This window comes from Neomonachus schauinslandi, chromosome 6 (genome assembly GCF_002201575.2).
Source record: "Neomonachus schauinslandi chromosome 6, ASM220157v2, whole genome shotgun sequence".
NCBI classification, from domain to species: Eukaryota; Metazoa; Chordata; class Mammalia; order Carnivora; family Phocidae; genus Neomonachus; species Neomonachus schauinslandi.
In genome coordinates, this window is record NC_058408.1 from 126,931,402 (window position 1) to 127,070,381 (window position 138,980).

General features: G+C 48.3%; 7 protein-coding genes across 20 annotated transcripts; 5 read left to right on the top strand and 2 right to left on the bottom strand.

The window, feature by feature from the left end:
• The first annotated feature begins 9,665 nt into the window (after nucleotides 1–9,665).
• On the top strand, nucleotides 9,666–52,198 carry SLF2 (SMC5-SMC6 complex localization factor 2). Its single transcript, XM_021699861.1, is given in 21 exon segments — nucleotides 9,666–9,931; nucleotides 12,498–12,541; nucleotides 13,036–13,769; nucleotides 15,722–15,779; nucleotides 21,189–22,177; nucleotides 23,157–23,227; nucleotides 26,350–26,472; nucleotides 26,984–27,151; nucleotides 28,150–28,252; nucleotides 32,870–32,945; nucleotides 33,753–33,894; nucleotides 39,296–39,317; nucleotides 39,319–39,399; nucleotides 40,025–40,201; nucleotides 41,622–41,719; nucleotides 42,281–42,368; nucleotides 43,484–43,615; nucleotides 44,081–44,158; nucleotides 47,161–47,247; nucleotides 49,732–49,800; nucleotides 51,936–52,198. Coding segments are annotated over 21 exon segments (3,516 nt in total). The 5' UTR covers nucleotides 9,666–9,791; the 3' UTR covers nucleotides 51,972–52,198.
• Nucleotides 52,199–59,912: 7,714 nt separating this feature from the next.
• SEMA4G (semaphorin 4G) lies at nucleotides 59,913–71,895 on the top strand. Its single transcript, XM_021700238.2, has 15 exons — nucleotides 59,913–59,993; nucleotides 62,914–63,393; nucleotides 63,491–63,639; nucleotides 63,872–63,934; nucleotides 66,616–66,714; nucleotides 66,831–66,924; nucleotides 67,074–67,187; nucleotides 67,392–67,561; nucleotides 67,638–67,807; nucleotides 68,102–68,246; nucleotides 68,382–68,604; nucleotides 69,002–69,117; nucleotides 69,253–69,416; nucleotides 69,581–69,642; nucleotides 71,056–71,895. Exons 2-15 carry the CDS (start codon nucleotides 63,270–63,272, stop codon nucleotides 71,883–71,885), a joined length of 2,523 nt encoding a protein of 840 aa, XP_021555913.1. The 5' UTR covers nucleotides 59,913–59,993; nucleotides 62,914–63,269; the 3' UTR covers nucleotides 71,886–71,895.
• Nucleotides 71,896–72,270: 375 nt separating this feature from the next.
• On the top strand, nucleotides 72,271–80,317 carry TWNK (twinkle mtDNA helicase). 6 transcript variants are annotated; one of them, XM_021700232.2, is made up of 6 exons: nucleotides 72,271–72,438; nucleotides 77,009–77,135; nucleotides 77,323–77,563; nucleotides 77,717–77,824; nucleotides 78,136–78,277; nucleotides 79,142–80,317. In XM_021700232.2, the coding sequence occupies exons 1-6, from the start codon at nucleotides 72,271–72,273 to the stop codon at nucleotides 79,460–79,462; spliced, it is 1,107 nt and encodes a 368-aa protein (XP_021555907.1). In that variant the 3' UTR covers nucleotides 79,463–80,317. The 6 variants fall into 6 exon arrangements, with proteins under 6 accessions (XP_021555907.1, XP_021555908.1, XP_021555911.1 ...); XM_021700233.1 differs by having other exon boundaries at nucleotides 72,340–72,473; XM_021700236.1 differs by lacking the exon at nucleotides 72,271–72,438 and adding an exon at nucleotides 75,355–75,413.
• MRPL43 (mitochondrial ribosomal protein L43) lies at nucleotides 73,394–75,413 on the bottom strand. The gene is made up of 3 exons (XM_021700237.2): nucleotides 75,030–75,413; nucleotides 74,834–74,940; nucleotides 73,394–74,698 (listed from the first exon to the last, which is right to left on the bottom strand). Exons 1-3 carry the CDS (start codon nucleotides 75,158–75,160, stop codon nucleotides 74,457–74,459), a joined length of 480 nt encoding a protein of 159 aa, XP_021555912.1. The 5' UTR covers nucleotides 75,161–75,413; the 3' UTR covers nucleotides 73,394–74,456.
• Nucleotides 80,318–82,682: 2,365 nt separating the features above from the next.
• LZTS2 (leucine zipper tumor suppressor 2) lies at nucleotides 82,683–92,792 on the top strand. Of its 6 annotated transcripts, none has more exons than XM_021700151.2 (5): nucleotides 82,683–82,776; nucleotides 88,137–88,586; nucleotides 89,213–89,875; nucleotides 90,386–90,643; nucleotides 91,446–92,792. In XM_021700151.2, exons 2-5 carry the CDS (start codon nucleotides 88,179–88,181, stop codon nucleotides 92,127–92,129), a joined length of 2,013 nt encoding a protein of 670 aa, XP_021555826.1. In that variant the 5' UTR covers nucleotides 82,683–82,776; nucleotides 88,137–88,178; the 3' UTR covers nucleotides 92,130–92,792. The 6 variants fall into 6 exon arrangements, with proteins under 6 accessions (XP_021555826.1, XP_021555828.1, XP_021555830.1 ...); XM_021700153.1 differs by lacking the exon at nucleotides 82,683–82,776 and adding an exon at nucleotides 83,399–83,730; XM_021700155.1 differs by lacking the exon at nucleotides 82,683–82,776 and adding an exon at nucleotides 83,501–83,522.
• A 547-nt stretch (nucleotides 92,793–93,339) lies between these two features.
• PDZD7 (PDZ domain containing 7) lies at nucleotides 93,340–111,517 on the bottom strand. The gene is given in 18 exon segments (XM_021699993.1): nucleotides 93,340–93,592; nucleotides 93,594–93,826; nucleotides 94,233–94,265; nucleotides 94,267–94,334; nucleotides 94,648–95,247; nucleotides 95,966–96,037; nucleotides 96,193–96,284; nucleotides 96,403–96,494; nucleotides 99,616–99,791; nucleotides 100,374–100,424; nucleotides 102,017–102,214; nucleotides 102,714–103,115; nucleotides 103,537–103,597; nucleotides 104,796–104,943; nucleotides 105,177–105,353; nucleotides 105,890–106,064; nucleotides 106,395–106,535; nucleotides 111,295–111,517. Coding segments are annotated over 18 exon segments (3,195 nt in total).
• A 1,277-nt stretch (nucleotides 111,518–112,794) lies between these two features.
• On the top strand, nucleotides 112,795–120,789 carry SFXN3 (sideroflexin 3). Of its 4 annotated transcripts, none has more exons than XM_021700159.1 (11): nucleotides 112,795–112,831; nucleotides 115,038–115,201; nucleotides 115,859–116,029; nucleotides 116,379–116,477; nucleotides 116,789–116,864; nucleotides 116,989–117,074; nucleotides 117,309–117,436; nucleotides 117,630–117,679; nucleotides 118,514–118,563; nucleotides 119,022–119,069; nucleotides 119,342–120,789. In XM_021700159.1, the coding sequence occupies exons 2-11, from the start codon at nucleotides 115,041–115,043 to the stop codon at nucleotides 119,436–119,438; spliced, it is 966 nt and encodes a 321-aa protein (XP_021555834.1). In that variant the 5' UTR covers nucleotides 112,795–112,831; nucleotides 115,038–115,040; the 3' UTR covers nucleotides 119,439–120,789. The 4 variants fall into 4 exon arrangements, with proteins under 4 accessions (XP_021555834.1, XP_021555832.1, XP_044772065.1 ...); XM_021700157.1 differs by lacking the exon at nucleotides 112,795–112,831 and adding an exon at nucleotides 113,707–113,814; XM_044916130.1 differs by lacking the exon at nucleotides 112,795–112,831 and adding an exon at nucleotides 113,719–113,814 and having other exon boundaries at nucleotides 115,859–116,033; nucleotides 116,383–116,477.
• The last annotated feature ends 18,191 nt before the right edge of the window (nucleotides 120,790–138,980 follow it).

Sequence of the window (138,980 nt, forward strand, 5' to 3'; positions counted from 1 at the left end):
GGGATGTCCATGTGTCACCTAGGCTAACACTGCTCCTACACTAAGTATCTCCTCTGGCCCTACGAACCTCTTTTTGAGGAATGGGCCTATGTCCAACAATCAAAGAAAGCCAGGACTAGCAGGAGACAAACTGGGGGAACTGATCGAATGGTAGGAGCTAGCCCCCGTGGAGGATGTAATACCCCAAAGACAGGGGACATGTGTTTCAACATTCTCAGTCCTAATTCTGTAAAGGGCATTAAGACATATAGTGCGGGTAGACAAGGTATTCGTGCAAATATACCAAGTGCCTACCATGAATAAATAATGGTTATTAATAATAGGTAAACAAACATAGATCATCAGAATTAACCTTTATTGGGCACCTATTATGTGCTATATACTATTATAAGCACTTTATGTATATTAAATGATTCAGTACAAGCCAATGAGATAGGTACTATTATCATTATCCCTGCTTTACAAAGGAGGAATCTGAGTCACAGAGAAGTTAAGCAACTTCCCAAATAATAACAGAGCTGAGGTTCAAACCCAGGCCATCTGTGGCTCCAGAGCTCATATTCCTAGCCACTCTACTATTCTACCTCTTGTAACAAACAAACAGAACCCTGGCCAAATGAAGCTTTCAACCCATAGGGAAGACATAGATACAATAAATCATTTCAATGCAAGGTCATAAATATTATAGTGGGGTCATAGCATATGTGGGTTGAGAAAGGCGCAACCAGGTCTCTTTAGGGATGTCAGGTAAAATTTTACTAGGACGACAAGATAGCAGTAGAAATGAGGTACCCAAAAGCCCAGAAGTGTGAGTGAGGCTGATGTGTTCAAAGAATGGCCAATACCACTGTTCTAGAATGGCTAGAAGTAAGACACACGGGGGCCGGGGGTGGGGAACAATGTGATGGACTCACAGGTAGAAAGGGATCAAATCGTGGCATACCTGGTATGGCCTGCCGAAGAATTCAGTTGTTGATTCAGTGCCTTGAAATTTGTTTGCTGAGGATTTGGTTGTTGTTGATGATGATGATTTTGTTTTGTTTTGTTACCCTGTCAATAATGAATTTGGGAGTTGCATACTCAGATTTGCTTGTTAGAAAGATAGCTCAGGCTGCAGTGGGGAGATGAAGAAGGACAAAGGGACCAGTTTGAAAGCTGTTGCAAAAGACTTTGCAGGGGGTAATTAGGACTCGTATTGGGGTACAGCGGGAGGGATAGAAGGGATTTTTGAGTATACAAAATATGTAGTTTTAAATTCTACAAACCAATAAGAAAAACACAAACAGCTTAGGAATAAGTAAAATATGGAAATGGACAATTAACACAAGAAGAATCCAAATAGGCACCCCCCCCAATATGTATGAAGAGATAGTCAACCTAATAATTAAGGTAATGCAAAAGAAAACAATGAGAAGCCATTTTCACCCTCCAGATAGGCAAAAATAAAAAAGGAGCACAGTATCAAAGATTAGAGCAGACATGAGGAAAACAGAACATTGCTAGTGGGGTCATAAATTAATTTGGCCATTTATGGAAAGCAATTCGGCAGCATACAATAAACTTGATAATGCAAATACCCTATGACCCAGCAATTTCCCTTCTGAGTATATAACCCACAGAAATTCTTGCACATGGGCACAAAGAAGCATGTACAGAAATGTTCGTGACAGCGTTGTTTGTAATGGATAAAATGTGGCATATGAACTGCATACATAAATAAGATGTATAAGTATGCAAATCTTTTCAAAAATATATACAAAATAATCCTATATATTCCTTATGACTGCATATAGGTATATGTAAAAAATAAGGAATCTGAGGCACAGAGAACTTGTGTACTTGAAAACCACAATACTGGGGGGAGGGGAATTAAACTGGGGTGTTGGTTAAAAAGGACAGCTACTTCTGTGATGTTTTGTTATAAAAACAAAATGACCAGAGGGGTTCCTGGATGGCTCAGTCAGTTAAGCTTAAGTGTCTGACTTCAGCTTAGGTCATGATCTCAGGGTCCTAGGATTGAGCCCGCCCCCGTGAACCCCCCATTGGGATCCCTGCTCAGCAGGGAGTCTGCTTGTCCCTCTCCTTCTCTCTCTGCCCCTCCCCCTACTCATGCTCTCTCTGTCTCTCTCTCAAATAAATAAATGAAATCTTAAAAAAAAAAAAAAGACCAGAAAAGAGGAGAGGAGAGTAACTGGGCAAACTGTTCATAGTCTGTGAATCTGGAGTGGTGAATATGTGTTTGTAATATTCTTCTTTGTGTTTGACTGTATCTTTTACATTTCTAAAAAGAACCAAATATATGTTTGTGTGTGCATGTATTTTTAAGAGAAAGAAAGGATACAAGTGATATTTAGGGTGCAAAACCACTAAGACTTGATGACTGATGACAGGTGGGGGCTGAGGGTAATAGAGAGGAGGGGTTAGTTAGTAGGGTTCCCAGGCTTCTGGTTTGGGTGACAGGGGAAGGGAGATGATGTCCCGATTCACTAAGATAAGAAATACAGGAGGAGAGAACATTACATTGGGAGGTTAGGGAGCGGAGATAATAAGTTACATTTAAGACACGCAGAGCTTGAGAACTCAGCATCAAATGTTTGTCCTGCTGAATCCCTCCTCAGGCAACATAAGCAAATGGCCTCCACATTGGCCACAACAAGCAGATAGGCGCAGGGGTGTCAGTATCAAGGTCCTAGGGAAGGGAGATGAAGGAGAAATGGGCAGAGGCTAACAGAAATAGTGGCGGGTATCTGGCAAGTCTTCACTGAAAGCAGTTAATATAACAGCATAACGTTTAATCTGAAACTATTGGTCCTTTTATTTTCTTATGTGTAGGTGAGAGAGAGAGATCTGTTTCTTTAGAAATGTAATATATATAACTGGTAAAATACAAATTTCACAAGTAGGGGAAAAGCTCTCTCTAGAGGCAACCATTGTTAAGGGCTTCTTTACCTATGATCAAGGTGGCCACTTAAAAGGACCAGTGGCCTCCCACGTGGGGAAGTCAAGGCAGGCTGCAGGCAGAGAGAGCAGCAGGACCTGGAGCACATGCCTTTATTCGGGTCCATGGTAGAATCCTTTGTGGTTCCCAGGTTAAGGCCCCATTGGTCAATTCAAATTAAAAAGAGCTGGATTTTGGTAAGCTCCCCGGGGGTCTTATTAAGGGGCACACAAGGAGGAGGCGGGGGAGACTGTTGATCACAGGGACTGTTGGGGGGTGTTTATCAGGAACTTACGTTTACTTGTTACTCTGCAGGCTGTTATCTAGGCACGTGCGTGGGAGGGCAGATGTCAGTTCAAGGCCCCTGCAGGCTGCTTGGCCATGCAATCTAGATGCCAAGGTTGGCAATATTACAGAGTAGTTTAGCAGAACTCTCTACACTTGTGAACAGTATAAACTGGTATGGAATAGTTTCGAAGATATATTAAGAAAAAATTAAGTTGCAGAACAGTGTATGCTACCGTGTATACATAGACTATGCTATTGCTTGTATAAGTAAAATGGGTGATTTGCATGTATAAGCCAAGACTCTCTGGAAGGATGCTGCACTTTCCAAGTGAATTCCTAAGTGCAGCACAGCATTCTACTGTATGGATGTGCCATGATTTGTTTTGTCCCCGACTTCTGGGCTGGTTAGTTCCTTTGCAGCCTTATACTACGGCTAATGCTACAACAAATAACTTTATAGATCCATCTTTGTGAATGGAGGAGAGGTATATTTCTAAGAGACATTAGAAGGGGAATTGCTGAATCAAAGGACATGTGCATTTTATATCTTTGATAGATATCGGCCACTGGTTCTTTGAAATGCCCACAGGTATTGATTATAAGTAAAGTGTGACAATTTCTTTAAGTAAGAACCCCTGAGTGAGAACCCTGCTAACTCCCTGTAACACTCCTCTGGGTACCGAAAGCACTATTTCTTCCTCTCTTGGTTCCAAGAGGAAATGCTTTACAAGAGCGTTCTCTCCTAGAACTTTAGAAACAAATATTAGGGCGTATATTAAGACATCCAGGGCAGCTCAAAAAGGAGTTGCTGTGCGATGTCATGCCTCACCTCCCCACTGCCGGGTGCTTCTCTCTTTGCTGCTGAGAGAAGAGGAGGAAACACGGGGCCTACGTTCCCATGTGGCAACTGCAGCCTAGAGAGGTTGTCTCCATTTAGCTGGGAATGCGCCCCCCAGGCCCCCCCAGAGCCTCGCCTCTCCACGCACTGAGGCTGAGTTCCACGTGCCATTTACCACCATGCTTGTGCAAACACTGGGCCAGTGCCACCATGTCCTAACTTGTAGGGACGTGGCAAAGATTAAAGGGGTCAGCAATCGTAAAGTGCTTAGAAAAGTGCCTGACCCATAGTGAGGCCCAATAGGAGTTCGCCGCCATCGCCGTGCTGACCTGCAAAGTAGCTCTCTGATCCCAACTCTCTATAAAAGTCAGGAAAATGAACCTGATTCACATATTTATTTACCTAGGCCCTGTAGGCGTAAGTGTGAGACCCCTCCTTTATACCTGTTAAAGCCAGAAATCTAGAGTTTTGTGTGAAATCTCTTGATTTTTAAATGTTGTTCTACGTCTTTAAGAATCTCTTTGAGAGCTCAGGGAAGCACGTTTTCAGGAAGGCTGGCACAGAAGGTTCAGTATTTTGGTGGTGTGGAAGCTTCCAGCTTCAGGATAGTGTTAGTAGGGAATGACTGTAGAGGCAAGTCAGAGCCTGATAAAGTAAGGGTCGTGATGTGAGGAATTCTGGGAAGAGCACTGCAGAAGTAAGAGATCAAATGTATTCTCCCTCCCAGACCCTCTCCAGTTCCAGGTGGTGGGGTTTTATGTCAGGGGCAGGTGGAACAGGGGATCTCTGCCTCGTTTGCAACATTCTCCCTTCCACCATTTCTCACCCACAGTCCCTAGATTACTGAGGACAAGGCTGGACTTAAGAGGGCCACCTCGGCCATCCTCTCCATCTTGAAGCTATTACAGCGCAGGATGGGGAAAGGCCAGCTCCTCTAGAGAGTCAGCCTCCCTCTACAAGGCTCCCCACTCCTGGAGGGAATGGCTTTAAAGGAACATAAGGGGAGCCTGAGCTGTGTCTCCTGACCCTCCTCACCAGCAGGAGTGACCAAAGGAAGCCCACCTTTTCTCCTCCAAGCAGCTTCTGCTCTTCAGAGCCCCCAGTACACAGAAGGGTGAAGTATGACTACAGATTACAGCAACAACTTTCAAACGTTTCCACCACTGCCCACAGTAGGAGCCACAGACCTACCTTTTATATCACTGCCTCCAAAAGAAAATACATACAACTGAAGTTTTGCAAAATAACACATAACTAAACTATGTGTGGTGCACTGATATTCCCTATTCCATTCCCTCACTCTTTTTTCAATTATGGTCTGGGACCCCCTTTACATCAATTTTAAAACCCTCTAATGGGTTGCTAACCATGTGTGAAAAACACCTGATTATAGACCGGAGTCCCTAAAACTAGTATTTTCCAAAGACTCTCTTGTATTTCACATATATGAATAATATCTATGCCTACCACCACTAGTAAACAAGATGACCATAGGAGAAATGTGGGGAGATATTTTTCTAGTTCTTATTTAGTTCTTTATTAGTTTTTACAGTTTGCTTCCATTTGGAAAGTTATCACTTTCCAAGTGATACTGATTTTTAATTTAGGGAAATCATTTTAAGTTTTCTTCCAAAATAAATGGGTTTAAGAGTGATTTAAGTGAAAATACTGAGTAAATAAAAGTACAGGAAATATTCAGGTATGTCAAAAATCACAAATATGTTACTTGTGTTCTAAAGTGTAGGAAATATTATCTTGCAACATTCCATAGTGAAATAACAAGAAACGTACTTTCCCTACCATAGGATCTGCTTTCTCAGAGTGTTACTAATTATTCCCAGGAAATTTAGATTATATGACATTACGTTATATTACATTTGGCGTGTCCCTAGCAGCCCCTTAAAACCAAGCCAGTGCTTCTTCCAAATGCTTGTTGGGCAGTTTTGAGTTCGGCATCCACTTGCAAAGTGAATCGTGTGGCTCTTGAGAAGCAGGAGCTCGCCTTTCCTTCGTCAGATCATCATGTGGTCTTTCTTTCTCTGTCAGGCGTTCAAGTTAATTATTTCCTGTTTCTCTGGGTCTGTTCCTTATCCCCCGCTTCCCAGGTCCCTCCACCTTCCCCTCCACACATACAGGCTTGGCCAGCGGCTGGCAGCTCTACAGTAAACCCACCTTGGTCTCTCCGCCTGCCCTGGAGAAACCTCCAACAAGAGCCTTGGAATTTACCAGAAGGTAGCAATCTCAGAGCAAAAGTGTGTCATTACTGTGGAACCAGAAGTTACTTTCCCTTTAGTTCTCTTCTTTTTAGTATCATTTTTTGTAACTTACTGACCTTTTGTTCTTTTAGTCCCTGCCTGCTGAGGTACTGCTGAGCCAGTCTGCCCACTGTTGTTTCCTTTGTGCCCGCTTGGAATCTCTGGCATCAGTTATCCTGTCACTCCTCTCAGGATTCCCACGTTGGGCTTGACACTCCCAGCAAACTTGATCTGTTGTACACGTAACACTGTTGCTGCTGCTGCCCCGTCCCTTCCCATCAAGGCCAGAGTCTGCCCTCCTCCGAACGGCCTTTAACAGTTCAGGGTGCCAGACTGAGGGGAGCTGCACCCCATAGAAGCTTCATGCATAGAAGCCACTCCATTCCTATGGTCTTTGCTTACTCATCCCCACCCGCATTCCCAGAAATCTTTTCAAACTAGCCTTTTATGGTCATCCGGCCTTAATTTCTCCATATTCTTTATCCAATCCTGGCTGAAGTTTTGTCCTAAGTCTCTAATTGAGTCTTGTCTACTTTATTCATCATCCTCTCCTCCCAGCCCCACCCCAGTTCTACTCTCCTCTTGTCTCCTCACAGGCAAGCACCTGAGTTCTTTACCACCTCTCACCTGGTGGACAGCTCCTGGCTATCTATTTCCGGCCCACTACATGAACCCTACATGAACCGTGTGTGTGCATGTGGCATATGTACACATTCAATGTGGGGAGAAGGGGTATAAACACAAAATAGAGTGCCCAACGCTATTTGGGGTGGGGGGAGAGCCTGAGAGGCTCCCAGCGGTTCTAGTTAGTATGTTGAGCATATTTCACCCTGTGACCAAATCTGTATCATTTTCAAATACAGCTTAAACAAAGAAGAGCCTTGATGCTTATTGAGGATTTGGATAACTACTTCCCTGTTAAGAAGAGATTTTTAAAATTGTGTTTTCATTATGACTCCATCTCCATTTATTGATCAAGGGATTTCTTGCCTCACTTAACTCTATAATCTGTTGCTCAGATTAAGAAAATGTGAAAACTATTGTTTGGTAGCATGAGTACAGACTTTAAAGTGATACCTTGGAGGCCAGATGATTCAAATACTATAATCCAAGAAAAGCAACTGATTAATCATGTAGAATGTTGTTTTTTATGCATCGCTCTTTATTATGGCCCGAGCATGCAGTGAGACGAATCAGATTAAATGTTTTGTAGATGTGCCATTATAGAAGCAAGAATTTACTAGTGTAAAAACACCCAAGAGAAAGCACTAATACGAGATAGGAAATAATACATGTAAAAAGCCCCAAATAAACAAATGTGTAAATCATTATTCATTCAACACATTTCAAGCATCTATTGTATTCTTTGTTAGGTAGAGAATGATGCTACGTACAACAACTTCTCGCTACTAGCAGAAAAAATGCCCCTTGTTTTAGTATTTCCTTTCTTTTTTTTTTTAAAGATTTCATTTATTTATCTGACAGAGAGAGACAGTGAGAGAGGGAACACAAGCAGGGGGAGTGGGAGAGGGAGAAGCAGGCTTCCCGCTGAGCGGGAGCCCGATGTGGGGCTCGATCCCGGGACCCTGGGATCATGACCTGAGCTGAAGGCAGTCCTTTAAGCAACTGAGCCACCCAGGAGCCCCATAGTATTTCCTTTCTTGCTACCTAGTATATTAGCTGCATATATATGCTTTTTGGGTTGTATGACAGATCGTACATTCACTGTTTATCTTTTACCCTATGCTTTGCAACCGTGTGGGCCACTTTTATTCCTCATTAATTCTTCCTCCTAAGGGCTAACCAGGAGGGAAAAGAAGTGAACTTCAGGTCAGTCAGCCTTGCTTAGCTACAGAAGCAGTCAAATCTCAGTACAATAAACTTTATTTTTTTTTAAAGATTTTATTTATTTGACAGAGAGAGCACAATCGGGGGAGCAGCAGGCAGAAGGAGAGGGAGAAGCAGGCTCCCCGCTGAGCAAGGAGCCCTATGGGGGGGCTTGATCCTAGGACGCTGGGAACATGACCTGAGCCGAAGGCAGGCGCTTAACAACTGAGCCACCCAGGCGCCCCTCAGCACAATAGACTTTAAATACCTGTCTAAATTCTTTTGTGTTTTAAGATTTTGTTCCACCCAAATGATTGAACAGGCCTGACAATTAAAGCTTGGACATCCTGAAGATATCACATATAATGTACGTGATAACTATTAATATATTACATACAACATATGTCTGCATATATGTCAGACAGTATCTGAGGTATCTCTGGAAGATTTTGTAGTAAATTAGAGTGTAAGAGTATGTCTAAAGAGCAAAGGAAAGGGAACACTAATTTGCTCAGTACTTACTACACGAGAGACTCTGAACTGTTAAGTTTACACTGCTTATCACTTTTATAGTTTACAGTTTCCCAGAAAAATAGAATAGCATTGTATAGATGTGGAAACTGAGGCTCAGAGATATTCTGACCAGTCTCAGTTTGTGAGGAAAACCGTGGCTAACAGCCTCCAACACACAAGCCCCTTACAAAGAAGGACTGGAGAGTGCTGGCAGCTTTCACTAATCTATGCTGTCCACACTTAACATGGGTAATTGAAAGCTGACCCTGTGTTCCTTTCAAAAATCTCCAAGGAATCTGGCTGCAGAGACTTCATGGATAACTCATTTCAACAGCTGAGAAACAAAATGCTTCTGTGGAATAAAAACAGCCTTTATTTCTGTGGGTTTTTTTTTTTTCTTTCTTAAAAAAAGAGAAAAGGCATCCACAATACTTAACAAGAACTCTCACAGAACAGACAAGTCTTCAGATTGGGTTGTGCAGATTACCAAGGAAATGGTGACAGCATTAGGGCACTTTGGCCTAAGATGTTAAAGAGACGATGTAATGAACAGCTGGGGATTTCTGAGGCACAATTGTATGACACAGGAAGCCGAACCGTTGGCCATCCTCACTGAAGGCAGCTGCCGGGCTCGGGTTTGCTTCTGCAAACCTCGTCGTCCCTCGCCCTCGAGCAGGCGGCTTTCGCCAGCTGCCGCAGCACCCGCAGCGGCCCGCGCCTGTCCGCCCCCGCGTGCCTGCCAAGGCCGACGCGGCCCGGATGCGACGGGGCGCTCCCCCCGCAACCGCGCACGTGACGGGGGGGGGGGGGCAGTTTTCCTACCCCCTCCCCCTTCTCGAAACCCCACCTTCTCCTGAGAGGCTGCGGCTTTCTATTGCTCCACTACTGAAATGACCGCCGTGCCAGCCAGTCAGAGTGCGACCCTTCAAGTAAGACCCGCCCCCTGTTGGTCCTCAGGTTCCTTCCCGCTCATACAGGAGTCACTTCCGAAGAGAGAGAACCGCCATGAAGAGGGAAGGGGGTGCCGCCCAACTCCGCTCCGACAGCCTCCCCGAGTCCCAGCAGCAAGACGGCAACCACGCACCCAACTTCTCCAGCCACAGCTCATGCCGCCGTCGCCAGCGGCGCCGACATGACAAGGCGCTGCATGCCCGCTAGGCCAGGTTTCCCCTCATCCCCAGCCCCGGGGTCGTCGCCCCCGCGCTGCCATCTGAGACCCGGTAGTACCGCCCCTGCTGCAGCGGGAAAGAGAACAAAGAGTCCTGGGGACAGGTACCGTGCAGAGGGCTGGAGAAGGGGCCGGGTCGCGGGGGCAAGGGTATGAGGGAGGACTGCGGACGCCCGCTCTTTCAGTTCCCGCCATCCTCCGCGAGCTCAGGCCTCGGCTTTCCGGGGCCTGGCAAACCCCTGCCCCGCCTCCGCGCGGGGGCTTCTGGGACTTCGAGTTTTCTTTTCTGTAGTTGGGACGCAGTTCTCGGTCTAGTGACCACACACAGCTTGGGTGGCTACGGAGAACCCGCCTTAGGTAGACCGTGATTTTTGTCTTTTACGATAGCTGGACCCGGGGCCCTGCCTGCTTAGTGCATATTTAGGTGGTTTTTTTGTACGTTGCAGATCTACTGATCGTAGTAGCTTAACAGTATAAATCTTTTCTCAATTGTGGGTGAAATTATGTACGACGTGACGAGGAAAACCTTTCCACGAATTACTTTATAGTCCAGTATGCACGATAATTGATACTTGACATGCAGATTTGGAATGTGATATGTTTTTTCCTTCAGTAACTTTCCGCCTCTCCAGGCTAGGTTTCTTGTGAAGATTTTGTGGGAGCTATGTAATAAGATGGGGGAGTTTTGACATCCTCTGACAATAAAACATGTTTAAATTCTCTACGCACTTGGTACTGTCTTTTTTATTTTAAGTTTTAAAAAGCTTGTAACAAGTTTAACAGTAAGTTTATCTTCTAATGTGGTACAGGTCCACAATCCCTTATCTTAATTGTGAAAGCCAGAATGCTATGAAAATCAAAAGTTTTCAGTAAGTTTGGCACCACCTCTGACTTGGCAGCCAAACCTGACTAGAACTAATGGAAGGCTATTTATGGGCCTTATGGCATTAAGTGTGAGTATTTGTAAGCTTTGCTGGAGAAATATTGGTGTGTTTGCTTCTGGGGTGTAGTGTCAGACCCCACTGGGGGACTTTATGTAATGCATCCAGGTTACCCCCTTTCTAAAATCCAGTAAATTCAAAATTCAAAAACATTTGACCCCAAAAATTTCAGATAAGGGCTTGTGAGCTGTTATAATTTTTAAAAGGTAGTTATAAATAACTAATGGACATTTCTGTGCATATAAAATTAGAGAACTGTTCCTACTTGAAAGTTACATTCATGGTTATTTTACAGATTTCTTGTATGTTTTACCCAAAACCATTTTTCCCTCTGGTGTATTACTCGAAAAGGAGCCTGGGATCTAATATTTTAGGAAAGATATAATGTTACTTTTAGTAATTAATGTAAAGGCATATTTAGTATTGTTTTGAATTAGCTGCTGCTTAATCCTTTCCCATCTCTCCTCAACCAGTAACAGAGGGCATCATCCTTTCCCGATTTGCAGAACCTCTGACATTTCTTCGTTTATTCTCCTGTGGAATTTTTTATGTTTTATGAAAACAAATGCATAAATTATTTCTTAGTCTATCACTCATATTCATTTCATAACCAGTTAGCTTTTCTACCAACATTTTATAAACATTGTAGACTCTCAGTAAACCATTAAAGACGGGTGTTGCTCTTCGAACGTGACCTGTGAAGCGTACGAGGGACTTGGATTGTTCAAGTTTTCTCTGAGCATTCCAACCTCATAATGAATAAATGTTTAGGGAAACTGAGTGTACTGCTTCTCTTTCAGTGAAATGAATATGTTTTAGCAGAATTTTGCAAGGAAGTTAATTTTTTGCTCTACATATGATGACATTTCTCTTTATGCAGCTGACAGATAACTCTAAATACATCAATCCGAATACAAATTCTGGTAATATGGTTCACTTTGTGTTACTGTGCAGAAAGGCGCAGAAATCCTTAAAAATTAAAACAATTTGGTTTTTGTAATTGTTCACTTTCTTCCTTTTCTCGTGTTTCGTGTTTTCCCCAGGCAATGTGTTATTTTTGTAAATATCTGAAGAGTTTTTAGGTAAAAATTAAGATTTTGAAACACTAGTTGTGAAGATCATTCTAATTTCTGCTGTTACTTAGATTAACATCTTACTGTAGTGTATAAAGAAGGTAGTATAAACTTGGCACTTGATCCTTTCTGCATTATGGCCAGCATGCCCTTCAACTCAGCTGCCTCCCCAGCTGGGCCCAATCACTGATATGCCATTCTACCATCTACTCTTGCTATGAGTCTGTTCAGGTTTTACTCAGTTTTTATAATCTCCATTATTCATTCAGCAAACATCTATTGAGCATTATTTTGTACCAGTCACTGGAGATACCAAGCAATAGGATCAGATCCCTTCACGTAGCAGTAAGCTTTTCCTAGGAAGCACACTGTCAATTCCCTGGATCTGTACTCCAGTCTTATCATTTTAGTACTATAGATTATATAAACCTCAGTTGTGCTTTTATAAATTTGCTCCTACAGGAAATGGTAAATTATACTTTCAGTTTTTTATAATCAGCTTAGCAAGGCATTATTGCCATTGTCAGAATGTGATTAAACCAGGTAGTGAAATCCAATCTATATCCTATAAATCTAGTATTCTCCCCTTAATCTGAATTATTGAAGTTTTAACGTTTGCTTATGTGATACCATATTAGTTATGCTTTTATTTTCAGGAAGCAGTCAATTATAGATTTCTTCAAACCAGCTTCAAAACAAGGTATGTATACTATTAATGCATTTTTTTGCAGGATCTTTTGAAGAGGGAGATGGATTCAATAAATTTCTCTAAGCTCTTACTTGATTAAGCATAATGTTCAAATTGAGGATATAATGAAGATGCAGTGTTTTTTACAAAGATAAGTTGTAAACGTCATGAAACTTTTTGCTGTTATTCTTTCTTACATTTGAACTATTCAGTCAATAATGTTCATACTGCATACTATTTTGATTCTCTAATACAGTAACATTTTATAAATGGAGCCGTATGAGCTTACAAGATGTAGCAAAAGGGAGCTTTATGAAAGTAAGGCTATTAAATAAATCATGTCTTAATTCCCCCCCATGAAATGTGTATCATCATCTAAATATTGATTTGAAAATTCTTGTGATAGCTTAGTATTTTAAGTATTATTAATTTAAATAAATATACAAAATGTAATAGTTTGTGTTATTTTTAATAACATGCAATTTGTGTTTTAATTGGCTATTTAGACAGACGTATGTTGGATTCTCCACAAAAATCAGACATCAAATATGGAGGAAGTGGATTGTCCATCACTGGGACAGAGCAGTTTGAAAGGAAACTATCCTCACCAAAAAAATCTAAACCCAAAAGGGTGCCATCAGAAAAGAGCAGTATTTTAGAGGCTTTCATGAAAGGTGTAAAAGAGCACCATAAAGATCGTGGTATGCATGAGTCACGTCGGCCTTGTGTGTCAATAGCCACCAAATATCCAAAGGCAGTTGCAAAAGTCTATGTTCCTCCATATTGCTTGTCAAAGGAGATGAAGGCACTGAAGAAAAAACATCGATCTCCAGAGAGAAGGAAGTCACTGTTCATTCATGAAAATAGCAGGGAGAAGAATGATAGAGATCGAGACAAGACCAGTGCAGATTCCAAAAAGCAGGCCACAGTGACAGAAACTGACATCTTCAAGAACAGCTCTAGAAGTCTTAGCAGCAGAAGCAGCCTATCCAGGCACCACCCAGGAGAAAGTCCATTGGGGGCTAAATTCCAGTTGTCATTAGCTTCTTACTGCAGAGAAAGAGAACTAAAGAAGTTGAGAAGGGAGCAGATGGAGCAGAGAATCAACTCGGAAAATTCTTTCTCAGAAGCAGGCAATCTTTCCTTAAAATCCTCTAGTATAGAAAGAAAATGTAAACCAAGGCAGGAACAAAGTAAACAGAATGACGTCACACCTGGAAAGAGTAATCTTTCAAACCTGGTATGTGTAATAATTACTGGATTAGCCTGGCTACTGCTTTATTTAACATGCTAAATCTAAAAATATTTAATAACTATTAGCATCATATTGGTATCTTTTGTTAAGGAAATACTGATACACAGTTTGTTTAAAACCTAATTTCATTACATTTCTTCTGACTGTCCGTAGGATTCAGTAATGTTTCTTGCCCTTAATTTTTTCAGACCATGAACAAAGACCTTTCTTAATCAAGAAAGTAAGCATTCTTTTTTTAGGCAAGTATAGTCATTTTTAAATTAGGCTGTGCTGAAGGGAGATACTTAAGGAATGGAAAAATCTAAAACAGGAAGAGGGCGCCTGGGTGGCTCAGTTGGTTGAGCAACTGCCTTCAGCTCAGGTCATGATCCTGGAGTCCCAGGATCGAGTCCCACATCGGGCTCCCTGCTCAGCAGGGAGTCTGCTTCTCCCTCTGACCCTCCCCCCTCTCATGTGCTCTCTCTCTCATTCTGTCTCTCAAATAAATAAATAAAATCTTAAAAAAAAAAAAAATAAAACAGGAAGAAATGTTTTAGCACAGCGGTTCTCAAAATGTGGTCCCTAGACTAACAACATCAGCATCACCTGGGAACTTAGAAATGCAAGTTCTCAGGCCCTGCCCCAGACTCACTGAACCAGAAATTAGAGGTAAGACCAGCAATCTGCAATTAACAAGCCTTCCAGATGATTCTGATATACTTTAAAGTTTTGAGACTGACTGGTTTAGATTGTATGAGTCCTAAATAATTTTGAGAATGGGTCTTAGACAACTTAGATAATACTTAGAAAGCTATCCAGATACATATTAACTTCATATTCTCCCTTGAGAATAGACCAAACCTAGATTAGCATAAAAGCTGACCCTCTCCCCTAGAAAGACAAGTACCTCTGTTTCAAAGAACTTTTCTACATACAGAGCAAATAAAGCAAGATCAGATATCAAGAAAGGGCTGTGTTGATAAGATGCTATGAGATTTTAGGGGCGCCTGGGTGGCTCAGTTGGTTAAGCGACTGCCTTCGGCTCAGGTCATGATCCTGGAGTCCCTGGATCGAGTCCCGCATCGGGCTCCCTGCTCGGCGGGGAGCCTGCTTCTGCCTCTGACCCTCCCCCCTCTCATGTGCTCTCTCTCTCTCATTCTGTCTCAAAAAAAAAAAAAAAAAAAAAAAGATGCTATGAGATTTTAAAGCCAGGTAGACCAAAAAAGTAAACCAAACTATGACATTTTAGGAGGGAATGGAGAGTGTTGCCTTGTATATTGTTAGAAAATGTGTTTGTAAACTCTAGGGTTTGTTTGAAAGGAGTTTGGTGTCTTTACCAATGAGATTTGCTAACAATAGAAGTTAGTAACATTTGGTCCATTCTTAGAAGATTTTAGTGTTTGGTTGTACGTCAATACTTGAACTGAAGTATTAAAGAGTCTGTTATGTCCATTTTTTTTTTTAGAGATTTTATTTATTTATTAGAGAAAGAGCACAAGTGGGGGAGGGGGGGTAGTGATAGGCAGACTCCCCACTCAGTGGGGAGCCGGACACGGCTCGATCCCAGGACCCTGAGATCATGACCTGAACCAAAGTCAAGCACTTAACTGACTGAGCCACCTGGGCGCCCCTGAGTTATGTCCATTTAATTGGCAAATATTAGGCTTACTATTTCTTTTTCAAAATAATGATATAGTGCTTAATCTTTAGCTCTAAATTTGCATTATGAAAACTGGCTTTTATTTTTATGACATTTTTACATTTTATGATACAAATGCCCTTCATTTTTATAAAACTTAAAGAGTTTAAAATGTTTTATTATAGAAGTTTGAATTTCTCTCCAAGTATAAGTGCTTGCTTTAATTGGTCTAGAAATCTGTGTTTAAATGTTCTAAAGAAAAGTTTACATTCTTTACTGGCCCCAATTCCTAATTAACTTTTTCTCATTTTGCTAATAGGAAAATGGACATTTCTCAAGGAAAAGATCCTCTTCTGATTCATGGGAACCTGCTTCAGGTAAAATCAAAATTAATTTATTAATTTTTAAATAAAATTGTACCTCAGTGGCACTTTTTTTTTTTTAAGATTTTATTTATTTGACAGAGAGAGACACAGCGAGAGAGGGAACACACGCAGGGGGAGTGGGAGAGGGAGAAACAGGCTTCCCACTGAGCAGGGAGCCCAATGCAGGGCTCGATCCCAGGACCCTGGAATCATGACCTAAGCCAAAGGCAGACGCTTAACGACTGAGCCACCCAGGTGCCTCATTAGGTGGCACTTTTTTAAAACAAATTGGTTTAAATATTCAGTTTCCTTCCTAGAGGGAAATTGAATGTCTCAGATCAATTAAGAGTTTGGTAAATTATATTTTAAAAGAATAGTACTTGAATTAGTATGCATAACCTGTGGTTTATATTGACTTTTTTGCCTCTTTCAAGAGTTCCTAGCAACATGTTTCTCATTTTGGTATTCAGTGTTCTACTGCTGAATCTTGGCTACAATAAGAAGCATAATCTTGTATTATTGGAATTGTGGACTATCTGAGATCTTGGTATTATAGATGCTTTGTATAAGGTTGAAACTGTTATCATGATCCAAAACAGTGTTTCCTAATATTTCAAGTACAAAGATAACCTTTTTAATATCAAATTTCCAAGGACACCTACATGATATTAATTTGTACTTTCAGTATCTATTGGTTGAGGAAATACATAATAACAAATAGCTACTGTTAATTCAGTAATTCTTAAAGTATCTTTATCTTTTCTTAACTAGAAAATAGAACAGTGTAAAAGTCAAACATTGCAGAAATTCATAACACAGAAAATGAAAGGTTCCCAGAAATAACAGCTGTTAATAGTCTGGTGTATCAGATTTTTTTCTGCCATGATTGCAAACTTTGAAAAATGAATTTTACAGATTTCCACACTCAGTAAGATACAGTGGACATAACAATAATAGACAGTGTTTATTGAACAGTTACTGTGTGCCATGCCCTGTTCTTTGTGCTTTTAATTCATTTGATCTTCACATCCTCATAAGATGATTACTTTTAAAGATGAAAAAACAGTGGTACAGAGAGACAGATGTGACTCCTTGTTCTTCAGGTTTCATGTAAGACTATTTTTTATATATTCTAGAGGTGCAGTACATTTTGACCAGGTGATCTCAAGTGTTAAAATCAATGTTTAGCCAAGGCTGAAACCATAATTACCATCATAGAGGGAGCTTCTAGATACAGGAATAAATTTGAAGTTTTATGTGGTTTTTAAAATTTTTATTTAATTTTTACAGTGTTGTTGATTTTAGTAATCAAATCTCATTGCATTTTGACATCACGAAATAAAACAACAATAATTTCTCAGCCACGAGGTTGTTCCTGTACTCACTGTATTACACATTTGTAGTAATAAGTCATTTGCAGTGAGGTGAGTGGAGGAACAAACTATTTTTAGTATAAAATATTTTGCTCTGCCAGTATAAAGGGCTGCTGCTGGTGGTGTTGCCACCAAGCTCTTCAGCTTTTTTTTTTCTCTAGTAATGACTAAGAGAAAAATTCTCTTTAGTTCATAGGTTTGCAGATTTCATCAGTGGTGACTGTAATGTGGTTTCATTTATATAGTTCCACATATTGCAGTTTTTGAACAGTGTTTGAAAAAGGTGCTTTCTGGGTGCCTGGGTGGCTCAATCAGTTAAGCATCTACCTTGGCTCAGATCATGATCCTGGAGTCCCAGGATCGAATCCGAATTGGGCTCCCTGCTTAGCAGGGAGTCTGCTTCTCCCCCTGACCCTCCCCTTTCTTGTGCTTTTTCTCTCTCTCAAATAAATAAATAAAATCTTTAAAAGAAAAAGACGCTTCCTGTCCCGGGAGCTCTTAGGTATCAAAGTGTTGTCCTTTCCCCCCTGCTTTTCTGGTTGAGATCATGTCATTGATGAACTCCCAAAATCAAGGGAAGAGGGCGGACACCTCGTGTTTACATCGGAGTTTCTACACATTTTAGACAGAGACTCTTTAAGGCCTGCGCTCTTATTTCACTAAAGACAAACTAATGGCAGCACACGTTGCTAATGACAGTGGATTTTTTTTTAATAAAAGTTTACAGATCAAATGTGAAATAAATATGAAAAAAAATAAAAAGATGCTTTCTGCATATTTTCATAAGCAGATTTAAGATTCACTTATATTTTTATTTCTAATATTTTTGCATGCTTCATAATCATTTTTAGTTATGGTATTGTACTTTTTAATAAATACACATTTGTGCTGCATTTCACTGTCAACAGAATATAAAGGACATAAGGGGCTTTTTCACTAGATAACCTGAAGAATGCTTATCTTTATTTGATAGTGAATAGATCTTAAATAATCTAAATATACTGTCTTGTTCATATTACTGCTATTATACTTCTCAGTTGTGATCGTGATGTACATAATCACACACAAGTTAGAGGATTTCAGAAATGTTGATAAAGTCATTTAGCTCTTTAGTCTTCCAGAATCCTGTCCTTGGGCTGCATGCTGAGGTCCAAATTAATCCATCTCTTGTTTATTCTATAATTTATTAGTAACCAATCTCCTATTTTTTTTTTTTAAGATTTTATTTATTTATTTGACATGGGGGGGCGGGAGAGAGTGAGGGAGAGGGAGAGGGCAAGCACAAGCAGGGGGAGCAGCAGGCAGGGGAGAAGCAGGCTCCCCGAAGAGCAGGGAGCCCGATGTGGGACTCGATCCCAGGACCCTGGGATCATGACCTTAGCCGAAGGCAGCCACTTAACCAACTGAGCCACCCAGGTGCCCCTAACCAGTCTCCTATTAATGGACAGTTGGATTTTTACTTTTTTTCTATTTACAAATTCAATCTCTTGTCTTACCTGTTTTATATATTAACAGATATTTGAAATGTTCTTAAACAGTTTGTACAAGCAGTGAAAAAAATAATTCTTCAGTTAACCCACTGCTTTAGAGAGCTTGCAAAAGGGGAGCTTCCCCACAGTACCATTTCAACCTCCTCTAATTCTAGATGTCAAAAGCTCTTAATAAGCTGATTTTTCCTAAACTTTGCCCATAAACAGGTTTTCTCTCCTCCTGTTCCGTAATTGAAGACCTGAACAAATCAGAAATTTCTCCTCATGTCTAGCTGTATATAAATTAGCTTCTCTAGGAAATGGAACAGAACTCAAACTGGCAGCTCTGTAGCTGTCTTTTTTGAAACTCTAAATTTAAAATAATCAGTGTAAGTCCACCCCAAGTCTTTCTTAGTTACTTGATTTCTCATCTTATACTGTAAAGGACCCCTGTCCTTTTTTACAAGACATTTAACCCCAGCAGAGTGAGTGGGCATGGAATGATTTCTTCAGGTAATAGGAGCTATCTGTAGAAAAATGGTGATAGAGGCATTTGTTTATTGATTTTTCATGTTTATAAATGGAATTTTTCAGATTATGTTCTGATCAAGCTATCCAAAAAGTTGCTTACCTCTTGAGTTATTTTGTTGTTGTTTTAATCAAATTGTTGAGGATTTGAGGACATCTGCCCATATGCAGAGAGAAACTTGATTTGGGGAATACTGATTATATAAATAGTAATATTTAATGATTAGTGGGTTTTAATTAATGATACATCACATTTTTAAACACAATAAGAAATTTTTTAAACCTGGTTAACTCAAATATACGTGGTTTATTAAAGTTCTCCTGTATGGAGCTCCTAAACCTAGGTGGCTTAAAACAATAGTAATTTATTTTCTCATGGTTCTAGAAGCTAGAAATCCAAAATTAAGGTTATCAGCAGAGCCATGCTCTCTCTCAACAATTCTTTTTTTTTTTTTAAGATTTTATTTATTTATTTGAGAGAGAGAGAATGAGAGAGAGCACATGAGAGTGGGGAGGGTCAGAGGGAGAAGCAGACTCCCTGCCGAGCAGGGAGCCCGATGCGGGACTCGATCCCGGGACTCCAGGATCATGACCCGAGCTGAAGGCAGTCGCCCAACCAACTGAGCCACTCAGGCGCCCCTCTCTCAACAATTCTTAAGATTTTATTTATTTATTTATTTGAGAGAGAGTGTGCGCACACAAGCGGGGGGAGGGGCAGAGAGAGAGAGGGAGAAGCAGACTCCCCACTGAGCAGGGAGCCCAACTCGGGGCTCAGTTCCAGGACCCTGAGCTCATGACCTGGGCCAAAGGCAGATGCTTAACCAACTGAGCCACCCAGGCACCCCTTCCTTGTGTGTTTTCACGTCATCTTCCCTCTTCAAGTCTGTTTCTATGTCCAAATTTCCCCTTTTGAAGGAAGCCAAAGAGAAAGGTATTTAGGTTCAACTAAAATGCCAGCCTGCTCCACCCAGAGAAGTACATTTTGTGAGAACCAATGGAAAGGAGCCTGAGTTGCTGTAGTACATTCCCTGTGAATTCATGACATGATAGTGTAAAAAAAGATAAAAGACCTCAAGACTGCAGATGTCCCCTTTTTCTGAGGACACCAGTCATAACTGTATTAGGACCCACCTTAATGACTTTATTTTAACTTGACTACCCCTGTAAAGATGCTATTTCTTATTAAAGTCGCATTCTGAGATTCTGGGAGTTAGGAGCCACAATTCAACCACAGCTCATAACACAGCTAAAGACTAGACGGATACACAGGAAGGAATAAACAATTAAACACTGGGGAGAAAGACTTGGGTGGATTTTCTTAATTGAGAAATTAAAATATGTCTGCCTTCAACTAGTTATCATATATATATTTTAAGGTGCTATAAATTTAGATGTAGAAGTATTACATTTTTGGAATCAGATAGTCCTTGGTCTAAGAAAGAATATATGAACTTTGAGGGAATTGCCTTCCATGATAACAGATATGCAGCTTTTGTGTTTTGGGGAGCAATACCTTGAATTTTGTTTTGGTAGTAAACTTAACAGCTTTAGAATGAAAATGAGCATTGTCATTAGCTTTAAATTTGGACACCAGTATTTTATTAGTTAATAAATAAATGGTAGTACAATCTTTTTATTTATCCCACATATATTGAATGATCTCAGCCTAAACTTTTACAATTTTTTTTCTTTTTTTTAAATTTTATTATGTTAATCACCATACATTACATCATTAGTTTTTGATGTAGTGTTCCATGACTCATTGTTTGCGTTTAACACCCAGTGCTCCATTCAATACATGGCCTCTTTAATACCCATCACCAGGCTAACCCATCCCCCCACCCCCCTCCCCTCTAGAACCCTCAGTTTGTTTCTCAGAGTCCATAGTCTCTCATGGTTCGTCTCCCCCTCCGATTCCCCCCCGCTTCATTTTTCCCTTTAAACTTTTACAATTTAAACATTTTGTCATAGTGTTCTAGACACTCACTGAATAAACTTTACTAAGATAGGAAAATATATTTTTCACTAATCTGGCAAAAATTAAATTTTAGCAGGGTCTAAGCAGAATAAGTTCCCTGACAAAAGAAAAAGGAACTCTGTGGACTCAGATCTGAAAAGCACAAGAGAATCTATAATGCCAAAAGTAAAAGAGTCCTTCCTTGAGAAGCGTCCTGACGGACCACATCAGAGAGAGAAATTTATAAAACATATTGCACTGAAGACACCTGGGGATGTATTACGCTTGGAAGATATATCCAAGGAACCCAGTGAAGAAATTGATCGCTCCTCTGGAGGCTTGGCACCTTCAAATTCTGGCCACCATTCTTCCAGGAATAGTGACCAAATCCGTGTGGCAAGTACCAAAGAGACTAAGATGCAGAAACCCCACTTATCTTTACCTCAGGAAAAGTCTGCAGTTAAAAAAGCTAGCAACCTTCAGAAAAATAAAACTGCTAGCTCTGTGGCATCAAAGGAAACAAAACTTCTACCTTTACTTTCCCATGTTCCAAGTGCTGGTTCCTCCCGGGTACCATTAAATGCTAAAAATTGCACTCTTCCAGTTCCTAAAAAAGAAAAAGAGCGTTCCTCATCTAAAGAATGTTCTGGGCATTCTACAGAGTCCTCCAAACACAAGGAACACAAGGCAAAGACTGATAAAGCTGATTCTAATGTATCTTCAGGGAAAATTTCTGGGGGATCTTTGCGTTCAGAATATGGCACTCCTACAAAGTCTCCCCCAGCTGCTTTGGAAGTTGTGCCATGTATCCCAAGCCCTACAGCACCTTCAGATAAAGCCCCTTCAGATAAAGAGAGTTCAGGAAATTCCAATGCAGGTAGCAATGCACTGAAAAGAAAACTAAGGGGTGATTTTGATAGTGATGAAGAAAGTTTAGGTTACAACCTAGACAGTGATGAGGAAGAGGAAACATTAAAATCACTGGAAGAAATAATGGCTTTGAACTTCAATCAGACTCCTGCAACTACAGGAAAGCCTCCTGCTCTTTCCAAGGGGCTTAGATCTCAGTCATCAGACTATACAGTAAGTAGTGCTGTGACATTTATCTTTACTTGAAGAGGGAAAGATGGATTGATTAGTGAAAGAGGGATAAATTGCTAGAACTTATTTGGAAACTTAGTATTTGTTATGATTCATAATTGGACTGAAACTGGTATAGTTCTTGTTTGGTTAATGGATTTCCCATATCTTTAGTTTTATTACTGTAAATCAGTGGTCTCCAAACTTTTTTGATCACACACACTTCTATTAGTAAAAAATTTTTAAGCATGTACTCCAATATATATGTATACTTATAGGTTATATACATGTACCACTATACTACTGTGTACTTTCTAAAGCATATGCAAAAACAGAATTTAAAAGGAAGAAGAAAAAAGTATTTTCCTTTAAAAGTTATATAGAAGTTACTATAGACTAAGTTCTACTGGAGTTTCTATAGAAGTTCCATATAAATAGAAGTTCTATTATTTTCTTCCTGCACCCCAATGGATCACCTTGCACACCCCCTGCTTTGGAGACCACTGCTGTAAATGAAGGTAGAGTGTAGAAATGTTGTTAATTGTGGTGTGCAATTTTATTTATAAAGTGCTTCATTCTATCTTGGGAATAAGCTGCATTAAATTCTAATATGTCTGTAAAATTTGGTGGGGAAGGTGTTAATGTTCCATGGTAACACCTAAAAATTAGTTTGATTCCATTAAAATAGAATTTAAAAATAAAGACAGGGTAGCCATGGAGCCCTTGGGTGTTTGTAGTCAGTTCCTAAGGCTGGCAGGGTTTTATAAGTAGTGCCTTTCCTAATAAATGGTAAAATCAAATTGCCTGCAGTACAAAATACTAGATTTAAAGCATGATGGTGAAAATTCTCTAAGAAAGGTATTCTCCTGGCCTAGGTTATTGAAATAGAAAATATTCTTTAGTACTCTGAACAACTTAAAACATCCCAATTCTTCTACTAAGATATGTTATAAAGTATTCCTAAATTTTCTTCTTGTTTTAGGAACATGTTCATAGTGGAACATACACAAATACTTTAGAACGTCTAGTGAAGGAGATGGAAGACACTCAAAGGTTAGTTAGCATCATGACTACCTTGCTAAATTTAACATACTGCTTGTTTGTGTGGCTGGCTTTTAATTTTCCTTTAAAAATTATGAGAAATTAGCATGCATTTTGTGCTAGTTTTATTGTCAGCTTTGTTAGAAAAAAAGTATTCTTGTTCACAGGCGGGGTCAGAAGATCAGGTTTTTATGGTTTACTGCATTACCGTAATAATACAAATTCCTTTCTGCTTACCACAACCAGAATCTAACTGGTAGCTGAAATTCTTGATCAAAAGTATGGGCAGAGTTTTTTGTGTGTATTTTTTAATTGTGATAAAATATATAGAATTTAATTTACCATTCTAATCATTTTTAAATTTGCAGTTCAGTGGCATTAAGTACATTCACCTTGTTGTGCAACCACCACCACCATCCATCTTCAGAACTTTTTTTCAGCTTCCCTAACTGAAATTCCATACTCATTAAATAATAACTTCCCATCCTCCTCTTCCCCCAGCCCTTGGCAACTACCCTTCTCCTTTCTGTCTCTATGAAATTAACTATTCTAGGTACCTCATATAAATGAAATCATATAGTATTCGTCCATTTATACTGGCTTATTTTACTTAGCGTAGTGTCTTCAAGGTTTGTCCATGTTGTAGCATGTGTCAGAATTTCCTTCCCTTTTAAGGCGGAATAATACTCCATTGTATGTATATAGCACATTTTATTTATCCATTCATCCTTTGATGGACACTTGTGTTGTTTCTGTTTTTTGGCTATTGGAAGTATTGCTGCTGTGAACAAGGGTGTACAAATATCTCTTCAAGTCCCCACTCAATTCTTTTGGGTTGGTATATTCCCAGAAGTGGAATCCTGGACCATACAGTGATTCTGTACATATTTTGAGGAACTGCTGTACTGTTTTCCATAGTGGCTGCACCATTTTACATTCCCACCAGCAGAGCACAAGGATTCCAGTTTTTCCACATCCTCACCAACACTTGATATTTTCTGGTTTTTTTGATCATAGCCATCCTAATGAATATGAAGTGGTACCTCATGGTTTTGATTTTCACTTTCCTAATAACGAATGATGTTGAGCATCTTTTCATGTCCTTATTGGCCATTTTGTATAGCTTCTTTGGAGACATGTCTATTCAGATCCTTTGCACATGTTTTTTTTAAGATTTTATTGATTTATTTGAGAGAGAGCACAAGAGGGGGAAGGGGCAGAGGGAGAAGGAGAAGCAGACTCCCTGTTGAGCAGGGAGCCCAATGTGGGGCTCAATCCCAGGACCCCAGGATCATGACCTGAGCCAAAGACGGACGCTTAATCAACTGAGCCATCCAGGTGCCCCTTGCCCATTTTTTAATTGAATTGTTTGGGGTTTTTTTTGTTTGCATAGAATTTTTTTTAAACATTCTTATATTCACGTAGTCCATATTCTGAAACCAGCATAGCCACACATGGTATTTCTACATCAAGTTACTCTTGAGGAAGAAGTTTAGAGTTAACGTTTCTCTCTCTTTCTGTCTCTGGCTCTCTCTCTCTCTCACACACACACAGAAATCAAAAAGTTTGAGGATTGGGCGCCTGGGTGGCTCAGTTGGTTAAGCGACTGCCTTCGGCTCAGGTCATGATCCTGGAGTCCTGGGATCGAGTCCCGCATCGGGCTCCCTGCTCGGCAGGGAGTCTGCTTCGTCCTCTGACCCTATCCCCTCTCATGTGTTCTCTCTCTCTCATTCTTTCTCTCTCAAATAAATAAATAAAATCTTTAAAAAAAAAAAAAGTTTGAGGATCATAATGGACCTGATAAAATTTGTCACTAGTTGTAAACTACTTTTGCTAATGAGGGGAAAAATATCTTCCTCATTTAAGGAAAATCCTCAAAACTAGCTCACAGAACTTCACTAAAAGCTCAACTGACTTGGGGCGCCTGGGTGGCTTAGTTGGTTAAGCGTCTGACTTTGGCTTAGGTCATGATCTCGGGGTCTTGGGATTGGATCAGGCCCCATGTTGGGCTCCCCGCTCAGCAGGGAGTCCCCTCTCTCCACCTCAAATAAATAATAAAATCTTAAAAATAAGATAAAAAAATAATAAAATCTTTAAAAAAAAAAAAGGCTCAACTGACGTCAAGTTGGTATATATGTGTCTCAAACTTGATAGATGAGTTAGCTAACCATAGGAAATACAATAGAAGTGTTCCCTTTTCTAAATTTAGAGAAATTGTCTCTATTGTAAAATTCTTTAAACATTTCATGAATTCATATGATTTGTAATGTCAGATCTGAAGTTGTTTATTTGAAATGAACACTGCACAGACCAGAGGCAGAGATGCTAGTTTGATCTGATGATTGACTCTTTTCTGTACTGGTAGAGCAGTACATTTACCAGTCACTTACTGTTGTATTATACTCATCTACTGTGGGGCTGGAGCTAGGAATAAGGACCTTGGTTAAAATAACTTAATCTTGGCAAGCAGTATAAGCAAGGACTGCAGAACTAGACTCTCTGGCTTTGAATCCCAGCTCCTTGCATTGTGAGCTTGAGCAAGTTAGCATTCCTAATGTTTGTTTCCTCATGTGTAAAATGGGTAATAATAAACTACTACATGGGGTTCTTGTGAGGGTTGAAAGATTTAATACGTAAAGTTCTCAGTACAGTGCCTGTCCCATAGTAAGGGCTCAGTGTTAGGTATTGTGATGATAATGATGATGACAATGATAATGACTACTGGTGCTAGAAAGACTAACATCAGTTTGTTGGTCTACTGGAAGTCAAAAGAGCATTAAAGATTCAAGGGGATAATCAAATTATTCTTTGCCATTTTTCCTTCCCCTTTCTCTAAATGATTTGGGTATCATTCTTGAAGTCCTAGCTATAAAGAAATATTCAAGTCTTCTATGTGAAGGAACACTATTCTAATATCATACCAGTAGCTGGGTAAAAGTCTGTTATACATCATGATGTTTGGGAAGACATAATTTGACCTGTAGTGCATCAAAGTTTGCCATATAACAAGGTACTTATTAATAAGAGGTTGGGTTTTGGGGGGGGTGTTTTGGTTTTTGGTGCTGCTTTTAGACCTAAACTAAAGATTATTTTTAGAGTAAACCATTTTCTGTAACATTTCTTTTAATTCTCAGGCTAGATGAACTGCAGAAGCAGCTACAGGAAGACATAAGGCAGGGCCGAGGTATTAAATCCCCCATCAGAATTGGAGATCAAGACAGTACAGATGATGAGGATGGCCTCTTAGAAGAGCATAGGTATAGCATTTTTCATAATGTATACCCTATGAAGTTTATATTTTTAAATTTTGTTCTTGTGAAATAAAGGAACCATTGATGGTTATGTACTTTATGAGTAGGATGGCCTCTTAGAAGAGCACAGGTATAGCATTTTTCATAATGTATACCCTATGAAGTTTATATTTTTTAATTTTGTTCTTGTGAAATAAAGGAACCATTGATGGTTAATATACTTTATGATAATCTATGATGGTTTTCTAATCCATGTATGATGGATTTGAAGGACAAATGTTAAGGCCAAGTTACATCTTTTTCCTCCTGGTTATTGTTTCTTTTCACACAGACCCATTTAGTGGCTTTGGACTAACTACTAGCAAAAAGTGGGAGGAACAAAACGCATGTTCTCATGCTAGTCTTCTTACCTGGGGTTAACATTGGTCTTAAGAAAAGTTTTCTTTGCACCCAACCTTTAAACACAAAACCATATGCAATATAACTATTTGATATTCAATAACTTTTTTTATTCCAGGGAATTTCTAAAGAAATTTTCAGTTACAATTGATGCTATTCCTGATCATCACCCAGGTGAAGAAATATTTAATTTCCTCAATTCCGGAAAAATTTTCAATCAGTATACCTTGGATTTAAGAGACTCTGGTTTTATAGGACAGAGCGCTGTAGAAAAGCTTATTCTTAAGTAAGTAGAAAAATAGAAAAACATTTTGCTTTTTCCTATATAAAAATTACTCTGAAAGATTTCTAACCGACATAATCTTCTAAAAGGTTAATTTCTATTATAACCTATCCAGTTTTCTAATCCTTCTTATTACTATTGCTTTTTGTGTTTATTATTTAATTATAGGAAGCAGTGTAAGATAGTTGCTTGGCGTATTACATGCCTTTATTAGTTAGGATTAAGATCAGCATATAATAACAGCAACTGTCAAAATAATAGGGGCTTAAAATAAGAAGTATATTTCTTTCTTATGTGAAAGAAGTTCAGAGGTAGGAAGTCCAGGGCTGGTGTTTCACCATATAATCTTTCTTCACCATCTTAAGCACCTGGTTGCTTCAGGTGCTACTGGTGGTACTCCAGCCCTTTACATTAAAATTCCCAGAAATCCCACACATTTCTACTTACGGTTAGTTGGATAGAACTTAGTCAACATGACCACGCCTAGTTATAAGGAAGGCTGGGAAATGGTTTTTATTTTAGGCAGAGCCAGTGTACCCAGCTAAAAGTCAGGGTTCAGTCGCCAAGAGGAAAGGCAAGAATAGATGTTGGGATGGGCAACTAGCAGTCTATACCACAGTGCCTAAATTGGTCTAATTTCTCAGTGCATGATTATCTCAGATGCAGAGAGATCACATTAATTCTGGTGCTGAGTTTTATGGAAGTACAAACCCAAGCTGACAAAAGCAGACAATGCCCTGAGACTTAATAGGAGCTTTCTCAACACTGCCAGCTAATGTAAATTTATCCACCAGATAAATCTGGAAACAGGCTAACAGACTGGATCAGCTTTAGGCCATCACTTGAATTTCCTTTATGAGTAACCCATCCATATTGGAGTAGAGTCCACCTCTAAGGACTGAGGATGGTGTGCTAGCTCATTTCCCTGATTATGTCAGATGTGGTGGTAGAAGTTTCTTACTATGAAAGTAACAGTCATTGATTTCACTTTATTTTTTCAGATCAGGAAAAACAGATCAGATTTTTTTGACAACACAAGGCTTTCTTACCTCTGCTTATCACTATGTCCAGTGTCCCGTACCTGTGTTAAAGTGGCTGTTTCGGGTAAGAGAAATGTTTGGGGAGTATAGTTGTCTCCTACTGCATTTCCTAGTCAAAAACAAAGTTAAAATATCATATTTGCACATTACTGGAGGAAAAAAATAGCACATCAAACCCATGATTTCAGTGGGTTAAAATGAGGCAAAAAGAGTCCATGTGAAGAGATTATAAAGGAAATGCTAATGCAGATCATGTGCGGGATAGTAATGTTAATTGTGCCTAAGACATTTCATCCCACTGGTAAATCATTATCATGGTTAGTTTTAGGAGAGTTCTTCTCATTCTTACGTTACCTGTTTTTTTGGGAAGGGAGGGGGTTTAGTGGGGGTTTTTTAAAATATTTTTTTCTCCCATTTTTATGGAGATTCTTGCATATGTATTTTTAGGATTTGACTTGTATACCAATATTTTCCCATTTGTGTGTGTGTGTGTATGCAGATATATATATATCTGCAACCAAATGTTTCTTTTCCCCAATAATGTTTAATTCTAAATCCACTTAATTATCTAAATTTTTATATTATCTGCATGGTAACTTTAGAAATATCAGTGGTATCAAAAAATATGACTATTAAAACATGACTATTGTATGAAGTGAGAAGTGGGAAAAACATAACGAGTTTCTATTCTGGGCTTTAAGATAGCATTTCAAACAATCTCATATTTGGCAGGAACTAGATATTCCAATATAGCCTTTTATTCATTTTTTTCGTATAGCTGGCATTTTTTGAGTGCCAGCTGTGGCCAGGTACTGAAGAGAACAGCAATGAAAAAATCTACATTTCTTTTTTTTTTTTTTAAAGATTTTATTTATTTATTTGACAGAGAGAGACACAGCGAGAGAGGGAACACAAGCGGGGGAGTGGGAGAGGGAGAAGCAGGCTTCCCGCAGAGGAGGGAGCCTGATGCGGGGCTCAATCCCAGGACCCTGGGATCATGACCTGAGCCAAAGGCAGATGCTTAACGACTGAGCCACCCAGGTGCCCCCAAAATCTACATTTCTGATCTCATGAAAGCCACATTCTAGTACTATAGAGGAGATAGTAAATGGGTGTGTGTGTAAATGCCTATTTAGAGATCTATTGTGTCAGATGGTAAGTGCTAGGAAGAAATAGTAGGCTACAGTAGACACAGAGAAGTATCAGGGTGGGGGAAAAAAGCTTGCTTTTTTGAATATGTATATAAGATAATTAATGATGAGGGCCTTACTGGTAAGGTGAGGTCTGAGTAAAGAGAAGACAAGAAAGTAATGGAGTGAGCTGTGCCACTATATGGTAAAAGACCATTCTAGGCAGAGAAAATAGCAGGCAGTGCAGACTGTGGGGCAGGAGCATTTACTTCCAGTGATTAGGAGCTCAGTACTTTGACCCCAGTAAATTTTTTTTCAAGAGTCCTAATTAAATCAAAACTTGCCTCCCTGTAGTTTTTGTATAGTAGTACTAATTATCTTTTCTGGAGCTTCCCAGAATATGCTTCATCTAACAGTCCTTCATTTATTTTAAAACAGCTGTCATGACCCTCATCTCCCCCCAGCACTAAACTTTCTCCAGTCACTAAATATCTAGTCCCTTTACTGATCATCTTTCTGAATGGCCATTAGCTCCTAAAGTGTTTCCCCCATAAATGGACATATGCTCCAGATAAGGTCTTTATAAGCAGCAGTTTCCAGTGCGACTCTTTCCCTTCTACCCACTGACATATTTCTGTTACTGCAATTCAAAACTTCATCTATTGTCATGCCAGGGCTTTGTTATTCTCCAACTATGCAATATATCTTTTCTTAAACTTACAAGTAAGACTTTCCATTTTTATCTGTGTTAATTTTTATCTTGTTGATGTGGGTCCTCATTATAGCCTTTAAAACCCTGATTATAACATATAAGCATACCTTTGTATAAGTGGTTTCTGCACTCTACATATTTATTATTTGAAAAACTAAACTAATAATCATTCTAATCACTTTTTCTGTGTAAAACACTTTGTCTCATCTCTCCTTTTCAATTCCAAGTCCATTTTTCATGATGGAGAGATATACCAACTTATGACTATTTTTCTTTTTTAGAAAGTATGTCAGAATTTATTTTAATGCTGTGGTTCTAATTTTTTTTTTAACCCTTCTTACCCAAAGAATACAAAAACACTAATTCAGATATATACACACCCCAGTGTTTATTGCAGCATTATTTACAATAACCAAATTATGGAAGCAGCCCAAGTGTCCATCGATAGATGAGTGGATAAAAGAGATGTACATGTAGACATGTGCACGTGTACAATGGAATATTATTCAACCATAAAAAAGGAATGAAATCTATGGTCCTAACATTTTTGTAGGTTAATTGTTAAAATGTAATTAAAATGTTTGCATTTTCCTGATTTTATGAGTGTAAAACTAGAAAGACACTTTACTACTTTTTAAAAACTTTTGCAAAGGCAATTCGATTGTGAAAAGTTCAAGTAAAATGGAAAGATTTTTTAAAAAGGCTTAATGCCATCCCAGTTTCCAGGGGCTGTTAAATTTTAGTGTTTTCTAGATTGTTCTCTGCATGTACATAGATTGCTGTATGACAGTGTAAACAGAATATGTGCTGTTTTATGATTTGTTTATTTCAGATAACAAATTATTGAGTGTTTTCATGTCAGTATAGATATGTTGTCATCCTTTTTAATGGCTTTATATAATTCTTTTGTAGTGTTATACTATGATTTATTTAACCCAGTCTCAGTTGATAGACATCAGATTGTTATTTGCACCTCTTTACACATTTATTTAATTATCTCCAAGTACTGGGTTGCCCACCTTAGAATTATTATTACCCAAAAAAGATTGTTACCAAAACTTGTCCGGTTTCCAACATGCCTTTGGATGGTGCTTCCCCCTAGTGGCAAAACATAGCACAAACATTATAACAGACTTTTTTGACACAGGTTGATTTTGAAAATGGCACAAATATACAAATGATGCAAATACAAACATACAATGACACAAATATGCCTGATTGAAACCAGAGTTTGGGTTAATCTCCCTTACATTTTAGATTTAAATTTACTGTAATCATAATCTACAGCTCCAAAAGGGAAAGAGAAATGTTTTCCCCTGCTAAACCACTTTAAAATTACCTTCGGTACGTCATATGATTCTTTTTTTTTCAAAGATTTATTTATTAGAGAGAGCGTGCATGCAAATGCAAGCAGGGGGAGAGGGAGAATCTCTAGCAGACTCCCTGCTGAGTGGGAACCTGACACAGGGCTTGATCTCATAGCCCTGAGATCATGACCTGAGCCAAAATCAAGAGTTGGATGCTTAACCAACTGAGCCACCACCCAGGTGCCCCTGTCATGATTCTTTAAAATGTTTTTTTTAATGTTTTTTTAAACTTGAGAATATTTTCCCAAAAAATGGTTTTGTAAAATTATATTAATTATATGCCTCTGCATAAATTTCTGTATGTAAAAAGGCTAACTAGATCAAAATATAAGGACAATAACTTTGCATAAATATTACCAAATTACTTTTTAAATTTTACCAAATTATACTTAATACTGGGCATGCTACCTCTTTCCTAGTACTCTTATGAACACTGGCATTATCAATGTTCTTGGTCGTTAACAATCTTAAAGTCAAGCTTCTCTCTTTTTTTTTTTTTTTTTAAGATTTTATTTATTTCAGAGAGAGAGAGCAAGCATGAGTGGTGGGGGTCGGGGGGAGAGGGAGAAGCAGGCTCCCTGCTGAGCAGGGAGCTCAATGCAGGGCTCCATCCCAGGACCCTGGGATCAGGGCATGAGCCGAAGGCAGATGCTTAACCAACTGAGCCACCCAGCTGCCCAAAGTCAAGCTTCTTTTGACATGCTAATGACAGTTTGTCACTTCTCTTTGCATTTTTTTGATTACTAGTGATATTGAACATCTTTTAAAAAGTATATTGATAGGGATGCCTGGGTGGCTCAGTCCATTGGGCGTCTGCCTTTGGCTTAGGTCATGATCCCAGAGTCCTGGGATCGAGTTCTGCATCGGGCTCCCTGCTTAGCTGGGAGCCTGCTTCTGTCTCTGCCTGCCACTCCTTGCTTGTGCTTGCTCTCTCTCTCCCTGACAAATAAATAAAATCTTAAAAAATAAATAAATAAGTAAATAAATAAATAGTATATTGATATATTATTTTGCTTATTTGTATCTTTTCAAATATTTTTATTAGTTTGTGGTTTGATTTTTGCCTGTGATCAACTAGCAGCCTTTTCCTTTATGGTTTTTGGATTCCATCGCACAAATGAACTAGAAAGGCATTTTTTGATAGTTTTCAAATGTAAATATTTGTCTAATATAAACGAAAGTTGTAAAAACAGTCAGCATGTTAGAATGGAAAGGGCCCTGATTTTAGAATTAGACCTGAATTATAAGTTCCAACTCCTCATGTATTACATTAGGTAGAGTATTTTAATCTCTCTGAGCCTGTCTGCTCATGTGTAATGTATGACCACTTCATAAGGTTATTGTAAGTATTAAAATGAAATGCATATAAAATACATTTTAAAGAAAATACACATAAAATACTTTTATATATGCCTGGCAAATAGTAAATGCTCATTTTCTTTCTTTTTTAATACTCTTACCTACTTTGGCAGATGATGTCGGTTCATACAGACTGTATTGTGTCCGTGCAGATTTTAAGTACATTGATGGAAATAACGATTAGGAATGGTGAGTATATGAATTTACTCTGATTAGCTGTGTGAATTATTGGTTGCTATTTACACAGTCTCTTTCATGTTGCTAAACATTTAGGATATTCAGAAATATAGAATAAAAAATTATTTTTTGTGATCTAAAATCTTTAATGACATGAAACTCCAATCAAAAATGAGTATCTGCATTTTTCTAGTTGCATTGAGAAAAACGGTATAAGACCTTACAAGTGACAGCCCTAACCTAATATTTACCAACTCATGGGTTACTGTTCTGGGTAAATGGAAATAGTTGCAAGTTTGTTATTTATTTAGCCAATTAACTTTAACTGGCTTATTGGTGAACAAGTATTGTACTGATTGTGCACTGAGGAGACTGAAAGTACTACAAAAATGTAACAATTGTTTTCTCACCTTTGAGATCCCTTATAATAAAACAAGCATTGTGATTTACACCTTTCACTTGTTTTGGGGATTGAGACTATATGGGCACTGAAGATGGTAAAGTCTTTCTGTGTTAGGAGTAGTTGGTATTTTACCATTGTTATTTTCAGTCTTTTCAAAGTGTGTTACTTTTTGAGTTATACTCTTTTATTCATCATCACTCTCAGATACTTTAATATTAATGTCATTTCCTTCATTTACTTGAAAATCTATAATTCCTATATGATCATTCTAAATAACTATATCATTAACATATCATTACCAGATGTCATTTCTTTAAAATCGTCATGATAATCCATATTTCACATGCAGACTGTCACCTTGCAACTGTGTTTGTGAACCTGGGATTTGGGATAAAATATTTTCTTCTGTTAACTAGATACCTTCAGTGATTCACCAATTTGGCCCTGGATCCCATCGTTATCTGATATAGCAGCTGTGTTTTTCAATATGGGAATTGATTTCAGATCTTTGTTTCCTCTGGAGAATCTTCAGCCAGACTTTAATGAAGATAATCTAGTGTAAGTTTTATTTTCATAATTAACTCCCCAAAACATTCTTTTAAATAATTTGTGATAGGATAAGAGTTAATACTCATTTGATAATTTGAGTACCCATTCTTGGTTTTTTTAAATCTCTCAAAGTTGAAATGGATCTTGAATTAGATACATTCCTAACATCTGTCTTAATCTGAAAGTCATCATCAAGTTGAACAGGGAGGATATAGGGGCACCTCGGTGGTCAGTCATTGGGCATCTGCCTTCGGCTCGGGTCATGATCCCAGAGTCCTGGGATCGAGCCCCACATCGGGCTCCCTGCTCCAAGAGGGGCCTGCTTCTCCCTCTCCCACTCCCCCTGCTTGTGTTCCCTCTCTAGCTGTGTCTCAGTCTCTGTCAAATAAATAAATAAAGTCTTTAAAAAAAGTCTAAAAAATAAAGTCTAAAAAAAAAAAAGGAGGATATAGAAACATCCTCCCTTTTTTAAATTAATTTTAAAATTAAAAATTTTTAAATTTTTTTAAATTTTAAATTTTTTTAAAATTTTAAATTAAAATTTTTAAATTTTTTTTAATGAAACTGATGTTATTTGACATTATTTGTTATTTGACATTATTCTGTTATTTGACATTATTTGCTTATTTGACATTATTTGTTGGTGATACTGGCCAAAGCAATTAGATAAGTATTTGACATTATTTGACATTATTCTGTTGGCAATACTGGCCAAAGCAATTAGGTAAGAGAAAAAAATAAGAGATATAAAAACTGGAAATGAGTTGGTAAAAGTTTCATTATTTGCAGAAGAAGTGTGTTAATGTATGCAAAGAAGCCTAAGTCAGCTGAAAAGCTATAACAAATAAAAGAAACAAGTAAGAGAAACTGGTATGGGGCACCTGGCTGTCTCATTCAGTAGAGCATGTGACTCTTGATCTCAGGGTTGTGAATTCAAGCCCCACATTAGGCATGGAGCCTACTTAAAAGGGGGGGGTGGGGCACCTGGGTGGCTCAGTTGGTTGGGTGGCCAACTCTTCTTGGTTTTGCCTCGGGCCATGATCTCAGGGTGCTGGGATCAAGCTCCACGTCAGGCTCTGCACTCATCAGGGAGTCTGCTTAAGATTTTCTCTCTCTATCCTCCTGCGTCTGCCCCTCCTCCCACTCACCTGCTCGCTCGCTGTCTCTCTCTCTCCCTCTCTCTAAAATAAATCAAATAAATCTTTAAAAAAGAGAGAAGTTGGTATGGATTCCAGGGTACAAAGTTTAAAAAGAGAAATTAGTAACCTTTAGATATATGAGCTGTAGCTAGTTTAAAAGATAAGCTGGGGGGTGCCTGGCTGGCTCAGTTGGTAGAGCATGTGATTCTTGATCTCAGAGTCATGAACTCGAGCCCCACCTTGGGGGCAGAGATTACATTAAAAATTTTTAAAAATAAGGGGCGCCTGGGTGGCTCAGTTGTTAGGCATCTGCCTTCGGCTCAGGTCATGATCCCAGGGTCCTGGAATCGAGCCCCACATCGGGCTCCCTGCTCAGCGGGAAGCCTGCTTCTCCCTCTCCCCCTGCTTGTGTTCCCTCTCCAGCTGTCTCTCTCTGTCAAATAAATAAATAAAATCTTTAAAAAAAAAAATTTTTTTTTAAATAAAATCTTAGAAAAAAAAAAGATAAACTGGAAGAAAAGACTTCATTTACAACAGCAAGAAAAATATATGAAATACCTAGGAATAAACTTAAATAGAAGAGAGAGAGAGTGTGTGTGAGTGTGTGTATAGAAACAAAATAGAAGATGTAAATAAATGGAAGAGCATACCATGCTTTCAGATAGGAAAATTCAACATTATAATATAAATAGATTAGAGCTCCTGAAGTTAAACCATAAACATAATGACATTTGAATAAGAAATGCCAATGGGATATTTTGTGGGGAAGGAGAGAGTTGATACTATACAAGTGATTCTGTAAAGTTATATGGAAAAAAATAATATCTAGAAAAGCTTTGAGAAAGAAGAGTTAGGAGGCAGGACTGGCCTTAGCAGATAATAGTATGGGACAAGTACAACATGCAAAGTTCTGTCAGTGGAACAAAAGAAGTCCAAAATAGAAGCAAATACATATAGATACTTAGTAAATGCTAAAAAGCTATTTCCATAAATGAAAGAGTAGGCTATTAAGTATCTGGTATTATCCACTATCTGGAAAACTGGATAGCCATCTGCAAAAAAATTTTGCATCCATACCTCAAACTGATAGATCAAAGATTTAAATGTATACAATAAAACCATAAAAGTAACAGAAGAGGGTGCCTGGGTGCCTCAGTCGTTAAGCGTCTGCCTTCGGCTCAGGTCATGATCCCAGGGTCCTGGGATCGAGTCCCACATCGGGTTCCCTCCTTGGCGGGAAGCCTGCTCTCCCTCTCCCACTCCCGGGGCTTGTGTTCCTGCTCTCGCTATCTCTGTCTCTGTCAAATAAATAAATAAAATCTTAAAAAAAAAAAAGTAACAGAAGAAACCAGCAGGTTTTTATAATCCTAGAAAAGGGGAAAATGATTTTGTGTATGAACTAACACTCAAAAGCCGTATAAAGGAAAATTAACTTATTTGACCACATTAAAAACACTTTGCCATGACAGTAATCACTATACACAAAGTCAAAAGAAAAGCTTCAAAAGGGAGTGGGAGGGAGATATATATTTATATGAATTTTTCATATTCATGCATATATGTATGAATGAAACAACTGTGGTTACAGGTAAAGATTTAGTTTCAAATTAATAAAAAGATAATAACCTATTAGAAAAATGGACAAAGGAATAAACTGATCACAGAAATAAAACTGGTTCTTAAATATGAGAATATACTCATCTTCACTTCTGAGAAAAAAGGTAAATTCTTGTTATTGCTATATCCAAAGCCAAACTCTTACCTCTCTAGTTCTCTTTCCACTCCATACAGGATCCCTTGTTGCTCAGATATAATCTGTATCTAAAAATATGTTGGATAGCAAATTTTCAGATAAAGACTATGTTCTATCACTTTAAATAGGGAAAATAATGCTTTCCCAGCCCATCCAAAAAACCCAACCATTTCCCCCAAACATTGTTAAAATACTCAAACCACCTATATTTAAAAAGTTAAAATACCAGTTATTTTATTATTTAACACTTCATGAATTCAGTAACGTGGTCATGTATGTTGTATGCAACAGATTTGAATTTTTCTTCCACTGTAGTGGAAATAGTGAAATAAAGATATATAATGAATGCATTAAGGCATAATACATGCAGATAATATTCAGCAAAATGGTTTTTTTTATTGGTAACTTACCAGTTAAAGAGTTGGCATCAGTTAGGTTTGGTGACTACAGCAGGGAGATGATGGCTGTAGTCACTGTTGTTGTGCAGTGGTAGGCATTGGTGAGCACAGGAAAGCAAGGAGGAGCTCGTGAAGGAATGAGTGAACCATGATGAAATGCCTGTTTAAGCAACATGAGTACAGACTGAATCCTATTGAGATATGACCACAACTCATTCTTCTCACTAAGACTCACATGCAGGTGTGTGTGAAATGTTTGAAGGCTCTTAAATATTCAGATAGGGAGAGTAAGATACTAAAGGATAGTCGAACAGTTCTTTTCTTGACCATTATTGTTAGATGTACAGACTTAAAATCTGAGTCACAACTAACCTCTTTCTCTTCTGCATTCCATCAATTCTCACATCCCTGTGTTCTAGTTCCTCTGCTCATGTCACAGCTGTTCTTTCCTTTTTTGTTACCCGTGTTAGTCTAATTCAGATCCTCTTTTCATGCCTACCCTGGCAAAAAAAAAAAATCTCCTTTTCCCCAGGGGCTTTCTACCTCCAGGATATTTATTCCTTTCACTGTTGGAGGATTCCTTTTATGAAACATAGCCTTGAACTTCTTTCTCCTCTGTTCTCAAGCCTTTTTACACCTTGTATTGAAGACTCTACAATTTGACCTATTTTCTGTTTTGCTGTCCCTTTTGTTTTAACCAAATTGATCTGCTTGCTGTTCCTCCATATTAGTCATCATTGCATTGGCTCTTCCTCATAGTGATCCCTCACCTCCATCCTCAGTGTCAGCTCACTAAAATATTATCTGTCTCTCTCATTGAAGTGCTGTTTCTAAGAGCAAGACATTCAGGGGGTCTGGGTGGCTCAGTCTGTTAAGCATCCGCCTTCAGCTCAGGTCATGATCTTGGGATCCTGGGATCGAACCCCACATGGGGCTCCCTGCTCAGCAGGGAATCTGCTTTTCCCTCAAACCCACACCCCCACTTGTGCTCTCTCTCACTCTTGCTCTCTCTAATAAATAAAATCTTAAAAAAAAAAAATAAGAGCAAGACAGTCTTATCTGTATGGAACAGATTACTAAATCATGGTACGTTAATCATCATCATCACAACTACTAATAGTTACATATTGCTTACTATATGCCAGGCACAGTTCTAAGGGCTTAAAATGTAGCACTTCATTTAATGGTCACTACAACTATTAGATAGTATTCTCATTCCATTTTACAGGTGAGTCAGGCACAGAAAGGTTAAGTAGTTTGCCTGAGGTTTACAGCTAGGAAGGCACCGGACTACTAAGCAGGGACTTGAAAAGCTAAGAAAGCTTTTCATATATAGTTATGGAAGTATAAGATATATTAAGTGAAAAAAAGAGAGGTACACAACAGAGTATATAGTGTGCTGCCATTTACATTGGGGGGGGGCAAATAAATGAATGCATATTTATTTGTATATACATAAAATGCTTGTGGAAGGAAGGATTAAAACTAGTAGTGATTGGAGGGGAAATGGATGGCAAAAGGCCTAGACTGAGGACAGTTCTTCACAGCAGTACTGTTCCTTGATACCTTTTGAGTTTTTTAACCATATGAAGGTATTATTCAAAAAATTAAATAAGAAAGTACCTTTTGAAGGCCAAATTCATGTGTCTCCTCCTCCACGAACCTTCACTGATTACCTCAACCAAAACTGCGGTGCTTAGAATTATTTCTTTATATTGCTGTCTATTCATGAGACCTTTATTATGAGTTCTTTTGTAATCAGAGCCACCTTCTACGTAGTTCTCTGACACCAAGAACAATGAGGATAGTGCCTTATAAAAAGTAGCTGTTCAACGGAAAACTAATGCATAGAAATAGGTATCAGATTAGTGTTTACCTGGAGTGGGAGATAGCAAAGTGACTTGGATCTGGCATGAAGGGACTTTTGTGGGTAATGGAAATGTTCTACTACTTCTTTATTCTGTTGGTGGCTATACTACTATATATATTTATCAAAACATAAAATGGGTATATTCCTTTTATTATATGTAAATTATGCCTCAACAAAACTTTTTTGTTGTTCGATCTTAAAATAATTATTTTGTGCCTAATTTCACATTGCTTTATTCACTTTTCAATAGTTCTGAAACACAGATGACATTGGGGGGGGGAAGGAAGTGAAGATTCATCTTGTAAGCCAATTTTTTCAACTCTTCCTGAAACCAACATTTTAAATGTGGTTAAGGTAGGGAAAAACTCTTTTATGTCTTTAGCACAGTACTGGAACCATTTAGTTTTGTGGTTAGTGGTTTTAAAACAAAATCACTAGTGTTTTACGAGGTGATTTCCAATCTTTGAAATTTGTTAGCAGTATTCTTTGTATTAAACATTATTTTTGCTGTTTTTATTTTTTGTTTTAATATTAGGAGTAAAAGGGAACTTTAGATTTATAGAATTAATATAGTTCTAGGATACCTTTACCAAGAAGCTTTTAGAAACCAGTATTTTTAGAACCAATAATTTTTTTAGAATTAGGATGTATGAAGAGAAAAAAGTTATTACTTATAACTTAGTGATTAAGAATTAATAACAGTGTTAAAACTTTTTAGTGGCTGAATCAAGTCAGTGATACTGAACCATTAAAAAAATCTCAAAAATGAAAATTGGAGAAGAAAATACTTATCTTGTCACCTAATTCAGCTATTACATTTCTATTAACATGAGTATTTCTTGCCTTTTTTCTAGACATCTGATGTTTCATTTTCTATAAGTTCTCTTTTGCATTTTTTTGTCAGAAAGTTTTTATAATTTAAACTCTCCAAGTAAAATATATCTCCTTAAGTTGTTTTGTCTTTGTACTTCTGTCACAGTTTCTAGGCTTGTGTACATCTATACATCCAGAAGGTTACCAGGATCGTGAAATAATGTTGCTGATTTTAATGTTGTTTAAAATGAGTTTGGAGAAACAGCTGAAACAGATTCCTCTAGTGGACTTTCAAAGCCTCCTGATAAATCTGATGAAAAACATTAGAGATTGGAACACAAAGGTAACCATACTTAAAGCTTTTGTATTGGTTTTAGTGTTGGTTTTTTGTATACCATCACAAATTGACTTTCATAGTGCATATGGAATTAATAGTTTCTAAGCTCAGTTAAGATCTCTGGCAGATGAAAAATAAACAGGAAGCTACTGTCTTTGTTGGAACTGTATTAAATTTATGATAACTGAATCTTCTCTAAAACTGCAGCTATTCATTCCAAAAAAAAAAAAAATGTGTTAATTGGGGGATTTATTGGGGGTCAAGCATTAATGTAAGTGCTGGAGATACAGCACTGGAAAAGATAAATCCATTGCCTTTATAGCAGTTTTATGCTAGTTAGAGGGTTAAATAATAAATGTATATTATACTATGTCAAGTTGTAATAAGGGCTACAAATTAAAATAAAGCAGGACATGGGTATAAAGAATAGCAAGGCAGGAATCTTCTGCTGTTTCAGATAAAGCAGTCAGGGAATGCCCTTGTGAAGTGACCTTTGAGGAGAGACCTACATGAAATGATGAAGCAAAGTCACACATACAACAAAAATTGGAGTTGAACGTTTATAGCCATATTAAGGGTAAACATGTATAATTTTTGTTAGAAGAATTACATTTTTTAACCTTTTTTGATGGAAAATTTCAAACACGTGCAAAAGTAGAAAGACAAGTATGATGAACCCGTAAGTACTTATCACCCAGCTTCAGCAATTAACAAGACATAATCAACCTTGTCTCATCTGTTACCCTCATCCCATACTTTCTTCCCCTACTCAGAGATTATTTTGAAGCAATTTTGTTAGACCTTAAATACTGAAATAGTTGAGGATCCCTAAAATGCAAGAAATCCCAGGTCAGGAACATGTATGATCTTCTGCAGCTCTCATTATACACCTTTAGAAGCTGGTATTTGTATTTAGCTCTATTTAGGGGTAACTGGGTGGCTCAGTCAGTTAAGCATCTGACTCTTGATTTCGGCTCAGGGTCCTGGGATGGAGCCTCCAGTTGGGCTCCACACTCAGCAGGGAGTCTGCTTGAGGATTCTCTCTCCCTCTGTCCTTCCCCCTGCTTGCGCGCATGCACGCACACACACACTCTCTCTCTCAAATAAATTAAATTAGATCTCTTTAGATTTAGATTTGTATTCTTCTAGGGAGGACTGTTTAGAATATAGGTATAGGTATGACATAGAAAAAAACATGAAAGCCAAGTGAAATTCTGATCTGTTCAGTATGTTCCAAAGTTTAAGATAAAACTGAATCTGTGTACTGTGTATGTTTTAGCAGGTTCTAGGCTCCATGCTGTTTCTAAAAATGAGTGCTCTTTTTGTCATAATGCTCACATAAGGCAAGAAGGTGTGGATGAAGAAGATGTGGATGATTTGGTTTCACTGACCTATTTGAAAAATCTTGCTCATTCTTTGTTTTCAGGTGCCTGAACTCTGTCTGGCCATAAATGAACTGTCTAATCATCCACACAACCTTCTGTGGTTGGTACAGCTGGTTCCTAACTGGACATCACGTGGAAGGTATTGAAAATTGAGAATTAAACATTAAGAAAAATTTATATTTACATTAATGAAATACTTTTGGGTCCATTATTTCCTTTCATCATTCCTTGAATGTTAGATCAGTCTTTTATTTCATAGTCAGCTGTGGGAAAAAGCATTGAGAGCCTGATTCTAATACTTAACTCAGATCATTTTGTGATATTCTTGATTTTTAATTTTAGCCTATCTTATAACTTAATACAGATGACACATATCATGAAAATGAATGAATTCGCTTTTTTCTTTTTTTTTACTTTAGTAAATATAAATGTGAGCAATAAAATAGATTTTCTATCAGTATATCAGCAGGGCCAAAGATAAAGACTCTTAATGATTTGCAGGCATCTAACTTTATACACAAATACTTTATATGAAAATTTTACTGTTCTATTAAAGTTTATATGTTCTTATACTGTCTTCTCTTGAAATACTAGCCATGTTTCCAATGTTTCCAGTTAGAAGAACTTTGGGCTCATTCATTTGCTTCTCAGACAGTATTGATTAAAATGCATTCTAAATACTTTTAAATTCTAATTCCAGGCAACTAAGACAGTGCCTCAGCCTAGTGATTATTTCAAAGCTTTTGGATGAGAAACGTGAAGATATCCCTAATGCCAGTAATCTACAGGTATAAATAATATTTTTGTTTTCTTTTCATAAATGGGAAAGGTAGTGAGGTGTAAGGAAAATTGATGGTTCTTAAGTCAGAAGTTCTGGGGTTAGATCTCAACTCTCAAGCATAATACTATTCATATAATCTTTAGAATGGTACTTAACTAATGATATCCATTACACTGACATGATATCATATTCAGTAACATATAGGTTGGTTGTGGACAATTAGATGAATTAATGTATAAATACTGGGAAAATCAAAATGTGCTATATAAATATGACTATATGATTATTTATCAAGGTTAGCAATTTTATCACATTCAGTAGTAAATATATCATGTATAGATGAGTGGGTTTAAATATGTCCAACGGAAGCTCCACTGAAAGGTACTGAAAGCCTTTTACAAACATTAATAACACTAAGGGAGCTACATGGGCTACATACACGTAGTTGGAATTTTAAAACTCAACATCTAACCTGGTCTAGATATGTTCTTCTGTGAACTGCAATTCAATACAAGATGATCTATTCTCTACTAGGTCCTAGGGATAAAAAAATGAATTAGAGACTCTGCTCTTGGAAACATAATCTAGGTTGAAACAAAATAAACCCTTGTAGTACAATGTAGTAAGAACAATGATAGAGGTATGCACAGGGTGCTGTGGGACAGAGAGATTGAAAGGGACAGCTGGTTTCTTCATTAGTAGAGCTCAGGTAGATTTGATTCCAGATATGGGGACTGTCAGTCTTTTCAGTGATAACTTACTTTCATCAAAAGAGAATTCTTTCTAGAATTCAGTGACTTCTACTCATAGGGAGATTCAGCTTTGCTGACTTTCAAATAATTTCACAGAGAAAACGTTCTGTTTGGCCTCTGTTGTAATGCCATTTGGTCTCCTCCTCAAGCTTTTATCCTCAATTACAAGTATTGAACCTTTTAATTTAAAGCCCCTTTTAAGTAAATGAGGACTTTTAAATAAAGGAGAATTGGATATCACTGGACTATAAAGAAAGCTAAAGGGGCAAAATTAGAGAAGGCAAAATGAACAGAGGACCACTGAAAAAAAAGTAGACTAAGAAAGAGCAACTGTATTGCTTAATATTCAGTTTCTCCTCTCTGTTGATAGATATCAGTCCTACATCGCTATCTTGTGCAAATGAAGCCTTCTGATTTGTTGAAGAAAATGGTCTTGAAGAAAAGGGCTGAACAGCCAAATGGCACTATTGATGATAGTCTTCATTTGGAACTCGAAAAGCAGGTATCCGGGGCTAGATCATCTCAGAAGAGTACATTATGAGTATAACTGATGCCAGTTTCCTAACAACAGGCTGATAGCATAGGCATTTCTGGATTTGGAGACTTAGATACATTATAGCAAACACAATTATAAAGTAAATGATATTTTTTACTTATTGCTATCGTGAAATTCTTAAGTAACCTTGAGAGTTGAGAACCAAGGTAAAAGGATGGTTGTTGGTAATTTAATACTGGGAGTATTTTTTGTACTCCTTTACTAGGGCACTTGTGAGATAGTAAAAGGAATGCACTTGAGTTAGAAGTCAGGAAGCCTAGATTAAATGCTTGGATTTTCCTACTTACCAGCTCAGTTAACTTTATTAGCAAATTCTTTAGTCCTTCCTGGGCAACTCTCCTAATGTGTAAACTGGAATGATATCTATGCTAGCTAATTCATGGGTGTTTGTGTTATTTATTTCTTTAACAGGCATATTACCTGACCTACATTCTTCTTCATTTAGTTGGTGAAGTTAGTTGTTCTCATTCTTTTTCTTCTGGACAACGGGTAGGTAGTTTTTAGTGTTTTTTGTTTTTAATAAGTGTCACTATTGATGGAATGAATGAATGTTCTTTATATAGAAGAAAACTTCATAAAAGTTAACTTTGGGTTTGCTATAGAAATCCCAGTGTACACTGGAAAGAGGAAAGTAATAGTAACTTTGCAACCATATCATTGGCAAGAATTATTTGTCTGCACATGTTAGTTCTGTTTACTGGAGTGTAATTTAACCATCATAACTTGACAACAATGTAATACATTAATAAGATACCAAGGTCACCAAATGGGCCAGCTATTAGCTGGTTTTTTCCCACTTTTCTCCCACTCACTTTTTTTTTCCTTTAGAACTAATATTTGCCTTCAAAATTAAATTGATAGTAAGGCTACTTTACATATGCATTTCTTGATTATCTCCCCATGTTAAGATATTCATTTTGAAGTATTCTGTCCTTTCCATACTATCATAATCCATACTTCTGGGGAAAGTTCTTGTTTAAGTCATCATGTTTCATACTGTAGGTATTCCAACCTGTTTTAAAACTTAGTATTATCTCCTTAGTCATCGTGAAAAGGACGCAACACTGGGGGTTCTTGTGGGGTTTTCTTGGTTCTGTTGTTTGTTTTGCTTTTTGGGTTTTTTGTTTTTTGGTTTTTTGGTTTTTAGATAGACACACAATGTTACATTAATGTCAGGTGTACAACATAGTAATTCAACAGGTTTATATATTATGCTATGCTCACCACAAGTGTAGCTATCATCTGTCACCATACAATGCTATTACAACACGACTGACTATATTCCATATACTGTACCCTTTATACCCATGACTTATTCCATATCTGGAAATTTGTATCTCCTACTCCCCTTTAGCCATTTTGCCCAACCCTTCACCACCCCCTACCCTCTGGCAACCATCAGTTTGTTCTCTGTATTTATAGGTCTGTTTCTACTTTTTGTTTGTTTATTCATTTGTTTTTTAGGTTTTACATATAAGTGAAATCATGTAGTATTTGTCTTCTGTCTGACTTATTTCACTTAGCATCATACTCTGTAGGTTCATCCATTTTCTCACATGGCAAGATCTCATTCTTTTTATGCCTGGGTGGTATTCTAGTTTGTGTGTGTGTGTGTGTATGTGTACCACATTATATATATATATATATATATATATATATATATACACACACACACACACACACATATATACACCACATCCTCTTAATCCAGTCATCTGTCACTGGACACTTGGGTTGCTTCCATTCTTGGCTTGTAAATAATGCTGCAGTAAACATAGGGATGCATATATTTTCTCAAATTAAATGTTTTTGTTTTCTTTGGGTAAATACCCAGTAATGGAATGACTAAGTCATTTGGTATTTAATATCTTGAGGAACCTCCATACCGCTTTCCACAGTGACTACACCAATTCACATTCCCACCAACAGTACATGAGGGTTCCTTTTTCTCCACATCCTCGTCAACACTTGTTATTTCTTGTTTTTTGATTCTTGCCATTCTGATAGGTGTAAGGTGATACCTCATTGTGATTTTGATTTGTATTTCCTTGATGATTAATGATATTGAGCATCTTTTCATGTATCTGTTTGCCATCTGTAGGTCTTCTTTAGAAAAATGTCTAAGTCTTCTGCCCATTTTTTAATTGGATTTGTGTGTGTGTGTGTGTGTGGTGTTGAGTTCTTTATATATTTTGGATATTAACCAAATCGGATATCAACCTTAATCGGATATATCATTTGCAAATATCTTCTCCCATTCAGTAGGTTGCCTTTTCATTTTGTTGATGCTTTCCTTCTCTCTGTGGTGGTTCATGTATTTTTATAAACACTCCTCTTGTACATAGCACTATGTTTGCTCTCGCTCTTTTTTTTTTAAGTTTATTTATTTAAGTAATCTCTATACCCAAAATGGGGCTCAAGATCAAGAGTCATATGCTCCCCTGACTGAGCCAGCTCCCTTCCTGCCCCTAAAACTGTTTGCTCTCCTGATTGGAATCTAATGTAGTCATCTGTCTGTATTGTTCTTATATGGACCTCACATTTTTTTTAAATAATTTTTTCTGATTAAAAGCAATGAGTATTGTTTAACAATTCAATTATTATAAAACTACATAAGGTAGAAAGTGAAAGACTCCTATTATCCAGTGCCCTCCTATAAATTTCTCCATAATCTGTGCATATACTAACTTAATTACTTTAACAAAAATGGAGTCATACTATTCATATTATTTGCAACTTATCTTTTTTTTTGCCTTAAGATAGTAGCACTTCTATCTAGTAACTATAGTATTTCAAAATCTTTGTTTGATACTTGTGATTACACACAATACTAACATGAACATGCTTATTTGTGTATGTCTACCAACCTATACAAGCATTTCTTTAGGATAAATTACTAGAATTAGAATTGCTAGATCAAAGCTTATAAATTTTTCAAATTTTAATTATTGTAAAATAATGGTTATCCCATTTCCCTTCCAAAGAGTGTCCATTTACATTCTCACCTTATATATTCAACCTTACTGTATGTATACCAGTGACTGTTTTGGACTATACACTTCTAAAACTTAAGACACTTAATTTGTCAAGACACTACTTTTAAACCTCGTTTTGTTCAAAGAGAAAAAGTAAGTTGGCTGGTATTTGAATATTCCATTAGAGAATATGTTAAAAAAGAAGGACTCTTTAAATTTCTGAGCATTACATCACAGTCAGAACTCTAGCATTAATTTTCATTAATGTAGCTTAATATACAGCAAAACGACTTTCATTTTTGTGTATATTTTTATGTTAGCAGTAAACCTTAACAGTCTTATTGTTGTGGCAGTTACTGTTTTCAGTGATATGACTGGTATTATATTATGATTAACATCAGAAATCAGTAACTGGAGAATGAGATTTTTTAAATGATTGTTAGTTCTAAGCATCATCTCTTTGTTAATTTGCAACGCTTCAGAGTTGTTTTCATCCCTCATGTTTGTTTCGCACAGAAACACTTCGTGCACCTCTGTGGGGCTTTGGAAAAGCATGTTAAGTGTGATATTAGGGAAGATGCAAGACTGTTTTATAGAACTAAGGTAAGTGTTTTTCATAAGAATTGTTAGGGTTTTTTGTTGTTGTTGTCTAGCTTTGATTACATTAATATTTGAGGAAGAGAAGCGAATAAGCCTCTCTTTAAAAAGGGAGGGTGGGTGCCTAGGTGTCTCAGTCAGTTAAGTGTCTGCCTTCAGGTCAGGTCATGATGCTGGAGTCCTGGGATTAAGCCCCACGTGGTGGGTGAGGAGAGAAGAGGGGGCTCTTCTCCCTCTGCCCTTCACCCTGCTCATGCTCTCTCAACCTTCTTGTGCTCTCTGGCTCTCACTCTCTCAAATAAATAAAATCTTAAAAAAAAAAAAAACATATAAGATGAGAAATATGACTTTCTCCTTTAATAACAGAAATCAGTTTCTACTAAATACTTCTAGCTAAATTAAAAGTGAAAGGAGAGGCACCTAGCTGGCTCAGTCAGTAGAGCATATAACTCTTCATCTTGGGGTTGTGAGTTTGAGCCCCACATTGGGCAAAGAGATTACTTTTTTTAAAAAAGTGAAAGGGAAAAATCTCAAGACAAATATATTTTTCATTTTACTATACTCTATTCTAAGACTCCTGACACCTGAAGAGAAAGTTCTTCCAATACTAATAAAACTTGGACGCCTGGGTAGCTTAGTCGGTTAAGCATCTGCCTTTGGTTCAGGTCATGATCCCAGGGTCCCATGATCGAATCCCGCATTGGGCTCCTTGCTCAACGGGGAGCCTGCCGCTCCCCCTGCTTATGTTCTCTCTCTGACAAATAAATAAAATCTTAAAAAAAAAAGAGAGAGAGAGAGAGAAAATTAGTTTCTTTTTTGATTACAAATTAAGACTTTTATGCCTAAGTTAGTTTCGGGGATTAAAAGCAATTTTGTGATAGTTGAAAACTTGTTTTGTTCATAGAGAAGAAATAGGTTAGCTGTTTTTCTTTGAATATCCCATTAAAGAATGTGTTAAAGAAGGATTCTTCAGGTTTCTGAGTTGTATATCACCCAGTCTGAGCTCTAGGATGGAAATGATTCAGCAGTAAGCTTGCTATAAGCTTTTTTTCTTAAAAGTTTAGTATATTCCAAGACAGTAGACAGTAGAAAAGCTGACTATGAGTATGGAGTTAGGAAAGCAACTTGAGTATTAATAAAATAAGTTTTTCCTAAAACATTAAACACTTTTTAAAAAAACTTTTAAGGATTTTTTAATTCCAAATCATCTTTTAGCATTTGTAATGTAAAGCTGATTCTTTTTTGCCATTGTGTTTGGATAAATCAGTAAATGTGAAGTTTCAGCTTTGTAACTTTATATCTTACATTAATTAGCTGTAAAGGTTAGTCATTTCAACAATGCCCATTTGGATTCAGTATGTGTATTTATTTTAGTAGATTTAAGTTAAATACAGAGATGAGCAACTAATGAAGTTGTATCAGATTGCAGATTTTCAGAAATATGTAGGGGATAGCTCTTTGACTTAGAGGGGAAACCATAGTTTCAAAGAAGCACATTCTTTTGAACATTGACTAGGGTTACTGGCCCGTAGAACTTAGTGGTAGTGGCTACTGCTGACAGATGTGCTAAAAGGGGACCACCCAAGGTTTTTGTTTCTTAAAGCCAAGGGCCTGCATAGATTGGTGCCAGGGCTTGCTTCTCTTAGAGTGGAGAGAGACACAGGGGTCTATGGAAATTGTGTCGGGGGATGGTCTGCTGAGGAGTTGCCTCTTCACAACCTGTAATAGAAAAGGTGGTGATTATTTTGGAGAAACCGAATCTGCTGAACTCTAAATGGAGAAAAAAGTACCTTTTAATTTACTTTATAAACTTAAAGCAGCTAGAAAATTCTTGACTTGTTTAAAACATTTTTCTGAAGCAGTTATGTTTAAGAACTAATTGAGAATCTCTAGAGTTGTAGGGAAGCTTGAGTTTCAGGCAGAGACTCACTAAACCTACAAACGTGGAATATACTTTGGATTTAAAGAGGATTCATAGTACTTTGCAGAAACCTAGAGAGACAGTACAGTGAATCTTTGATCTTCTGATAATGTGGGAAGGAACAAATGACAGCCATTTTTGTGGCCTTGCGTCTTTCAAATAGAAGTTGGAAAGACAAGGACAGCCAAAGCCTTGGGCCCTATAACAAAGCCCACAATTCAGCTTCTCTATGTGGGTGTTCAAAAGCCAGCAAGTTGAAAATATAAGTGTCTTGCTGGCAGGGAAGGAATATGTTTTTTCTGGATGATCTTTAGTAACTGATGGGAAAATAGAGTCCTAAGCATTCAGTAATTTAGATTATGGTGATTGAGAAAAGTTTTACATTAATCACTATGATTTGAAAGCCCCTCCAGAAGATGAGTAGTTTATTTTCTCTTTCTTGACAAAATTAAATTGAATTGTTGGGTATGGGCCTGTCACAACTATCCTATCTTTCATATCAAGCATTAAATTGATTTAGTTAAGGATGTTTTGATCTGATCCCTTTTCCCCTTTTTGATATTTTTAAGGTAAAAGACCTGGTTGCCAGGATACATGGAAAATGGCAGGAAATAATCCAGAACTGTCGGCCTACTCAGGTGTCATTTTGTTAAACAGTTTTATTTATTCTTAGTAGTTTTGCTAAATGGTACTTCTTTATACTGTTTTAAAAAAAAATGACAGAGCAGTTGCTTCTAGGTATCTTAAGATAAACTGAAAACTCCAGTATAATAATTTGTGTATGTTTTTTAGTTTTTGTTTGCTTTATATTTATTAATTTATTTCCAGAGATGGTTGAGCCCATTTTAAAATACCACATTACATCAAATGGAGGTTGATATTTTCATGGGGAGCATTTTTCTCAACAGCTTTAGTGAGATAAAATTCACGTATCATATTTCACTCATTTAAAGTGGTTTTTAGTATATGCACAGAGTTGTGTAACCATCACCACCAAATATTTTAATGTACTTTAAAACATTTTTGTCACTCCAGAAAGAAATCCCAGAACCCATTAGCAGCCACCGCCCATTCCCCAACCATGTGCATTTCTATCCCAACTCCCCCCAAGCCTTTAGGTAACCACTATTCTTTCTGCCTGTATAGATTTGCCTATTTTTCACATTTCATATAAGTGAAATGATACACTATGTGGTCTTTTATGACTGGCTTCTTTCACATAATGTTAGGTGAATCCATGTTGTAGCATGTATGTCATTTCTATTGCCAAATAATATTCCATTGTGTGAATATATCTTATTTATCCACTTAATTAGATGGGACATTTGGGTATGCTTCTACTTCCTGGCTGTTGTCAATAACGCTTCCATGAACAACACTACACAGGTTTTAGTGTGAACATATGTTCTCAAATTAAAATATTTTGGGTGTATACCTGGGAGTGGAATTGCTGGGTCGTGTGGTAATTCTATGTTAAATGTTTTGAGGAATTGCCATACTGTTTTCCATAGTGGCTGCACTGTTTTACATTCCCACCAGAATGTATAAGGTTTCTAAATTCTCCACATTCTTGCTAACACTTGTTATTATCTGTGTTTTTTATTATAGCTATAGTAGGGGGTTGGTAGTAGAATCTTATTGTGGTTTTAATTCATATTTCCCTAATGACTAATGATGATGTGCATCTTTTCATATGCTTACTGTCCATTCATGTAGCTTCTTTGGAGAAATGTCTATTAAAATTCTTTGCCCATTTTTTAATTAGGTTTTTTATCTTTTTATTACTGAATTGTAGAAATTCTCCATTTGTTCCAAATACAAGTCCCTTGTTAGGTATATGATTTGCAAATATATTACTCTCTAATTCTGTGTGTTGTCTTTTCATTGCCTTGATGGGATCATTTGTAGAACAAAAGTTTTTAACTGTGATGAAGTCCAGTTTTATTTCCTTTTGTTAGGCTTTTGGTATCATATCTCAGGGGACTTTGCTTAAGAGGGGCATTGTTTAAGCACCTGGTATTACTTTGCCATACTATAAATTTGCCTTTTACAAACTAACGAATATGTTATTGTCTAAAATTATGCTTCTCAAATTTTAATGTGCATATAGGCATCAATTTATTGAAATGCAGATTTTGATTCAGTAGGTCTGGAGTGAGACCTGAGAGATGCTGCATTTCTAACAGCTTCTCAGATTGATGGCGATGCTGCTGGTCCAGGAACCATAATTTCAGTAGATTGGACCTAGAAGTTGCTTATAGTTTATGTCAAAGCAACAGGAACACTGAAGATTAATTAGGAAAAGTAATCTCAACTCTTCTGCATTTTGACTCTCTTGCTGTTATTGCCCCTCATAAGATATGCCTGCTCTTTGAGAAGTCTTAATGTTTTGTTGTTATTTCAGTTTCTAATCTCAGTAGATCTTGTTTTAGCCTGGCCATCTTTGCTGATGTAGTATTAAAATAAATGAATTTAATACCAAAACTTCTCTACTAGTCAGCTTAACATTTTATAAAATCTTCTTAAATATGATCCTCCACATGTGTGTGTTGGTGAGGAAAACATCTTGGACTTATTTTGTGCTTTTTTTAATTGTTAGACCACAAAATGTGAAAACTGATTCCGATTACCATAAATTTTCAGAGAAATGTACAATATAAAGATTTTATTACTTCCTTTACCAAAACCCTGTTTGATGATTAGTAGTTTTATAAGGATTAATGCATAATCTGACTTTCCTTTATCCTGTTTTTTTCCCCATTCCCTTTTCTAGGGGCAGCTTCATGACTTCTGGGTACCAGATTCTTAACAGGAGTTGAAGCAGCAAACATATGAACCAAGAGAAATTCAATAAGACCTTTTCCTAGAGGAGTAGAAAGAATGCTACAAACTCCAGTGGAATGCTAAGAAAATGTGCTGCAAATGTGCCACTTGAATATCTAGTATGAAGCTGGTAATGAAGAAATTGCCATTTCTGAAGCAGATATGAAACATGATCTGCTTAATTTTAAGGCAACTGACATTTAAAAAAGAGCAGAATCCTATAACAAGAGGGGAGGGGTAGAAGCAGCTAATAGTTGCATGTCTAACCTGCCCCTATTAACTCCTCTTGTTAATTTGTAAGCCAGTTATCCTTTTTTTTTGTTTTGTTTTGTTTTTTTGGATTGTATTTATGGCACTTGGATAATCACAGGAAATATGTAGGAAAGGGTTTGGACCAAGTTGAGTAGTTTGACATGGAAATCAAGACCAAGTTCCAGTTGGGTTTAATTTTCCCCTTCGTTATTTTAGGACTCAAAAAGAAAACTTAGAACTGAGATTAATAACAAAAAGAATAAATCTCTTCTGTAACTCCTATAAACCACAGGGAGGTTTCAATCCATACATTTTCCTTCACTATTCAAGATTAGAAATCTGTTAGGTTTTTAAAATACATTTAAACAGTTAAGAAACAGAAATTTGGTATATTGTCAGATCCCCCTTAAGGGGAAGAGGTTAAGCTATAAAATAGTGTCTCTGTTTTTATGCCAAAACATTCATATGCAGTTTGTTTTGGATTCCTTTTAAGTGTATATATAATTTTTAAATACTGGTTAAATCTTAGAATTTGGCTAAATCTTAGAATCCTGGCCCTTGGTCAGCCATATTACAGAAGTCTATAGTATAAAAGCTTAAAGATCTGGACAAGTTTCCAAAACCCTTACTTTCATGAGTATATAAGCTTGGCAGAGACCTGGATGGTGTTTATTCTTTGGGACATTGCACACGTGCACGCGCGTGTGTGTGTGTGTGTGTGTGCACACGCGTGTGTGTGCTTGTATTTTAAATTTGTTGCACTTGAAAACCACAGCTGCTCTAAATATTCTTAAACACTGGAAAGCCATCCTTGGGTTTAAATGGTGAAGGGTTAGTAGAAGTGCACATGCTGGTCTTATTAGCCCAAGGGCCCTTTGAAGCCTTTGGTAGTAATAGACTCTTACTAGCTAACTGAAAAATTCTTTTGTTGACTGAGTGTCCCTTTGTGGAGGGGGTTGTTTCTTGAATGAGAATGTCAACTTTTTTTTCCTTTCAATATTGACTTGGATGACACTGCTTTCCTGAGCATTCTGATGTCTCCAATTGTGGGGGGAAAGATGATGGAGAGGAAGGGAATTGGACTTGGGTTTTATGGTTTGAGAGGGGAGAAGATAATTTTTGAAAAATAGCTTTCTACCTCTAAATTGAGGGTTATGAGTTAAAAGCATTTTATCTTAAACTTATCATTTACAATAGCATAAGTAACTTTTGAGCCCATGTCAAGCATTGAGCAGTTAGAGATTTTATAGGGAAGACTAAGTAAATTCAATTCCTTAGAACCCCGACTGAATGAGGCTCCAGGAGTCAGACCAACAAAAGTTTTATTCTGTTGAGTTTACTGGTAAGAATATTATTATCTCGATACTACCTCTCAAGGGTATTATTAGAAAATGCCACTTATGGTTAATGAGATAGATACAAAGAGTTCCATTTGACAGAAGCTTGAAACTCTGGCATCTATCTGCCCAACAATGGGGGCTTTCACTCTTTGTAATTTAATACTTTGTAGATACATTATTTGTGTGTAATTTTATAAGTGTTCATATTTTTCTCATTTTGCATTGTGTAAAGTGTACAAAATCTCAAAGTATAAAATACTGCTTATATTGCTTGTAATTACAGTGTGTAAATATTTTCTAATCGTGTACATTGACGGGGGGACACGTGGGTTATTCAGGTTTTTTTTTTAAGTGACCCTTTTGTATTGCAGTTTCAACTGATAACTGCTCATCAAATTTAAAACCACTTTGATACATTTTTATTTAGCAGTTCCAATAAGAAAAGTCTCTATTTTTAATTGTCTTTCTTCATTAGAGAAAAATACTTCATCTGTCCCTTTAAAAATGGCCAGACATCAGTTTGAGCCCTTCTTTTTATGACTCTGGTAGATGTCTCCGTCTCCAGGTCATACTCCAGTCAGTATTTGCATTGGGTTCTCATACAAATTCTGTGATGATTCTCTTTTAGCACAAGTAGCCCATGACTTTTCTCCCAAATCAAGTATTATCCTTCTCCCTCTTGAGTCCCCATGTTCTGTCTCCCTCCTGCTGTTGTTGCCCAGCGAATGGGATGGTAGTGGGGGGAGAAAATGTTCATTGCACAGAAAACGTCAGGCCACTTTTGGGACTTGGCAAACAAAGCTTGCACTGAGTGGTGGTGTGTTTGGCAATATTACTGTGCCAAAAATAACCTTGTCTAATTTTCTGGATATGTGTGTCAAACTTATTACCCTTATTGCAAGCTGAAAATTAAGGTACTTGTAAGTGTTTATGCTTTTGTGTGTAACTGTTTGCCTTTTCTAAACTGCTTTTCTTGTTATTGGAAAATATAATTCTATTAGTTATATCATGTTAAAGTGAAGAGGCTCTCCATGCACAAAATGCATCTATCTAGCAGTAAAGTAACAGCATTTGTACATTTCCTGTCTGTCTTTTGACGGTAATGGTGCCTTTGTCACCTTTTGGGAGGTTGGCATTTTGGTTTTGTTTTGAAGTACAAATCATAGCTTGCTTTTGACTTCACAGAATCTCCCCAGATGTAAAAGAGAGAAAAAGGCGCATTGTCATCCAGGCTCAGTCAGGAGCATTTGCATTTTTATTTCTGTCCAAACAAGTATAGTTGGTGGGGACTGGCCAGTAATAATGCGTGGAGTCTTTAAACCAAGGGTAATTTTTAAATTTTAAAAATAAAAAATTTAAGAGGTGACCCAGTAACAAGTGACTGAGTTGGAAAATAGGGAAGAGACTGTCCTGGTTTGTCTCTAAGAATGCAAGATTAGGGTACCGGTGGCTGGGCATGTAGAGCACGATCTGTGGTGGTTATTTCTTACTCGTTTACAGTGTTGATGCACCTCGTTATCTGTGCATCTGTTTTCCCTGGGCAGTCCTGTCAGCCAGTTGCTCCACCAGCTCTTAGGCAGTTTACAAGTAAATGCAGATTTCTTTTCTCTTCCCCCTTTTTTTTTAAAGATTTTTTTACTACATCTTGTTTAAAGTCCCATGAATGTATGTGTGTGTTATTAAAAATGCTTTTTCTCAGTTTGAACATGTGTTTGGTAATATTTGTTTGGGAGTGGGGGATAGTTAAATATCTGGGAATCCTGTTTCTTCCCTGCCCTATCCCCCTAGTTTTTAAACTGATTCTTTTTTCCTCTTGCTTTGGATTCTTCCATCTGTTTTTTTGGTTTGATGTCTCCTGTTTCTGGAATACATAAAGCTATAGTTGTGCACAGTTCGCTTTTACATAACCCACTTAATAATTTGCTGCATAATTTGTGGTCAGCAATTCAGTAATCTCATTCTTACATTACCCCATTCGCTCGGTTGATTCAACAACTATTGCATACCTACTACATGCTAGGTACTCTTTGGAGGATTCAGTGGTGAACAACACAAACAGCTCTCATGAATTGTACCTTCTGGTATCCAGGTGAAAATACTTTGTTATTGGCCAAAGAGGACTGGAAAGGAATCCTTTGGCCTGGCTCCCCTGTTCTAGAGCCCAGGTCAAGGAAAGGGGAAGCCATATGATGCAGAAGCAGGGCTCAGGACTACCTCCAACCTGCCAGGCAGAGAAAGCTGTGCATATGGCAGCTGAGGGGAGACATAGGTTGACAACTCCTCACAGAAGAAACTATTATGAGCTCATAGAAGGGCTAGGCATGGTTGCCAGAGGCCTCAGGTTCCAGAACCATGCCAGTATTTATTTCTCCCTTCTGACAGGCTGGTTTGGAGAAGACCACTTGTGAGCATTTTTCTGACTGGGGTAGAAGGGTGAGGGAGTAACAGCCAGACAAAAGCAAAGACATTGCCTTAAGTACTGGGATCCTGGCAGCATAGCCTTGTGCAAGTTAAGGGCCTTGACCTTGACCTTAGTCATGACCTCAGATCCCAGATTGACCATAACAACCATTTGATCTTTGGCAAGTTACTTAACCTGTCCGAACCTTAGTTTCTTCCTCTGTTGAAAGCAATAATAATGGTGTCTATCTCAGAGCTTATAAGGATTAAGTGAGCTAATGCATGAAAAGTACTTAGCAAGGTGCCTGGCATATATGCTAGGTATTATTATTTAGCTCTCATTTGAAGCTCTTCTCAGATGACAGTTAAAATTGAACTTAAGGAGGGGCACCTGGCTGGCTTGGTCAGTGGAGCATGCTACTCGTGTTGTGAATTTGAGCCCCATGTTGGATGTAGAGATTACTTAAAAAAAAAAATAAGTTGAACATAAGGCACTTGGGGGTTCACTGACATCTAAGCAAACCATACCTTAAAATTGTAGTGTGGGTGTGCTCTAATCCTTCTGACAGGCAGCTCCAGAGGCTTCTCTGTCCAGCTCTGTCTCTCCTGGTAAAAAAAATATATATGTATATATATATATATATATATACACATATATATGTATCTGTATATATAAGTTTGTGGCTTCTTTAGGACTCAGCATGCTAAAGCTGAGAAGGGGTGGTGGTGGGTGATTTTCCATCATTTTGTAGACATGTCCTGACACTCCCTTTTCCTTGCTAACCATTCCCCAGGCTGGAGTCAAGAGAGGGCAAACCAGAAGGCCCAGCTTTGGGTCTGACTCCAAGACGACTGGCTGGGAGGAAAACTTAACAGGCAAAACAGGCTTCTGAGGCACAGTGGAACAGTGAGACTACAGCATTGGTGCCCTGGTGACAGTCCCTACTGAAGAAGCACCTCAGCTGTATATTTGGCCCAAATAAAGATCACGCCACCTAAAGGGAGAGTGCTGGGCAAACGAGAGGTGGAGATGGCAAAGCAGGAACAGAAATGCTGCCACAGTGAACAGGAAGCAGGACAACTTGAATAGGCCAGAGTTCTTTGCCTCAGGGAACCTCTGCTCAAGTTTCAGGAGTTCATACCTACCCCCCTCACCTAGGATCCCTGCTATACAGTGAGTAACTGCTCTGTGCGAAGCCTGGAACCAAACGCTGGTGTGTAGGTGGCTGAGAACAACAGCCATTTTCTTACAACGGAGTTGGGGAGAATAGCCTAGCAAAAACAAAACTACGTTTTATGTTCTGTGCTTGTGAAGTACACCAGAAGGTTTTCCAATGGGATCGTCTCCCAGGCACCCTGTGAAGCAGCCAGGATAGTGACCTTAAGGATGAGTAACAACCTGCTCAAAGAATGCCCTGCCTGTGTCCCAGGACACAAACTCATGGCTAGGTTAGGATTCATTTCTTCCTTTGATTTGGAGTCTCTTCCACTGTCAGTATTCCCCTCATTCATATTTTATGAGCTTAATTTGCAGAGAAGAGCATTGTCAGAGGGGTTTCCTAGAGAAAGTTCCATTAATTGCCATCCCATCTGATCATTAGGTTCAGAGACTCAAGTGGGAGGACAGCAGAAAGAAATGGATTGTGATGTAAATCTGTATTATCAGAGATACTTAGGTAACTGCTCAGCTACAGTTCTGCAAGTGCCATGCTGGAACTCCGCATTGTAATTTACACATTTTGTTCATTTGAAACGTGTGAGGTTCTGAGTCGGCCGTCAGGGCACCTTTGAGGAGGAAGGCTTGCTTCACAGAGTGTAGGCGCGAGTGTGAGGCTAAACCTGCCACCAGATCACTACAGCTGCGCAGGTACCTGAAGTCAGCACTGTGAGTTCTGTGAGAACCGGAGGAGCTGTGTCCCTTAGCCCACTGGGCCCCTGCAGGCTAATCTCTCTCCTGTCTGGTACTGTGGGGCTAGCAGTCTTCCTGCCCTCCCTCCACTGTCACCCCCCAACCCACTTTCCCACAGGACTGCAGATTTCTTTTTCTTAGCCATGTCTTTCCTGGGCTTCCCAGCTTGGACTTCCTTCATCTATTAGGATTTTCTTCTGTGGTGTCTCCCAACTATTTGCTGACTTCTCCCTTCTGTTTCCCACTAGGAACCCTCCCATCTCATCACATTAAACTCACTTTTCTCTTTCACATCCCTTCTTTTCTGCCTACTCCCCCAATACACGTCTGTGCACAAAATTGCACATTTATGCCTTTGATAATTCCCCTTCAGGTTTACCGTTTCCCTCTTCTCAGGCTTTCCCAGTACTGATTATCTGTAAACACAAGAATGAATTTCAAGGCCAGTCACTTAACCTCTTAAAGCCTGTTTTCTCATCTATAAAATGGCGGTGTTAATCCCTCAGGATAGAATGAGGGTACAGTTTTTAAAATGAAGCTGGGTAGTCTTTGTGAGAGTGTGTGTACACTTTAACATAAGCATTTCTCCCCAGCTACCTCCCCCTTCACATACACACATCCTATTTACAGAGTGCTGGGGGAGGTGGGAGTGTAGCGTGGGCCCTGCTGTCTAGCAATCTGCAGTCACACACAGCAGCAGCTCAAGCTACAAGATTGTATATGATGAAGTGCCAAACAGAGCTTTGGGGAATTCAGGAAAGAGAGATGACATGTCTTTCCCAGGGTCCTTTTAGTTAAATGACAGCCATTTGAATCTTGTTCACCCTCCTTCAGGCCAATGTGCATCTGCCTCTTCTCCTAGCCCCTGCCTCTCCAGAGTTCAGACTCTCAGGCACATGCAAGAGTCAGTTACCTTATGTCCCTGTAGCCTTCAGCATTTTAGTCCTGCTCTTCGACCCACTACAATAATGTCATGGATGAGGGAGGGGGAGGATCAGGCCAGGTCATGGCTAGAGCCCCAGTTTGATTCAAACCCTAGAGGGGTCTTTAACAGCCCGTGAGGCAAAGGTATAGCCCGAGTTGCCAGGAAACTGCAGCACCAAAGGTGGCTTGGGAGGACCATCCTGGACCTCCCCTGGTTGGGAAGTTAATTCTGAGGGGGGCTTTCTAGATTGCTTCTAGGTGAGGTGACTGAGCCTAGGAGGGAGAGGATATCTGATTGCCTATGAGGAGAGTTAACTGGAAGACCTGGAGTAAGAATGATGTTCAACATGAGCTGGAAGGGAAGGCAGTTATCTGAGTGACCCAGTCAACCGGAGGTAACTGGGTCACTGAGGAGGTAAACCCCGGTTACCATAAGGTTTGGTTGAGTGGACAAGTGCAAACCCTTGTGGCTTATTTATCCAGAAAAACAGCATTGTCTTTGTGAACTTCTGGTCAGGCCGTTACTTCATCCCACCAAGCCCGACCCTCTTAGACTTCAGGCTGAAGGACCAAGCAGCTGGAGGCTCTTGAGCTGGGAATCCAGACCCCGTTGTGTGTTCAGAGCTGCCCCAACGCTCGGCCTCCACCAACTGTGGCCCACTGCACCCTAGGCAGAGAGCAGAAAAGAGTGGCAGGCGCGCAAGAAGTGAGGTCCAGATTAGAAGACAGGTTAGAGGGCCCTCGGAAAGTTAAGCGCCCAGAGAACAGTTTTGTAAGTCCCCAACAGTAGACAAGTCGGAGGGGTCCTAGGGCTAGGAGGGGAGAGAGGTGGGTTTTAAGCCCGTCGAGGGCGCATGGCGTGATGAGGCCACCACCAGGGGGCGATACGGGGGCCACGGCCCTTGGAGGCGGAGGACGCCAGATGCCCGGAGGCCGTGGGAGTCTTACCTCAAACCTTTATTGTGTAGGGTGGGGGGCGCAAAAGAAGAGAACGGCGCCCTTCCCTGCACGCCACCCAGTCGGCCCCGCCTCCCTGGCCCCGCCTTCCAGCCCCCGCCCCACCCCCGGCTCCGCCTCCACCCCCACCCCGCCTCCGGCCGCGGCCCCTTCCTCCCGCAGCTGGTGCTGTGGGGCCGCGGAGCAGCGCGTCGCCGTCTCTATGGCCAGGGATCCGAGCGCAAAGGTGAGAGAGGCAGGGAGTGCGGGCGGCGGCGGGGCCTAGGCCGGGGGGCGGAGGCCAGGCCAGGCCTTCCCCACTTCCATTCCACCCTCCAAGCTGGGCCAGGCCTTTCTCAGAGCCAAGTCTCCCGGTCCCGCATAAAGGCTCCTGGGGGGGCGCGGGCCAGGCCTCGGGCTGTGCTGGGCACAGACCCGCCACCGCGGAGTCGGGGACCCGCGCGGGGCGAGGACCCGCGTGGCGAACAGTGTTCCCTGGGATCTGGGTCACGTCTCCTGGCGTCCGGCGGGATCGAAGGAGAGCTTGTCCTCAAGCTGCAGCAGTAGAGACTGAGATGAGATCTGAGGAGAGGGAAGACGCGCGGACTGTCCAGGATGGTGGAAGAGAGGGTAGCGGGGGAGGGGCTCTCAGGCCAGAAAGACGGCCATCCTAAGGGGCAGAGGGGGATGCCGCCTACACTAAGCAGGTGGACATCTGGGATGAAGGTCGAGAGCCTGCTGATCCAACATCGATCCTGTTTTGGGGGGGGGTGTCTCCCCTCAGTTTCTTCAGCCCTAGGATCTAATAGTCGGAAGGTGACCAGAGTTCAGGGGGCTGGCCCTGGGGAGGAACCCAAACTGTGGAACTGGGGGTGGAGTGTGGGGTGTGGACTGGAGACCTTGAAGCCTTGTGGCCACTGGGGGAGGAAGGGCAGCAGCTCCGCCCCCCCGTTTAGCCCCGCCCTCCCTCCCAACAGGTTAAATGGGGGTTGAGAGCCCCTGTCCAACTCCCACATCTAGAACAGCAGTATATACATCGGAGTAGAGCAGCGCTAAGTTACACGTTCCATTCCATCCTTCCCTTGCTAAAGCTAGGGGCCTCCTTTCGCCTGGGTTAGGTACCCCCTCCCTCCTTTGCAGAGAGGCCCATCCCATCCGAGCATCTGAGGTCAGATGCCTCCCCACATCACTACACACACACTTAGAATCTGGCCTTAAAATTGGGACTTTGGGGAAGGGAGGGAGGGTCTGCTCTGCACCTCAGTGGATACTGACAGCCTCCAAGCCTGCAGTGAGAACTGGACCCCTATTTGTACATACGCTTGAAGCTTGTCTCTGCATACATGTAATTGTGTGTTTGAGTACTGCGTGAACACACATTTACTTGACCCTTCTGTGAACATGAACATCCCTGACCTCCTGTATTGGTGGGTTTGTGTGCATGTCCCTACACATATGTGTGTATGTGCTGGACCTTTCTGTGAATAGGTGTACAGTCCTTCATATGCACATGTGTAGGTTTATAACCTTCCTTGTCAATCTCTGAGGCTGTGTAACCTGCTGAATGAATGGATATGACTATGTGAATACAACCTTATTTGTCAATGTGTATGAACACATCTGGCAGGCCCTTTATATAAACATATACATGCACAAACCTCCCTGTGAATGTATGTTTGCATGACTCTCCTGTGAGTACATGTGCTCACAGCCCTTCTGTGAACATGTGTGTATGTGCACCTATTGCATGCACATCACCCCTCTCTGGATTATGTGTGACTTTTGCCATGAACCACACTCTGAGTGGTTCCTCTGACCTGGGGTGTGTTCCTCTTGCCCAATCCTAGGGACTGATACCTCATAGCCATAGGGCTCCCCCCACTTCTGCACTAAGCAAATAGGAGGCCCCAAAGGTAAACAGGTGTGCCTCCACAGTGAGAGGTGGGGCATGGGCAGTTTGCCTGGGACTTCCTGCTGCCCAGCCCCCACACAAGGAGTGGATGCCCTTTCTGTGGTCCAAGGACCCTCTTCTCTCCACTCATACTACATTCTCCCCTTCTGGGCTCTGACCACTACAGTGCTGACCTTTACCTCTTAAATAAATGCTCCAAATTTCTGTTCTCCCTCTGGCCAGTTCCTGGTCCTTCCCTTCTCTTCAAGGCCACATAGTTAATATTTGACCTGGAAAGGAGGGGAGAGGCCAGTGGCCCCTGTGGCCCTGTCTGTGGGTGTCTGATGAAATTGGGTGGATCAGGCTTCCTTCACACCCAGCCCAGTCAAGGAAGCTTTCAAGAGCCACCTCAGAGATCAGGCCTATTACAGGGGTCACAGAAGGCCTGTCACCTACTTCCACCCCATCCCCAACTGGTTGGCTTGAGTGTCCCGGTGTGGGAATAGTCTCCAAGATGTGCCAGGGGAGGTGGCAAAGAACTCAGGGATCTCATCATTCACCTTTTCCATGTTGCTTATGTTTCAACTGGTCTTGCACACTAGAGCCTCCGGCACAGACTTTACACCTATGCAACCAGGGGGGCCCAGATGCCAACCCCCCCCATGTCTATGAGTGCCTGTTTGCAGGTAGGGGCATGTGTGGATGCCTAGCCAGAGGGTGCAGTACAGACTCGCATGGGCAGAGTAGAGATGTGCACCCCCTCGGAGAAGAATGCTGAGGAGGAGAAGTGTCTAATTAAAGAGAAATTCCAGAGGGAGCTCTCAGGCCAGGGAGAAGAAAAAACAAAGAGAAAACAGGACAAAATAAACAAAGGCCCATTAAATGTCTCTGCCCAGCCTTCTTGCATAAGGCACCCCCACAGGCAGCAGGGGCAGCTGCTGTCCCAAGTTTGGTCTCATTTTTGCTAGGAGAAGGCATTCTCCCTGAAACGGAGCTCTAGTCGAGATGGAGACCTAGCTTAGCTTCTGACTTGGTCAGAGGATTGCCATTACTTTGGGTTTGGGCTGGGAGGAGTCTAGGGTCTTGTAAGGAGGGCAAATTCTGCCCAACTTGCATCAGAGCAGAGAGGTAGACAGAATGACAGTGAGCTGATCCTGATGTGGGAGTCTGTGGGCCTTCTCCCACCAGTGCCCCCTGAAGTCTGGGGGTAATGCCATCTACCTTCTACCCACACACAGATAAAAGAGCTTTTTTTTTTTTCCTGTTTTTTCTTCAGAAAACGGACCTCAGAGAACCAGGACTAGTCCTTCTGTCGGGGCAGGGTGACCCCATCAGTGACCTACAACCCCTGTATGACCCTACAACTCCCTCCCACCATGGAGTTTGTATTTGATGCAGAAAGGCAGTGTGTGATCCATCCCTCCCTCTGACCTCTAACCTGGGATTCCATGGCCACACAACCCTGTGATTCCATGTCCCCTCGATTCCAGGACCCTCCCTGGCCCCATGACCCCTGACCTTCCAAGTGACCTCTCTGGACCTTGACCCCCGTGACTGTTCTTCCCATCATCCCCTGTGACTCTGGCCTTGGCTCCCCTTGGGGGTCTTACTGGTCTGGGCCTCCCAAGGAAAATGTGGGGGAGGCTCTGGCCCCTCTTCCTGAGCTTCCTCACAGCAGCTGCTGTCCCTGGACCCTCACTGCGGAGGCCATCCAGAGAACTAGATGCCACCCCGCGGATGACCATCCCCTATGAAGGTTAGACACCCCTCCCCCAACTTGGAAAGGCAGCGGGAGCCAGGTCTGGGAGTAGAGAGGCAGCCCCAGGGCCGGGCTCACTGCTCCCACTCTCCAGAGCTCTCCAGGACCCGGCACTTCAAGGGTCAAGCCCAGAACTACTCAACACTGCTACTGGAGGAGTCCTCCGCAAGACTGCTGGTTGGAGCCCGAGGTGCCCTGTTCTCTCTCAATGCCCGTGACATAGGAGATGGGGCTCACAAAGAGGTTAGCCCCCAGAGCCTGGAGTACCTGGAAGGTCTCCAGCTTTATAGCCCTCTGGTCAGATAGTACTGCCCTTCCCAAGCCAGGTCTCCTTTACCATCCAGTGGCACTCCTGAAACTTCTGCACCTCAGTTTCCCCTGTTTCCTGCAGTCCTGTCACCTGGTCCCACAGACAATGGTGAAAGAGACGGGTACTGGGGTTAGCACATCAGCCCATTCCTTTCCCCGTCTCCAGATCCGCTGGGAGGCCTCCCCAGAGATGCAAAGCAAATGTCATCAGAAAGGGAAAAACAACCAGGTATGTGGTCTGCCCTGTCCCCAGCTCCTTTCCTTCTCTTCATTTGGGGATGTCAGGGTTGGTGGGGACACAGATGGAGAGGTATGGATCAGCCAGTCAGTTGGAGCAACCACAACAAACACGTGAGTGTAGCTGGAGTGGCAGGCCCTAGGTGCAGCACTTCTAAGCCAAGCATCTGGTGACCTACCGGCTTGGCCTATAGTGCCCTCTTAATCTCTTATGGGCTCCTGAATAATAATCATGAGAGCAATAAGTAATCTCTAGTAAATGCTGACTTAACTGTTATCTCTCCTAATTCTAAAATAACCCTATGAAGTAGTTTTATCCTCCATTTTACAGATGTAAAAAATGAGGTTTGGTCAAGGAATCGCTCAAGTACCCGGTACACCATGGAGGGGTGGTAGTGAATTGCTAGCTCTTTCTGGCTAAAGAACAGGGTGTCTGCAGGGGTCCCAGGTCAGGCTATGGAACAGATGCCTCTGGGGGCGCCCGAGTGGCTCAGTCAGGTTGAATGTCTGACTCTTGGTTTCAGCTCAGGTCATGATCTCAGGGTCGTGGGATGAAGCCCTGCTTCGGACTCCCCACTCACCTCAGGCTCCTCTGGTTCCTGGGGCTCCCGCTCAGCAGGAGTCTGCTTCCCCTCTCCCTCTCTCTCTGCCCCTCCACCCACTCATGCTCTCTCCCTCTAAAATAAAACAAATAAAACTTTAAAGAGGCCCCTCTAAGAGACCCCATCAAAGATGCCTGCTGGTACAGCATGTGGCATGGGCAGAAAGCGGGGCTGGTGAGGCAAGTGGAACCCAGGTCACAGAGCACTGTAAGTGCCCAGCTCGGGGGATGGCTTTTACCCTGTGACAACGGACACCCTCATCACTTGGTACTTTATAGACTCTCCAACTTTAGTGTGCACATGAAGCCCCAGGGTATGTTATAAATGCAGATGCTAACTCAGTAAGCCTGGGGAAGGGCCCAAGATTCGGCAGTTCTAACAAGCTTCCAGAGGAAACTGATGCTGCCGGTTCCTAAGCCACACTTGAGGTAGCAAAGCTTTAGGACAACACTTCCCAAAGCATGTTCTGAGGAACGCTAATTTTCAAAAGAAGGGCTTAATGGTCACATGAGTTTGGGAAGTGCTGTATGCTCAATCCCACAATGCACAGCAACATCCTTAAGGCTCTGAAAAATCCCCTGGAAAGGCAAGTTTTAGCCATGATTTCCAACTTATTTGACCACAGAGTTCATCCCTCACCCCCTTTTCTTATATAAACATCTTGGGGAAACACTACTACAGGAATATTAATCCTGCCCCAAGCACTAGAAGGATTAAAATAGAGTGAGTCTGGAGGCAGGAAAGACAACGGCGGTTGGGAGCATCATGGGGGTCAGAGGAGGGAGACCTGAGCAGGCTAGTGGAGAGAAGGGACAGATACACCGAGGGAGGGAATGGGATGAGACAAAGGGGTCTGCATGGATTCAAACTCTGGGTAACAGGCAGGAGGAAGAATCATTAACAAGGCAAAGAAGTCAAGGTGTCAGCTTACCGCATTTAATGGGCAGAGAAGAGCAGTGTGGCTGGAGGGGGTGAGGAAGGGGCAGAGCCCTATCATGCAGGGGCAGAAGTGGTGGGACTCCATGTTCAGGACTCTGGTGAGCCACCAAAGTTTTTTTAAATACAGCAGTGACATGATTTGGTTTACATTTTTAAAATATGCCTTGGAAAGTGGGTTACCAGAGGGTGCTGATGGGTAGAATATCTCTGGAAGGAGACTGTAGACAACGGTAACAGCAGTGCCCTTTGAAGGCAACAGGGATAAAAGGAGATGCTCTGTTTACAACATATCCCTTTGTACCTTTTGAATTTTACACTGCATACATGTATTCCTCATTCACTGGATAAATAGGTAGCTTTATAGAGTGGCGGAGGCTTGGGAGAACAGTCAGGCAGTCCCTAAATTTGTGCAGGGAAGAGGTGACAGCGCTAACGTGGACTAGGGTGGTGGAGGTGAAGGGGAAGTGGACTACATCTGGAGACACTTACGACAAAGAATCCTGGAGAAGGACTGAATGTAGGGTGAGGGAGTGGGAGGCAGCAAGCCTGACTCCTGGTATCTAGACTGAGTAATAGGATGGATGGATGGAATGAGGCGGGAAAGACTGGATGAACAGGTTTAGGAGGGAAGATGCGGGTTAGGGAGGACCGAATGAGCTTGGTTTGTGACGAGGTGAGTTTGATGTGTCCGTGGACTATCAGATGGAGAGAGGGCCAGAGCCTGGGGATAGATTTGGTAGTGTCACCCCAAAGGGTGTGTGGGGGCTCCAGGACGGGGGCACTGCTGAGAAGGAGATGTGAGAGAAGCATCTCAGGGTGGCGGGAGCCCTGGGGGCCCCAGGACTGGGGATGCGGAGGCCTGCGGGTAATGCAGGAGAAGCTGGCTAAGTGTTTCAGGTAATCCTAACAGTGAGAGAGAAGCAAGAAGAGGGCTCATGCCACTGGGAAGCCAAAGGACAGTGAGTGCCAGGGAGTAGTCTGTGTCCCGGACAGTGAGCAGGCCCACTGGGATCTCAGAAAGAACCACGTCCCGTGGTGGGGGCAAGAGCTGGACGACAAAGCTGGAATTTTGATTAATGGAAAAGGCCTCTAAGCAGGCTGGGGGCTCAGCCCTCCCCCACCCACCCCACAGACGGAGTGCTTCAACCATGTGCGATTCCTTCAGCGGCTCAACGCCACCCACTTCTACGCATGTGGGACTCATGCCTTCCAGCCCCTCTGTGCAGCCATTGTGAGTATGCCTGCCCCAGCCCTGATTGCTGGCCCGTGGCCCCAGACTGGTCTGACCTTGGGCCACACCCCTGCCTGTCCTGGAGACCACTGACTTCTGGCCCCGTATTCCCCCAGGATGCTGAGGCCTTCACCTTGCCAACAAGCTTCGAAGAGGGGAAGGAGAAGTGTCCTTACGACCCAGCCCGTGGCTTCACAGGCCTCGTCATTGGTGAACATGCTGTCCTCCCCACCCCGGCCCCTCACCCACCAGCATGCTACTTGTGGGACATGGATCCCGTTGCTAGGACTTGCCACCCGTGTGTGTTATGCGCCTTGTTGTATGTGACATGTCTCATGCTTAGCATGTCTCTGCTCCAGATGGAGGCCTCTACACAGCCACACGGTATGAATTCCGGAGCATCCCTGACATCCGCCGGAGCCGCCACCCACACGCCCTGAGGACTGAGGAGGCACCAATGCACTGGCTCAACGGTCAGGAGATTGAGGCACAGGATGCTGGGCGGGGGGGGGTGGGCAGGGGACTGTTTCTTCATCTTTACTCCCTTGGGCAGTTGACCGTCCCCTCCCTAAATTCCCAGGTGAAGCTGTCTATTCCTGTGTGGTGCTGACTGAGGGGTGGTGGTGGAGGGGATCCCCAGCCTGTCTCAGAGGCCACTTGAACTGTCCAACCCACAGATGCTGAGTTTGTCTTCTCTGTCCTGGTGCGGGAGAGCGAGGCCAGTGCAGTGGGTGATGACGACAAGGTTTACTACTTCTTCACGGAGCGTGCCACTGACGAGGTCCCCAACAGCTTTGCTCAGAGCCGCAACAGCCACCGTGTGGCCCGTGTGGCCCGTGTGTGCAAGGTGAGTAGGACCAAGTTCAGGGCAAGAGTGTAGAAGCTGAACCTCTGACGCTGACCCTGTGTCCCTGCCTCCCCAGGGAGACCTGGGAGGAAAGAAGATCTTGCAGAAGAAGTGGACCTCCTTCCTAAAGGCGCGTCTCATTTGCCACATTCCCCAGTATGAGATGCTACGTGCTGTCTGCAGCCTGGACGCTGACGCCTCAGCCCGCACGCACTTTTATGCGGCCTTCACGCTGACCACACAGTGGTCAGTGCAGGGACAGTGGGGAGAAGAGGAACTGGGGACAGCATGGGGGCTGAGCAGAGGTCAGTGAGGATACAATAGGATCCCTTGTGGGGAGGCTGGCTGCAGAGAGAGACTTTCAGGTACACTCAGTTAGCCTGGGGCCAGAGGCCACAGTGGCCTACTGACCCTTAGGAGAGGCCCTGAGGCCTAGAGCTGGTGTCGGCCAGGGTAACAGCGGGCTTCAGGCTGGGCAGGTGGCAGGGGGGCAGGTTCCACTCAGTGTGGCTCAGCCCCTTCCCCTATGTCCCTTCCTAGGAAGACCCTAGAGGCCTCAGCCATCTGCCGCTACGACCTGGCCGAGGTGCAGGCTGTCTTCGCAGGTCCCTACATGGAATACCAGGATGGTGCCCGGCGCTGGGGCCGCTATGAGGGTGGGGTGCCGGAGCCCCGGCCTGGCTCAGTGAGTGCCCAAGCCTAGGGTCGGCGCTGGGTGGACAGAACCCCTGGGAGGGGCAGAAGGATCTAGCCTTGGGGGTGGCGGGGGACGGGCAGGCAGTAGATTCCTGAGGCTCGCCACCTCTGTCCCCCACCCCAGTGCATCACAGATTCATTGCGCACCCGCGGCTACAACTCATCCCAGGATTTGCCATCCCTGGTCCTGGACTTTGTGAAGTTGCACCCACTGATGGCCCGGCCCGTGGTGCCCACACGTGGACGGCCCCTGCTGCTGAAGCGCAATGTGCGCTATACACACCTCACAGGGACGCCTGTCACCACGCCTGCCGGGCCCACCTATGACCTGCTCTTTCTGGGCACAGGTACTTCTGACCCCTGGTCTGAGCCCTTTGGTAACTGAGTCCTTGATCCTCGTTGACCGCTAATCCCCTGGATGACTTTTGATCACAAAACCCTGGTGGCCATTGATGTTGATTCTTCATTGAACACTCACTACTGGTCCCCGATGACCACTGGCTCTGGGTAACTGCTGAATCCTGTCACCAAACACAGTGATATTTGACCCTGATCACTAATGCTTCTGAACCCAGTCATTTCTGCCATGACTAGCCCAGAGTTCCCAGCGTCCATGAGGAACTGCTACTGCCTGAGTCCTTGTCCCTGATCTCATGACTCCCGAGCTGCTCCCATTAGGCTATTGCAGGGGACCAAAACCAGATTCCACTGTTGGGTTCTGACCCTCTGTCCACTCCGTACCAGTCGATGGCTGGATCCACAAGGCCGTGGTGCTGGGCTCTGGGATGCACATTATCGAAGAGACGCAAGTGTTCAAGGAGCCCCAGTCTGTGGAAAATCTGGTCATCTCTCCAATGCAGGTAGCCTCTGACTCATGACCCTCAGTATGGCTTTGCCAGAATAGGGGGAGGGAGTGGGTGGCTGGGCAGTGGCCGTGTGTGTCTGTAGGTGGGAGTTGGGGGTGTTGCCAACCAGCTTTGCTCTCTGGCTCCCAGCATAGCCTCTACGTGGGGGCCCCTAGTGGAGTCATCCAGCTACCACTGTCTAGCTGCTCCCGCTACCGCTCCTGCTATGACTGCATCCTGGCCCGGGACCCCTACTGTGGCTGGGACCCCAGCACCCACACCTGCACCGTATTCAGCAGGTCCCAGGGGAGCAGGTGAGAGGTGGGGGGGGGTGAGGGTCCCACGTTAGCGGGGAATCAGGGCCTGAGGGGGGAGGAAGGCCTGCCGGCTGTGGGGGACGTGGGGGCCGTTGGCGACAGCCCCACGGATGCTGCCGCTGGGGAAAACTAAAGCTCAGTTCCCCCGTCCCTGAATCCAGGACAGCCCTGATACAGGACATGGAGAGAGGCAACCGAGGCTGCGAAGGCAACAGGGACACAGGTAAGTGACCTTCACAGGCTGCACAGCCCGTCCCCTCTACACTGATTGTCATTTACCTGTACATGTGTGGCTCCGAACGGCCGCGTCTGTGGGCTTTCGTCCAGGACGTCCCAGCGGAGTGTGGCAGAGTAAGTGCTTCACAGACGGTTGTTGCCCAAAAGAACCATAAATGAGGAGACAGGCTCAAGACATGAAGTCTTTGTCACTTCTGGAGCTTATAGCCAAGTTGGGGGGGGGGGGCAGACAATTAAATGATCACCCAAATAATTATTTCATTGGTTTTTGTTACAAAAGGAATACTAACAACTATGACAAGGGTTTGAAGCATAATGGGTACTTCCCTGAGGAAAATCAGATGACTGAGCTGATGCCTGAAGAGCAAAAGTTAATCGCCACAGCGAACATGTACTGAGTACTTACTCGTGACAGGTGCTGACTGAACACTTACACACACGATCTCACTTACTCTCCCAGCATCCATGGGAGACAGGTGCCACGATCCCCATCCCCATGAGGGGCAATCTCTCTGAGGTCCAGAGAGAATAAGTAAACTACCCAAATTAATAAGCTATTAAGTGGCAGGGTCAGAATTCAAACCTGACCCCAAGCAGCCTGACTGGAGTTTGTGCTTTTCATCACTGCTGTGCTCTTTCCTCCAAGTGAACCAGTGGAGGGCACAGAGAGGGGGGTGACACCCGAGCAGAAGGAACAGCAGGCAGGTGAGCTTGGTGTGTTTGAGAAGGGGCTGGAGAAGTGGGCAGGGACCACATTGAGGGAGGGGAGCGGCATAATCAGTATGGTGTTTTTAAAAAGATACCCCACTGCTGCATGGAGAATGGATTAGATGGGAGCCAGAGTGGGCCAGCTTCCCCAGTTGGGGAAGGAGAGAAGTGAACAGGTCTGAGATGGAGTCTGGAAGCAGAATCTTGGTGAGGGTTAGATAGAGCGGTGAAGAGGAGAGAGAGGCAAGGGAGACTCCCATGTTTCTTTCTGACTTAAGCAGCTGAGTAGCTAGTGGTGCCATTCACTGTGATGACAATTCAAGGAAAAGACCTGGTATAGTTTGGGAGGGAGGCTTTGGCCTTAGTTACTGTGCCGTATGTCCAAGAGGCCTCACACGGAGATGCCCTGCAGGTGGAAGATGTTAGAGTCTGACGGTCAGGAGAGAACCCTGGGCTAGAGGTCGAGATTACCAATCACTGGCAGGTAGCAGGAATTGAAACCACTAGGAAGGGCCAGTGTGAACCTTACATGGGAGCATGAGTGCAGGAGACCTTGGTCAGTTGTCACCGTGATTCCAGAGTCTGTGCTTGGTGCTAGGGACGCTAACAGTGAACCATCTGGCCTGCCATCTCCAGTGCCCTCCCTGAGACAGACAAGCATTGACCAGTCCTGTTTCTCACCCCCCTCCAGGACCACCACCACCACTGAAAACCCGCTCTGTGCTCCGAGGGGATGATGTCCTCCTGCCCTGTGACCAGCCATCCAACCTGGCCCGGGCCTTGTGGTTGCTCAATGGGAGCATGGGCCTGAGTGATGGGCAGCATGGCTACCGCGTGGGTGTGGATGGGCTGCTGGTGACAGACATACAGCCTGAACACAGTGGCAACTACGGCTGCTATGCTGAGGAGAATGGCCTCCGCACCCTGCTGGCCTCCTACAGCCTCACAGTCCGGCCGGCCACTCCTGCCCCAGCTCCACAAGCCCCTGCCATGCCTGGGGCACAGCTGGCCCCTGACGTGAGGCTGCTCTATGTGCTAGCCATCGCTGCCCTTGGCGGCCTCTGCCTCATCCTAGCTTCCTCCCTCCTCTATGTGGCCTGTCTTCAGGGAGGCAGACGAGGGCGTCGAAGGAAATACTCTCTGGGTCGGGCTGGCCGGGCAGGGGGCTCTGCTGTGCAGTTGCAGACTGTTTCAGGCCAGTGTCCTGGAGAGGAAGATGAAGGTGATGATGGGGAGGGGCCTGGGGGACTGGAAGGTGGCTGCCTCCAGATCATCCCTGGGGAGGGAGCCCCAGCCCCACCGCCTCCACCACCCCCACCCCCACCGGCTGAGCTGACCAATGGGCTGGTGGCTCTGCCCAGCCGGCTGCGCAGGATGAACGGCAACAGCTACGTGCTCCTGAGGCAGAGCAACAATGGAGCGCCAGCAGGGCCCTGCTCATTTGCCGAGGAGCTCAGCCGCATCCTGGAGAAGAGGAAACACACGCAGCTTGTAGAGCACCTGGATGAGAGCTCTGTCTGAGCCCAGCTTCCTAGGACAAATGCTCTTCCAAGCCAGCCTGTCTGCCCCAGGCCGGGCTGCTGCTTCCCCAACACAGCCACTCTACCTTCACCCCCCTCCCCAACTCCAGGCCCTTCTCCCAACTTTTTGATGTCCCTGTAGGGCTGGCAGAGTCAGGCCCAGCCAAAGCCCCCTCCTCAGTCTCCACAGACCCATCTGTGAGCAGCCCAGGCCAACCGGTGCTCCTCAGAGGTGGGTACTCCCTCAGGACCTGGTATTCTGTAGACCCAGTCCCAATTCCTATTCCCTTAACCCAAGCACTTGGGAGGAGAGGATGCCATTCTCCTGCCCCATTTGTCTGCTCAAACCCTTCCTCTTTCTCCCAGGCAGGGCTCTGCAGGTCCAGATGACCTCCATGTCACCACCCTCTGCACGGCCCTATGTGCTGGACGGTCCCGAAACCAGACGAGACCTCTGCCAGCCACCAGAGCCACCTGAGCCCTGCGTACATTCACACGTGCACATGGATGAATGTCCATCAGCTGGGCTGCAGGGCCCCCACCCCCATCTCCTGGTGCATTCTTGTGTTTCATCTCTCCTGGACTTTGGGTACCCTTCCAATTGCCACATTCCATCCTATCTAGTCCTCTCCCCTAGTTCCAACCCCATGTGGTGACCTCTTTGGCAAGAGCTTGGGAACAGGCCAGCCTGGGGAGGTAAGACTGTGAGACTGTGTCATTCCCCTCTTCTTCCTTAATGTGCAGCCCTCGTGAGTCAGCCTCCCCACCCCCTTGGTCACTCTCAAGAGTGACAGACAGAGCCCCAGGCATGTCCCTTCACGCACATGTGCTTACATTTCCACATGTATTTCTGAGCCTCCCTTTGCTGCCTCGGACCTGTATCTGTTGGGTTTGGTCCATGGACATTTCAGAGGGAGAGCCCTCTCCTGTTCAGCTGTCCTCTCAGACATTTCCCTAGGACGGGTGACCAACACTGCAATGAGCCAGCCTCCCTTTTGGGGACCAAGCATTTGCTACCCCTAGACCAGAGCAGGGGGAGATCTGAGGTCTCATCAACCTGGCACATGAAGCCCGTTCTTGGAACTATGCAAAGGGCAGAGGCTGGGAGTTTGGATAATTGGCTCCCATCCCTGTCCTACCTCACCGGGGCACTTTCAGGGTCCAGGGGCCTCTGAAGTTTCCATTGATATGGGACAATCAAATCCTGACTGAGCTCCCCCGTTCTCCTTGGGTGAGGATGACTGTTATTTTTGTAGCCGAGAACGTGGAATCCCCACGGATTTTTACTGCCCTTCACCCAATCTCTCCCACCTCCACCCCACAATGAATGTATTTATTGTGAGAACGGCTATACTTCTTTAGGAATGCCCCCACTCACCACCCAGGTGGGCAGAACAGGCATGAGACAGAGTGGGGAGCCTGGGCTCAGCTCCTCCCCCTCCTGTTGGTTAATAAATACCCTCTCTCCCCACAGCTATGTGTGTTCCGCTTGGTCTAGATTGGCCTTCCCTGATCACCAGGGGGCAGGCTTCTGAGCCTATGGAAACAGTGCTGCAGGGTTGGCTCTGCTCCCTATAAAACCATTTGCAGAGAAAACTGGGATCCTCAGCTTCCATCTGGCTGCCCTGGGCAGGTACACAGGCCTTTATAAGGTTCTCACCACTCACTGAGCATGGTGATAAGGGCATGACAAAATTACAGCTGTTTAAGAATTCATACAAAGGTTTCTAGGTTTCTACCTCTTGACTCTCTTCCTCACCATTCCTCCCCCTTGTTTTAGCTAAGCCTAGAAGATGCTCCCTGTTTATTTCTCTTGCTTGTCCACAAGAAGCTTTTCAGTACCTCCCCTCCCCCAACAAAGGACAACATGAATTCCTTTCTGCAGAGGGGCCTGTCTTGGGGAATAGTTAGGACAAGGGCAAGCTTGTTACCACAGATCTGACCTGAGAATCACTCTCCAAGGGTCAGGACTAGATTAATCACATGGCCTTTGATACTAACCATCCTGAAAGGTTATATGTTCCGCTTCTGGTTTTAGAATAACGAAATGTGAGGTTATATTTAAAATCTACACATATTTCGAAGACCTCAAGTGTAACCTCGAACATGTTTATTAACCTCAGTTTTCTAATCTAAACATTCACACGGATATAAAGTGATTATCCTAATGCCAGGTCCACAGCAGGGTGGAAGATGCTAGCTCTCTAGCTCAATGGTTACAGAAAAAGGACACGGGGGATTCTTCAGATGCCAATCTTGAAAGCGCTCGCTGGGATTTGAGATCACTGTTATCAATCTGGATTTCAGAAATGCCTGTAATATCCTCGAAGAGTCAGGTTTCAGGGATATCAAATGGGGAAGAATTAGGAGACGAACAAAGTCACTGCCCTGCCTCATAAGCAACGAAAAGACAGCTCTTCTTTATCCCAAGCAAAAGCTTTGGCATCAGTTTCCCTTTTGGTGGGCTCTATCTGCCTGTGTGGACTTGGAATCCCCTGAACCCAAAGAGGAAGAACCACCTCCACTGGGGTAAGAGTCCAAAGCCTGGGTACTGGAGCTGGTGGGCAACTCTTCATGGCACTTGCGCCTGGGCTAGGGCAGCATCTTGGACCTCTCGCGGGCGCAGCCCACCCAACGTCGTCGGTTTGTTGGTGAAGGGGTGCCACTGGCCCTGGATGCTAGGGCTGTCCGTGTGGAAGGGCTTGCGGATGCGGATCACGTCCAAGCCCGACTGGTCGGCCAGCTTCTGCACCAGCGTCGTAATCTCCTCGACTGACTTGCAGTGGATGCTCTCCTCGCGCACAGCCCCGTTAACTGGCCGAAGGAAGGGGGTCGGAGGAGAGGAAGCGGATGGATCAGGGGTCAGACCAGAGGAAGGCGAGCGGGCCCAGTCTCCACCCCCGCAACCCGCCCCCAGGCGCCCTCCAGCCCTCGTCCGGCCCCACTCACGGTATTCGGCCACTACTCTGGGCACACAGCACGGCCGCGAGTTCACGTATATCACGACCCCCGGGTTCCGTCGGGCGAAGTCGGCCACCTCTCGTTCCACGAACTCCCTGAGGAAGCCGAGAAGAGTAAGCACAGCGACCCCTGACCCGGGGCGACCTCAGCCCGGAGAGCACCCCACGCCCTTCGCCCAGTTCACCTGGCGCCACGAGACGACGGCGCATCGCGGCTGAGGCTAAAGCTGAGACGCTGCAGCTGCTGTACGTAGCGCCCCAGCCCGTTATGGAGGACACTGGCCAGGAAGCGGCTCGGGGTCCCGCGCGCCGTCATGGCCGCAGCGCCCAGGTCGCCCAGGCCAGCCTGGAGGGGCGGCGGGGGTGGGGAGCGAGACGAACGCCGAAGCTTCCGGTTCCGGGAACACCCGCGGCCGGGAGTTTTGCTTCCGCGGCCGCGGCGCGAGGCGCGCCAGTGAACCGCGTTGCGGGCGAGAGGGGCGAGGGGAGGGTAGTGACGCGCGGTCTGGGTCGCGAGCCGCGCAGCTTCTGTCAGAAGAGCCGAGGGAGGACGCGGGCGCGGGGGCGAGGTGAGCGCGGGGACTGGCGGGAGCCGCCCGGTGGCGCTCTGGTCGTGGCGAGTCCCCTTTGAGGGAAGGAGCGGCGAAGAGGGCCTCCCCTTGGGGGCTAGCGCGTTGGGGTCAGGAACGACGCAGGCGGCGGTAGAGATGGCAACGACGAGGAGATCCCTTGGCCGGGCGGGAGTGGTGAAGAGATGATCTAGAGAAAGTAGAGCGGTGAGGCGGTGGCTGTACGGGGCCATAGAGGTAGAGAGCCGGATAGAGGCCCACGGACGTGAAAGATGGGCGTAGATGTGAAGTAGGAATGCAGAGGGGCTGAAGAGGGTTCAGAGAGATGTTTATGAGGGACAAGTTGGAAGAAAGAAGCCACCTCGAGTGGGCTCTGTAGAGTGTGCTGTGCAGAGGATCCCTAGGGTCTGACCTAGTGAAGGCACCCAAACCAGGGACGGAAAGCATTTCAATTAGTGACTTCCTCGATTTGACTAGGAATGTGGGTACTCCTTCGAGGTGGGTACCCCCTCCGTATCCTGCTACCCCTGCGTGGGGAGTGGATGGGTCGGAGGGGCCTGCCCAGAAGCTTGGTCCCAGGCTCTCCTCGAAGACGGTACAGGAAGGAGGCTCTCCCAGCCTTGGAGGTACCAGTGTTGCCTGTAACTGCAACTGAAATCCGCCAATATTTGAGGGCACATGGGATCTCCTTCCAGGATGGCCACAGCTGCCTGCGGGCACCGAGCCCCTTTGTGAAGGCCTTGCAGCCCAAGGACCAGACTGGTGCTACTGCTTCCTTCAGCCTTTTCATTGACAAGACCACAGGCCGCTTTCTCTGCATGACCAGCCTAGCAGAGGGCAGCTGGGAAGACTTCCAGGCCAGCGTGGAGGGGCGAGGGGATGGGGCCAGAGAGGGGGTCCTGCTTGGTGAGGCCCCAGAAGCTGAGGACAGTGAGGAGGTCCAGAGGATCTGGGACCGAGCCATACCTCTCTGGGAGCTGCCTGAACCAGAGGAGGCCCAGCTGGCTCGTGTGATGTTTGGCCTTACCAAAGTGACAGATGACACACTCAGGCGTTTCAGTGTGCGGTATTTGCGGCCTGCTCGCAGCCTTGTCTTCCCTTGGCTCTCCCCTGGAGGTTTGGGATTAAGAGGCCTGAAGCTACTAAGTGCTGAAGTCCAGGGAGATGAAGTGCACTATAAGGAAACCACCATTCCCCGGCCTGGTGTCTACCACAATCTGTTTGGGTTACCACTGATCAGTCGGCGAGATGTTGAGGTGGTACTGACAGGTCGAGAGCTGGACAGCCTGGCCTTGAACCAATCCACAGGACTGCCCACCCTTGCCCTACCCCGAGGAACTGCCTGCTTACCCCCTGCCTTGCTCCCTTACCTTGAACAGTTTCGACGTATTGTGCTCTGGCTGGGAGATGACCTTCGGTCCTGGGAAGCTGCCAAGTTGTTTGCCCGAAAACTGAATCCCAAGCGATGCTCCTTGGTACGGCCTGGGGACCAGCAGCCCCGTGCCCTGGAGGCCCTGAACCAAGGCTTAAATCTTTCTCGTATTCTGCGTACTGCCCTGCCTGCGTGGCACAAGTCTATCGTGTCTTTCCGGCAGCTTCGGGAGGAGGTGCTAGGAGAACTGTCAAATGTGGAGCAGGCAGCTGGCATCCGCTGGAACCGCTTCCCAGACCTCAATCGTCTCTTGAAGGGACATCGGAAGGGGGAGCTGACAGTCTTCACAGGTGAGCCCTTGGGAAATCACTACTTGGGGTAAGAGGCAAAGGATCAGGCGACAAAAGCATGTGGGTTTGGGCCATGGCAAATCTTAAAGAGGAGGTTTCTCCCAACTTTGAAGCCCTTGCTCCAGGTCTTGGTTTTAAGGGTAGAACTTTCCTCCCTCACCCAGGTCTCTGTTCAACCCCCCTGCAGGGCCAACTGGCAGTGGAAAGACGACATTCATCAGTGAGTATGCCCTGGATTTGTGTACCCAGGGGGTAAACACACTCTGGGGTAGCTTTGAGATCAGCAACGTGAGACTAGCCCGGGTCATGCTGACACAGTTCGCTGTGGGGCGGCTAGAAGAGCAACTGGACAAATACGACGAGTGGGCAGACCGCTTTGAGGACTTGCCTCTCTATTTCATGACTTTTCATGGGCAGCAGAGCATCAGGTAAGATTCCAAGGCCTAGGGTTTTCAAAGAATGGAAGGGCAGGAGAACAGATCCCCAACAGAATTTTCAGGAATGCTGGCTTTTCTGCTGGGATGGTTTAAAGAGACTACTTATAATTGACTCTTGAATTCATTGCCTTTTCCTCTTCCCAGGACTGTAATAGACACAATGCAACATGCAGTATACGTCTATGACATTTGTCATGTGGTCATCGACAATCTGCAGTTCATGATGGGGCATGAGCAGCTGTCCACAGACAGGTGACATCCTCTTGTCTCTCTGGAACCCACTTGAACATGCAATTCTTCTCACACAGTTGGCCCCTAGGCATGCACACTGTACTCTTTTGTTTTCTGACATGTGTGTTTGCACACACCACCCCATACGTATTTCTGTCTCATAGAGGTGTGGGTTGTGGCAGTAGGAAGTATGGATAGGGACCTAAGTGTGAGTCCTTGGGTAGAGTGGGTTGGGGCGGTTTGTGGGGAGATGTGAATGAATCACGTGTGGGGATGTTCTTGTCCTTCTCTCTGTGTCTGATAATGTCTTTACTTTGATGGGGTTGGGGCAGGATTGCAGCTCAAGACTACATCGTTGGGGCCTTTCGAAAGTTTGCAACAGACAATAGCTGCCATGTGACACTGGTCATTCATCCCCGGAAGGAGGATGATGATAAGGAACTGCAGACGGCATCAATTTTTGGTTCAGCCAAAGTAAGTGGCCTTTAGAGGAGCCCAAGTTTTGGAGAGTAGAGGGGACAGGTGTGACCAGGGATGGCCTTCATTCAACCTTAAACCATCTTGACTGTCCACCTGGAAGAGGCAGGAGACAGCTGCCTCTGGGGCCATGACATGAGGAACACATGTGCTAGGAATATAAAGGCTGATAATAGTTGGTCCTTTGCCTTCACATCGGAGCTCACATCGTCCAGTGGGGAAAATAATGAGACAGTGATTATAACTCAGTATAAGAGCTATGATAGGCAACATAGGTATTTGGGGAACAATGAGACATCTGAGTCAGCCTGGACATCTGGAGAGACTTCCTTGCCCATTCGGGGAGAGGAGGTATCAAAAGAGGTTGGGTTGAGTTCTGGCAGACAGTAATTGTTAAATAATCGAATAAATGGGAGGGCTTTCTGGGCAGCAGGACCAACCCGGTCCTGGAGCTTCCAGGGCTATGCTGAGTGCCTGTTACATGCTAGGCCTGGGCTGGGCACAGGGAATCCAGGGTGAGGAGCACAAACTATGCCACCATGGAACAAACATGGAGCTGGGGAAGAGAGTGACACAGAAGTGCAAAGATGGTGGTTCTTTATGGGGATCAAGAATGGTCTCTGATGAAGTGTGACATTCAGACCGAGACCTGAACGATAAGCTGGGGTTGAGTGGGGTGGTGAGCTGTGGAGAAGTGTCACAAGCAGAGGAGTCCGGGGCAGTGAGGTAGTCAAGGAACTGAAAGACAGGTGGCCCCATCATCATGGTCAGTAGTTCAGGGAGCTTTGCCATTCTTCCCTGGACCTTCAGCCTTCCTTTCTGCTTCTCACTGCTCTTCCTCCTTCTGCCCCCATCCCCCAGGCAAGCCAAGAAGCGGACAACGTTCTGATTCTACAGGACAGGAAGCTGGTAACTGGTCCAGGGAAACGGTATCTGCAGGTGTCCAAGAACCGCTTTGATGGAGATGTAGGTGTCTTCCCACTGGAATTCAACAAGAGCTCTCTCACCTTCTCCATACCACCAAAGAGCAAGGCTCGGCTCAAGAAGGTCAAGGATGACAATGGGCTAGTGACCAAAAAGCCTTCTTCTGGCAAAAAGGGGGCTGTGCCCCAGAACTCCAAGACTTGCTTGGGTCAGGCCCACCACCCCTACCAGCCAGACCCCTCCAAGCCCTCAAGGTGAAGGCAGTGCAGAGCTGGACACTGAAATGAGCCTGACAGAACAGGCTGGGACACAGACTTTCTTAGCCCCTGCTAAGGCTACCTCTGTCCTGTGGTCCTAAGCTAGGGACCCTCCTCCGTCAGAGGGGCCTAACCTAGGGCAGAATTCCATACTGAGAGAATTCAATTTAACAGATATCTGAGAGCCTCCAGTGTGCCGTATACAGCACTGACAAGACAGGTGAGGCCCCTGCTTCTCTAGAACCCACGATCTGGTAAGGGAGACAAGAAAAATAATACAAAACAGTGTCAAACAGTGAGGTATACTATGAAGAAAAAACAGTAATGCAGTAATGCTTCCAGGCTAGTTTAAGGTCTGAATAGGTATCTCTAAGCAGAGGACCCTGGAGATGGGGCCTAAAGAACTAGGATTGAGCCATGTGAACATCTGGAGAAAGAGGGATCCAAGCAGAGGGAAAATTAGACACAGGCCCTGTGGTGGGAATGAGCAAATTGAGTGCAAAGCCCTGGGTTCAGGCCCCCTGAACCTGGAAGGGAATAGAGGACTTCTTGCCAAAACTCCAGCCTAGGTTTCTGGAGCCACAGGGTGATACACGGTGGGTATCAGACTCTACTGCCTCCTCTGGACCCTGCCATGTGGTGGCACTCGCTACCATTGGATCCTAGGTGCTTGGCCCTGTAATATCAGGGCCCCAAAGGTGGAAGCTGGCTGGAGAAGAAAGCTGTGAACCCAGAGTGCCTGCCACCTGGACACTGATTCCATGTTATGCTGCCTCAGACCACTGGAGTGGACACAGTCATGACTTTTTGTAGAGCCTTTTCTAGTTTTACTGAAAAAAATTTTCCATTGCCTTTGTTTCTGTGTTTTTTCTTATTTGTCCACCAGATGTCTCCCCAGTCTATAACTGGATTTTCCTCTTGATTTGAATAGGGAGTCTTTGAGCTGTGCACTCCCAAGGAAGCAGGGGCATTAAAGGGCCTTGACCCACACATCCCTTTACGCCTCTTCTTGGCTTAGGGATGACAGGATGGTGCCTCTTTATCCCTATCTTCCCTGAGGATCTCCATGTAATCCCTGGCAGAGGTGTGGGTCACTGGGCCACATGCCTAGGCCCTGCCTGACCGGCTGTCCCTAGGTGATACGAGCCACTCACTGACCTCTCAGTGTGGACACATGCTCAGTATCTTATCTGGCTCCCCATCCATTTCCCTCGTCCTTGTACACTCGGTATTTCTCTTACGTTCGTATGTGTCAGAACTCCTGGGACTCTTTAAAAATGCAGAACCTAGGGCCTACTCTCTCCCCAATAAACACGCACACAGACGTTTTTAATTCTGAAGGTCTGAGGAAAGGTACAGGATTCCTCATTTTTAACAAGTACTGAAGGAGATTGTAAAGTTAGAGGCCTTGTCAGAAATAGTCCTAAATGAGGGCACTTTCCCATCTCACTTCCTGTGATAGCCTAAAGTCCCATTTTCTCTTTAGATTTGCATGCAAGGAGAGTCAGAATGCAAGATGTTCTGAGGGGGCTGGGGAGAAGGCTTTTGTAAGGGTGAGCAGAGGTTTCCTGCTCCCTTGAAGCAGGTCTGCCTTACCAAGTTCTCCCAGTCCACCTAAGGGGGCTGCTTCTGGGGCCCTGTGGAAGGCTCTGGGGTCTCTGGTCTGTTGTATGTGAGAACTGTGGCTACAACTGTCTCCTGAAACAGACCCTGGAACAAAGCTGTTCTCTGGGGAAGAACCTGCGGGGGAGGGAGGGGGTAGCTCCTCCAGGGCCTCCCTTCTTGGGGGTCTCTCCCAGACTGGCTGGAGCCAGGCCTCCTAATCCCGCAGTAATCATTCCCAGCCGCTGGCTGGTCTATGCCTCATCCAGGATCTGTAACACTGAACGTCAGCCATACCTTCCAGATGCACGCCACCGGGTCATTCCTACCTCTAAGGATTCTGGTCTACTGGGAACGCCTGGTGTGTTCTCAGGAAATCCTTGAGGGATTTCCATTAGGGCCTTTGTGAGGTCTCTGCCAATTGGGGATAGAGGGATAGATACACACTTGCCTGTCTGTCTTGCCCTACACTCCTAGCAGACTCCCTCCCACACAGCACAAACCAGAATGATGGGAGGCGAAGTTAATGCTCCCCCAGCCACACCCCCTACACACATTCCTTTGCACACCTGTCTTAAACTCCTCACATCAAGACTAAAGTATGTTCAGGAGTCTCTGGAGCCTAGAGAGCAGTGGGGGATCCCTGGGTCCTATGTAAGGTCCCTGGGAGCCACGTCCCTATACCCAACCAGAGTGGATTGAGGCAAATTACCTGGGCTCTGCCTATATCCAATTGAATGTTAAGAATCTCCCTGAGAGTTCAGGAAGGGCTTGGCCAAGCAGGGTCCAGCTGGATCTGCAGCCCTGTCCTCAGATTTAGTGTCATTTTTATCTGTGAGGGGGCATCTTGGGTCCTCCAGTAGCTTCTTTACTACAGGTGGGTTTGAGAAGAGACTAAATTCACTGGACTCCTGCTGCCCAAGTACTCAGGCTGCAAGTATGGCCCAGATACCTGTAGATACCACAGTCTGTGCCTTCCCACAGGCTGCTTTGGGTGCCACGGGGGGAGCCCTAGATGCCTCCCTGCAATACAGGGCAACTTCCTGTTTGTGCCTGTGGGTGGAACTTTATGAGTCGAAGGGAAGCCTGGCTATGTTCTGTGGGGGGGCCAGAACTGCCAAACATGCTCACCTGGGCAGACACCTACTCCGGGGGAGGGGAGGTGCTGGTTCTGCTAGGGCAGTTCCGACCGACCGCAGGGTGGGGCGGGGTCTGTTTTGGTGAAACCCGAGCCGTCTTTGTCTGCTTCCTAGGGGTTTTCCTCGTTCCCGGGGAATGAGCTGAGAGTGGACCCGGTTTGGCTCCCTACAGGGCAGGGCAGGGGCAGTAAAGCCCTATCGTCAACTTGGTTAGGGCGGCCAGGTAGTTTAGTTCTCGGTCACGTGCTGCTCGTCCCTTCCCCAGGTCGAAAACCAAATCCAGAAAGCTGCGAAGTCGGAGGCCAGAGGGGCAGCCTCAGGCCACCGTCGAGCTACCGCTGGGCTGGGTACCGGGTCGGCTGTTGCGGGGGTGCTGGGCAGACCACTCCCCTCCCTGGGTCGGGGGCGCGGCCTCAGCCGCCCCGCCCCGCCCCGCTCCACCAGGCCGGGCCAGGCGGGCGCCCGGAGTCCGGAGCCCGGAGCTGGCTGGGAGCCGGCAGATCCGCGGCGAGGAGGTGCCCGCGCTGGAGCAGGAGCCGGGCGGGAGCTGGAGCCGCGGCGCAGGTGGCGCTGGGTGAGTGGTGGGGCCGTGGAGGTGTCGGAACTCCAGCCTCCGGCACATCCCGGCTCCGGAGCGAACTTTCCCGGTCTGGGGAAGCCGGGGGTTGGAGTGAGGAGGGGGTCCTATTCTGGGGTGGGGGCGGGGGTGCACGCGGGGAGCCTGAACAGGGAACCGAGACGGAAACTCACACCGAAGGGTCCACACACGCGCGCACACAGACCCACGTACTTGGGACACACGAACACACGTGCACTCAGGAAAGGACGCGCCCAGTGGGTTACCCTTGCAGTCCCTGGAGCAGCGCCACGGGCCCACACGGACCCCCAGCGGACAAGGTGCTCTGCTGTCGCGTACTTGACGGGGGTGGGAGAAAAGGGCTGCCCGGCGACCGCCGACGGGGGCGAGCCGGGTGGGACACCTCCGGAGGTTCCTGCTTCCTGGCCGCCCACAGGTGAAGACTAAGACGTAAACAGGCGCCGAGCACGTGATCGCTTCGGAGACAAGTGGGCTGTGCTTCCCCACCCCCGCATCAGGACGAGGACCTGCCTCCCCAGTCCTGGGCGAGTCTGGGAGGTCTCCTGTCGGGCTGTATTCCATTCTTCGCCTCAAGAAATGTTAAGCCTTCCCCCAGAAATGGGAGCACAACGCCCCCTGGAGTCCGGGTAGCGCAAGACTGAAGACTGTAGGGCTCGGTGGGGTTACCTGGGCTCCGCTCCTTCCTTCACCCGAACGCGTTCATGGTGCCCTCATCCCTGAAGGTATCGGAGGAGGGCGCTACTTTTGATGGCAGTGTACGGCAACCCCCGCCCCATACCTCCAGTCTGCGGAGCAGCTGCCTGAGCGCCGGTGGTCCCCTTCCTGCCACCACCCCTCCTTGCAGAACTGGGACCTCCTCCCCTCACTGTACGAACAGAAAGCCCACTCGTGCAAGAGTGGGAGTTCTCCTTTCCCAGAGAATGCACGAGGGTAAATGTGCCCTAAGTACGGGAGTGGGCCCATCTCCCTGCCCTAGAAGGGAGGATGAGCCCCCTCTCCCAGGGAATGAGGGAGTGGGCAGCGGCCCTCTGCCTCCCTCTCTGCCCCACCCTCCACCCCTCCACACATGCTGAGCCCAGCTGCTGCCTGAGCTTCTGGGCTGGCTGCCAGAAAGGGGAGGAGGCTCCTGGTGCCCCAAGAGGCTGGGATCAGGGCAAGGCCAGAGGAGGGGTCTCTACGGGGGGGGGGGGGGGGGCGGGGCTCAGTTTGTTCTTGTGAGGATCAGGGTCTGGGGTGAGCCTGAGGGTGGTTGGGCTATGTCTCCCTTTCCAGGGAAAAAGAAAGAAAAACAACCCCTTTCCATAGAGCTAAAAATAGAGCTGAGAGCCGGCCAGGGCTGTGGCCTGGAAGGGGGGGATGCTCCTTCCTGGGGCAGAGGAGCTCTGGCAGGCCTTGGCGTTGGGGGTGGGGATGCAAGTAGGGGGTGGGAGACGGTCCTTGTCCAGGGCTGTGGGCATTCGCTGACCTGCCTGGGGCACAGAGACCCCTCGGGGAAAGTCTGTGTGGTAGAATGTTTGTGAAACACCACGTGTATGTGTAAGTTGTCTGAATGAGACCACCAATGTGTGAAAGATGCTTAGGAGAGGAAGCCCATTTGAGATTGTGCCTCGGTAGGAAGGCCTTTGAGTCTATGTGAAAGACTCTGCACAACAAGATGTGTGACAGTTTGTGTGTGAGTTGGCCTGAAAGATTATGGAAAGAAGGAACATGGAACCACGTGATGGATGAGACTGTGTGATTGTGGCTGCAGGGGACTGAATGTGGGAAAGGTCGTGTGGGTGTTATGAAGACTGTGTTGTTTGCAAGAGGGTGAGAATATCTGTGACCCTGAGAAGACAGAGGAGTGTTGTCAGCTGTGAGGCTGGTGTAGGTTCGGACTGTAGGTTTGGACCGCCTCAACCCAGTGACTGTTGGGGAGGGAGGGCAGGGGCTGCCGCTCTCCCAGCAATGACCTCTGTCTTAACAAATGATTCTGAAGGAAGGTTGGGGAGCAGACAGCCGCGCCCGGGACAGGCCTGGGCTCGCGGGGTCGAGAGGGTACAGTGCTGGGGATCCGGGTAGGGGCCCCCAGGGCTGGGGGGGTGACGGTGTATTCTCCGAATGTGTCGCCAGGTGGCGCCACCTCCGCAAATCCGAATATGCCTCTATCAACCCCTGGGGGTGGGGCAGGCACGGCCCGAGCCTGGGTCCCCGACCGGTCCTGGGGAGCAAGGGCCCGGCAGCCGGGGAGGGTTGAGGGGGCAGCTGACCCTCGGCGCCCCGCTCCGGACTCCGAAACCGGAGAGTGTGTCTTGCGGGGCAGGCTTCGATCGAGGAGCGGAGGGGGAAGGGCGGCCGCTGTGGCGCCCGGCCCTTTGTGCTCGAACAATGACCAGCTGCCGCTGGCCCCGGGGCCCGAGTAGGAGTAGAGGGTGACCCGCCGCCGCCGCCGAGTCCTGAGCCGACCGGGCTTCGAGGGGAGGGGGGGAATCCTGAGTCCCGTGGCGTGGTCCCCGCGTGCGCCCGGCCGGCCTCGCGTGACGCGGGGTGCCTGCGCGTGTCCGCGCCCGGGGCGGGGACGCCCCTCGGACCCCTCCCCCGCGCTGCGCCGCCCACTCGGGCCGGACGGGGGCCGGTCGGGCCGGGGGCGCCGCGGAGGCGGGGCCGGGCCGGGCCGGGCGGCTCCGAGTGGCCGCGCGCGGGCTGGAGCCGGGCGGCAAGCCTGTGGAGCGCTGGGGGCGGCCCGGGGCTGAGCATGGAGCGGCGCGGCGGAGGTGAGGGGGGGCCGGGGCTGGGAGGCGACCTGGGGGCGCCCCCAACTTCTGCGCGGCGGAGGGCCGGTGGGGAGGCGGCATCCCCCAGCCGACCCCACTTAATGGAAGCGGAGAAAGGGGGGGGTTGCTCTGGAGGGTGGGTTGGGGGCTCCGGCTTCCTGTCGCGGAATGGGAACTCGTGATCCCAGACTTGTTCCCGTTTGACTGGTCTTTGGAGTTTGGTGGGGGGAGACTTTCCCCAACTCTTCAGCCCCAAAACAGGTCTGTGGGAGTTCAGCTTAGCCAGACCTGCCCGGGGCCCTGGCTGAACCCAGCGCTCGGCTGCCCCCAGCCCACTAAGGGTGTGTGTGTGTATGTGTGTGTGTGTGTGTGTGTGTGTGTGCGCGCGCTGGGCCAGAGTGATTACTCAGGGAGTGCTGGGGAGAGCCAGGGGTTCCCTTTCCCACAGCCACAACGCATTTCTCAAAATGGAGCCTCCACTTGCCCCTCCTTCTCTCTTGGGCTCCCGCTCTTGGAGCCCGGCTGGCTGGGCCTGGCTTTCCAGAGGCCTGGCTCTGGCTCCCTGAGTGTCTGGCTCTCAGGGCCCAGTTTTTATATCTCTTCTGGGTTTAGGGGCGTCTGGCTCCGTGGGATTCAGGGGCCCAGACTCACTGGGTCAGCCTGTCTCCTTGTCTGCCTGACCCTGGGGCCTCTCTGAGTCTTTGTCTCTTGTCTTTTGGGTCCCTGTCTTTCTCTGAGTCTGTCTTTCTCCTCCCCTTACTTCTCACTTTCTCAGTGCTCACTGAAGTGGGCAAATGCAGACAGAGGTGCCAGCCTCCATTGCCCCCTAAGAAGCCCCTTCCCCACAGCTTTCTCCGTGCCCTGGAGTGGTGTGGGAGAGGGCAGGAGATGGGGTGTGCCATCTGCTTAGCCCAGGGCTGGCACTTGGTGGGTGCGCTCTGCTCTCCCCCAGGTCCCAAGCCCTAGCTCCTCCACCCTCAGTCTGGATACCTTCCTGGTTCTCAGGGTCCTTTGACTCGAGCGGGGAGGTGGAAGGTGGGCCTAGTGGAATACAAGCAAGAGAGAAGGGGGATAGACCAAGGGAGTCAGATAATGTGTCTCTCCTTTCCCCACGCTCCAGTGAGTGACAAGAACCAGGCTCCTGCTCACCCAGTTGGCCCTGCTTGCCACCCAGGCTCCCACCCACTCTCACACATGCTCTATCCACATACACACACTCCTCTGTACACACTTGTGCACACTCACTTTCCTGTTCATATGCTCGTGTAAGATGCAGGGGGGGTTAACATATAAACTCGTGTATCTGAAGGGACATCTATCCAAAGACACTCAGAGTTGCACTCATACACCACGAATTCACTTATCCTATATGCAGTTATTACTTGTGCGTATTTTCTGAGGGATCCCGAAGCACACACGTACTCTTTTATGACATATTAATCCACACACATGAATAATAGGAATGTACTGATACAACTATTCAAACATACATATACTCACACACGCGCATTCATGTTTTCACACATTTTCACAGACGCATTTCCACGCGCCTGTGCACAGTCTCACACACACCAATAAGTACAGACACAAACTCCTGTTCCTACGCAATTCTCTGTCCACTTCTTGGCCCCCACTCTGCATGATGATTTCAGCAGATGCCAGAGTCCTGCTCTTCGGCCTCAGGCCTGGGGAGGGAGTTCCGGGTGGAGACTTGCTGTCCCCTTCCAGGAAGGAGCAGAGCCTGGGGAGGTGGAGCCCTCTTCCCTGGGTTCCAGGGAAGTGAGATCTGAGAGCAGCTGCCAGAGGTGATGGTGGGGCTTTCACCCTCATCCCCTCGGGGCTACTCTGGAGACTGTCTAAAGCCGGATGGTTTCACAGAACCAGAGGTTGGCCGCAGGCCTGTGTAGGCTCCTTTAGGCCAGACTGATTGGGTGTGGTAAGGCTCGGAGTTGTCATGGAAGCAAGCAGGAGCCTGCATCCACCTCTAGAAGGCAGGAGACCCCAGAGGGCACCTGTGCGCTCCCTAAAAGCTCTGGGTTTCTTGTTTGGCCGGCTCCATCCTTGCCGCCTCTCCGTCTGGGAGAAACAGGCCCAGCTGGGGGAGGCTGGGCGCTGCCTGGCCTTGGCTCTTTATTCCCTAATTACCATCTGAGTTGCTGACTGTGTCCCTGAGGTTGCCTCTGCCCCAAGTGCCCTCTAATGAGGCCACCTGTCCCAGGGGACCAGAAACCTGTGCTGGGAGCTGGTAGAGAACTCCCTCCTAAACTTGAGTCCCGAACTCTGTGAGGGATGCAGGTTTGGGCGGGGCACTGCGTCACCAGCAGGCCTCCCTTCCCCTCATCTTCCTTGCTTGGTAAGGTCAGCCCTTAGCACTGCTCAGACCAGAGTTGGACGGTGATCTGGATCCCAGGAAGACCCGAGTTTCATGCCAGTGCTTGGAGGAGGAGCCTTTGGGGATCAGGGCTTGTACAGATCTCAGGAGGCTGTTTGACGTGGGACAAGGGGTCAGGAGAGGGACTCGGGGACTTGTATAGGGAGGGGCCTCAAGGTGAAGGGACTCTGACACCACTGCCCTGCTCACAGGTTCCCCTGGAGGCCCTTGGCCAGGCCTGAGCCTCTGTCGCCATGGCCATTGTGCAGACTCTGCCAGTGCCACTCGAGCCCGCTCCTGAGGCCACCACTGCCCCACAAGCTCCAGCCATGGGCAGCGTGAGCAGCCTCATCTCAGGCCGGCCCTGCCCTGGGGGGCCAGCTCCTCCCCGCCACCATGGCCCCCCTGGGCCCACCTTCTTCCGCCAGCAGGATGGCCTGCTCCGGGGTGGCTATGAGGCACAGGAGCCGCTGTGCCCAGCTGTGCCCCCTCGGAAGACCGTCCCTGGCACCAGCTTCACCTATATCAACGAGGACTTCCGGACAGAGTCACCCTCCAGCCCGAGCAGTGACATTGAGGATGCCCGAGAACAGCGGGCACGCAATGCCCATCTCCGCGGCCCCCCACCCAAGCTCATCCCTGTCTCTGGAAAGCTGGAGAAGGTAAGGACCAGCCCTTCCTTTGGGGCCTGGGTGGAATCAGGAGCCCCCTGAAGAAGCTGGAATTTGGGGGCCGATTTAGAGGAGAGAATGTGGGCTGCAGATTCACCAGACCTGGGTTCTAATCCCAGCTCTGCCTCATTCCAGCTGCATGAGCTCAGGGAAGTCACTTAGCTTTTCTGAGCCAGAGGTTCTGTATCTGCAATGTGGAGGCACCAGGTCAGCTCTCCTGAGATGGTCGGGAGCATCCCATCACACGGTGTATGTCAGTGTTGAGCCTAGTGCCTGTCACACAACACGTGCTCAGTAAAGGTGAGCTGCTCAGACTCCTGTAACTGCAACAGCTACGCATCTGACTCTGAACGAGGCCTTTAACTTTGCTGAGCCTCCATTTGCTCATCTGTAAAACGGGCACAGTGATAATATTTTGCTCGTGTGGCCGTTGTAATGATTAGCGATGAACCTTTTAAGTGGCTTGCCATAAAGGGTATCAGGAGGCCCTCAGCGGTGGTAGCAATTAGTATTAATGTGTGGGGATTGGGGACCCCAGATGGGAGGGCAGGGAGTATGATAAGGGCTTTGAAAGATTGGGCAGCTCATCCCCAGTGTCATGTGGCACCTCATTTCAGAACATGGAGAAAATCCTGATCCGCCCAACAGCCTTCAAGCCGGTGCTGCCCAAACCTCGAGGGGCACCATCCCTACCTAGCTTCCTGGGTCCTCGGGCCGCCGGACTGTCTGGGAGCCAGGGCAGCCTAACACAGCTGTTCGGGGGCCCTGCCTCATCCTCGTCCTCCTCCTCCTCCTCGGCTGCTGACAAACCCCTGGCACTGAGTGGCTGGACCAGCGGCTGCCCATCGGGGACACTGTCTGACTCCGGCCGAAACTCACTGTCCAGCCTGCCCACCTACAGCACCGGGGGTGCAGAGCCAGCCAGCCACTCCCCAGGCGGGCACCTGCCCTCCCACGGCCCTGCGCGGGGGGCACTGCCCGGGCCAGCCCGAGGGGCCCCTACTGGGCCCTCCCACTCGGACAGTGGCCGATCCTCCTCCAGCAAGAGCACAGGCTCCCTGGGAGGCCGTGTGGCTGGGGGGCTCTTGGGCAGTGGTGCCCGGGCCTCGCCTGATAGCAGCTCCTGTGGGGAGCGCTCCCCACCCCCGCCCCCACCCCCTCCACCCCCTTCGGATGAGGCCCTGCTGCACTGTGTCCTGGAAGGAAAGCTCCACGACCGTGAGGCAGAGCTGCAGCAGCTGCGGGACAGTCTGGACGAGAGTGAGGTGACCGTGTGCCAGGTGTGGTCAGCAGTGATGGTGGGGGTGGTCCGGCTGGACAGCCGCAGGAGCCGGGAGTCCAGGGAGCACTCCCGTGTGTTCCCCGGGGCGGGGGGGCGGGGGGGCGGCAGGTGAGGCCCAGCTGTCGGGCTTCACCTGCGGAGTGGTGAGGGGTCCCGGCCAGCACCGCCGTTGGCTGTCCTCAGACTTGAGCGAGACACTTCACGGGGCCGAGCCTCGCTCTCCTCAGCTAGAGATGGGCACATGTCTGGCCTCCTGGGGTTCAGATGAGGATTAAGTAAGGCAGAGGCTGTGGAGCGCTTAGAATGACGCCCGGCACCTAGGAATTTCTGCAGGGGCGTTTGCTATCATGGACATTGTCCCGAGAACCCTAGAAGTGGTTGTGACTAGAGTTACCGTAATTATTCTTGAGTGGTTGGATGGCGTCTCCGGTCCCCGAGCCCAGCTAAGAGCCGTCGGTGACCTGGGAGCAGTGGGCGGGGGGCACCCAGGTCTGCCTTCTGTCCCCAGGCGTATGAGGAGCGGCAGCAGCACTGGCCGCGGGAGCGGGAGCCGCCACGGGACGACAGCGCGGCCCAGGCCCAGCGGGCGCAGCGGGCCCACCAGCTGCTCCAGCTGCAGGTGTTCCAGCTGCAGCACGAGAAGCGGCAGCTGCAGGACGACTTCGCGCAGCTGCTGCAGGAGCGGGAGCAGCTAGAGCGGCGCTGTGCCACCTTCGAGCGGGAGCAGCGGGAGCTCGGGCCACGGCTCGAGGAGACCAAGTGGGAGGTGGGCCAGGCCGGGAGGGGCGGGGAGCGGGGCCTCCTGGGACGAGCCCTGGGCCCAGGGGTCCAGCCATTAACACCCCCCCACCCAGCCTGCTACTCCGAGAGGTCCTCCCCATCCTCACCTCCGGGAGATGAAGATCTCCCTCTGACCTCCCTTCCTGGGGCGGGGAGGGGGTCCCCTTGTGCCCCCGTTTTAGGTCTCCTCGTTGCTCGGGTCGAGTGCTCACGTAGCCAGTGGCCTTCCCATCCACTGCCTCCCAACCAATAAGAATGTAGAGCCTGCTACGCGCCCAGAACTTTCTAGCCGTTACTTAGAGTGGATCTTCCGATTCTCAGAACAGCCCTGGGAGGCGGCTATTGTTAACACCCCCATTTTTGAGATGAGGAAGGCTGGAGCCCAGAATTACGACTAGGCAGTGGCAGAGCTGAGATTTGAACCCAGGCCTGTGGCTCCATCATCTGCGCTTTTCACCAAAATGCCGTGGCGCCTCCCGGTGGAAGTGCGGGCACTGCCCTCAGTGGCTCCCAGTCCTGCAAAACCTGCCACCAGCCAGTCCTGGGCCTTTGTGATGGTTTAAAGTCACCTGCTTTGAAGGAAAAAGATCTGGGTCTGTGTTTTACGTCGGCCGCTTACTAGCTTATATGTGGCCTTGGACGTGTCACCGGGCTCGCCTCAGTGTCTCCATCCGTGTCGTGCGTGTCATGATCAAACAAGCTCTCCCCAAACACCCCACGTGATCTCAGGGCCTGACCCTCTGGGAGAAGCCTTCTCACTCCCCTCCCCGGCCCCCTCCCACCCCTAGGTGTGCCAGAAGTCAGGTGAGATCTCCCTGCTGAAGCAGCAGCTGAAGGAGTCCCAGGCAGAGCTGGTGCAGAAGGGCAGCGAGCTGGTGGCCCTGCGGGTGGCGCTGCGAGAAGCCCGAGGCGCGCTCCGGGCCAGCGAGGGCCGGGCGCGGGGCCTGCAGGAGGCGGCCCGGGCTCGGGAGCTGGAGCTGGAGGCCTGTTCCCAGGAGCTGCAGCAGCACCGCCGGGAGGCCGAGCGGCTCCGAGAGAAAGCTGGCCAGTTGGACAGCGAGGCGGCCGGACTCCGGGAAGCCCCCGGGTCACCTGCCGCCGCCGACCCATTCCTCCTGGCAGAGAGCGATGAGGCCAAGGTGCAGCGGGCGGCCGCCGGGGTCGGGAGCAGCCTGCGCGCCCAGGTGGAGCGGCTGCGGGCAGAGCTGCAGCGGGAGCGGCGGCGGGGTGAGGAGCAGCGGGACAGCTTCGAGGGGGAGCGGCTGGCCTGGCAGGCGGAGAAGGAGCAGGTGATCCGCTACCAGAAGCAGCTGCAGCACAACTACATCCAGATGTACCGGCGCAACCGGCAGCTGGAGCAGGAGCTGCGGCAGCTGAGCCTGGAGCTGGAGGCCCGGGAGCTCGCCGAGCTGGGCCTGGCCGAGCCGGCCCCCTGCATCTGCCTGGAGGAGATCACCGCCACCGAAATCTAGGGCCCTTGGCATCCCAGATCTGCGGGGAGCTCTGCCGAAGGGGGGAGGTGGCGGGAGCCTCAGGTCCACGGAGGTCCCCAAAGTCTTGAGGGCCCCAGAACCACTTGTCCCCTGGGATCCAGGCCTCTGGGCCTCTGCCAAGACCTTGGGGCGGCCCTGTGACTTGGATGAGCAAGATCAGACTCCTTGAAGGTCCCCGTTTCACGGTCATGCAGAGGCTCCTGCTCGCCTGACCCATTTCACCCCCCTTCTGCCGCCATTGCCACTCTGCCAAGCGCATTCATCCCAGACGCCAGGGGGCTGGGAGGAGGAGGAGGGGGCGCCTTCGTTTCCACACTCTCCCCTACCCCAAAGCCAGAGAGAGCCAGACAGCGCCAGCTGCCCCAGATGTGCCTGCCCCCACCCTGCCCGGGTTGGGGGCCAGGGCTGGAACTGGGATGTGACCCCCAGGCTCCAGCCCTGCAGCCTCTCTCCTGGGACAAGGGGGCTGTAGTCAGACCAAAGGAAGAACTCAGCATTGTCTTGTTTATTTGTGTTTGTGACCAAGTGGCCCCTCCCCACACCCAGGTTTATGGCCTCGTTTTCACTTGTATATTTTTCCACACTGTAAATTTCTTGTACAAACCCAAAGAAAAAAATTAAAAAATCTTTTGTTTTTAAAAAAAAGATGAGTGTGCTAGGTAGAGATTATGGGAACTTCTTTGACCCCTACCCCCAGGCCCCCTCAATTTGCTGGCTAATCCCCTACCCCTCGTAGGGATCTTGGGGAGGGAAAGAGTGATGAGGGAAGGACAAATCCAGTAAAAGTGTGAGGTCCTAGCGGACCACGACATGAAATGGTCTCTCGGGGTTTGAGAAACTAGAAAAGCCTTCCATCCTGTCCCTTGCACAGAACACTGCTTGGGGCTGGGGATGGGTGCAATGACCCTTCAGGGCCCTGTTGAGAGCCCATGTCCCTCAGTGCTTGGGGGCATTAAAGGGGACATCATGAGAAAGTGCCCACCAATCCCAAGCGCCAGACCTTGGCTTTCTCCCAACCTCTCCCTGTCCTGACAGATTGGGGGCAGTGAGCGGGTGACACAGGCTACCCAGGAGCACCTTGTCCTTGACACCAAGTTTATCTGGAAAGGGCAGAGCCTTAGTGATAGCTGGAGAGGGAAGAAAGTGGGGAGCTTTGGGAGGAGGCAAGTCAAGCAAGAGGGGGAGGTTCCTAAGTCCCGAGGAGGTTAGTAGGTGAGGTCTGGGAGATAGCAGGAGGGTCCTGAGAGTCAGTGGGAGGATCTGAAGTCAGGGGGAAGAGTCGTAGCATAGGTGGGGAGAGTCTGGGGTTAGTATCAGGAGTCTGGAGGGCTAGAGAAGGGACTGGGCTGTCGGTCCGATGGAGGAGCCTGGCGTCGGTGGGAGGAATCTGGATATTGGTGGGCAGAGCATTAATGGGAGGTTCTGGGAGGCAGTGGGAGGGAAGGAGTACCATCAAGGGGTCAGCGGGCAGGGGAATGGTCAGCAGGAAGGCGCTGATTGGTGAGGGCTGACAAGTCAGGGGGTAAGGGTAGTGGACTGGTCCTGGGGACCCTGACCACAAGCTCCATGGGCTCCCGAGCCTTGTTTCGATAAGCTCGGCGGATGGTATCTACTGCTCGCTGGTGGGTCACCCGCTCCAGGCTCTCTCCATCCACTGCCACAAGCTCGAAGCCAGCCTGGGATGGGGGTGGGAAAATCACAGCCCTCCCTTCTCAGGTCATCCCACCACCCAACCTCTCACCTCCACCACCTAGGACACTCCTCCTCATCTGGGTGGAGGGGATGGACAATGGGACTTTTGTGCCTGGAGCTGTGGGGGGCAGGGTGAGGCACAGACAATGGCCCTTTGTCCCTTGGGGCTAGGGGTGGAACATGATGGGCCACTTTCAGGCCCAGGCTGGCATGAGGGGACAGATTTCTCCCTAGGCTTGTTCATCTTGCAGGCCTGACCCCCCTGCACCCAAGCCTCCTCCCAGGACCTGGTCTAAACCTGTCTGGCTGGAAGATGAGTATGTTCCGGCCCCACCCCCACCAGAATTCAGCTCTGGACCTCAGGAGTGGGCTTGGGTACTCTTCACCCACCTGCAGGGCCCCACTGAGGAAGGCAGCCCCCCCCCGGAAAGATCTTTTCTATCTTCACCATGGGCTGCACCTTGGACTCAATGCCCCCAGAAATGCTGATGCCTAGTGAGAGAAAAACACCGGATGAGCATGCAGCCACACCCCTCAACCCAGAGCTCCCAGAAGAAACCCAGCACCCCAGCACCAAGTCCAGGCCCCGACTTCTCCCAAATCCCCAGATTCTGTTCCTGCTCGGTCCTCGACTCCAAAAATCCTCTAGTTCCCACCCCCTCCAATCTAGAACCTCCCAAATAGACCCCCATATCCAAATCTTTTCCTAAGCCCAGGCCCCCTAGTTGTACCCCAAAACCAAGCCCAGAAACCTCACCCAAACCCAAGAGCCCCACCTGCCAGGCCTAGTCCCACCTGCACTCACCCAAGGACTGCTTCATCTTGGACAGCGTGACTGTCCTCAGCTCCCCACCAGGGGCCTTCTTGGCTGCCTCCCTGGCTGTCCCGCCAGTTCCATTCTCGGAGGGGCCTTGACGGCCCCCCGCCTTGGCTGCCTGCTCATCCACAGGTTGTGGCAGAGGGGGCCTGGCCTTCCGAGGCTTGTGGTAGCGCCCGTTGGCCATGCTGGGGGTGGGGACAGGCGCTGGGGATGGGGAGCGCCTGCGTCCGGGGGACTTGCCTCGACCCCAGCTGCGTCTGTGGCTCTGGGCAGGGCCCTGGCTCTGCCTCTGGCTCTGGCCCTGCCGAGGGTCCTCTGGGGTCAGGGGTTCTGTCAGCAGCCAGTTAGGCCTTGGGGGCCGGGGAGCGACGGGGGGAGGCTGGGGAGGGGGTGTGCAGGAGCTTCGGTGTGGGGCGAAGGCGTCTACTGGCACGTCTTGGAGAGGGGGGATCCCTTTATGAGGGTGGCGGGGAGCAGAGGCACCCAGGGAGAGCTGGAGGCCCCCCAGCCACTCCCTCAGTTCCCCATCGTCTTCCTCCTCCGAGAAGCCGTTCACAGGCAGCAGGTAGAAACCTCCACGTCTGTCTGGGGAAGGGGGCCAAGGTCAGGCTGCCCGTCCTCACCAGCCCGGACCACCTTGCCAGGCCCCAATCCTCGCCTTCGTCAGTGCAGGGCCCATGAGATCCAAGCTTGGGTTGGCTCAGGCCCTCGGGTGGTTGTGCGCGCAGTGAGGGACTCTGCCTGGGTTCCAGGGTGATACAGAACTTTAAAGTTTTCTATGGCAATATGTGTCTCAGAAAAAATAGCACTCGCACACCAAACTGGTAATTTCTCAGAGATTATTGCATAGAATGAGAGTAGATTTAAAAAGTGACTGGGTTTATCATGAGAGACGATGGACTCTGAAAAACAAACAGGGTTCTAGAGGGGAGGGGGGTGGGAGGATGGGTTAGCCTGGTGATGGGTATTGAGGAGGGCACGTACTGCATGGAGCACTGGGTGTTATGCACAAACAATGAATCATGGAGCACTTCATCTAAAACTAATGATGTAATGTATGGGGATTAACATAAGAATAAAAAATTTTAAAAAAAAGTGAGTGGGTTTAAAACCAATTATTAAGTAAATAATAGTACAGGGGGGTGAGTGGATGTGATAAACGTGGCCGCAGTGGACAAGGATTTCCTTCAGGGAACCAGCCGGCCTTCGGAAGCCACGACACCCTCTGTGGGGGGCAGGGACGGAGGGCCCGTTCTCCCTTCCCCAGTGTGCCCCCTCCCCCGGCTCCGGGACTCTGACTGACCAGGCACAGGCGTGATGAGGTGACGCTTGGGCGGTGTGTCCTGCCGGGCTGGTCGCAAGGCAGGAGGCCGTACTACTGGGAGAGGAGACCCCGTCAGAGGTGGGGCCCCTGCCGGGCTCCCTGATGGACCCAGCTGAAGGCCATCTCTGCCCCGTCTCCCCCGGGAGGCCCCACTCCCATCCCCACCTGGGGCTCAGGATCTACACGTCCTACCCCCAGCTGCTGACCTGCCCGGCTCTTAAGGGCCTCAAAAGCCTCCAGCTCCACGGGCATCACCATGCTGTCAAAGCGGCCGAGGTCGGTGGGGGCCACCACGCTCCTGGGGGAGGTCGAGAGACAGGGGGTGGGCAGGGGCACAGTTCTGGGGGTGACAGTGGGGGGAGTTCTCAGAGGTCCCCTTTCTGCCCCCCAAACCCTCCCCACAGCCCCCACCCCACCTGATGTCCCTCAGTAGCAGCAGCTTCGCGGGCCTGTCCAGAATGGCCAGCAGGGGCCTCACGAGGTCCTCCACACCGCCCTCGTGCACGTACTGCGGAGAGAGGCGCCGCGGGTCACACAGCGGCGAGGACATCCAGAGCTGGGAGGGGGGGCTGCTTGCGCATGTGCGGTTCCCCACGTTTAGGAAAGCTCCTCCGCATCCCCAGGCTGTCCCTGGCATGGGGGGATGTTGGTGACTAGGGGGAAGCCTGCAGTTGTCGTAACAGACCTATAACAGCCCCGGTAGCAGCATTTGTAAGCCTTTTACGTACGGTCTCTCGTTTAGCAACCCTGTGCGATGACGTTCATTATTCTCGTTTTACGAATGAGGAAACTGAGGCTCAGAGAGGACTTTGGCCAAGGCCACACAGATAAGGAAGTGTGAAGAGGGATTGGAACCTGAGAAGTCTGGCTCTTGCGAGCTCTGGTGCCGGAAAAGGGTGTGCAGGGAGCCGACTCTCCTCCCCGCCCCCACCTCCCAGGCAGAAGGAAGGAATTGGAGCCAAACGCTGGGCTGTGGGCCTGGCTGGCCCAGCATATGTCTGCACAGAGACCTACCAATTAGGCTTTGTTCGGCGCTGGAACAAAGGGGGGACCTTGGGGAAGGGGTGGCTCGACAGAAAGCCTCTCCAGTCAGTCCCCCGGGGCGTGGAGGCCCTTCTGCCTGGCACTGCCCGGATGCCACCAGCCACACCCCACCCACTCAGACAAACCCGTAAACTGAACACTGGGAGCCACCCTATTTGGACAGCACACCGCCCCCTGGTGGTGAAATGGAGATACACACAATCACATGGTGATACACACACACACACACACACACACTCACACACACCATCCTGGACAGGAATAGACACAGAGACACAGCAAGCCCTGGTGGCCAGAGTGAGACATTCGTAAATATCGGGAAATAAAATATAAACTATGTGGCCCTAAACCACACACAAAGTTACAGGGACTCACACACACACACACACGTGTCCAAAATACAACCCCTTTTGTCTGGAGCGAGAGATCTATAATTGCACAGAATCAGTCGCATATGTACACATTTCAAGGCTACAAACCCGCATGTAGCACCTACTAAGTGCCACGCCCTGTACTGGGCAGTGGGGGCACAATGAAGAAGACCCTGTTCCAGATCCTTCAGAAGTCAGTCTAGTGGGAAACGAGGGGCAGAGCGAGCCACGTGCCCCAGGGAATGACAAACCACTGGCAGCGGGGCAGAGGGAGTCTCCGAGGAGCGCACCAAGACCGCAGTTGGCTTCTTGGAGGCGGCGACATTTACACAGACCCCTCTTGGTATGTTTGTTTCACTGACATTTACTCTTAGGCATAAATGCAGGCAACAGCACGAGTATTGGGAGGAAAGTGCTCCGGGGTGGAGTGGAATAGCGGGTAGACAGAAGTTCAGCCTGACCGTGGGGTACAAGAAGGGCCTCCACGTAGGCTGCATAGGTGGGGACTCCGGTGTGAGTGGTGCCCCAGAGTCGTGCGGTTCATCACCTGTATAACCCTGGGCGGTGACCAGCAGAAGATGACCATGTGGTGATGTGGCGACCGCGGGAGAGCTGAGGTTAGTGGCTGGCTGGGGGAGTCGAAGCAGGGAAGGCCTTAAATGTGAGCATTAGAAACTTGTACTCTGTTCCGCCAAAGGTAAGAGATTGCACAGGGGCTTGGGGAGTGTCAAGTGATCCAAGGGGGGCTTTCTAAAGCCTGGTCTGGTGGCGGTGGAGAGATGGCCCAGAGAGGGAAGGAGGCCTGGGGTTTGAGGCCACACATCTGAGTCACTAGGGGAGATTTTCCAATCATCCCGGCCAGAGCTCCACCACAGAGGGTGTGATCTCTTGGTGCGGGTGGGGTGGGGGTCAGGTTTGGGTGGCATGCAGGTTTCGTGGGGGTGCCGTGAGAGGTGGTCCCGGCTTGGACAGGGTGGGAGGAACGGAGGGCTGATGGAAAAGGAGCTGATCCAAGAAACGGGCACAGCGCGCCACCTAATGGCCAGAGCCCAGAGTTGCAAGCTCACGGAGGCTGGTGCTGGGGACCCCACTTAGCACTCAGAGTTGAGCATGATGACACAGAGTTTAGCCCAAAGGCCCTTAGCTGCCCCCCCAACATGCACCCCATCTGCAGCTCTGCTGTCAACCAGGCCTTGGTAAAGGGATGCATGAATTACTGTGCCTCAGTCTCCAGGTGATACACACGTGCCGTATCTAGACGCACACACACGGGTCGATCACACAGATGACAAACCCAGGCGCCCACAGACACACAGATGTACACATCACACAGACAAACAACACAGCCCCGTCCCGACCGGGCTGAGGCCATGGGGGGATCACAAACGACTTCCTGGAGCCCCTCAGCTTGTCCTTGCACGCAAGCTCACATGTGCACTGACGCCAGCACTCCACGGGGACCCCAGCGCAGGAAACCTGGGGGCTCTGAGGCAGGAGGAGAGCAGAGGGCCTTCAGACCTCCCTGGAGGATCAGACCCCAGACCTGTGCCTCCCACAACCTCCCCAACACCCAGGCCACAAGGACTCCCTCACATCTAACTTGCGCCCCACCCTGGAGCCCTACTTCCTGTTTGAAGTAGAAGGAAACAGAACAACAGAGCAGACGTTGGGGGAGGCTTGGGGTGTGTGGGGGGTGACAAAGGATTACTTACTTAGGTAACAGGGGAGGGGGCCTGGCATGAGGCCGGGCCTGGGGGCTGACTCAGGGAGTCAGGGGAGAAGGTTGGGGTTTAGAGGAGAGCTCAGGGGGTGACCGCAGAGACTCATGTGCCCCCACTCATCACCTGTCCGGCTCCTTCTCTCCTTAGCTGAAATATCACCTCCTCAAGGAGGCCCTCCTAGACCACACCACCTAATTTGTACCTCTTGGGTTATTTTCTCCTATTCTTTTCTTTCACAGCATTTCACACAATTTGCCGCCATGGGTGTTTAGGTTCTAGTTACTGTATGTCCCTCTCCTGTCTGTGAGCTCAGTGTGTGTGTGTGTGTGTGTGTGTGTGTGTGAGACAGGAACAGGAGTGACTTCTGCTTTTCCCAACCTCTGGCCTCAGGGCCTCGAGCCCAGATACTGACCAGAGACGGTGGCCTGAATGAATGAGGGGCTGGGTGATGGGGTGACCATGTGCTGGAGTTGGGGGCAGGCTGGAAGCTCACCCGGGAGCAGTGGCGGGTGACTGCCAGCACCTCGTCGTCAGTCAGCAGCCGTCGGGCCAAGTCCTGAATAAGGGGCCGTCGGCTCTCCCAGGCTTGCACCTGCTCATCCATGTCGGGCAGCTGGCTGGAGGGGCCCCCGGACCTAGCAGAGAGCAGGGTCGGGCCCCTCTCCCGCTCTGCAGGGAAGGAGCGAAGGCATATGATGAAGGAGCCAGGAGCCGTCAGGGGAGGAGGCAGGGGCTTCTCTCAATGGGGTCAGAGCCCAGAACAGGTCAGCTGAGAGGCCTAGGTGCCACTGACAGAATTCCAGCCTAGCCCAGAATCTCCCCACCGATGTCTCCCATAGCAATCTGCCCAACAAGGGAGCTCCAATCTAGACCCTTTGGCCCCCAACACAGACCCCCTATACTAGGCTGTTCCTTAATGATGTCCTAGCCCGGTGCCCCCTGGGCCCCCCGAACATTTACAGTCATAGTACTCAATGGGGTCCTGGCACAGGCTCCCTCACCTCCCCAAAATCTGTCTTTAGGAGCCCCATCGAGTACCCTGTCCTCAAAAATGCACCCCAATATCTGTCTGCAGCCCTGTCTCTCCTGGTAAGCTTAGTCCAATTCTTTTAGCTGCCCCCAATTTGCACCCAATCCCCCATGCATGACCCCAACTGAGTTTAGCCCAAAGTCCCTTAGCTGCCCCTCAACATGCACCCCATCTGCAGCTCTGCTGTCAACCAGGCCTTGCTAAAGAGATGCATGAATTACTGTGTCTCAGTCTCCAGGTGACAAACTTCTGCACAGGCCCCACTGCCCCTGCTGTGAAGAAGAAAGGCTCAGCTGTGGGCCCCGGCTCCCAGTCTGAACATGGGGCTTTGGAGGGCTCAGGGACGGCTTGATCACTAGTGGGAATGAAGAGTTTAGGCTGGAAGGAGGTGGAATGGCGAGGCAAGAGGCCAGGCCACGAAGGTCTTGTAAGGCTATGCCCAACTGGGGACTTCATTCATAGGCAGTGGGGAGTCAGTGAAGGTTTTGGATCAAGAGAGGGTGCCGTGTGAGTTCTGCTTGTGGAGATTCATTTAGAAGCAAATATATGGAGGGAGGAACCCCAAGAACGAAGCTTGGGGCAGCACCTATCTTCAGGGGACAGAGAAAAAAAGAGGAGCCTTTGGAGGAGAGAGAGGAGTGGCCAGAGGGATAGGACGAGCATCAGGTGAGAGCAGGGCCCTGGGGCCCATGGCAAAAGAGATGGGTTGAGGAAGTGGGGCTGACCTGGCCTAAGCTGAAGAGATTGTCTCTCCCATGGGACTCTCACCTTGGCCCCCCAGAAGGGGCAGGGTCCAGGTCCTCATCCTCTGGTCGTTTTTGCCTACCCAACATCCACTCTCCCTCTGCAAACAGCACCCCAATTTCACCTGGGGATCTCCATTCTCAGTGCATGGGCTCCAGGGTGAGCCCATGACCCAGGCTGGCCCAGGAAGGCGCCACTGGCCTTTCCCCGGCACAGCCATCTGTTGGGCATGTGACCCAGCTGGGCCAATGAGAGCCTGGAACTTCAGCTGGAACTCTTTAAGAAGCTCTCCTGTCCCTGGGTTGCTAAGCGAGAATGGCCATCTTCCCTCTGAGTGGGCAAAACCTGCATGATAACGAAGCCAACCCAGGGGAAAGGGGAACTAAAGAGGAAGGGGGCAGATGTCTGATGAGATTGTTCAAACCTTTAGACCCACTCAAATCAGTAGCTGAGCCAAGGAGTGTTTTTTAAAGCTAATTTGAGTTGGGTTTCTGTCACGTGCAACCCTGAGAGTCTTAACTCATCCACTCTTGGTCCAGTCTTGGAGCCTCACCTGAGAGACGAGAGGCCTCTCTGAGGGTCCATGGGAAGCCCCTGACAGAAGTGAAGGCTGCCCAGGCCTTTCTGCTTGGGCCCTGATCTAGAACTGGCCTTACTCAGGGATGGTGCTAGAACTGTGTAGGGCCTGTGGAGCACCGGCCAGGGGAGGTGAAGCCAAATATTCCAGGAGAGGAGTGCCCTACCCACCTCAGCACCAGCACAGAGATCTGACCCAAGCCCTTCAACTTCCTTGCTAGGCTGTAGCTCTATCAGTTTTCCTTTCTGTAAAGTGGGGAGATGAGAGAGTTTAACGATGACCACTACATTTTCTGGTACCTTCTGGTACCTTCTGTATGCCAGACAATGTCCTGGAGTGATTTACATACATCCATTCACTTACTCCTCACCATTCCTAAAGAAACAGGTATCATTACTCTCACTTTACTCACGAGGAAACAGGCTTATGGGGGCGAGTTGTTCCTCCCAGCTAGGAAAAGGCAGCGTGGGATTGAAACCCAGAGCCGCTGGATGCCAAATGGGCTGTACCTCCTTCCTCCCGGTCTCATCGGCGGGTGCTTACCTTTCTCCAGGTCTAGGCGAGGGCGGGGCTTGGCCGGGCTCCCTCCGTCCAGCGTCCAGGCCTCTCTGTGCCCATGCCCTGCCAGCCAGCCCTGCCGCCCTCCCTTGAAGAAGAGGTTCATCAGTGTCTTGGAGCGCTGCAGGGCCCCCTTTTCCCCAGAGGACCCCAACTTCTCCTTCTTCCGCTGCTTCTTCTCCTCTGCAGACATGAGGGATTACCCGGGGGCGTTGGAGCAGTGGGCAGAGGGAAGGCCGAGGGGCAGGGGTGTGAGGAGAGCCAGGGAGGAGGGACAGTAGGGGGCAGACAGGACCTCCAGCCTTGTGGGGAGGTGGGGGTGGAGATAGGTGGGCTTCCTCCTTCGACTTTCCACCTCTCCCCCACCCACAGCTCCAGCTCGGTGAGGACCCTCCAAGAGGGCCGGGGTGTGTGTGTCTGTGTGTGTAGGGTGGCGGGGATGGATTAGGGCTGGTGTGGGGCCCAAAGCCGACAGGAGCTGGGACTAGATCTGAGGGTGGGTTTGGGGCCCAGGGCCAGTTTAAAATGGGGCCCAGAGCAGCGTCTGAGTGCATTCTGGGGCTGGAACGGAGGCCGAGTCAAGGCCTAGAGCCAAGGGAGGTTTGGGGCCCAGGACTGGGTGTGAGGCAGGTGTTGGACCGGGAGCTTTGGAGAGAACATCGGCCGCCCCTTCCCTACATACCCCACAAGGTCAGGTGGCTCTGGGACCTTGTGATGGGGGGCCGGGGTCGGCTCAGGGCCAGCAGCAGAGCAGTCTTAGGGGACTCGGAGAGCGCAGAATCCAGGCGGCGGGCGGGCCGGGGGCCGTCGGAGCGGATGGCTGTGTCCCTGAGGATGACGGTGGGCCTCACACTGCACCAGGTCTCCACGCGGCCGCCCATGTCCGGCTCCGTCTGCATGGCTGTGTCCGCCCGCCCCCAGCCTGGGCCCCGACTGTGCGGCTCGTCAAGCCCCAGGCCGCCATCCAGGCGCTGGGAGGGCAGGGAGCCCTCGGCCGAGCTGCAGGGGGCGCTGGAGGCATAGGAGGAGCCGCTGGAGCTGCTCTCCGAGGCGGGGGACAGCTGCCGCAGCGACCCGTTGCTCACTGCAGGCAGTGGGGAAGGCAGGGGCATCTCAGGGGAAGGCCGCTGGCCTCAGGGCCCTGCCAGGGTCGCACAGCACCTTGGGTGTGGGGGTGGGTGAGTGTCGGCTAGCAGCCAAGGCTGGAAGCGCGGGGCTCTGGGGAACCAGCTGCTCAGCAGTCCTGCCACTGACTTGTTGAGAGACCTTAGCCAAGTCCCTTCTCCTCCATTCACCCGCCCCCCTGACCCTGCCCCAGGACTCCAGAGCCAAGGAGAGCTGGGAACTGAACCCGCAGCTTCCCAGAGGGGAGCCAGGAAATGTCTCTGGGCGGTGCGGAAGTCCCAAGCAGGTGTTGCTCCTCCTGCCCCATTATTCCTCAGAGGCTCCCACGCACCCTCGGGCCTCAGCCCTTTCCCTCCAACGCAGGGGCCTGAGCCACTTACATCGGTCCAGCCAGCAGTACTCAGAAACCATCTCTTTGTAGGCAGGGTACCGGCCAGTATCCTGGGAAGAGCATGGCGGGCACAGGAGGGCAGCGGGGAGTAGGTGAGAAGGGGGAGTGACAGGACAGGAGTAAACTTTTCAACCCCATCCCTCTCCTCCAAGTTCATCACGCTCGACACAAATGGGCCGCTTTATGTCGGAACTTGCCAAATTCCTCTACACCTCAGGGCCTTGCACTTGCTGCTCCTTCTGTCTGGATTCTCTTCCTTCCACTCATCTCCTGGCTAGCTCCTTCTCCCTCTTCAGGTGTCACCTCCCCAGAGAGACCTGCCCCGACCCCCCCCCCACCCCCGGGCTAAAAGGGCCCTCCTAAATTACCCCTCCCACCTCTCTGTTAATTTCCTTACAGCCTTTGTCAGTCAGCATGCATCCTGTTTGTCTGTCTCCCCCCCTGCCCCTCCGCCCCCCCCTGAACAGTCGCCCTCTCTGTCTTTTAGCCCCAGCACGCAGCATAGGCACTGTCACGTAGGACATACTCAAAAATGTTGAATGAATGAACGAGGGGCAGAGTGGGAGAGAGGAGGAGTGTTCAGGGTCATGCGAGAGAAAGGAAAGGGAGAAATGGGATGGGGAGATTGTGGGATGGGAAATCAAGGGGGCAGAAGCGGGGGAATGGCGGAGGAAGCCCTGAAGGGCGAGGGGGGTGAAGGCTTGGGAAGGGAGGAGAGCGGAGCCGGGGCCGGGAGTGGGTCCTAGCGGACAGCGAGCCGTCACCTCCCCTGCAGCCAGAGTGAGAAGGACCTGATCCTCAGGCAAGTGTGAGACCCACATGAATCATGAATGCAGGTGCCTCCCCTGAAATCCGATCTCTGGCCTCAGCCCAGCCGTCCTTGCCCTGTGCCCAGGTCCTGCCCAAAGCCGCAGCTACCACCCCACCCTCGGGGCGGGACGTTTTCTCCTTTCAACCCTGGACCTCCACCACTCATCCGAAGGGGCACTGCCCTGGGTGTCTGGGCAGCAGGACTGGAAGCAGGCCCTGCTACCAGCCAGCCGAGGAAGTGACCGTGGTTTCTGAGTGACTCTGCCTCTCTCAGCCTCAGGTTTTTCTTCTGTGAACTAGGGATGAGCACAATGCCTCTCCTCTCAAATGGCTGTGGAAAAGTGATAAGTTGTAGGGCAATGGGCATTAAACTCTAGAGAGGTCTGGGAAGTTCCTCCTATAGTCTGGCCTCTTCCTGACACCCACAGTCCTGCCCACCTTGATAGTCAACATGATGTGTGTTTGGCCCTTCAGCACCTCCACGGCCTGGCTGTGGCTGATGTCGTCGAACCTGACACCGTTGGCCGCCAGGACCTGGTCCCCCACCTTGATGCCATTCTCCTCGGCCAGCCCACCATGATCCACTCTGGGGTCAGACAGGCGGCAGTCTGAGAGGCCACCTGGCCTGCCCTCCCTCACCCTAGACCAGACTCTTCCCTCGGATACAGGGATGCCCCAGCCAAACTCCTTGACCCTCTTCCTGGAGCCCCCCACTCCCCTCCAGACCCCACCCCTGACCTAGGCCCTCCTTTGGACATGTAGTTGGCTGAGTCTCACTTGCCGACCCATCCGCATTGCACGCCCGGCCCCAGCCCTCACTTGGACACATAGATGCCCAGGCCAAACTCCTTGCCCCCACGGATGTTGAAGCCCAGACAGAAGTCGTCTGACGTGGTGTAGAGGTGGACGATGCGCCGCACCCCGTCCTCCGAGCCGCTGTCGGACGGTGTCGAGCTGCACTTCTCCACTACCAGCCGCCGATTCACGACATCCACCCTGGGACAACAGCAAGGGGCTGTCAGTCTGGGCCCCCCCGCCCCGTCCACCACCACCCACCCCCTTTCCTTCCAGCATCTCGGACAACTGCACAGGTAAGGGGAGGTCGCCTTGGGGGACTCCCCAATCCTGAGACCTTCTGTGGGATGTAGACTTCATTAAATTTGGGAAACCACCCCAATCTCCTCTTTTTATGGAGTGGCTCCATTGGGCCAGGACCCATTTCGAGTCCCCACAAGAACTCTGAGGGAGAGGTGCTGTTACTATGCCCAGGCTCCCAGGAGAGCATCTTTGGGGACAGCGCCGCCGGCGTCTGGGATAGAGTTGGGAGGAGAGCTAGGGGAGAGACATGGCCTTGTCCCATTTCAGTGTCAGGCCTTAGGATCGCTGTGCTTCCAGCGCCAAGGGACAGAGAGAGCAGAAGCCGTACATAGCTGAGTCTCGTGCAGAGCCCTGTGCCCTCAACGCCTCCTGCCATGGGCTGGATAGGGTGGATGGGGTGGGTCAAGGTCAGGGCTGGGACCAGGCGTTCTCACCACGTGGTCTTCTCCTTGGAGAATTTGATGCCCGGCACGCGGCCCATGCGCCTCACCATCATGTGCAGGCGGCTGCTGCCCGTCAGCACTTTCACGGCGCTGCCCATGGTGGTGCTCTCCAGGCTCAGCCCGTTCGCCTCCGTGATCTTGTCCCCCACGCACAGGCCAGCCCGCTCTGCACCGGGGGAGGGGGCGGCTGCCATGGGCCCCTTGGGACAAGTCCCCCAGGGCAAAGCTAAGCCTTCCCCACCACACAAGGCTCCCTGGGGTAAAACTTCTTCCACGAGATTGGGGATCCCCAGGTGAGGTGTGGGTATTCCTTATTAGACTAGGGACTTGTCCATGAGCCCACTCCATCCTGGGAGGGGGCCTCCTTTCCCCATTGGATCAGGCCCTCCAAAGCTGAGGACCCTTGCCTGCCATCGTTGATAATAGGCCTCCAGAGCCCCACCAAGGTGGGGGCTCATCTCCTAAGCCAGCACCCACTCCTGGGGGCCCTGCTCACCTGCACTGCTCCCCTCCTCCACTTTGCTGACGAAGATGCCCAGGCCATGCTCAGAGCCGCCCCGCACACTGAAACCCAGTCTCCCTGCTGGGCTCTTCTCCACCTGGACAGCGTGGATGATGTCGCTTTCATCACTGTTGGCTGTGTGGTGGTGGTGGTGGGGAGGGACACAGGCATGACTCCCATGTCCTTTCTGGGCACAGAAAGCCCCTGGGTTTCCCAGTTTGGGTTAGGTTGCTCGGCACATATACCTAAGGCCCTATGGCCTAAGGGTAGCCGATTTCTGAGTTCCCTGTTGGGGATTTGAGAGTATGGGTCAGCAAGAGAGTATGGGAGCAGGCAGGACAGGACTCCATATTAGAAGATGCTGTTCTCCTTCCCTTATTATATATGTGTGTGTGTGTGTGTGTGCGTGCGCGCGTGCCCATGCACGTGTGTGTTTCTTATACTTACTAAGCTTCTCATGCCCACAGGCCCGGGATAGGACAAATTCCTAAAAACCCTGCCACTCTGAGGGTCAGATGGATAGAAAAGAGGTTCAAGATTCCATTCTATAGGGCAGAGTTGAGCAAGTTTGGGCTCTTCAACTTGAGCAGAAAGGAGTATGCTCGCTCTATCTTCAAATAGTCAAAGAGCTATTATGTGAAAGGCATTAGATGTTCTTTTCTGTGTAACCCAGAGGGCAGAACCAAGCCCTCATAGTGGAGTTAGATGGAGGCCAATTTAGTAAGGAAAAACTTTCTAAAACCTTCAGCTATCGGACAATGGAATGAGGTTTCCAGGAGAGACAGCGAGTTCCTCATCTTTGGTGGCATACAAGCCAGCACTTGATAAATCCCTCTCTGGGATATTGTGGAAGGATCTCTGAGGCCCCTTCTATCTCTTAGACTCTGTGATTCTGGAGGTAAGGGCTCTAGGAGCTACTTGACTATATGAGGAGAGAAACCCAAAACACCACTCTGCTACAGTATATGCCCAGAGCCCAGAGTGGTCCTCTCCATCAGTGCTGGGGAAAGTCAGAGAAGCAGGGTCCCTAGGAGCTGCAGCTGATAGGGAAGGTGTTTGGGAAGACAAGATGGGTGGGATTTCAATGGGTGGAGCAGAAAGGGAGGGCACTGATGAGGAAGGGGAGGGAGTGAGCAAGGCTCTGAGGGGGGTCCTTGAGAAGGCCTTTGGTCAGAAAAGTTAAGAAGACTGGAGAGGGAAGCTGGGTCCCAGGTGAGAAGGTGAGATTTCTTCTTGGACAAGGCTTACTCCAGAGATATTTGAGAGGGAGAAATCTCTCTCTCTCTCACACACACACACACACTTCTGTTTGATCTAAGAGAAATCAGGTTACAGTGCATGACCAGAGCAGCTCAGGAAGAAATCTCCAAGGGCAGCCTGTAAGTAGGGATGGTGCAGGACAGAGTTGTGGGACATCCTGAGGCTTCCTGGCTGATTCTGTCTGCACACATCTCAACCCAGCCAACGAGTCTGTTGCTCTCCTGTCCCCCAACCCTCTTTCTTCTCAGTCCTTCCCTGGGGCCTTCCTAGGGCCCTGGGCCAGGGGGATGCCGATCTGGGGTTTTGAGCATAGGAGCTTGGGGCCTCTGAGGATGGAAACTTTTCTACCTCTACTGCCCTACCCCGGGCCACCAACCTCCCCCTCCAGGAGCTCACAGCCTCCTCACTATCTCTCCACTTCCATTCTTGCCCCCTTTAGGCCATTCTCTACACAGTGGCCAGAGTCAGCTTTTACAGTAGATCATGCCTGCTTATTAAAAACTTCAATGCCTGCTCCTTCTTCTAGAAGGAACTCCACAGTCCCCTATGCCCAGTAAGGCCCTCTGTGGGCTTTCCTCTGCCCACCTCTCTCCCTTCACCTGTGGCCACCATCCCAGTCTCACTGAGCTTTGGCCACACTGACCTCTCTCCTGTTCCTCTCACAGGCTAATCACTTCAGTGTTCCCTCAATCTGTGATACTCTTGCCCACACCTTCATAAAGCCAGCTCCCAATCTGCAGCCCCTCCTGGCTCAGACACCACTTTCTCTGAGAAACCTTCCTGGACTACCCTCCCTGAAGTCCCTTCCCTTCTTCCCAGGTGGCCTCCATTAGAGTGGTTCTCAAAGTGTGTCCCCCAGACCACCCATGCAGCAACACTCAGGAACTTATTAAAAATGTGTATTCTTGGGGCGCCTGGGTGGCTCAGTCGGTTAAGCGTCTGACTCTTGATTTCAGCTCAGGTCATGATCTCGGGGTCTTGGGATGGAGTCTTGCAGCAGGCTCTGAGCTCAGCGTGGAGTCCGCTTGTCCTTCTCCCTCTGCTCCTCCCCTGCTCTCTCTCAAATAAATAAACTTTTTTGAAAAAAGTGTATTCTTGGGGCACCTGGCTGGCTCAGTCAGTAGAGCATATGACTCTTAATTTCAGGGTTGTGAGTTTGAGCCCCACACTGGGTGTAGAGATTACTCAAAAATAAAATCTTTAAAAAAAGTTTTTAAAAAATGTGTATTCTTGGGCTTCGCTGCAGATGCCCTGAATCAGAAGCTCTGGGTGTGGGACTCAGCAGCTTGTCTTTTCATAAGCCCCCCCGCCCCCAGGCAATTCTGATGTATTCCCATGTGTGCGAACCACTACTCTATCGTATCATCCAAATAAGTACCTCCAGGATTCTTACCATCCTTTCTCATTATTGGCTTACTCACATATTATTTATTGTCTGTCTCCTTTAGCTAGATTGTAAGTTCAGTCACGGTAGGGACTTTGTAATCCTTTTCTGCCAATATATCTCCAGCATGTCGCACAGCACGTGATATCTGCCAAGGATTTTTTGAATAAGTAAAAGAATAAACGGATGAATGAGAGTGAGGAGGAAGGGCTGGTTTGGATTAGAGAATGCATTTTCTCTGGGACCAGCTGAGTTTGAGGAGCTGGTGGGAAGTCGTGGGGGTGATGTGGGTCCCAGTTTCTCCCTCCCCACTGAGCCTCCCTTATCCGTTCCTTTAGGCCTCTGGAATGGTCTAAATAGTAACAAGGGGGAGAGGTTCCAGGATGCGGCAAGTGGGGAGATGTTTGTGCTCAGGCAGAGGGGAAGATTCTGGGCTCCGAGGCTCCCAGAGCAGACAGGGTAGAGGCCAGCTGGTGGAGGCCATGCCCCGGACCTCCCCTTGCTAGGAGAGGCTGCTCCCCTGGCTGCTCTAGGGCTCTAGGGCGAAGCAGCGGGACAGAGCAATCCCGGAACTTCTTCTGTGAGAGGATCTTCAGAGGGAGAGTATACAGAGCCATCGCATCATAGCTGGGGCATGGTCTATGTGGCTGTGTGAGGGGGACGTGTAAGTTCTTTTAATACAATGGGACCCAAAAGGGCCATGCCCCAGTGCCTTCCCTATCCTCTACCGTGTCTCCTACCTCCTCTGAGGACTTCTGCTTCATGACCCGAATGACAGTGGTGACTCTCAGCAGTGCCCTGCTGCTCACCCAGGGGGGAGACCCAGCATGGTAGATGATGGGAGTGAGCATGCTGGGTCATGGGGTCAGGAAAGCCTGCTCTCTGAGGAACCCAGCGGCCCGGGGAGGGGACCTGAGATGCCCAGCTGGGTCAGAGGGGAGGAGCAGGGTCTGAAAAGTCCTCTCTGGGATCCAGCCAGGGGAGTTCTGCTGGCTGAGAAACAGAAGGGGAGCTGGAGATATTTATGGCATCTGGCCCACAGAAAGCCCAGCCCCAGGGGGTGCCCACTCGCCCCCCAACTGGCACTCAAGGTCCTGCCTTGCTCACTGGCTCTTTGTCGCCTCACATCTGTCACTGCAGCCAAGCTGTCTCCTAATTGCACTCCTCCCCGCCCCCCTCCCCACCCTGTGCTCTTGGTTTCCACTTCCAGCCTTGTCTGGGATACCTCCACGCCAGCACCAGCTGTTCTCATTGCTCTGTCTCGAAGCCCTACTACACTGTAAGTTCCTGGAAGGTGAAGATTGAGCCTCCTTTTCCTCCAGGCCCCTGCAGGACCTAACCAGGACTGGTATAGAACAGGTGTGCGATGTAACAGCATTAAACAACTATATAAGGTCAGGTAGCCCCCTCCTTTGGGGCCCAGGCCTGGGGGTCCCTTCCTGACCCTCAACCCTCCTTCTTTCCCCCCCTCTTTGGAACATTTGCTACTCTACCTCTTTCCTTTCTTCTGCATCTGAAAACTTTTTTTAAAAAATATTTATTTAGGGGCACCTGGGTGGCTCAGTTGGTTGGGCAACTGCCTTCGGCTCAGGTCATGATCCTGGGGTCCCGGGATCGAGTCCCACATCAGGCTCCCTGCTTGGCGGGGAGTCTGCTTCTCCCTCTGGCCCTCCCCCTCTCATGCTCTCTCTTTCACATAAATAAAATCTTTAAAAAATATATTTATTTACTTATTTTAAGTAATCTCTACACCCAGTGTGGGGCTTGATCTCAGGACCTGAGCCAGGCGCCCCTGCACCTGAAGGCTTTAATTCTGTCTCCCCAACTGGGCACTGACTCTTCACAGCCCAGCACAGAGCTGGTCACACCACGGGTTGGTTGATGGAGTATATCCTTCTCCATCCTGCTCCCCCCAACCCGCAGGGCATACACAAAGGGACTGGAGAAAGGCAGAGTCCATAGGATGGAGCAGCAAATTAGCTACCCTGCCTTGCTTGGCTTGGGGGCTAGCATATCACACACACCTGTCCCTGCCTCCATACTCCTATCTCCCACCTCCGACCTCTCTATAGTCCTGCAACCCTAAAGCATTGGCCTGAACAGGAGGAAAGGGCTGATGAGGAAGAGCTATGGCAAAACAGGGGCCCTCCATGCCCCACAGCCCCAAGACTCCCATCTCTCGAGTTCCTCCTCCCAGCTGGCCCTTAGCCCCACCCTTAGCGCCAGGCCTAAGCTGGGCCCCGCCCCCACCTTCGATGGGGGAGTTGATGAGGATGACGCGGCCCATGGGCGAGGAGGCTCGGATTCCGCGGGGGGGCCCGTTCAGCAGCCGCTGCTGCTTCTTCAGCAGGTATCGCATTGCGGAGCCCGAGTCGCTGCCCAGGTGGCCGCGGGAGGAGAGGGAGCTCAGGGAGCCCGAGCTGAGGTCTCTGAGGCCCAGTGGGTCGAAGCCCACTGCAAAACCCTGCGCCATCGTGGCGAGCCTGGGGCGGCGCCCTACAAGTCCAGAAGGAACCTGCTAGCCCTCGCGAAAAGGGCCCCGCGTGCTCCGGGCTCCATGAGCCTTCTGTGCGGAACTGGAGCCTCAGTGACTGGGAGCCCCCCACCTCTGCAGATTCTCAGGAGTGTGCGCTCCAGGCCTGTGGATGGAGAGCAGGGATTGGGACAAGGGTGTAAATGCTGCCCTGCTGCCTCCCAGAACTTCCACCCCCGCCCTGATTTGAGATCCTGTCCTCCCTTGCCTTAGGCCCCTGGCCCAGTCCAGGCAGCATCGTGGACTTTCGGAACCATTTATACAAGGCCAGTGGGAGCCTCTCATTCACCCCTCATTCCGGCTCTCAGCTGAGTCATCTACCCCAGTGTCCAGTCCTGGGTATAGTGGAGATGGATTCTTGCGGGTCATAGGGCTTCAAATGGTGTAAGAGAAATTGGGGCCCAGACGATTCCCCGCACGCCTCTCCTTGCGTATGTGGGTAGGGGGTTCGGATCTCTAGGGCAGGGCTGCAGAACCTGGGACAGCTGCAGCCAAGGGTCCCAGAGATTCCCCGACCCCCAGAGATCCCCTGATCCCAGGCTGCTGTCCCCTCCGTCCCCTCTCCTCTCCCGTCTAAAGAGGTTGCCTGAACCTCTCCCGGGCTTTGGCGGAGGACCTGCTGGCTAGAGTCCCACACAGCGCGCACAAAACCCGGAGCCAAGTCCCCCAGAGCAGCTCTTGGACTCAGCACGCAGCATCCCACCCTCGGGTCGGTCCTCTCGGCCCCCACCTCTCGAGCTTGGCTCCCCTCACCTGCTTGCTGGTGCGGCAGCCGCTCCCGCGGGCTTGAGAGCTCGCCGCCGCCGGGGGAAACCTCGCCCACGCTCTGCCCCGGCTGCTGGAATAGGGCTGGCCTGCGTAGCCGCGGGCCCCCATTGGCTGCGAGGGCCGTCAGTCACTGCCTCCGTCCCCTCCCTTGAGCGCGCAGGACAGCCGTTTGTCACCTGGGCTGAGGCCGCTGAGTTCTGCCCGCTGCAGTTCGAGTTCTGATGCCCCACCCCGCCCCACGAACTTAGGGTTTGGGTCACGCCTCGTCCCCTCCCGCTACCGGTTCAGCGCAGGGGAGCCCAGTACCGCGTCTTCTCCAGGCCGAGCCGGATACTAGGGCTCTTGGAATTGCCACCCCTCCGCGTCCCCCCCTGAGGCCTCAGTGAGGGAATGCCACCTGGGCAGAGGGGGGGCGTAAGCATTCGGTGGGCAGGAGCGTGGACTGGCGCCTGGGTGTGCGGCAGGCGTGCTCTCTAAGGTGACTGGGTGAGTTGTGAAGTGTGTGTGTGTGTGCGTGTGTGTGTGTGTGTGTGTGTGTGTGTTGCCTTCTTTGACATGCATCCTCCTTCTGTGTTACTAAGTGTCTCTCTGGCCACTCAGTTCTGGAAAGGGCACAGGGTGGAGCCGCTGGTTCCAGGACACTAGGGGGAGGAAGAATCTTTCTGATCCACTTGCTTGATGCAGACAGAGGCACCTTGAGCCTTCTGCCCCTACACATCGCAGGGCAGGGACTAGGGCTAAGGTCTGTGGTGCAGGTGTAGGGATTGGGGCCGGAAGGAAACTGGGGACCCAGTGGAGCTAGGGGTTACAAGAGGCGGGTAAGGAGGGGGCTGGAGGAGGGAAAGGGTGGGGACATAGAGGGGGCACAGGCAGGAGGGAAACTGTAAAGGGCTGCGAGTGCCGAAGTGCTGTGACAAGAACTTGTGGGAACTGGGGTAGGAGCCCAGGAGGCCAAGGAGGCAGAGGCCACTGCCAAGGCGGCCATCTAGTAAACAAGCCGGGCGGTAATCCGAGACCCTCCGGGCGCACCATCAGAGGATGGCCCCTCCACGCCGCCAGCCTTCGTCCTGCGCGCTGAGAGCCTTCGCGCTGGGCACCTAGACCCGTTGCTGCCGAGGCCGGTGCCCCCCTCCCCGAGGCCAGCTAGGCCTCTGCTCTTTCTCTGGCTGGGGACTGGCCAGAACTGCTTCCCCGCGCCCCGATTGGCTCTGAGAGGCGGCGTTGGGCCAGGGCCCTGGAGCCCGGGCTGGGGGCGTCGCCCCAAACGGCACCCGCCGCCCCCAGGCTCTGCCAATCCCTGGGCACGCCCGGCGAACGCGCGGAGGCGGGGAGTCCCCGCCCCTCCGGCGGGTGAGCGTCACGCGTGACGTTACGCGTGATGTGTGGGAGGGCAGGAGCCGGGGCGCCGCGCCTGGGGGAAGGCGGGTCTGGGAGCTGCAGAGGCCAGAAGCCCGGGAGCTCGGGAAAGCGTGAGGGCCGGCGGTCGGGGCGGGGTTCAGCGGTCAGGGGAGTAGGGGACTGAGGGCTAAGAGGGAGGGAAGCCTGCCTTGAAGTGTGCTCTCTGTCCTCTCCGGATTCGGTATATTCGGTTCTAGGGAGGTTCTTGGGGCGCGAGGGGAGCTTGGTTGCGGGGAGGAATGTCAGGGTGGGGCCTTATGTGGTTACACATTCACGTGTCTGCAGTTGATGGGTATGGGTTGTGTGTGTATGTGTGAGTGTGCAAGTAACGGTCTTTGTGGGCTAGTGTACGCAGGGCGTGTCCACTGTTTGTATGTCTGTGTAGGGCATGTATGCTTCCTTGTGTGTGGGTATGTTCGTGTGAGTGTGTGAGAGAGGGGAGGGTGTGTCTTCCAGGGAGGGAGGAAGTATGGTCGGAGAGGATTAGTCATATTGTAGGATTTTGCCTAACACAGCCAGATGGCTGCTTTGGGCTTTCCTCTCCGTACTGGGTGGAGAGGGTACTTAATGACTCCTCCTTTCTCGCCGTGGGTGGCCTGGGGAGAGGTGGATGGGTGTCTGTGCCAGCCCTGCCCAGCTGGGGAACAAGGAGGGCCTTGGGCCATTCAGCGTGGGTTGAGGAAAATGCCCCTGGAGAGGAGATTTGTGCATGCCCCCTAGCACGCATGCCTGACAGGCATCAGAGTCCCTTACTTGAGATCTGGCATAGATAAGCCCTGGGGTGGCCAGAGAGCCCTTGCTCTCCTCCAATCCGGGGCTGGGGCGTGGGATGGCTTATGCCATCTTCCCAATCAGCCTTGGGGGTTTGCAGCTAGGTCTCAAGGCAGCTGGGGCCTAAAGCTGACATGTACATATATAATGTATATAATATGCAATTTTGTGCATAGAGAGCACGAGAGTCGCTGCCCAGGATTAGTTGCTGCTCTTTCATCAACCACACACATGTAAATCCTCACTGATGAAAATCTGCACCAGGCCACAGTGCAAAGGAGATCTGTTTCTCTGGTTGTGTTTCCCCCACCCCCCCTCCCATGGCTCTAGGTCTCTGAGCCAGAACATTGTCTGGAAAACAGCTCCTCCCCCCAGCCCTTGCTTACCTATCTGGAGTCACCTTGAGCTCTGGAAGGGATTGGTGAGAGGCCCAGAGACCAGGGCAGGGCTACCAGAGGTTCCCACAGGCAGAGCTCTTGGACCCCCCCCTCAGAGTCCTCAGACTCTGGTCTTTGCCCTGCAGAAAATGGGTGAGTTGCCCTTGGATATCAATATTCAGGAACCTCGCTGGGACCAAAGCACTTTCCTGGGCAGAGCCCGGCACTTCTTCACTGTTACTGACCCCCGAAATCTGCTGCTGTCCGGAGCACAGCTGGAAGCTTCCCGGAACATCGTGCAGAACTACAGGTAGACCGCTACCCCATCTGATCCTGTATCCCAGGGCCTCATTCCCTGCCTTGAATACAGTACCTTTTGCATCTATCTCCCCAAACTTGAAAGTGACCCTGTCCCACTCCTCAACCCCCTTATTCCCTGGCCTTATGTGTTGGAATTACAGGTAACTATGGCACAGAGTTTTAATCCAGAGAATTTTAGGGTGTTTGGGTTGAGGAGGTGGCATTGATATATGTGGGCAGGGGACTGCTGTTCACTTCACAAACCCTCTAAAGGGGGGTGTCCCACTGCTAGGCCACCCTCTGCAAGAACAGATGGTCTCAGAGTTGAGCCCAAGGAGAAGGAGAGCATCCCCCTTGTCTCCAGGAGGAAAAGCCCTTGTGATGCCCCCGGCCATTTCAACCCACTGGGAACCATCATTACCCATGACCAAGCTTTGAGGCAGAAACAGAAGGGCACCCCTGTTTGTGTGGCTACAAGGAAAATAGAAATAGGAGCCCGCCTACTCTTCTGGGAAGATGTGGTTCTTCCCCCGAGACAAGGAGCTCCTTTATTCTGAGATTGGGGGCCAAAGTTCCTGGTCCTCTGTCCAGACTTCCCCTGGTCAGGGCTTGCAGGGGCAGATCTGCCGCCTAGAATTACCTGTCTCCTCCCTGTCATTCTCCACAGGGCTGGCATGGTGACGCCTGGGCTCACCGAGGACCAGCTGTGGAGGGCCAAGTATGCGTACGACTCTGCCTTCCATCCGGACACAGGGGAGAAGATGGTCCTGATTGGCCGTATGTCAGCGCAGGTGCCCATGAACATGACCATCACTGGCTGCATGCTCACCTTCTACAGGCAGGTCCTGTCCCATGTGTCCCCTCCCTGAGCACTCTAAGCTAGAGTGTAGCTCCATGACTAGGTGAGGCCCGCTGGGCAGAAAATAGTGGGCGGGTGAGAGCTTGTGTTAGAATCCCCTACACCTCTCAGAACTCAGCCCTGGGGTTCCTCCCAGCCCAGACACAGTGTGTGGCTGCATAAGTGGGGCGAGTGGGGAGGGTCGTGCGAGGCTCACCAGAGCATGTTCTGGGGTTATCAGCTGGGTCCCTCCTGAGGGTTTGGGAATAACCTCTGGGGTTTCCTGATCAGGGTTGGAGGATGAGGGACACCATAGAGGGGGCAGAAGTAAGCGTCTTTGTTCCCTCAGGAAGACCCCGACGGTGGTGTTCTGGCAGTGGGTGAATCAGTCCTTCAATGCTGTTGTTAACTACTCCAACCGCAGTGGCGATGCTCCCATCTCTGTGGGGTGAGAGCTTGTCCCCAGGGACTCCCCCGGGACCCACCATTGCTCCCTCTGGTTTGCTCCTATTTCCGGAATGCTGCTCTCAGCCTGCCCCTCTCCCCGCTTTCCTGGCCTGAGGGCACGGCATCCTCTCGTGTGTGCTACGGGGGGCCCCTCTGCTCCTGAAAGGGAGGGATCGGGACTTCCAGAGCAGTCTACACTGTAGCAGGGAAGGAATTTCTCTGCCTTCCACGCCTCATGTATTGAGGGTTTGGCATGTCCCTGAAAGCGAGAGCCGTTCACCTCCCACGTGTGTCCCGACTCTTCCGCCACAGGCAGCTGGGGACAGCTTACGTGAGTGCCACCACCGGTGCCGTGGTCACAGCCCTGGGGCTCAAATCCCTCACCAAGGTAAATGCCCTCCATTTCCCCATCACTCGTCCACACCGACCTACAGGCTCCCCACACCCCTCCCCAGAGTTCCTCACCACCCCACGGCCCTTAGGGCCACTAAGTGACATCTTCCCTCCCCCAGCACCTGCCCCCCCTGGTCGGCAGATTTGTGCCCTTTGCAGCTGTGGCAGCCGCCAACTGCATCAACACCCCCCTGATGAGGCAGAGGTGAGTGGCCCCAGCTCCTGGCACGCGTGCCCGCCGTGCGCACCAGCCCAGTCCTCTCCCTCCACAAACGGAAGTTTCTGGGCACAGTCTCAGTCTGACTCGGGGCTCCTGGGCTGGGAGAGATAGCCTTTGAGTCTGTACACCTGAGGGCACCCCAGGGAATAGCTGCCCGAGAGGGCATTACAGGTAAGATTTAGGGCCTGTGGTCTGACCCCCACCCCCTTTCCTTTTCAGGGAACTGCAGGTGGGCATCCCAGTAACTGATGAGGACAGTCAGAGACTTGGCCACTCGGTGGCTGCGGCCAAGCAGGGAATCTTCCAGGTGGTGATATCGAGAATCTGCATGGCCATTCCTGCCATGGGTGAGGCAGAGGTGTCTGGGTGGGGCACGGGAGGCTCTCAGAGAATGGGGGGCCATTCTCCAGGGGTTTTGAGCACTCTGGGGGCTGTGACTCTGGGGGGAGTGGGAGGAGCTGTGAAGGGGGATCCACCCTCCTTAGGATCCCGACTTTCACTTCACTAACTCCCTCCTTTTCCGCCCTGCTCTCCCTGCAGCCATTCCCCCCGTGATCATGGACACTCTGGAGAAGAAAGACTTCCTAAAGGTAGGTCACTCTCACCTTTCCCATCGTGGAAGTGGTGGTGGCTGGAAGCAGAGGTGACCAGCCCCCGAGCCCGTTTCCAGCTTGGCCTGAGTCTGAGACGTGGCCCCTGTTTGCCCCACCCCTGTGCTGCCCCCACTCCCATCATTCATTCAGCGAGAAGGAGTTGGGCTGGGGTGAAGGAACCATGAGGGAGCAGGAGGAAGAGATAAGGGAAGGAAGGAAATGGTTTCTGTTCTGAAGAGAACTGGTGTCACTCCAGAGGCCTCCGGCACACACAGGGATGGACTGCCGCAGTCACACCGAACATCACATTCATGCTGTCGCCTACCGACAACCATGAGAAACACAGGCTCACACGTGCACAAACAGAACAGAGACGCAAGGCAAGGAGTACAGGCTCACTCACTGAGTCATTTATGCACAAGTATTTACTGAGCACCAACTGTGCCAGTTGGAGGAACAGAATGGTGGTCCCTGTGGCTGGAGTGAATCGAGAAGGGACAGGTTCATGCACGCCACTGGGCCGGGAGGAAGTGAGTGGAGGGTTAGAGGAGGCTTCCTGAAGAAAGCAGCTCCCAGAGGAAGTGTGGAACCAATTCTGAGAGGGGAGAATGGGTGATGGGACTCTAGGGAGGGTGTCAGCCAGCAGGCCTGGCCGACTGGAGGGTGGTGATCTGGAAATTCCTTCCCTCTTGTGGGCTTGGGAGAAAGAAATGGGGCACATACCAGAGGTTCAGAGGCAGGGTTGGAGGGATAGAGCTGTGGTAGGGGGAATGGGGTGGTGGGAGGGGACGAGGGGACACAAGCCATTCCATTGTCTCTGTCTCCCCACAGCGTCGCCCCTGGCTGGGGGCTCCCCTGCAGGTGGGACTGGTGGGCTTCTGGTAAGTGTGTGGAGACTCAGCAAGGGTATGTGAGAGTGTCCTTTTCTTGGTGGATGTAGTGGGTATTTATTGATTTTAAGATGTTTATGTACATCATTCATTCATACATTCGGCTGGTAGGGGTCTTGGGCACTTGTAGGGCATGCTGTGTGTTAGGGGGTGATCTCCATCCTTGAGGGCCAAGAGTCCAGTTGAAGAGATTCTAGTCTTCGTCTTTAAGAGGAAAGCATGGAAATAGGCCTTTTGGTACATCCAGGAGTTTCATGCACATTTGATTGCTGAATGTGGCACGCCCAGTCGCTGCTCTGGAGGCTCTTTCCTCAGCCAGAGCCTAATGTCAGCATTGGCTTTAATCAATTTCTACCCCTAGGGGCTGTCTCCAGAGATGGGGTGGGGTGCAGGGAGGGAACAACCTTGGGTCAAAACTTCACAAACCTTTCCAACGCTCTTCTCCCCAGCCTGGTATTTGCCACCCCCTTGTGCTGTGCCCTGTTCCCCCAGAGAAGGTAAGTGCTGCCCCCCGGGCTGGCCTGGGGGCTCTGGATGGGTCTCCACATCTCTGGAACCAGCTGACCTTAGGGTTCTTCAGGGTGTTCCAGGAGGAGGCCTGGCCTGCCAGGCACTAAGCTTATTCTGGCGCAGGGAAATGATAGTGAGCTGGGCCTTCTGGCCATCAAAGGAGATTCTTCAGCCTGGGAGGAGGAAGGGCGGTGATCCCTTAGCCTGATGCAGGTTGGGTTCAGGGGATACTCAGCCCGCCTGTGCTGTTCTGTTGCAGCTCCTTACACGTGAGCAGGCTGGAGCCAGAGCTGAGAGCTCGGATCCGTGAGCAAAACCCTGACATCGAAGTGGTTTACTACAACAAGGGGCTTTGAGGGAGGGTTGGCCCCTGGCCCCCTCCCTCACCTCCTTGGGCTGCTGCTTTAGTGGCGCCTTCCCTCCCCTTACCTTGCCCATCTGCCTGGTACTGGGTGGGGGCTGCGTGGGGGCACGGCCAGTGAGACCAGCAATCCATTAGGCTGAGAGAGGTGCCCCCGTCCAGCCTTTTTCTCTCCTCCCTGGTTTCAAAGAGCAGGGTCACATAATCCCTTTCTCCTGGGCTTCTCTGTCTACGTGCATACATACACAATACGTGTGCATAAGTGTGTGTGTGTGTACGTGCTGTCCTGGAAGCTAGGAAAAGACACGCTGTCCTAGGGTGTCCTGATATCTGGCTTCTCTCGGCATCTTGCCACCTGTCAGCCAGCCAGGCTACAGGACTTCCCTGCTCAACAGTTCTACCAGCCAAGTCATTTCTAGCAGCACCTCGCCCCTTCTCGACACACAAGGAGCCCCGGGATCTCAGCACAGAGACTGAGAGACACTGGCAGGCCAAACTGGGCCGACTTCTTCAGATTTCTGGTTCCTAGCTCCCAAAGCTGACCCGGGAGCTGGGCTGGCAGAGGAAGATGTATCAGGATAAGGGAAACAGGGTGGTTTAGGCCTCCCCCACATCCTGAAATAGAGAAGTTCGTCTTCTCTCCTCTATGAGAACAAAGGGGCACCAGGATCCTGTAGCACTCCCGCCATCTTCCCGTCTCCCCGCACTACAGGGTGGGCACCCTTATGTACAATCTTAGGAGTTCTTGGTCTGCTCTGACGTTATAACCTCAGATCTACACCTAGAGTCCCAACTCCCTCCCCACACCACAAAGCCATGAAGGCGAGCAAGCATTCCCCTTTAAGAGCTCCCACTGCCCCCTCTTACAGAGGGACACCGCTGTGGGAATGGTGCTTAACCTCCACAGGTATCTGAGTGGATGTAACTAGGACACCCTCAAGGGCAACTAGGCCCTGAGTGTACAACCTTAAGACAGGACATTTTATGTTCTGTTGGCTCTTGTTAGACATTCAGCAGAACCCTGACCTTAGGTCCTCTTTTGTAAGGCTTAGCCCTGCTCCTACTCCTACTCCTACCCCCACCTCCCAAAAGGAAGAAGGGCCTGGGCATCCATAGGTGGTCCAAAGGGGAGGTAGGCTTGGGAATGGAATATATGGTGGTACACTCATAGGATACAGGGCTGGACCTTGACTCTAACGCCCATGCGCTCTGGCCGAAGCAGTGGGTGTTATAGATGGAGGCCCCAGTGGGATCCTCTAAGAGCACTTTCCTGCTTCCCCAGCTATCCGCCATAAGTGACTAAAACTATGATGCCGTTGTTACTCAATAAACTGAAAACCTGTCTACTTCTTTTTTAAAAAAATATTTATTCATTTGAGACACAGATACAGAGAGAGAGAGAGAAAGCATGAGCAGGGAGAGAGGGAGAGGGAGAAGCAGGCTCCTCGCTGTGCCAGGAACCCGATGTGGGGCTCGATCCCAGGACCCCGGGATCATGACCTGAGCCAAAGGCAGACGCTTGACAGACTGAAGCCACCCAGGCGTCCCAAAACCTGTCTACTTCTTGATCTTCACTTGATTCCATGTCCTGAGGGTCCAGGAAGAGCCAGCCTCCTGCCTACCCTTTGCCTTCCCTCCCCACAAAATGTAGGTCTTAGTCTCTTCCCTCCCCTTCTGTAGGGAACTCCAGCTCCCAGCAGAGGGCGCTGTGAGATTAGAAAATCTGTGCATCAGCATCCTGAGTACTAACTAACCTAGAGGGGATGTAGATGCCTTCTATTCCCTTTGCAGATAGAGTCCTGGCTTCATTTCCTTGTTTGCTAGGAAGGCTGATCACACACCTGCATACCAACCCAGGCTCTGGGCTCAGGCATTTGGCATGGGTTGGTAGCTTCTGGTTCCCAGGGCAGCCTCTGGAGAGAGGAAGACTAGAGGGCTAAGGACTGTCCAGCTCCATCAGAGAGAAGTTGCGCACCAGCACACCCTCCATACCCCTCCACGCCCCCATCAATGCAACACAGGAACAAGCCTGGCACAGACCATTTGCTAGTTAACACCCCCTCCCCCCCATCCCAGGGCCCGCCACCCTCCACTCCCTCTTTACGTATCCCCCCTTTTTTTCCTGGGAAAAATGAAGCCAAAAGTTCACGTCTATGAACAGATAATGAGAGCTACAATTTAACAGCTTACAGCTGTGTCTCTTACCCTAAGTCTTGGCTTTGGAAGATTCAAAAGAATAACCATGTATGAATCTACAATAAAATCCATTGCATACTCCTGGCAGGGCATACCCCTCATCTCCTCTTTTTCAGCTCAAAGCTCTCACACTAGGTGGTGGGGAGAAATCTTTAGGGCCGCATGGTCCCACAACAGCCGGAAGTGAACCTGGTACCTTGGCCTGGGCTTGCTCACGCCTCTTGGGCAGTAGAAGTTTACTTGTATGGGTGGTGGGGGTGACACCAGCCACTGCTCATTGAGCCTTATGTGTGGTGCCAGGCTTAATAAAAAGCCAAGTGCTTTAAGCCCATTATCTCTTATGATCTTCACAACCCACTGTGGGGCCAGACATGTTATGTCCACTCTGAGCAAAAACACAGGCCTAAAGACATGTAAAAAGTTGCCCGCAGCTACACAACTAGGGAGTGGTGGAACCAGGATTCAAGCAGAGCCGTGTGACTCTGAAGCCACGATATTAAGCTTCTTCCTGACCTGCCAGCCCCCAGCCAAACTTGAAGTAGTTCTCCTGGTCCCTTTGACATTCTAGGGCATCTCCTCCCTGGGCCGTTTGTTTACAGGCCAGCAAAACTGAGGCCCACACGTGTACTCAGACCTTTTACTAAAGCCACTGAGGAGTTTCCAAGCTTGAGGGTTTTATAGCTGAAGGAGCATGAGCAAAGATTCCTATTCTTTATTTTAAGATTTATTTATTTGAGAGAGAGAGAGCGTGCACACACGCATGATGGGGCGGGGGGCAGAGGGAGAAGCAGACTTCCCGCTGAGCAGGGGACTTGGAGCCCTATGCGGGGCTGGATCCCAGGACCCTGAGATCATGACCTGAGCTGAAGGCAGCCCATGCTTAACCGACTGAGCCACCCAGGTGCCCCATCCTATTCTTGATTAAATATGCGGCAACATTTAGAGGGGGCCCCTAGCAGGCTCAGTCAGTATAGCATGCGACTCCTAGTCTTGGGGTCATGAATTCATGACCCACGTCAGGCCTAGAGCTTACTTTAAAAAAATTTTTTTAAGTATCGGGTGACATTTAGAAAACACGTTTCAATTCCATCCTGTTCTGCCAGTCTTGAGTGGTGCCTCCCACCAAGCCCACGGGGCCCTGGGTCAGCTCTTCAAGCTTCTTTCTTTTTTTTTTTTAAGATTTTATTTATTTATTTGACAGAGAGAGACAGTGAGAGAGGGAACACATGCAGGGGGAGTGGGAGAGGGAGAAGCAGGCTTCCCATTGAGCAGGGAGCCCAATGCGGGGCTTGATCCCAGGACCGTGGGATCATGACCTGAGCCGAAGGCAGATACTTAACAACTGAGCCACCCAGGCGCCCCTCTTCAAGCCTCTTTCTGCAGGTACAGCTTTCCCCTTTGGTAATTCCCTTGAAAAGGGGCCTTGAACTTTTACTGGAAAATCCATATAAAATAAACCTACTTGGGGAGTGAGGTGCAGGAATCTCTGTTAAACAAAATCACTAAGAACATTTTATAACACAGTTATTTGTGCTCTGCAGATAACACTAAACCATATCAGAGAGACGACTGGCCAAGGCACCAACAGGGGAGTTGGGAAAGAATGCTTTCCTGTCATCTTTCCTTCCTAGTTCTACCACAGCTTCTCAAAGCAAAAGTTAGCTTTAGGCACACTTCACAGGCTTTCTAGGGGCAAATCCTAGCCAGGTACCTTTTCCAGACTGCCTCCACATACTTGGACTTTTTCCTCAGAAGTCAGCACTTGGGCAGAGGTAGCACTTTTCTCGCTGGAAAGTAATCTCCCCCATTCTTGGGCCTCCCTTCCTCCTCTTCCTGCTCAGACTCTGGGAACCTTCTTTGGGAGCCTACATCTGCATCCTTGGTCTTCCTCCCCAGCCTTCTTCCCTTGGCCTGGCCTCATCTGCTCCAGAGCTCCCACCTTGCCCATTATGAAGACCACAGCCCTCCCTCTCTCCCAGCCCATGTTCTAAGGAGAAAAAGGGCTCCCGTCTGGCTTAGCCTGGCCAGAGGAAGGAGGCCAAGTGAGTATATCCTGTTCTTCTCTAGGGTCCCCTGCTCTTTTCTAGGGTCAGTGAGGCCGGCATCTTAGGGGCAGTGGTGAGGGCCAGTTTCAGCTCCGGCCCTGTGGGCTCATGCCAAGACTAGGCTAGTCCCCGGTCCCCTACGAGTCACAGACAAGCCCCATTTCCTCCGTCAAGCTCTCCTCTCAACCCAGCCCCGCCCTGGGGGGGGTGCCTGTCAGTCATAGGTAGGCCACGCCCCGCGGGGCGGGCAAAGCCAGTCTGGCGCAGAGTCCCGCCCCTGCTCTGGCCCTTGTCAGTCAAAGTCAGGCTCAGCCCCACCTCCTTTCCGTTTCCCAGGCAACGGCTTTAATCGCCGCTGGCCCGGAATGCAATTCATCTTCCCCGTCTGAGCGAGGGACTCAGATCCGCTTTCCGGGTGACCTCGGTCCGGGACCCTTAAATCCGCCAAATCGCCTCCCTCCTTTCCTGTTTCGAAGCCCACGGGCGCCTGAGCGCCCGCCCTTTGACTTCCTGCCCGGAAATCCGCGAGGTTTTCGAGGAATCGCGTGAGGCCGCTCCTTGGGTCCCAAGCCCGGGTTTTTCCGCGGCCTACGAGGTTATCGGCCCTGCCTCTTGCACTTGCCTCCCACAGTTCGGGAAACGTTTATTGAAGTCTGCTAAGAGTGGCTCTGTGCCCGGCGCTGGGTAGAAATGTCTTGTTGGGTGAACCGAGGCCCTTCCCATCTGCAGGGACACAGCCTGTGCCCAGCAGTCATTAAGGTGCCTCTTCCTCCGTCCCCTCCACGTCAGGCTCCCTGCCTGTTACAGCGATCTCGGCCCAATTCTGCTGCATTCTTTTGCTCGGAATTGTGGAGGGATCTTGACCCGGTTGCATCATTCCCTCCAAGGGAGCTTCCTGGGCAGCGCCCTCCCTTCTTTCTAAATATACACACCTTTTTCCTCATGGGCAGTTGTCCCAACTCAGGCTGCCAGGGGGACAACAGCAGGCCCCAGCTTTGCGTCCCAGCCTCCTCCAGCTTCTCCTTCCTTTCTCCAATCTTAGACCAGCAAGATTTTGCCACTAAACAACGACCAGGAGAGAACAGGGGAGGGAGGAACCCCGCATAGCTTGGGCCACACACACAACCCCTTCCTCCTCCCACCCCATACATCCAATAGGAGAGTAACCAGCTCCTGGTAACAAGCCACAAGCAGTTCCTTCAAGGTAGGGTGTTTGCTTATGGAATAAGAGTTTGCTATGTAATCTAAAAACCAATCAACCATCTATATTACTTTCTGACTGAAGACCTCCCTTCTCCTATCACCAGCAAGTCCTCAATCAGTTACAACTTTTATTTCCCAGAAGAAGCACTTCTGGTTTGGGTTTTAGTTCAAGTTATTTTTGTGGAAAGCAACAGAGAATGATTGTGGCTAGCTTCAGTCAACAGAGATGTATTGGAAGGAGTCTGCAGTAGCTCTCAGAACCAGAGTTGGGACTAACCAGCCTGGCTTTGGAACGAGCAGGAAGCTGGGCAGCTCTGGGGCCTCAGCAACTGGAGTTTATGGACACTGCCATTAAGGTAGCAGCTTCAACCAGCTCCAGTTTCCGATCTGTCCATTCACGTTTCAGAAATTGGTACAGATTGGATCAGTTGTCTCCTCCTAGGAGGTGGCCAGAGGTCAGGGTCAAGTTACAAGGACATTGGACATCATTACTTCAGGTCTACCTCTATGATTGGGGCTGTTCCCAAAGTAGGGCAATTACTGTGAGCTGGGAATCTCCATGATTGATATTTACTACAACATGTGTTATTATTGGTCCCATGCATCTGTAGTTCTCTCCAGTTTAAATGAAACCTCCCCTGAGGGCCAGCACCATATCTTCCCTTTTAAAAAAAAAAGTGAAAAAAAAAATAACACAAAATTTACCATCTTGACCATTTATTAGTGTACAATTCAGTAGTGTTAAGTATATTCACACTGTTGTGAAACAGATGTTCATAACTTTTTCATCTTGCTCATCTGAAACTTTATACCCATTAAACAACAGCCCATATCTTCACTTTTGTATGCCCACAACACCTATAATACTGCCCGAATCACAGTAAGTACTCAATACATGTTTGCTGAATAAATGAATGTGGAATGCAAAGTGCCCTAAGCCCCACTCATATGTTGGTCCTAGGGAAGATCACTAACACAGTGATTCTCAATCTGTTTTACTCCTCAGCAAACCTAAAATATGTTACATATTCACAAAAGAAACAATGGCTCACGACTTTAGTGACTTTCAGCCTGGAGGCTGGGAAAGCATATCCTCCCAGGGAGGTTTATCAGAACCTTGCAGCTTGAAAAGTCGCTCAGGCAAAGTGAAGCTGTCCCTAGATTGTCCCTACGGATGATGGCCAGTGAGAGGAGGAGCTCAGCCCCCTCTCTTCTGTGTCTCTCCAGGAGTCCCAAATGAAAGGGGGTGAGGGAGAGAGTGTCTTACATGTAATCAGAGCCATTGTCTGCAACTCTCTTGTCTGTTTCTCTGTGCCATGTCAATGCCTCTTTCCTGTGGCAGTTCGTGCCCCATGGTGCTGACCTACCCTCTACCTCGGCAGCTTCTTGGGGCTGGCACTGAGCTGCCATCATTTAAGGCATGCTGGAAAGGAGACAGCTTCACCTTATTCTTGTCCAGTTCCCACTGAGTGGTCCCACAGCAGAACTGCTTGGGCCTCTGGCCGTATGGTTTCATTTTCATGGCCTGTTTTCCAGGGCACCAAGGCACAATGGGGTGGGGAGGTGCTGGGTAGTAGTGATGTAAGATTAAGCATCACCCTACAATATGCCTAAAAGAATTCCTTTTTATGATACTCAGGCCTTCTGCTGAGTCTTGCTCTTCCTGGCTGAACTTGCTTGTCACTGCTAGTGATTTTCTTTCAAGGCTCCATTTCTGCAAGCTGGCTTCCAACACCTAAACTAGCCTCAAGCTGTCAGACTCCCAGGCTTATATCTGACCCCTGAGTTGTGGGTGAAATTCAAGTTCTTTTCCTTTGGCCAAATCAGATGACTTCCATTCAATTGTCCCAAACTTTCCAAGGCCACTAAAGAGGTTTGTTATGTAAAGGAAACAGGCAGACTCCCTAAATCTGTGGTTTCCAAACTGTGTACCGAGGCATCCCAGAGTGCCACAATGAATTCGCAGGACCACTGCAAAACATTTTCTGTTTTCGAGAGGACCCCAAAATACTCCACAATGGACATTGCACAAACTACTAACTCAAGTTCATGTTTTCAAAATTAGACTGTGCTGCATTATTTTCAGTGTCTTTGCAAAACTGAATTTTTGATGGTTGCTGTGACAAAAAGAGTCAATGTGGTACAGGCAATGAGGGTGGCAGTAGTCAAGCTGATTCTAAGTTTTGAGAAGTTATGCAGATCTCAACAGGTGCAACATCCCATTAGTAAGTAACAAAGGTTAAGAATTACATGAAAATGGGGGGTGCCTGGCTGGCTCAGTGGGTCATGCATGCAGCTCTTGATCTTGGGGTGGTGAGTTCAAGCCCCACATTGGGTGTGGAGCTTACTTGAAAGTAATAATAATAATAAAAAGAATTACATAAAAATATTCTTGGGGCCCCTGGGTGGCTCAATCGGTTAAGCGTCTGACTCTTGGTTCCGGCTCAGGTCATGATCTTGTGGGATCGAGCCCCACGTTGGACTCTGCGCTCGGCAGGGAGTCTGCTTCAGATTCTCTCTCTCCCTCTCCCTCCCACCCTCTCTCTCTCTCAAATAAGTAAAATCTTTAAAAAAGATTCCCCCCCCAATGTATGTGTATTCGTTTTTCAAACAGGTACATATGTATGTGTATTCGTTTTTCAAACAGGTACAATGGAGTTAGGCCATAAATATGTACTAAATTGCTTGGACCTAACTAGCTACAGGGAACTACTTGATATTTCTTTTGGCCTAGGGTACTGTGAAAAAATTACTAGAAAACTAAAGGTTCTGTAATTCTACAACGTTGGGGACCCTTGCCCTAAATGCACGAGGGAAGAAAAGAAGGCATGAGGAAATATCACTGGGGTGTATCGGGTCTCAGATCTACCCTCTGGAAACTCCAGGTACTGTGCCTTTGTAGGAAATTTTCTCTTACTGAATTCTTAGTAATTCTTTGTGGGAAGTTCTAACCTTGTTTCAGTGATCCAGGTTGTTCACAATGTGATCAGAGGGTGGTAGAGAGTCCCTAGGGACTGGGGATGGTGGTGGGAACTTAGAAGCCAGAGCCGCGTTGGCCCGGCCAGCTGAGATCAGAAGCAAAGGAGAGAATGGAGGCTGAGGACACTGGGGCCCCTCCACGTGGCCCGGCTCTGCTCTGCATCAGGGGGCTGGCCTGCAATCAGGTAGCCAAGTCTTCTTGGTAAACTCCACCGGGAGACCTGCCCCACGCTGCGGCCCCTGGAGGCCACATGGGGTGTGTTGGATCGGACCGACAAGCTATCGCCCGGCCACTGGAAATCTGGGGGCCTTTGAGCCCCAAGCCATCCCGTGGAAGGGAGGGGTGGCTGCCAATGGGGCCCCACTTAGGTCTGCGCTTCTCCCTCCTTCCCCACCCGCATCCTCAGGTGACTAGCGGACGCCTTCCCGGAGCGAAGACGGCGGAATCGGCGGGTCCCTAGCTCCCCGGCTCATACATTAAAGATGCGGACGCGCGGGGACTGCGGCGCCACAAGCATGAAGACAAATTTTTAATCCCGAGCAAGAAGATGCCGGGAGATGGGCGCGGGAGAAAAATGAATTAGGCTTTTATTATGTGTTTTATTATGCTGTAATTGAACAGGATCAGGTGAGAATACATTTCTGAGGCGGCTGGAGGGGGAAGGGGGCGGGAGAAAGGCTGCCAGCGAGCGGGAGACAGCGAAGCCCGCAGAGCCGCCGCGGCTCCCGCACGCAGCGGTTCCCAGGGGAGGGCAGGAGCGGCGCCGACCCGGCTGGGTGGGCCCAAGCGCTACCCCCACCGTGCCCCCTGGCAGTGTGGGCCACATGGGGTGGGTGAGGGGAACTGTCTTGGTGGGACTAGGTTGGCTGCAGGTTCTGCCAGGATATGCTGGTGGGGGGCTGGGGGGACGGACAGGAGAGGTGAGGGCTGGGAGCTCACAAACCCGCTCCAGAAGGGAAACTGAGTCGCCGAGGGGCAGGGGCGCGGCTACGAAAATTCAAGGCGCTCTGGAGTCATTAGGGTCCCGGAAGCCGGTGAACGCGCCCTTCCTAACGTCTCCGCCCTGCACACGTCGGGCACAGGCCTCGGGGGTCAGCAGCACTGCGGAGCGCCCTCTTTGTGCTCGGCCCTCGCTTATTGCAGGGCGACCCCTCCTTCCCCCATATCCCGTCCAACTCCCGTCCCCTCTGCAAAGATCCGTGTCTACTCAGGTCTAACCCAGCACCCTCCCCCAGCACTGCGCCCCCAGGAGGCCTCCTCAGGTAAAGGTGAGCCCCCGCGCGCGGCTGAGCTCTCCGCCCTCTCACCCCTGGAACCGCCTCCCTCCCGGGGGCTCGGGCCGCCCGGGCCCGGCGGCCTCATTAAGGGCCGCTGCCAGCTCCGCGTCTCACCTGCTGCAGCGCCCTCGCGCTCCGCCAGGGACCCGCTCCTGGCGGTGATGAAGAGGCCCATTAGCCGCTTCTACCTTTAGGGCGGACTGGGCCGCTCTCCCCACTTCCCAATTAGGACATGAGAAACCGTCAACCAAGATTAATAGTTGCCCGGCTCCGGGGCAGGGAGATGAGCCCAGATACCGCAGCAGCGCCGTACGCTCGGCTCGGGCCAACTTGGTGAGCGCCGGGCGTACCACCTGCCGCCGCCATCCCTCCCTCCTCCCCCCTCCCTCCGCCTCCTTCCCCTCGTCCCTCGGGTTCGCCCGGAACTCTCTCAGGTAAGCCGCACAACGGGGTCTGGGCTGGGCGCGCTCCGAGGCAAGGCGGGTTGGGGAGGAAGGTGCGCCCTCTCCGGGAGACTCCCCCAGCTTTCCCGAAAGACTTGATTGCAGGACTTCTGATCTTAAACGATGGACTGACCGTCGCTTTCTCGGAGAGGCTTCCTTGACCCTCTCTTCCCCAAGTCAAATCGTCCTCTTATTCTCGCTCATTGCTCCCACATATTTTTCAGTATATGTACCATATGTGTGCTTTGGCCTTTATTTGTGATTATGTCATTGATATCTGTCGACCTCACTGGACTGTGGGCTCCAGAGAGAAGGGACCATCGTTTTGCTCACCATGGGCTCTGGAGCACCTTCAGGAATTGTGTGTTGAATGAGTTGGTGGGCAACAGGCTTTCCCTACGTTTTTACTGAAACATCTGCTTCCTGCACAATCTCCCACCGCTCCCTTCTTAAACAGCTTCATAGCACCTGCACTCTTCCTTCTCATTCATATCATAATTGTAACTTATTAATTATTTCCATGATTGTCTGTTCAATGTCTTCTTCCCCTTGAGGGCATAAGCTCTTGGGGGGCAGGCAGGGGCTGGGCATACAGCTGCACCCCCTGAGGCCTGCCAGCCCGAGCTCAGCACTTTGTCTGGCAGATTATTGCGTCTGAGGGCACAGAAGCTTTAGAGCCCTTCCAACCCCATTCTTCTTTTTTTTTTTTTTTAAGATTTTATTTATTTATTTGAGAGAAAGAATGAGAGAGAGAGCATGAGAGGGGGGGAGGGTCAGAGGGAGAAGCAGACTCCCCGCTGAGCAGGGAGCCCGACGCGGGACTCGATCCTGGGTCTCCAGGATCATGACCTGAGCCGAAGGCAGTCGCTTAACCAACTGAGCCACCCAGGCGCCCCCAACCCCATTCTTTTGCGGAGTCTGCAGCCTGAAGAGGCAAGTGACTTGCCTGAGGTTACACAGCTAGCTAGAAGCAAAACTAGGAAGAAAACAACTTTTCTCTCTAACACGCTGTGATTTTTCTCCGAAGATCACATCATCTGGGACCCTGGGGAAGTCCCCTCTGAACTCTGAGGTTTCTAAGACTTGGGGGCTTTGGGGGCGATCCCAGGTATCTCTTCCTTTGGGGATGGTGGTGATCCAGAACTAGGCCGTTCCCACCTCCCTGCAGGGTAAGGGGTTTGGGGCCCAGGGACACCCTATACACTGTGTCCACAGGGGCAAATACTTGCGGTTTAGTTTCAACTTTAGTTTATCTTCCCCGGATGTAAAACTAGGGGAGTCCCCTCTACCGTCCTAGAGAGATGTGAACTATCTCTAGTCTCGGCCCCCCACCCCCCACCCCGGAGCATCGGGAAAAATAATGATTTAGAAGAAGAAAATGAAAGGAACCTCAGAGGAAGTGCTAAGACCCAGAGAGTGGGGGCCTGAGGTCTTCCTCCACTTTGTCACACCCCCGGTGTCACCTCTCTAGAACCTACACACTCTAGAAGGAGGGCCTGGGACTGGGTTTGGGGATAGGGGTAAGATCGATGCTTCACTGGGTTTTGATGACCGCAGGCTTTCACCTTGCAGATAATGGGGTGAGCGGCGGTAAACTCTCACCGACCGAGCGGGCTCCCCCGGCCTTAATGAGATAATCAATACTTGTTCTCGGCTTAATTTCCATCTAATTGCTCTTTAACGACGCCGGATAATGGGCCGCCTCCTGTGAGGAGAGAGCTGGCTGGGAATCCGACCCGCCTCAGACTCCCGCCCCTCCTCCCCCGGGCGGGGTGCCCTCGCGCAGGTGGGCTGGGGGCGCACCCCGCTCCCGGGCGGGGCTGGAGCTCCCTCCGCCGGCCTCCTCGCCCCGCGCCGCCACCTGCCTGCGGTGTTCTCGGCCCCCCGCAGGGGGCGCACCAGGCCCGGGCTGCGGGATCGCAGGCAGGGCGCGGAACTCTGGGCTCGCGCCGTTCAGCTGACTGGGCCACCGAACGGCGCGGTGCCCTCACCCCCTGACCGCGCCTCATCCCCCCTGCTACCCACCGGGCCAGGCAAGTCGCGGCTGAGCCCCCGCGCCGAGGTGAAGGGCCTCGGAGCGAGTCCTTTCCTCCCTGTCCTTCTCACGTCCTTGCACTGCAGGGGCTTGGTGGCCCTGAGGCGTTAGGTAAGTTGCTGCACCTGAGAAAGGCTCCAGGCCTATTTTTCCCGGTGAGGTAGCGGGGCTGCCTCCTGCAAAGGAACCTGGTTGGTTACCACAGACCACTCAGACAAGGCGGGGACAGGGGCAAGGAATAGGAAGGCACGGGTGGGACCCCTAAGGCCCATGGCTCAGAGGCTCCCATTGCCCCCCAGCTCAGACAGCCACCCGATTTCCACTCAGCACAGCCCCCCCACCCCAAGCACCCATAGCCAGAGAGTTCTGCCAGCAGCAGCGCGGGCGTCAGCCCTAACGCTCTCCGGTTCCAGCTGCCTGTCAGCGCTAGAGCAGCCCGAGCTTCTCCCCAAGGCCTCTCAAGGGTCCCGCCCTCCGCGGAGACTGACCTGCCTCCCCCGCAGCCCCAGCTCATCTCCCTTGTCTGCTCTAGACACTCACCACCAAGCACTTCGGCTTCAGGGGCCCAGATGCTATAACCAAGGATGTGCCCCATCACCTCCCACCTCCCACCTCCCACCTCCTGATTTTCTGCTCACTGGGTACACACTCACCTGCGTCTCTAGGACTTGGCTCCAAACATGGGGCATTAACACTCATAAACCGCCCGCCGCAGTTCTGGCGCTAGCCGCGCTGAAGCTAGGCTGACAAAGAGAACAGTGATCTCGGCGGGATAGTGTGATGGTTAGGATCATGCCTCAGACCCAGGCAGCCCCAGGTTCAAGTCTTGACTCTTGCTCACTGGTCAGTGTGACAGTGGGCAAACTTACCTACAGGTCTGAACCTCTGTGTTCTTATTTAGACACTAAGGTTAATGATCCTACCTTACAAGGTGTCCTAGGTCTGAAACAAGCTCATGTGTGTAAATTGCCGGCAGAAGACTGGAACCATTTGCTAAGTGTAGCTTGCTGTTGTTGTTGTTGTCGCCAGTTAGAGCCAAAGAACCATCTGGTTCAAGGATCATAACTGCAAAGGCTCCAGGGGTGGACAGGACTCTTCTTATATGAGGGAAGTTGGTCCCATCATCAGGACTTGGGTGGGGGGCAGGGGCAGACAGGGCCAGCCCCACTGAAAACAGCAACCAGTACTTATCTTCAGTGGTTGCTGGATGGACCAAATTCCCCAGGTTTTCTTTTCTTTCTTTCTTTTTTTTTCTTTTGGCAGCACCAGCAGCTTGATATTAGCTCTGACTTTTCTTACCTCCAATCTCATACTAAGAGCAGCTGGGAGTTCTCCCGCCTGCTTCTCTGAACATCCTGGCCTGATGACTCTGGCCCCCAAATTCTGGATTTTTAAATACAAATTCTCACTACAGAAATATTGGCAACTAGATAAAAACTCAAAAACACTGTGCCAAATACAACATGTCTGAAGGCTGAATTCACCCTCGTTCCTCAGAAGAAACTGAGGTTCAGGTGGGTTGAAGCTGCTGCCAAAGCTGACTGGAAGCCTGGATTCTAAGTTAAAGTAAGAGCTTCTGTGAGGCCCTTCCTACCCTGTGGGGCCTTTTCAGCAGCCACCCACTGCAGAGGTGGCCAGAGTTAGCCCTTGGCATCTCCTGAAGCACAAGACCTGGGTCACAGCCGTCTTCTCTCTTGTGATAAATCCAAATTCTTTAAAAAATGTTGTAGAGGGCAGTGTGACATCAAGTCAAGTCTCAGGACCCTGGAGATCTCAACTTTGTTTAAAGCACCATTTTCTACACATCTCTTGAGCCCAACTTCAGTGTGATTCTACTTAAACAATTCCCCACTTGGGTGTCCCTCAGTGTGGGGACAGAGCCAGCAGGAGGCTTGCTAGGCACAGTTCTCCTGATTGCTACCTCTTGGTAACTCTCTTCCTGTACCTTACTGTTGGGGAAAAAAAAGGATAGAATGCACAAAGGCATCTGGGGTTTCATGTGGCTGAGCATTTTGACATGTAAGACTTACGGGCTTCTGAACATGCTCAGAGGTTCATGCTGAGCCTCGTGTTTGTTCTTTATAGCCTACTCCTTCCTTCCTCTCTTCCTTCCTTCTTTCTTTCTTTCTTTCTTTCTTTCTTTTTTTTTTTTTGTTTAAAGGCTTTATTTATTTGAGAGAGAGAGCACACAGGAGAGAGCATGAGTGGGGTGGGGGAGGGGCAGAGGGAGAAGGAGAAGCAGACTCCCCACTGAGCAGGGAGCCCACAGGGCTTCATCCCACGCCCCTGGGATCCTGACCTTGGCCGAAGGCAGATGCCCAACTGACTGAGCCACCAGGAGCCCCTAGACAATTCTTTCTGACTCATCTGTTCAGTCAGTGCTGAGTTCTGACTCAGTTGTTCAGTCGCACAAACTGACCAGAGAGGGCAGCTCTTGTCTGCTCAGGATTATACACCCCATATTCTGATGCTTGCCTAGGGCCCAGAGTTCTCTATGTGGTGAGGTTCTTTAAAAGCCAAGTAGTTCCTGCCGAATAGTGCTCTTTGTCTTCCCTAAGCCCTTGAGAAAACATCCCACCATTTCTTCCTTGGAGTTCTGAGCATACATTTTCCAGATTCTTCCTTGGTTTCAGGGAAATAGCCAGTTCAGAGGGGTCTTGGATGTTAACCTGTTGCCCAGCTCCTCACAGAAGCCAACACTGAACTGTTATATCTTAAAAGCAAAGGCTGAAAGTGGGATGTGAGCAAGGATATTGTCACAAACAAACGTAGTTTGGGGTCCGAGATCTTTTCCTGGTCATATGGTCTTGATGGGGCTCCCAGACAGATGACCTTTACAGGGGTTATCTTAGTTCTGGTTCCTCAGAAAGGACATCCTGAGACCGGGATTGAGTATAAATTGTTTGTTTGAGAACCCTCCCAGAAAACACAGTGAGGGAGATGTAAGGGAGGGAAGGGAGGAAAAGCAAATAAAGAGTGCATCAGTGAGCTAGGTACCACTGAGGGTAACTGGGGCTCAGTCCCACTGCAGCCCCCTGGAAGACTAGACAGAACACACCTCAGAATTATGCCATGGAAAGGAAAGGAAGCAGAGGTATTTATCCTTCAACTCCTGGCCCTCACTAGACATGGCTTGCTTTTGAGTTGACTCTGGCATTTTTAACCTGCCCTGCTACCCGAGCTCACTCTGGGGGCCAGAGGCCTCCCTCGGGCAGAGGGACCCATGAGATTGCACAGGAACTGCCTGCAGGTAAACTTTGGTGTGGCCAAGTGTAAATGGCTGGGGCACTGACTGCGTCTGCTACAGAGGGGAACTTGTGCTCCTGGATGGCCACGCGTTGGCCATGTCGTTAATTCTTGTTGAGCCTATCACTCAAGCAGAGTCAATAAAATGTTACCCTGGATTTGATATATTGATGTGGGTTTTTTTTTTTTTTGTCCTGGGAGCCATAAATACATGCAGATGGAAGCTGTTTATGGCCTTCTTTCCTGGCTGCTTGGAAGAAAATATTAGAAGTGGATTCATCAGTTTGAATGTACTGGTGTGACATTCAGGAGAGAGGTCTGGGCCAGAGATAGAAATTTGGGAATCATCTGGACATATACAATCATGGTCGAAGGAATGAGGAATCACTGGAGAGGGGCCAGCAGGAAGTTATCTCATTGACCTCGCTTACAGAAAATTGTCTTCAAGTAAAAAGTAAGGCTAGACTGAAGGGCCTGCCACTTTGGAGAACATCACTTGTCATCACCAAATCATTCCTTCTGAGTGTGCCATAATGAACAGTGGACTTCAACCAGTGACCCTGGGGCTCTAGCCTTGCCCACAGCTGCCCCAACAAGTAGATGTAGACTATGAAAATGTGTATTTAGCTTCCCCGACAACTAGCCTCCTTTCCCTTCAATGACTTTTTTCTTAAAGATTTTCTTTTTTAAGTAATCTCTATGTCCAACGTGGGGTTCAAAAAACCCCAAGATCAAGAGCTGCAAGCTCCACTGACTGAGCCAGCCAGGCGCCCCTCCCTTCAATGACTTTTGATAGTAATTTATTTATTTTTATTTTTTATTTTTTTTAAAGATTTTATTTATTTATTTGACAGAGAGAGACACAGCGAGAGAGGGAACACAAGCAGGGGGAGTGGGAGAGGGAGAAGCAGGCTCCCCGCTGAGCAGGGAGCCCGATGCGGGGCTCGATCCCAGGACCCTGGGACCATGACCTGAGCCGAAGGCAGACGCTTAACGACTGAGCCACCCAGGCGCCCCTTGATAGTAATTTAAAAAGCAACTTATTGCCGCTTGGGTGGCTCAGTCAGTCAAGCGTCTGCCTTCAGCTCAGGTCATGATCCCAGAGTCCTGGGATCCAACCCCTCATTGGGCTCCCTCCTCAGCAGGGAGCCTGCTTCTCCTTCTTCCTCAGCCCCTCCCCCCTGCTCTCTCTCTCTCAGTCTCTTTCTCAAATAAATAAATAAAATCTTCAAAAAAATAAAAAGCAACTTATATATTAAATGGCATTTGGTCTACTATTATAAATCTTTTTAAAAAATATTTTATTTATTTGAGACAGGAGAGCACGAGCTGGGGGAGAGGCAGATGGAGAGGAAAAGGCAGACTCCCCGCTGAGTAGGGAGCCAGATGTGGGGGCTTGATCCCAGGGGCCTGGGATCAAGCCCCACATCAGGCTCCCTGCTCAGAGGGGAACCTGCTTCTCCCTCTCCCTCTGCCATTTCCCCACTTGTGCTCTCTGGCTCTATTTCTGTCAAATAAATAAATACAATCTTTAAAAACTTTTCAATTATAAACACACACACACACACCATACACATACATGTAAAAACTGGTGAAATCTGAATAACGTCCATAATTTGGTTAGTAGTTAATAGCATATGTAGCAATTTATGGGGCACCTGAGTGGCTCAGTTGGTTAAGCATCCAACTGCTGGTTTTGGCTCAGGTCATGATCTCAGGGTTGTTGGATCGAGCCTCGTGCTGGGCTTAGCGCTGAGTCTGCTTGAGATTCTCTCTCTTCCTCTCCTTCTGCCCTTTCTTCCCACCCACCCCTCCTAAAATAAATAATGTTTAAAATCTTGGTTCTGGTAATCATACTATGGTTATATAAAATGTTATCTTTGGGGTAGGATGGGTAAGGGTACATGGGAACTTCCTGTGTTATTTTTGAAACTTCTAGGCAAATTTTAAATTATTTCAAAATAAAGTTTTTTAAAAATCCAGGGGAGGAATCCTTGTGGACTGGCCATGATCTCGGGGTGTTGGGATCAAGTCCCACATCGGGCTCCCTGCTCAGTGGGAAGCCTGCTTCTCCCTCTCCCACTCCCCCTGCTTGTGTTCCCTCTCTCGCTGTGTCTCTTTCTGTCAGATAAATAAATAAAATCTTTAAAAAAAATAATAATTTATTTGAGAGAGAGAGCAAGCATATGTGCATGAGCGGAGGGGAGGGGCAGAGAGTGAGAATCTCAAACTCCCCAGTGAGCGCAGAGCCCAACAGGAGGCTGGATCGCATGACCCTGAGATCATGACCTGAGCCAGAATCAAGACTCCAACGCTTAACCAACTGAGCCACCCAGGCACCCCTTTTTCTTGTTATTTTTAAGTAGGCTCCACACTCAGTGTGAACCCAACATGGGGCTTAAACTCACAGCCCTGAGATCAAGACCTGAGCTGAGATCAAGAGATGGGCGCTTAACCAACTGAGCCACCCAGGTGCCCCCATATTTCTTCTTTAAAAACAAGCCTTCTGGGGCACCTGGGTGGCTCAGTTGTTAAGCGTCTGCCTTTGGCTCAGGTCATGATCCCAGAGTCCTGGGATCAAGCCCCACACCGGGCTCCCTCCCTGCTTGGTGGGAAGCCTGCTTCTCCCTCTCCCACTCCCCCTGCTTGTGTTCCCTCTCTCGCTGTGTCTCTCTCTGTCAAATAAATAAAGTCTTTAAAAAAAAAAAAAGAATCTTAGGCTCTAAAATATTTACTTAATGGCTAAAATTTAAAAGACTGACAATACCAAGTGTTGACAAGGATGTGGCACAATGGGAGCTCTCATTAATTGCTGGGGACTAAAATTGATAGAGTCACTTTGGAAAAATGGTTTGGTAATAACTACTAATGTTGAGAGCATGTATCACAGGAAGGAGCAATTCCATTCCTAGATGTATCGCAATTTACATAGAGGTCAAAACCAGGTAAAATTAAAATACAGAATTAAAAATGGTTATCTGGGGGAAAAGGAGGGATTAATGGTTGTGATGGGACATGATGGGGGTTTCTGGGAGTTAACAGTGTTCTATTTCTTGACCTGGGTGATGATCACATAAGTATTCATTTTATAATAATTAATTGAACTATATCTCTATTTTGTGCACTTTTCTCCTTGTCTGTTATACTTCAAAATGGAAAAAAAAGTTAAAACAAAAAGAGAACAAGAAATGTAGAAAGAGTCTAAATGATTTAAACATCCTTTCCGGGGCACCCAGTTGGCTCAGTCAGTTAAGCGTCTGCCTTTGGCTCAGGTCATGATCCCAGGGTTCTGGGATCGAGCCCCTCATAGGGCTCCCTGCTCCGCAGTGAGTCTGTTTCTCCCTCTTCCTCTCCCCCTCCGCCTGCTTGTTCTCTCTTTCTCTCAAATAAATAAATAAAATCTTAAAAAAAAATTAACATCCTTTCTAAGTTTATTAATACAAAAAACGGCCAAGTTATCAGGTCAGATGGAGCTACATTCTCCATCTCAAAGGTGGATGGGACACTGGAGGGTGGGGTGGGAGAGTTGACTCTTTGGATATAGGAAAAGTAAAGTAAAGAAATTTTCACCTGATTTTTCTCTGCATGCCTTAAAGCTCATTTAATCTGACTTAATGCCTACAGATATTCCAGACAGCTAGTCTCCTGGGTATTCCAGCTTTCATTTGGTAACATTATTTGTAGCTGAATTATGTTTCTCTTCCCACCTGGCTGGCCCATCTTTCTAAATTTATCTCAACATCCTAATTTACCTATAAAAATAGCCTCTACTTTTTTATTATGGAAAATAATTTTACAAAATAAAGGAATAGTGAGCATTATACACAACCATTTGCCTCATTTCAAATTGTCTTTGGGTGTTTTTTTTTTAAGATTTTATTTATTTATTTAATTTTTTTTGAGAGATAGCATGAGCCTGGGGGAGAGGTGGGAGGGAGGGGCAGAGGGAAAGGGAGAGGGACAAGCAGACTCCCCACCAAGCCGGCTAGATCCCAGGGTTCTGAGATTATGACCTGAGCCAAAGTCAGACGCTTAACCGACTGAGCCACCCAGGCACCTCTTAGGGTGTTTATTGATGATATGTATGATAAAGAGTATCCATATACTTCTCC

Coding starts and splice junctions, on each gene's coding strand:
- TWNK (XM_021700227.1), top strand. CDS start 75,893: ATGTGGGTACTCCTTCGAGGTGGGTACCCCCTCCGTATCCTGCTACCC. Junction 77,564..77,716: donor CATGGGCAGCAGAGCATCAG/GTAAGATTCCAA, acceptor TCCTCTTCCCAG/GACTGTAATAGACACAATGC. Junction 77,825..78,135: donor GAGCAGCTGTCCACAGACAG/GTGACATCCTCT, acceptor GGGTTGGGGCAG/GATTGCAGCTCAAGACTACA.
- LZTS2 (XM_021700151.2), top strand. CDS start 88,179: ATGGCCATTGTGCAGACTCTGCCAGTGCCACTCGAGCCCGCTCCTGAG. Junction 88,587..89,212: donor TCTCTGGAAAGCTGGAGAAG/GTAAGGACCAGC, acceptor ACCTCATTTCAG/AACATGGAGAAAATCCTGAT. Junction 89,876..90,385: donor GTGAGGTGACCGTGTGCCAG/GTGTGGTCAGCA, acceptor TTCTGTCCCCAG/GCGTATGAGGAGCGGCAGCA.
- MRPL43 (XM_021700237.2), bottom strand. CDS start 75,160: ATGACGGCGCGCGGGACCCCGAGCCGCTTCCTGGCCAGTGTCCTCCAT. Junction 74,941..75,029: donor CCGTCGTCTCGTGGCGCCAG/GTGAACTGGGCG, acceptor CGGCTTCCTCAG/GGAGTTCGTGGAACGAGAGG. Junction 74,699..74,833: donor CAGAGTAGTGGCCGAATACC/GTGAGTGGGGCC, acceptor TCCTTCGGCCAG/TTAACGGGGCTGTGCGCGAG.
- SEMA4G (XM_021700238.2), top strand. CDS start 63,270: ATGTGGGGGAGGCTCTGGCCCCTCTTCCTGAGCTTCCTCACAGCAGCT. Junction 67,188..67,391: donor ACCAATGCACTGGCTCAACG/GTCAGGAGATTG, acceptor TCCAACCCACAG/ATGCTGAGTTTGTCTTCTCT. Junction 67,808..68,101: donor TTCACGCTGACCACACAGTG/GTCAGTGCAGGG, acceptor GTCCCTTCCTAG/GAAGACCCTAGAGGCCTCAG.
- SFXN3 (XM_021700159.1), top strand. CDS start 115,041: ATGGGTGAGTTGCCCTTGGATATCAATATTCAGGAACCTCGCTGGGAC. Junction 116,030..116,378: donor TGCATGCTCACCTTCTACAG/GCAGGTCCTGTC, acceptor TTGTTCCCTCAG/GAAGACCCCGACGGTGGTGT. Junction 118,564..119,021: donor GTGGGACTGGTGGGCTTCTG/GTAAGTGTGTGG, acceptor TCTTCTCCCCAG/CCTGGTATTTGCCACCCCCT.